General features: G+C 38.1%; 12 protein-coding genes across 26 annotated transcripts; 6 read left to right on the forward strand and 6 right to left on the reverse strand.

The window, feature by feature from the left end:
• Positions 1-285: 285 nt before the first annotated feature.
• On the forward strand, positions 286-7,334 carry LOC306868430 (putative D-lactate dehydrogenase, mitochondrial). 3 transcript variants are annotated; one of them, XR_013784102.1, is made up of 12 exons: positions 286-509; positions 877-989; positions 1,378-1,519; positions 1,728-1,869; positions 2,355-2,514; positions 2,609-2,808; positions 3,280-3,408; positions 3,514-3,641; positions 4,745-4,835; positions 4,921-5,032; positions 6,212-6,502; positions 6,591-7,248. XR_013784102.1 is itself a non-coding variant. In XM_079414588.1 (11 exons), the coding sequence occupies exons 1-11, from the start codon at positions 423-425 to the stop codon at positions 6,754-6,756; spliced, it is 1,470 nt and encodes a 489-aa protein (XP_079270714.1). In that variant the 5' UTR covers positions 286-422; the 3' UTR covers positions 6,757-7,334. The 3 variants fall into 3 exon arrangements, 2 of the variants coding, with proteins under 2 accessions (XP_079270714.1, XP_079270715.1); XM_079414588.1 differs by lacking the exon at positions 6,212-6,502 and having other exon boundaries at positions 6,591-7,334; XM_079414589.1 differs by lacking the exon at positions 6,212-6,502 and having other exon boundaries at positions 294-509; positions 1,378-1,423; positions 6,591-7,261.
• A 5-nt stretch (positions 7,335-7,339) lies between these two features.
• Positions 7,340-41,495, reverse strand: LOC306868431 (E3 ubiquitin-protein ligase znrf1-like). Its single transcript, XM_079414590.1, has 5 exons — positions 40,676-41,495; positions 23,036-23,131; positions 11,539-11,644; positions 10,618-10,709; positions 7,340-9,046 (listed from the first exon to the last, which is right to left on the reverse strand). Exons 1-4 carry the CDS (start codon positions 41,061-41,063, stop codon positions 10,652-10,654), a joined length of 648 nt encoding a protein of 215 aa, XP_079270716.1. The 5' UTR covers positions 41,064-41,495; the 3' UTR covers positions 7,340-9,046; positions 10,618-10,651.
• Positions 41,496-43,459: 1,964 nt separating this feature from the next.
• Positions 43,460-46,568, forward strand: LOC306867943 (DNA replication complex GINS protein PSF3-like). The gene is made up of 3 exons (XM_079413897.1): positions 43,460-43,768; positions 45,158-45,391; positions 46,163-46,568. Exons 1-3 carry the CDS (start codon positions 43,598-43,600, stop codon positions 46,391-46,393), a joined length of 636 nt encoding a protein of 211 aa, XP_079270023.1. The 5' UTR covers positions 43,460-43,597; the 3' UTR covers positions 46,394-46,568.
• Positions 46,569-52,340: 5,772 nt separating this feature from the next.
• LOC306868270 (protein NDRG4) lies at positions 52,341-86,670 on the forward strand. Of its 12 annotated transcripts, XM_079414367.1 has the most exons (18): positions 52,378-52,591; positions 54,047-54,120; positions 65,795-65,885; positions 66,770-66,904; positions 69,606-69,644; positions 75,077-75,182; positions 77,480-77,600; positions 78,292-78,354; positions 78,437-78,497; positions 78,599-78,742; positions 78,999-79,102; positions 79,237-79,293; positions 79,381-79,432; positions 80,893-80,940; positions 81,037-81,072; positions 81,275-81,326; positions 81,595-81,633; positions 82,972-84,293. In XM_079414367.1, exons 2-18 carry the CDS (start codon positions 54,047-54,049, stop codon positions 83,124-83,126), a joined length of 1,377 nt encoding a protein of 458 aa, XP_079270493.1. In that variant the 5' UTR covers positions 52,378-52,591; the 3' UTR covers positions 83,127-84,293. The 12 variants fall into 12 exon arrangements, with proteins under 12 accessions (XP_079270494.1, XP_079270499.1, XP_079270493.1 ...); XM_079414373.1 differs by lacking the exon at positions 54,047-54,120 and having other exon boundaries at positions 52,374-52,591; XM_079414371.1 differs by lacking the exon at positions 81,595-81,633.
• LOC306868269 (olfactomedin-4) lies at positions 86,669-90,994 on the reverse strand. The gene is made up of 5 exons (XM_079414366.1): positions 90,895-90,994; positions 90,637-90,759; positions 90,292-90,510; positions 88,883-89,036; positions 86,669-88,769 (listed from the first exon to the last, which is right to left on the reverse strand). Exons 1-5 carry the CDS (start codon positions 90,949-90,951, stop codon positions 87,940-87,942), a joined length of 1,383 nt encoding a protein of 460 aa, XP_079270492.1. The 5' UTR covers positions 90,952-90,994; the 3' UTR covers positions 86,669-87,939.
• A 231-nt stretch (positions 90,995-91,225) lies between these two features.
• LOC306868274 (olfactomedin-4-like) lies at positions 91,226-93,892 on the forward strand. Its single transcript, XM_079414383.1, has 5 exons — positions 91,226-91,338; positions 91,627-91,785; positions 91,865-92,077; positions 92,626-92,758; positions 92,880-93,892. The coding sequence occupies exons 1-5, from the start codon at positions 91,306-91,308 to the stop codon at positions 93,689-93,691; spliced, it is 1,350 nt and encodes a 449-aa protein (XP_079270509.1). The 5' UTR covers positions 91,226-91,305; the 3' UTR covers positions 93,692-93,892.
• Positions 93,893-95,902: 2,010 nt separating this feature from the next.
• LOC306868272 (olfactomedin-4-like) lies at positions 95,903-103,039 on the reverse strand. The gene is made up of 5 exons (XM_079414380.1): positions 102,835-103,039; positions 102,564-102,686; positions 102,248-102,463; positions 101,759-101,909; positions 95,903-97,358 (listed from the first exon to the last, which is right to left on the reverse strand). Exons 1-5 carry the CDS (start codon positions 102,889-102,891, stop codon positions 96,532-96,534), a joined length of 1,374 nt encoding a protein of 457 aa, XP_079270506.1. The 5' UTR covers positions 102,892-103,039; the 3' UTR covers positions 95,903-96,531.
• An 839-nt stretch (positions 103,040-103,878) lies between these two features.
• Positions 103,879-106,766, reverse strand: LOC306868273 (olfactomedin-4-like). 2 transcript variants are annotated; one of them, XM_079414382.1, is made up of 6 exons: positions 106,569-106,701; positions 106,313-106,435; positions 105,944-106,162; positions 105,289-105,442; positions 104,369-105,198; positions 103,879-103,977 (listed from the first exon to the last, which is right to left on the reverse strand). In XM_079414382.1, exons 1-5 carry the CDS (start codon positions 106,623-106,625, stop codon positions 104,372-104,374), a joined length of 1,380 nt encoding a protein of 459 aa, XP_079270508.1. In that variant the 5' UTR covers positions 106,626-106,701; the 3' UTR covers positions 103,879-103,977; positions 104,369-104,371. The 2 variants fall into 2 exon arrangements, with proteins under 2 accessions (XP_079270508.1, XP_079270507.1); XM_079414381.1 differs by having other exon boundaries at positions 103,879-105,198; positions 106,569-106,766.
• A 1,925-nt stretch (positions 106,767-108,691) lies between these two features.
• LOC306868282 (olfactomedin-4-like) lies at positions 108,692-112,396 on the forward strand. Its single transcript, XM_079414394.1, has 5 exons — positions 108,692-108,775; positions 108,903-109,061; positions 109,164-109,376; positions 111,123-111,255; positions 111,410-112,396. Exons 1-5 carry the CDS (start codon positions 108,743-108,745, stop codon positions 112,219-112,221), a joined length of 1,350 nt encoding a protein of 449 aa, XP_079270520.1. The 5' UTR covers positions 108,692-108,742; the 3' UTR covers positions 112,222-112,396.
• A 9,621-nt stretch (positions 112,397-122,017) lies between these two features.
• LOC306868283 (olfactomedin-4-like) lies at positions 122,018-125,750 on the reverse strand. The gene is made up of 5 exons (XM_079414395.1): positions 125,625-125,750; positions 125,337-125,459; positions 124,997-125,215; positions 124,190-124,343; positions 122,018-124,102 (listed from the first exon to the last, which is right to left on the reverse strand). The coding sequence occupies exons 1-5, from the start codon at positions 125,679-125,681 to the stop codon at positions 123,273-123,275; spliced, it is 1,383 nt and encodes a 460-aa protein (XP_079270521.1). The 5' UTR covers positions 125,682-125,750; the 3' UTR covers positions 122,018-123,272.
• A 3,750-nt stretch (positions 125,751-129,500) lies between these two features.
• Positions 129,501-131,643, forward strand: LOC306868086 (olfactomedin-4-like). Its single transcript, XM_079414094.1, has 5 exons — positions 129,501-129,752; positions 129,863-130,021; positions 130,133-130,345; positions 130,502-130,634; positions 130,783-131,643. Exons 1-5 carry the CDS (start codon positions 129,720-129,722, stop codon positions 131,592-131,594), a joined length of 1,350 nt encoding a protein of 449 aa, XP_079270220.1. The 5' UTR covers positions 129,501-129,719; the 3' UTR covers positions 131,595-131,643.
• On the reverse strand, positions 131,637-140,898 carry LOC306868087 (uncharacterized protein). The gene is made up of 13 exons (XM_079414095.1): positions 140,813-140,898; positions 139,483-139,622; positions 137,721-137,856; positions 137,441-137,621; positions 135,789-135,953; positions 134,776-134,863; positions 134,429-134,553; positions 133,762-133,823; positions 133,608-133,674; positions 133,354-133,438; positions 133,097-133,172; positions 132,634-132,702; positions 131,637-131,959 (listed from the first exon to the last, which is right to left on the reverse strand). The coding sequence occupies exons 2-13, from the start codon at positions 139,603-139,605 to the stop codon at positions 131,850-131,852; spliced, it is 1,287 nt and encodes a 428-aa protein (XP_079270221.1). The 5' UTR covers positions 139,606-139,622; positions 140,813-140,898; the 3' UTR covers positions 131,637-131,849.
• Between the last annotated feature and the right edge of the window lie 1,640 nt (positions 140,899-142,538).

Genomic DNA, 142,538 nt, shown 5'->3' on the forward strand with positions numbered 1-142,538 from the left:
CAAAAATGCTTTATATAGTACTATCGCATGTACAGTACTTTATCATGTCTGAAAACATAATAGAACATTCCTGAAACTAGAAAATAAACGTATTCTCTAACGAATCTATGATAAAGTTTAGCTTATGAATTAGGTTAGGCTAATATTCCTGAAGCACCAAGTCAAGTTAATTAATATTCACACATATTCGGTCTTTCAGCCAATCAGATCAACCTACTGTGCGAACGCCACGTTAAATAATTAATATTCATAAGCTAAGCGTAGCCATAGTAGAATTTCAAATCTAGGGGCGGGGCTTGAGGTTCAGACGAAGCGTGACGCCGTTAAACTGATCCGGAAGAAAATTTTATATAAACTCTTAACACCTGACGCTATGTATAAAAGCTTGGTTATTTCATAACGGATTTTATAAGGAGTAGAAAATGACCTTGTTCAGGCAAGCCCTACGCTTCACTTCTCCACGGCTGCCGTTTATTATTTGCAGGGGGTGCAGGACATATTCTGCTCAAGTAAGTCTGGGTTCATTCTTGTTGTTACATAATTCTTAGAAATAGAATAAAGACGTGGTCACCAAGTCTGATTACGCGGATAATAAAGTACAAAAACATAAAAAAACACACACACACACACACACACACACATATATATATATATATATATATATATATATATATATATATATATATATATATATATATATATATATATATATATATATATATATATATATATATATATATATTTATAAAATGAAAACTACATATTCAAATAAATATTAAAAATTATATATGTATTAAAAACATTTTTATTAACTTCCATGTCACCAGAGAGTCATGCAGGTACACATTCGTATATTTCTCGCATTGTTTATTCAAGGCTGGAGCCGTCGAGCGGGTCATTCCAGCGTTTCGCTCTGTTAGCGGAGATGAAGGGGTGTCTGTGGGCTCAGCTGTCAGAGAACAGCACGGCAGGGATGAGTCTGTGCACAGGTGAGATTTCACTGCCATACCTGTGTCACCTGCTTCTTAATCATTATGCGAACAGTACAGCAGTAGCTCCGCCCACAGTTACAAACAAACCAATTGCAGCGTCTGAGTCAATCATTAAAAGCAGTAAGTAAATTATTAAATCGACCATAGTGAGTCCATTCAATATTCACCAGGAACTTTTCAGCACTTCTCTTTTCTCCCAGACACAAATAATCATCCACAACAATAATATTTAGGCACAATCAATCAATCTTCAGTATTTCACAACCAGCCAATCAACTCAAAATATATTTTCCATTCAAATAAATGTATAAATTAGAATATAAATACATTTTAATGATTTGCATGTTGTTATTTATATTCATGGTAGTTTGTCTTGCTGTGTCAGATGCCACCCACCAGATGTAGTGGTGTTTCCTCGATCTGTAGAGGAGGTCAGTGCCCTTGTTAAAATTTGTCACCACCACCAACTACCCATGATCCCGTTTGGCACAGGGACAGGCCTGGAGGGAGGTGTTGGTGCTCTGAAGGTTTGTCCAGTTGAGAAGAATAGACAGTGCCAGAGTCATATTACAGGCCTGATCTTCATTAGAGGAAAAGTAGTAGTTTTGACCATATTTTTAGCTATTCTGGACAATTTTCTTAAGTAAACATCCATTCATGTGTATATGTGTATATATATATATATATATATATATGACAAAGCTGACATATTTGTGTACTGTGTGTGTTTCTTAGGGTGGAGTTTGTTTCAGTTTGAGAAAGATGGACCAGGTTCTTGATCTTCACCAAGAGGATTTCGATGTGACAGTGGAACCAGGTGTGACACGCAAAGGCCTGAACTCATACCTGCGTGACACTGGCCTCTGGTTTCCCGTCGGTCAGTCAAATTCTTGTGTATTATGAGTACAAAGTAGACCAAATAAATCAAATTGATTGGATGCAAGGTTAATATAGTTAACTAAATTTAAAACATTAATCTAAAACGTTAAACATTAAAAAAATACATTTATCTTTTTATTTAGTTTAACTTAAGTGCTAAAATAATTAAAACTAATGAATAACAATTAATAAAACTATATAGCCATATTTAAAAAAAATTATAAAAATGACAATCTCAACAAAATTACTAAAACTTTAACTAAAATAGAACATATAAAAATAAAATCTAATTCAAAATGAACAAAAACTGTAGAATGCTACATGTTTGATACTAAAATAACACTGGATGTTCAGATACATAGAATAATTGAAGCCTAATTAAATGTTTAATTTTGCCATATTTGCCATATGTTATATTATATATATATATATGTATGTATGTCATATGGAAATGATTAATGCATAAGAAATGTATTTCCACAGATCCAGGTGCCGACGCATCTCTCTGTGGCATGGCTGCAACTAGTGCATCAGGCACCAATGCAGTCCGCTATGGCACGATGCGCGAGAACGTCATGAACCTGGAGGTGGTTCTAGCAGATGGAGCGGTCCTCCACACAGCAGGGAAGGGCCGTCGTCCAAGGTATGACTGAAAAATTACAATCAAAGAAGATTTTAAACTAAATCTTTTATTGTCTGCATTTGATTTTTCCCCTTTTGATGCAACACCCTTTCAGAAAGACATCTGCCGGTTACAACCTAACAAACCTTTTTGTGGGCTCGGAGGGAACTTTGGGTATTATTACCAAAGCCACGCTTCGGTTGTTCGGTGTTCCTGAAAGTATGGTATCGGCTGTGTGCTCCTTTCCATCCATCCAGTCAGCGGTGGACAGCACCGTTCAGATCCTGCAAGCTGGAGTGCCCATTGCCCGTATCGGTGAGCATTGTTTGAAGCACATGGTCACAATGTGCTTAGTTTGCTGCCTCTATTGGCATTAACGTAACAAAAGAACACTTAGTCTCCTGTGTTGTGAACTTGTAAAGTCACAGACTGTGGTGCTCGTAACTACATGCACGTCTAGCTGTGCGATTTAGTGCAGAACTCTTCATTTCATTCTAATCTATTCACTGAAGCCTCCTGCAATAACATAAACATTAATTCAGTAGGAAACACCGTCCTTTATTCATAGTCAACACCGAACACAGTCAGGATTTAATGAATTGCTTGGTTCTCAGAACCACAATGCGTTTCTTCTTTTGCAGTCCACTCAGGGAAAATATTCCACCAGTAGCTCCATCCAATTTATGAGTAATCAGGCATGACCGCTCTCTTAGATTTTTAAGCCTCGGCTTTCTACACACAAAGGCTTCACAAGACTTAATTGTTGATGATACGTTCCATTTGCAGAGTTCTTGGATGACGTGATGATAAACGCATGCAATCGCTTCAACAACCTGTCCTATGCGGTCACTCCCACCCTCTTTCTGGAGTTCCACGGGAGCTCCAAAAGCATGGAGGAGCAAGTGTCCATCACTGGTATATGTGGATGAAACATACAACCAACAACAAATTTCTACCGAAACAGTATTTTATAAAAGCAAAACAATGTCATCTGGAAAGCATCATGTTCTGTGTGTTCAGAGGAAATCACGCGGGATAACGGAGGCTCAGACTTCGCCTGGGCGGAAGATGAGGAGACTCGTGGACGGTTATGGAAAGCCCGTCATGATGCGTGGTATGCTGCCCTGGCCCTGAGGCCTGGATGTAAGGTGGGAACACTCACAACAACATGATTCTGACTCAGACAAGTGCAATTTATCTTCTTGTAACTTAGAATATACACTTTACAGACTTTTTATTATCTTTATGCAATTATAATTATGGTTTTGTGCTTAATTTTTGTGCTGTCATGCCATTGGTTGAGCCACTGTTGCTGTGCTAGGCTGGTCAGAATGCCCAAACAAACAGTAATGTTTTGATGGCACCACAAAACCACAAAACACATTTTATTAAGGAAAACTGGCCAACAAATTGCTTAAAGTTGTGAATGAATTTCAAGTTGTAAAAGGACAAGGTATTTTTAACATAAAAAAAATTACACGCATTTTCCTGGCATATTCTACATATTTGAGTGCTCTGAACTACCTCATGTTACAGTGAAGACTAAAGAACATCTAATTAGCAAAAGTGTACTAAAAGTTATATAATAATAACTATATTACAGTTTAATAAGATAATATAATATAAATTATATTATACATAATATATTTTTATTTCTTATTCCAGTCAGTCTGTTCATACAGTATATTTGCTTAAAATCATGATTGTTACAAAACAGGTTTCCCAAACATTCTGGCATAGGTCAGCAAAACCAATAGCCCCGCCCCAAACTCAAAGCATTGGCTGAACCAGTTGCTATGCTGGGCTGATCAGAATGCTCTGAATTCGTGCTCTTCATTTAACCCATCCAACGTGCACACACACAGCAGTGAACACACACACACCGTGAACACACACCCGGAGCAGTGGGCAGCCATTTATGCTGCGGCGCCCGGGGAGCGGTTGGGGGTTCGGTGCCTTGCTCAAGGGCACCTCAGTCGTGGTATTGAGGGTGGAGACAGGACATTCACTCCCCCCACCTACAATCCCTGCCAGCCCGAGACTCGAACCCGCAACCTTTGGATTACGAGTCCAACTCTCTAACCATTAGGCCACGACTTCCCGGAGCAATGTTATAAAAGCACCACACAGCCACAGTTATAAACTATTTAGAGAAAACAACCTACAAATAGCTTTTTATGAATATTAAGTTAGTAAAGTAGAACAAATTCAGAACTCGACACTTTACAAAAATGTACCTATTTTCTTACAGGCATATTCTACAGATGTCTGTGTGCCAATCTCACGACTGCCTCAGATTATAGTGGAGACAAAAGAAGATCTAATCAGAAACGATATTACCGGTAGTTTACCAAGTTTGATTTTCTTATTTAGTGTTGAGAACTGTTTTTAACTGCTGATAAAATGTTTACATTTTTCCTACTGTAGGTCCTATTGCTGGTCATGTGGGTGATGGAAACTTCCATTGTTTAATAGTACTGGATCCCAATGACCCAGACGAGGTGCAAAGGGTTCACTCCTTTACTGAGAGACTAGCCAGGTACTTCTATTTAATTCCTTTCAGCAGTTTTGCTCCCTGAGAGGGACTGGCTGCAGCTTTTGTGTACATTGTCAGTTTTGTTTTGTGTAGCAATCAATACCAGGATTATTTCTCAAAGTGTCTTCTGCCATTTGGAGAGCGTTTATTGACAATGACAGACATAGAAGGTCTAGTGTCTGGCTTTGAAAATAATAAAGGTCCTACCTGCCTTCAGTCATTACGGGTAAAGTGCAGTCTCTGTCAGATACAATGAACAAGTGATCAGCGCTGACCAGCGGCCAAAGAGAAGACAAACTTTGCAATCTCATTTGCTTCAATGAAACCTGGCTGACTTGATACTCAAGAGTTCTTCTTGATAGGAGGAAATGCAGTTGGACTTGACCTTTTGAGTGACAGACATGATGTAACTGTAAAAACACAATTTTGCAAAAACTATAGCTATGTTAACTGCCAAATGAGTGTTTGCACACTGAATACTCTGAAAGGAGAAGAAATGTTATTGAGTTGAACTTGTATGGAAACTTAAGCAGAACAATGTGAAGAAATTGATTTCAGGCTCGCTACCTGAAAGTATAGAGGAACTTGACCAGGCCTAGTTCGATAAATCTGTTCAATCAATTTAGCTTCAATACCATTCTGCCTGTTAAACGAAAGTGCTGGGTTCAAGTAAAGGCAGGAAACTGGGCATTAAACAACTGAGGACTTAAAAATCATTCCTAACACAAGAATCTCAATGAAAAACAATGTCAACTGGGTATATATAATGGGTAATGCATTATAAGTTATGCTAGTTATGTAATCAGATTACTTTTTCAATTAAATAACACAACTAACTTTGTTTTCTCATTTATTCACTGATATTTAGTAACACAATTAGTTACTTTTAAAGGAGTAACACAGTATTGTATGCATTACTCTTAAAAGTGACTTTCCCCAACACTGATCATAAACTATGCAGTTTCCTCTCAAATCTGTCAATTCCCAACTGCCTAGCGTCTGCAGACTGGCTCTGACTTTCTAATATCAGTTCCTCCAGACTGCAAATCTGGGCAAAAATGGCATGTTTCATCTTATCGCATTTGGTCCATAATTTCACTTTACAAAAATAATTCAGACTTGTCCTATTGCAGCAAAAATTGTGGTTGGAGTATAAAAGGTGTACCTTGTCATGTCGAACAGTGGGAACCTGTATGAACAAGATGAGTAGGAGTTGGATTTCTGGTGCGCCAGGGAGCCCCCAAGACTAGTCTTCATCATTCAGTTGGAGAACGTGGAGGTGGAAACACCTGGGAATATGAATTGGATTGGATAGACCGCTCAGCTGCACAGATTCTGCTTCCTGAGGAAACTTTGGTCTTTCAGTGGTTGCAGGCTGCTGAACTTGTTCTTCCAGTCTGCCAGCCACACTGAGGTCTTTTGGGGCAACAATGCCAGATCTAGTGATTCTAAGCATCTTAATTGATCAAAATGGTCAGATGTGTTACTGGTTTCACCCTATTTATTGCAAGTAACAATTACAGTGGATAAATTCATTCTCTAGTTGCCTTTCTCTATGCAGGAGGGCACTGGCGATGGATGGAACTTGTACCGGTGAACACGGGATCGGCCTAGGAAAGAGGGCCCTGCTCTGTGAAGAGGTTGGTCCTTCAGCCATAGAGGTCATGCAGGGCCTCAAGGCCACTTTGGACCCCAAAAACCTCATGAATCCAGGAAAGGTGTTGTAATTAATGCAAACCAACACAGAACACTGAAGAAAATACTCTGCACTAGGCTTTCTGACCACTAGATGTCAGGAGAATGAGGCTTGTTTAAAAAAAAATTAGATTAACAAAACCTGCACATGCAAAACATAATTTTTGTGAAACGTGCATTACATTTAAGCTCCTTGTGTGATTATTAAGGAGTAAATCATTTCTTATTTAGTATTATTGTGAATGCACAGTATTAATGTACAGAGCTGAATTTTCTAAGAGCCTTGAAAAAGTATTATTCCGTCCTTTTATTTTGCTTTTCCATGGCAATCTCACACCACTTTGAAATATGAATGAATGCGAAATCATTGTGCCTTGGCAAACTTGTTTAGTTTGGCCATTTGCCCTTCTACATTTCTTTGAATATATTTATTTATATGGATATATTTGCTTCTAAAAACAGAAAAACTCAAAACAAGCTTAATGTGATGCAGAAAACACATTTTAATAAACTGAAAATAATGTATCTTGTTCTTTCTTAAGTGATTGTTTTTTTTTCCCCCCCTTTTTGTGTATTTGCAGTGGACTTAAAAGAAAGCAACATCTGATCTTATTTCATCTTGTTTTAATTATATGTATGATCATCATCATTATTACTCGTCCCACAGATTGCACATCAAAATCATCAGACACTTAGTTTGTACCTCCTAAAAACAGGCATCCGTTCATGTCCCTGGAAAAAAAAAGAAATGGAAAAACATACAAAAATAAGAAAAGGATGGGTTAATGCTGAGTGCCGAGTCACTTTTCCGCAGCCCATGCTGCACAGGATAGTACTACGCTACCTGACTCTGTTTTTATTATTTGTTTGATTTGTTTTACACGGTGAGGCGAAATTGTAATACATTGTTTTGATGGATGGTGTTTGTATGCCCTCATTTACAGGCACAAAGCAGAAAAAACTCCGAAATGCTCTATTTCTATCCAACACAAAAAGTAATAGGTTGTCAAATATTTTCTTGCGATTATTTTTTTTCTACCTTTTTCATTTTACTCCTCTCTTTTTTTTTTTTTTTTTATTTGTTTTGACTTTTTTTTTTTTTTTTTTTTTACAATTTCAGCAACATTATTTTCTAACAGTGCTTGCTGTTTATACAGTAGACAGAGGCATCCTGAAGGTTAAATAGATTTCTTGTGAGGTTTCTCACAGATTTTTCAAAAATAAAAAGTAAATGCAGATCATAGAAATGATCTTGTAATAGATTCACACCAGTATATCTGGGCTTTACATACAGTAGTGAAGCAACATTAGCTTACCAGACGCAAGCTGGTCGGTCACATACAGAAAACATGGGAGGATGGACAGAAGCCGAAATCACACACACATACACACACACACTGAATACATACTCAAGGGAAACTGTCCGAATATTATGGTCAGCGCTTCATAATAACTGCCCAAAAAAATTGCACATGAAACTAGGAAAATAGCTTTGAGCTTCTTATCGTTTCAGAATCCATAGGGGAAAGACATCTATCGTGAATTGTAAACATTTGAAGACAGACCGAGAGTGTATCTTTCTCTCCGTTTATGACCGTAAACCCCCATCCCAACACACATGCTGATGTCTTTTACTTCCTCTGGCACTAACAGGAAGCTCAATTTACACATTTCCCTGCCTGTGGACATATGATCACACACATGCACACACAGAATAAGTAAATCTACGTCCACCGGCTGTCCAACACATCACTAACGAGTGAACTCCTCCCATGAACCAGGTGTGAAACCCCGCCCCCTGCCATACCCCTCTAATCAGCATCGTTTGATTGACAGGACAGGTATGGCATCTGGATTGGTTTGCAAAGTGTGGTCTACTTCCTACTTATTTACTGCATATACCCCGCCCCTTCTGTCGCCCCGCCCCTTGTGTTACCCCGCCCCCTCTTTCCCATCTCCTTCAGTCTGATTACATACACAAGGAGAGAGGACTGGGTCAGAATGCAGACTGAACACACACACGCCGATAAGAACACAGAGTATGTAGAGGGGGCAAGAAAGCGAGACATTTTCCAAAGCCAGAGATCCGGTGTCGGTGGTTTTGCCGTGAAGGGGCCGGTTAGCAGTTTAGCAGTCTCTAGCACAGTGGGCAGGAGATTCTGCAAGTGGTAATGATGGTGTTGGCTGGGTGAACGCTTTTATTTGGTTCAGTTTTGCGATGACACATTTCCGTTTCGGTAGGTTTCGATCGAATTGGTTGGTAGATTGATTTATTTGGTTATTTTTGTGTCAGGATATCCAGGTTTAGGTCCATAAAGTGCCCTACAGTGAGAGAAAAAGAGACAAAGATGGGATATGAGAGTCATACTGAGCCCGAGGGTGTTTTCACACTTGGTTTATGTCAGGGGTCTCGGGACGTGGTGTAAGCTTGGTTTGCTGTAAGTCAGCTGTGTGGGTGACGTATAAAGTGCATTTATGCATAGAAACACAAGCATGTTTGAAGCCTTTACCCGACCTTTCAATACCATGTCAACTACAGACAAAATATAATTTTTACAACTAATATAAAAAATATAATACACTAGTAGAGTCTAGTTAAGTCTAGATCTCTGTAAATGTGATTTTTTTTTTCAGGTCTATAAAGTGCCCTGAAGTGAGCGGAAAAGAGACAATATAAGAAATATGAGTTATAATAAGCTGGTGGGTGTTTTCAGACTTGGTTTATGTCAGGGGTCTCGGAAGGTAGTCTGAGAATGGTTTGCTTTAAGTCAGTGGTCTGGGTGATGTATAACGCACATTTAAACATAGAAACTCAAATTGAAAGCTTTAACCAGATACCGTACCAATCATTTTTTATCTTATATAAAAATATGAATGATATAGTATCATATAATATCATATATGCAATATCCAACTTACTACTACTAGTAATACTACTAATACAAAAATTAATAAATAATAACTTGATTACTTAAAGGGATAGTTCACCCAAAAATGAAAATTAATTACTCACCCTAATGTCGTTCCAAACCCGTAACACCTTTATTCATCTTCGGAACACAAATTAAGATATTTTTGATTAAATCCGAGAGCTTTCTGACCCTGCATAGACAGCAACACAACTGACACGTTCAAGGCCCAGAAAGGTAGTGAGGACATTGTTAAAATAGTCCATGTGACATCTGTGGTTCAACCTTAATTTTATGAAGCTACGAGAAAACATTTTGTCCACGAAGACTTTATTCAACAATTCGAAGATGAACGAAGGTCTTACAGGTTTGGAACAACATGAGGGTGAGTAATTAATAACAAAATTTTCATTTTTGGGTGAACTATCCCTTTAAGTACTATTGTTAACAATAATAATAATAATAATAATAATTCTAGATGTTTGTGAAAGTGCAATTTCTTAGAGGACACAAGTGTAAAAACTTGCATTTGCATATTATTATAACATTAATAATAATTAAAAAATAAACGTATATTATTGAAATAATCTGGGTTCTAGACTTTCAGAAACATGGATTTTTTTAGAGGACTTAAGTGTTAAAAAAAGTCCTTCATTTGCATAAAAGTGGTCTGAGTTCTAGAGCTTCGTGACCACAATTTTATTTATAAAAGGTGATACTTTCACATTTACTACATGTCTAAAAATGCGAAGTGTAAAGGCGTTTACGATAAAACCTGTCAAAAAAAACAACAACCTGTTTTGCTATTCTGGAAATTGCTTTTTATAGTCTATTTAAAAGTGGTGCACTGAAGTAATGAGATAATGCCACTATTTACTGTTTGATAGTCAAAGTCAAAAATTCAAATACAAAATGACTCACAAAATATCAGGTTATTGAGACACATGTTGGCATGAAGTTGAATATTTGTGTGATGGTGTTCACCTTTCTCAGTGGTAGCAGAAGTAGATGATGGAGGTCAGTCTGAAGGATGTTCAGGGCAGGAGCGGTTGATCTCAAACCAGGAGTCTATACAGCTATTTACATCAGAAAAACACAATTTCCATTAGCATAATACTATTAAGCTATTACTACTAATGGCTATTAAGATTATCACAGTGTCCTAAACAGCCATGAATTCCAGCATTAATCATTTTGCTGTCCTCGCTAAAAGTGCAGAAAATGACTAAATTACAGCCAACATATTAGATGTTAATATATATAAAGCACAATTCTGGACCGGATATAAAAACCATGCAAGCAAATGTCACAAATGTCTTGTTGGTTGCAGCTGCTTTTACGATTACGATTAACTTAGAAGTGATAGGATTTATTGGTTGTCCCTTTATTGTGCCTCGCCTGGTTAGAACTGAGCGTATAACTTGCTTGTGGAAAATTAGTTTGATTGTGTTTCAACATCTGAAAACATCTCAAGTGTGAGCTGCAAGAGAATGCCAGCAAGCCAATCGGTTCACTTAAACGTGTCAGTTGTTTGAGACATAAAGACTTTCCAATGAGTGTGCTATTCAATACCCAGAAGCCTCCTGCTGGGACACCATATACAGACATGAAATGTCAATCACATAGTTACATAATCACATAATTATATATAGGACATGACAAGGTTTGTGTTTCATGCTCAGCATAAAAGTAGAATGTAAATTCTCAGGCAATTTGACAGCTGAGACTGTGGTTCATTTGATTGGCTAAAAGCTGTAACATTTCCTGTCAGAATGACACAGAGTTGGACACAAGGAGGTTTGTCATTATCACAAGCAATTTACCAGCACTGGTGATGATTAAAAAGACATTAACAATAGAAAAATGGCCGATCTGAGGAAAATGTATTGTTGCTGTCCATCTCACCTTTTGTGATAGATACAGAGGCACGGCAGTCTAGCGATGGTGTCTCCCTGCTGTAGCTCCTCGAGACATATTACACATTCTCCTGCGTCTCTTGACAACACGTCATCTATAACACACACACACACTGAAACCTAAAATACTGATGAATAAACACTACTGTTCAAAACATTTGGGGTCAGCAAGATATTTAAAAATAAATTAATATTTTTATTCAGGAAGGGTACATTAAATTGATTAAAATGTGACAAATAAATGCTGTTTTTTGAACATTCTATTTATCAAAGAATCCTGGAAAAAAAAATATATCATGGTTTTCACACAAATATTGACCGTTTTCAAAATTGATAATAAAACATGTTTCTTGATCAGCAAATCAGCATATTAGAATGAGTAATGATGCTGAAAATTCAGCTTTGCCATCATATAAATTACATTTTAAAATATATTAAAATAGAAAAATATTGTTTTAAATTGAAGTAAAAACATTACTGTTTTTACTGTAATTTTGATTAAATAAATGCAGGCTCGATGGGCATATTTTTCAAAAGCATTTAATTTTTTTTACTTTTAATTTTCTGCCTAAGAAAACTATATGCAGGGGTGTCGAACAGGGGTTAATAGTTAAGTTATTTATAAATAAATTAATATAAATTAGGTGTAAATAAACAGTTGTATAATAATAATTTTATAAAAAGAAATATTAGATATATGTCACTTTTTATAAAAGTCTTTTATTTTTATGTAGATTCCCCTTGGACCACATGGACCCCATTTGAGAAGTACATAAAATTCGAGTAAAAATTTACAAGGTTTTCAAATGGGGTTTATTTACACTTCATTTATATTCATAACCATATTTCCATATAGTTTTCTTACAACCCCTTTAAAAACACTAATACTATTCAAAACTATCATTTGGGGTGGGAAGATTTTTAAAAAAATGTTTTTGAAAGTTTCTTATACTCACCTAAGTGAAAATATATTAGATTAAAACTACATATATGTGCTTTTGTAGCACATAGATCCCATTTGAAAACTTGCGTTTTATCATATTTTTGTCCATTTTATAAAATCATTGTAAACTGACTTTAACACATGAGCCTTGTGTTATTTGCAGCTAAATTGTGCTACCAACAATCACAACTTATGTCTGATTGAGATATTTGATACTGCAGATTCATGAAAACATACACACAGTGCATTGTTCAAAATGGCTTGTTTGCCGACAGGGAGCAGCGGTGAGTAAAGACGCATGAAATGCAGTTTACAGCGTTCCTCCACTTTCTCACTCACAGTAACGGCTGGTTAAGTGAGGTGGGTTTGCAGTTAGCATAACTAGTAGTTAAAGACAGTTACTCATACTTCATTGCTGTGTGTATGTTTGTGGTGGAGAGATGACGACGATGTGTGAGCTCATTTTCTGCTAATAGCTTAAGGGCAACAACCAACATGATTTGACTGGCATGTCCATACCAGCATAATCACACACACACACACACACACGTTGGTTTTTGTGGTTTATGGGGACTCTCCATAGGCGTAATGGTTTTTATACTGAACAAACTGTGTGTGCTATTGCCCTACACCAACTCTTACACCTAAACTTAGCCCTCACAGGAGACTTTGTGTATTTTTAGATTTTCAAAAATACACCAGAGTATGTTTTTTAAACCTTTTGAATTACGGGGACATAGGCAGTGTCCTCATAAACCACCTTCATATTGTAATACCTCTGTCATACCCATGTCATTATACAAATTTGTGTCCTCATAAACCACATAAACATCCACACACACACACTGTTCTCAGCCTGTTTTAGTTTCCAGTAAAAGTCTTCTTCACAGGAAATGTGCCAGAAAACGAAACAGACCACTTCCTTTCGTATAACGTGTAATGCTTCCCCTGGAAACACCTGTGTGTGTGTTTCTGTGTGTGTAAAGGTGAGGAGTGTGGTAAAATACTGACAGAAGGTTCAAGAATCATGACAGGATAATGGAGTTGCATGCAAACGCAGGATGTTGATTGAGAGTTAACACAGTTTCCCAGAATGCTTTGGGATGAATCTCACTCTACAGTGGTGCGAAACCACCTCAAAGACGTGCCACAAATTTGTTTATGCTGTTTCTTTCTGAATAGTAATAACAAAATAACTTTTTTGGCCAGCCATCTGCATTGCCGAAAAAGTGACGCAGGGCACCTGAGGTGAAGATGGGGAGATGAAGCTCCATTGTTTTGTGTGCAGGGAGCAGGCAGACAGGACAAGAGATAGATTGCAGTTTAGAGAGGATGTGATAGAGGGAGAGAGAACAACACGAGGTGGAAAGCAAGAAGAGGTGAGCTGGGAAAAACAGGAGATGATGGCAGGAATTAATAGAGAACAGACGGCAGACATATGCTCCAAATACAAATCAGCTTAGTGAGGCGACGCAGTATGAGAGACTGGGGGCAATTGTAACATGCTACATTTTTTCAAAGTTAGGCTGAAATTAAACTTAAAAATGTTAAGTACGGTATATATAGTTATATATATATATATATATATATATATATATATATATATATATATATATATATATATATACATACAGTGCCCTCCAGGAGCATTGGAACAGTAAAGACAAAATTGCTCTGTTGGCTGTGGAGTCAAGACATTTACAAATATGATTAAAAGATGAATATGAGACAAAACTACAGAATGTCACATTTTATTATTGGGTGATTCAACACATAGATGTTTTACCAGCTAAGAAGTTCAGCACTTTTAGAGTTTCATCCCTCTATCTGATGTGAGCATAAGTATTGGAACAGTTGCCTCACAGGTCTTTCTAAGTGATCAGCTGTGTCCTGTTGCATTAATTCTTCAGATATTAAAAGCAGGGAATGTGTCGTATCAGTTATATCCATTACTTCTGTATTCTGAATCTTGCATTCGATTTTGACCCACACAAACCAGGATGAAGATGAGGGAGCTGACTTTGAGAGAAAAGCAAGCAATTTGGATGCTAAAAGAAAAGAGGAAGTCAATTAGAGGTATAGCAAAAACAATGGGCATGGAGAAATCAAGAGTTTGGAAACCACCAGCGATGCCAGCAACCGACAACGACCTGATCGGCTGAGAAAACAACAGTAGTTGATGACAGGCAAATCATAAAAGCTGTGAAAATGAACCCTAAAAGACGTGTCTGTAAAATCACCAACAACTTCCAAAAAGCTGGGGTGATGCTCTGACAATCTACTGTCCTCAGGAGACTTTGACACAGAATTACAGATGCTACACAGCAAGATGCAAACCTCTGACCAGCACCAAAAATAGAAAGGCAAGAAAAGCACAAAGGTGAGCCAGAAGAGTTTTGGAACTGTGTTTATGGACCGATGAGACAAAGATGAACCTTTATCTAAGTGATGGAAAAGCAACAATGTGTAGAAAAAAGGGAACTGCAATGATCCCAAGCATACAGCCTCATCTGTAAAGCATGATGGCGGTGGTGTCATGGCATGGGCATGCATGCTGTCTCTGGATCAGTCCCTCTCAACTTTACTGATGACTTAATGTATGATGACAGTAGCAGAATGAATTTGGAAGGGTACAAAACCATCTTGCCTACCAATATTCAAGAAAATGCATCCAGATTCATTGGGAAGTGCTTAATATTGCATCAGGACAGTGACCCAAAACACCCTACCAGTTCAGTCAAGGAATTTATAAAGGCAAAGAAATGGAAAGTCTTCTATTGCCCAAGTCAGTCTCCAGATTTAAATCCAAATGAACATGAATTTCACCAGCTGAAGAGGAGAGGAAAGGCAGAAACTCCCCAAAACAAGAAACAATTGGAATTTGCTGCATTAAAGGCTGGGAAAAGTATTTCAAGATGAGAGCAAGAGTCTGGTGATGTCTATGGGTCACAGACTCACTGCTGTGATTGTGTGCAAGGGATCTGCAACTAAATAATAGCTTTTAATCTTTTATATCTGCCTTATGTTCAACTGTCCCAATACTTATGCTCACATCAATGAGTGGGATGAACTCTAAAAGTGTTGTTCTTTTTATTTGGTAAAACATATATGTGTTGAAACGTCTAATAATAAAATGGGACATTCTGTAGTTTTGTCTCATATTCATCTTTTAATCATATTTGCAAATGTCTTGACTCCACAGCCAACAGAGCAATTTTGTCTTTACTGTTCCAATACCTTTGGAGGGCACTGTATATATGTATGTATATATATATATATATATATATATATATATATACCTACTCACCGACCACTTTATTAGTTACACCTGTTCAATTGCTTGGTAACACAAATTGCTAATCACATGACAACAACTCAATGCATTTAGGCATCTAGATGTGGTGAAGACGACTTGTTGAAGTTCAAACCGAGCATCAGAATGGGGAAGAAAGGGGATTTAAGTGACTTTGAACGTGGAATGGTTGTTGGTGCCAGATGGGCTGGTCCGAGTAGTTCAAAAACTGCTGATCTACTGGGATTTTCACACACAACCATCTCTAGGGTTTACAGAGAATGGTCGGAAAAAGAGAAAATATCCAGTGAGCAGCAGTTGTGTGGACAAAAATGCCTTGTTGATGTCAGAGGTCAGAGGAGAATGGGCAGACTGGTTAGAGATGATAGAAAGGCAACAGTAACTCAAATAACCACTCGTTACAACCAAGGTATGCGGAGTACAATCTCTGAACGCAAACCACGTTGAACCCTGAAGCAGATGGGCTACAGCAGCAGAAGACGACACCGGGTGCCGCTCCTGTCAGCTAAGAACAGGAAACGGAGGCTACAATTCGCACAGGCTCACCAAAATTGGACAATAGAAGATTGGAAAAATGTTGCCTGGTCTGATGAGCCTTTCTGATGAGATTTCTGCTGCGACATTCAGATGGTAGGGTCAGAATTTGTCGTAAAGAACATGAAAGCATGGATCCATCCTGCCTTGTCTCAACGGTTCAGGCTGGTGGTGGTGGTGGTGTAATGGGGTGGGGGATATTTTCTTGGCACACTTTGGGCCCATTAGTACCAATTGAGCATCGTTTAAACACCACAGCCTACCTGAGTATTGTTGCTGACCATGTCCATCCCTTTATGACTACGTTGTACCCATCTTCTGATGGCTACTTCCAGCAGGATAATGCACCATGTTACAAAGCTCAAATCATCTCAGACTAGTTTCTTGAACATGATAATGAGTTCACTTTACTCAAATGGCCTCCACAGTCACCAGATTTCAATCCAATAGAGAACCCACAGCAAAGGGTCTTTGTAGCAACGCATAACAGAACTTAAGGGAACACTTAAGCAATTAAGGGAAATACTTAAGTGACAGCCTTAACTTCCCTTAAGTAAGCCCTTAGGTTTTTTTCTTGCAACCCATGTTTCACTAAGGGTACCCTTAACCTTACAATTAAGGGTTTTCTTATCTTAAGGGTTTTCATGCAACCGGGCCCTGAATACTTAGGACCAGTGTTGGGGGTAACGCATTACAAGTAACGCGAGTTACGTAATAATATTACTTTTTTCAAGTAACGCATTACTTTTTAATTTACAAGAAAATATCTGAGTTACTTTTTCAAAAAAGTAACGCCAGTTACTTTTTCCCCATTTATTGACTGACAGTGCGCTGTGTGAGCATGCTGTTTCTATAGATCTAAATGTGAATGTGCATGAATTCATCCCACTCGCAAAAAACAGACTTAGTATTCATCAAAATGAATTAAAACAGTGAAATTCAAACTCAGAATATGACGCAAACATGCAATAATTAAATGTTAAATAACACAAATGTATCTAATCCCATTTTATTAACCAATGTCTTTGCTGCTGACCTTTGATGATCCAGTTCAACCATACTAATAAGAAAAAAAGACTTTAGATAAACTAACAATTGTACTTCATTGTTTTTTTATTGCCGAAGAGTGTTAAACCTTCTTATCCTGAGTTTTACTTTACAGACGTCAATTTACTTTTCCTTCACAAGATACAGGGCTTTTACATTTGTATTAATGTAATTTCTTGTATTAAAAACAATCAAGCCCTGCTCATATTTAAAAAGTAACGCAAAAGTAACGCAAAAGTAACGTAACGCATTACTTTCCATAAAAAGTAGCTAAGTAATGTAATTAGTTACTTTTTTAGGGAGTAACGCAATATTGTAATGCATTACTTTTAAAAGTAACTTTCCCCAACACTGCTTAGGACCATGTGATATTTCAGTTTTTCTTTTTTAATAAATTTGCAAAAATGTCAACAATTCTGTGTTTTTCTGTCAATATGGGGTGCTGTGTGTACATTAATGAGGAAAAAAAAATAACTTAAATGATTTTAGCAAATGGCTGCAATATAACAAAGAGTGAAAAATTGAAGGGGGTCTGAATCCTTTTCGTACCCACTGTAATATAATATTAAAAATAAAATAATAATATAATATAATATAGAATATAATTCTAATAATAGTCAAATAATTCTGTACTTGAAATAATAATTAAATTATTAGTCCCACTTAGATTTATGCTTTATTTCTTTTTTCTTCTTTTTTTTACAAAATAAATATAAAAACCTAAAAATACAAAAAATAACACAAAGGATAAAACTATTTAGTTATTCTTAATTTTGGCTCTTATTTAAGATCAAATTGTCAAATATTTTTAAGTGTTACAATTCCCTTCAGCCCCATTACAGTGACAATTGCAACACTCTTTAACAATCTTTTATTTAATTCAGTATTAATATATTTCTCATTATAACGCTTAAGTATTAATAGTACAGTTGCTTTTTGGCACATAAATGTGTCTTCTATTAGATATATAATACATAGATGTGTAGTTGTTTGAGAGTTATGAAGGAATTTATGTAAAATAATGCAACTATTCTAGCTCCACAAAAAAATTCTGAAATGCTGTTGCAATTTTCCAGACGCTGGTCCCAGCAAGCCAAACATGTTGCCCTTTCCCCTGCACATCCCTGGACGACAGCAGGACGCACACCCTCCTGCACTTGAGCTTGTTATCCTCTTAGGGCCGATGACTTCAGCAGCTCAGACAAGCTGCACTAATTTACAGGAATGGACAGGTGTGTGTGGAAGAGAGATCAGTCGCTGGTTAGGCCTTTCAGTTCAAGTTGTTGGTAATCATGTTCCCTATTCTTTCTGCCAGATAGCTGTCATTTTGTGTTTGATCTTCTTGGTTTAGCCCCTGAAATGTTAACGCTATTACTTTGATAGCAGTTTTGTGTGTGCAAGTGTGTGTATCACCCTCTGAAGGGCCCATGTGAGCTGACCAGTGAGTCTTTTCCAAGCCAGGACTATGCATGATGATATTTTAATACCTGCTGTTAAATTTAGCTCTCACATGGGGAGGGGGATGAGAGAGAGTTTTTCAGAGGGCAGAATAACATTTCTGTTTCACAATGTTTTCTTCATGGTCTCATGGCTGAAACAAAAATCTCTATCTATCTATCTATCTATCTATCTATGTATCTGTCTGTATCTATCTATCTATCTATCTATCTATCTATCTATCTATCTATCTATCTATCTATCTGCCTGCCTGAACCATTTGGTACAACAAGCCATTTAAAATATATATATATATATATATATATATATATATATATATATAAATAACATTAAAACAATTTAGCAAAAATACCATGTACTGATTGTCACGGAACACTTAGAGAGCGCTGTGGAAAGACGAAGTCTGGGTCCAAGTGCAGGTAAGAATCTCTTTAATAAACCAAAAAGCCAACAAGGCAAAAAAACAAACCAGTATAAGGAACGGGATACATAAAACAGGAAACACAGTGCATGTATCCCTAGAGATGAACAAACAATTAATTTACAACTAATACAACCAGGCAGAGTGGTGAGAGAGAGTAGAATATATAGTCTGTGGCAATGGGGAACAGCTGAGGGTGTAATAATGAGTGTCAGGTGAATGGAATCTGGAGAATTGAGTCCGGGAAGATGGCGACCTCTTGTGGTGAGAGGGAGAAGCGCAGGACCCGGACTCATGACAGGACCCCTCCTCTAAGGAACGGCTTAGATCCAGGGGGACGGCAGAGCGGGGGCGGAACGGTGGGATGGGGGGACCAGGTCCGTGTGCTGGAGGGGGACCTGGGGCCTGAGGCAGCACCGGCGGGATGGGGACCCAGGGCAGAACCAGCGGCCACCACAGCGGTGTGTGTGGAGCTGCCATCTTGGAGCGGGCAATGGCGGGCTCCTCCGCTTCGGGGGGCACATCAGCAGACACTGCCGCTTCGGGAGATCTGTGAGCGGGAACCACCGCCTCGGGAGGCTCGTGAGCGGGCACCGCCGCTTCGGGAAAACCTAAAGCGAGCTCCGCTGCTGAAAAGGCCTGACGCGAGCTCCACTGTCTCGGAGGGAACATCAGCGTCCTCCGCCGCTTCAGGAAGGCCTAAAGCAAGCTCCGCCGCCTCGGAGGGAACATCAGCGGGCTCCGTCACTTCGGGAAGGCCTGAAGCGAGGTCTGCGGCCTCGGAGACAATATCAGCGGACTCCGCCGCTTTGAAAAGGCCTGAAGCGAGCTCCGCTGCCTCAGGAGGTTCATCAGCGGGCTCGGCCGCTTCAGGAAGGCCTGAAGTGAGCTCCGCTGCCTCGGAGGGAACATCAGCGGGCTCCGCCGCTTCGGGAAGGCCTGAAGCGAGCTCCGCTGCCTCGGAGGGAACATCAGCGGGCTCCGCCGCTTCGGGAAGGCCTGAAGCGAGCTCCGCTGCCTCGGAGGGAACATCAGCGGACTCCGCCTCTTTGAAAGGGCCTAAAGCGAGCTCTGCTGCCTCAGAGGGAACATCAGCGGGCTCCGCCGCTTCGGTGAGGCTTGAAGTGAGCTCCACTGCCTCGGGAGGATCGTGAGCGGACACCGCCACCTCAGGAAGACCGCGAGTAGACCACGCCGCCCGCACCGACCTAAGCGACCTGTTTGCTGGTTGTATTCTGTCACGGAACACTTAGAGAGCGCTGTGGAAAGATGAAGTCTGGGTCCAAGTGCAGGTAAGAATCTCTTTAATAAACCAAAAAGCCAACAAGGCAAAAAAACAAAGCAGTATAAGGAACGGGATACATAAAACGGCAACACAGTGCATGTATCCCCAGAGATGAACAAACGCTACAAACAATTAATTTACAACTAATACAACCAGGCATTGTGGTGACAGAGAGTAGAATATATAGTCTGTGGCAATGGGGAACAGCTGAGGGTGTAATAATGAGTGTCAGGTGAATGGAATCTGAAGAATTGAGTCTGGGAAGATGGGAGATGGTGACATCTAGGGTCATTCCCTGCCTGGATCAATACAAACTGGGGTGGATTAGAGTTCACAGGGAAATGGAGGGCTAGTGGGCACAAACCACAGTGTCAAAAGGCAAGCAAAGTGTATACTGCATTCACAGACAGTGGCTTTTACAGTGAGCAGATCTGCTGACGTGTGACTGTCACTGGCTGCAGCTGACAATGGGACAGAGTGCATTCTGGGAAATAAGATTAACTCCAGTGTGTTCTGGTCTGGTAATGTCACCAACTTGAACATGGTGGGGTCAGCAAGTAACAAAACGATAAAACAAGGGATTAAATAGGAGCAAAACTGTAAGGAAAGCAAGTGATCTTGCTGTTTACAACTGGTATTAACATGCATAACCTGTATTAATTTTCTTTTAAAGGTGACTGTACATCTAAAAGCCTTGCTTTAGCTCAATAAATATTGACAAGTGAACCAAAAGGCATTAAATGAATGTTTTGTGAAGACAGATCATGTGACACCAGTAAAGATCAGATGCATCGCTGCGGGTCACCTTTAGCTCAGGCTGGGTTGGACAGCTGTCCCTCAGTCAGGTAGCTGTCAGTCAGACGTCCATCCAACCCAACACAGCTGTTACAAGCAGAGACTACGCATGTCATCGGGTCACTACAGCTAAGTCATGTGTGCCATCTTCCTGCAAAGCTGCACTTCACTGATCCAAAAGCTCACAGAATAGAAAGTGAGCTATAGTATTGCTTGTCAGTGTACTGCACCACTTACAGATAAAAAAAACAACTTGTTTAGACTGCTAAAAATAAAATAAAATGAATAAAAAGCATATGAAAATGTTTGAAACAATTTTATATAAGATAATAGGTTAAGATTAAAATAAAATGAAAAGTATTTATTTTATTTATATTAATTAAATATAAAATTATTAAAATTGCAACTGTTTTCATATAAGAAAAAAACTTAAAAGATAATGAAATAATAAAAAGAATTAACAAAAAATAAAAGATCTCAATTTTATTTTAATACAATAAAATAGGTTTAGATTGTTGAAAATAAAATAAATAAAAAACATGAAATTATTTAAAACATTTTCATATAAGATAATAGGTTAAGAATATATTTTTTTAAATGATTAAAACTGCAATTATTTTCATTTTTATTTACATTTTTTATATTGAAATATCTTTATTTAAAAAAATAAAATGAATGAACTAAAAAATAAAAGATCTAAATTATTTTAATATAATAAAATGGTTTATAGGTAACAGATAACAGGTTTAGATTTAAATTAATTAGATCATAGTAATTTATTTTATAAAGTATAAAAATTATATACTTTAAGATGATAAAAAAAATCTTGTTTTTAATAAGATCATTTAAAAAAATATATTACGAATTTTCATAGATGTAAGAAGTCAGTTTATTTGAACTTAGGGCTCCGTTTCAAATTAATTAACCAAAGCCTAAAAGATAATATTTAATCAAAGTTGACCTTATTCTTAATAAAAACATTTTTAATTGAGCACTTAACTTTTTTCTATAGAAAAAGTTCATGCAATCTTCAAAAAAAATAAAAATCTTTCTCTGCCTCTGAAACAACCTTTTATCTGATGTAACCATGAGAAGAATAATATTAATATTTAATACAGCCTTACGTTTAACATTGGCATGATCGATGAAAAGATTCAATGAAAACCCAATGGGAAAAAAATAAATATTGCCCTGTTTATTTCCCACTGAACATTCTGTTTAACTCGGATATCCATCATATTATGGAAGTTTAATGCGATGCAAATTCAGTAATATCTTTAAGACAATATGAGCAGTGATATCAAACATGGCTGGAGTAGAAATCCGTAGAGGAATATTTTGACAAATTGACTATAATTCGACAGCCTACAGATGCCTTGAAACTCTTTAGAAGAAAAAAGACAAAGCAAAAAATGGGTGACAAACGTCATATACAGTGATGACCTTGGTTTCCCACGGCAAAACAGAAAGAGAGAGAGAGAGAGACCTAGATTAAGGGGTCATCCACAGTTCACAGACTCTTTTTAGCCCCGGAATGGAGTCACAGACAAGAATGAAATGGAGAATGAAAGGATAAACCAATACAGTGACTCAAAATAGGAGGAAAATAGTGGAGAGCAAAGATACTGAGTTGATACCTCTGAAATTTGCGGGAAAGAGAGGGGGCGGGGACAGTGGGGCCGTGTCTTACCGTTGTAGGAGAGGCGGGGCTTGCTCAGACACATGATGAAGTGAACTTCCATCTCATTGGATGCCACTGATTTGGAGCAGACAGGACACTTAAATCCTGCAGAGAGAAGGAAACAGCATCGTCAGAACTCTTGAAGCAGCAATAAGCCGGCTAAGGCGGTGGAATGAGCTGTGACAGTGATGCAGCAGTCTGGTAACTGCCAATGCCATAATCCTGTGCAACATGTTTCTATGCATTAGATTGGCTTTTAGTAACTTCATTGACACAAGGCTTTTTAACTTAAACTTATACTTTACAAACACATACATCAATGTCACTTGTTCACCAATGTCTTTATGACATCGGCAGCTACATAAGACTCATGTTAGGCCGATATCAGTAAACAAACATTCAGTTTTCTTAGCCTGGGGTTAGTCACACGTACCTTACCTGCGTCATAAGAGCTTCAGACTAACATATGAGATTTACAGTGTTATTAAAAAGATTTTCTTTATTTGAGCACTACATGATGTGAAAAAGTCAAATGTACTAGTAAAGGAAAGTAGCATTGCACAATTGTATATTATTAAATAATTGTAAAAATTTCTAATATCAGCAGATATCCAAGCCTTAAATTCCTATTATTTATATTATTGTGAAAATATTAATATTTGCCTTATGTTTTGTATTGCAGTGGGGCATTAATATAGACCTCTATTCACATCAACAGTAAAAATTGTCACGAAATGTAACTATTTATAATCTGAAGCGCCATATTTAACTTTTGACAGAAATGAAAACAAGACTGTGAAGGAGGGAACTACAGTGTGTTCAATGGGTTCTTCAGCTGATGAAACGTCTTTCAGTAAAATAAATTGTGATCTAGGGCCTTTTTACATTGCATGCCATTATAAAGACTGTCTATCCCTCACAGCCTCGTTTTCATCACTGTTAAGTTCATATCAAGTCTAACCAGTCTATTACGCAATAAACCATAAAACTAGCATCAAATCAGCAACCAAAGGGAGCTTCCACTAACACCCTGTCCTCTGACATCAACCATGGCCCGTAGGGGAAGACAGAAAGAGAGAGCCATTCACAAATTGAGTCCCACAGAGCTGCGCTGTGTCCTTCATAAACACAGACGCAGTGGCAGGTCATTGAGACTCTGTTTAGCACCTCACATCCCACCATGAAGCCCGCAGGCCTTGTATTAGACCTTCGGGCCTTTTCACATGATTCGTGTCAATGTTTGCGAATGCACTGAACTCTAGGTTGAGAAGTGGCAAGCTAAAGTGTTGTTCCTTAGCAGACTTTGATGAATGAATTCACGTTCACAAACTATAAGAAAACTTGCCATGTCAGCACGGCTATATAAAACACAGGCTGCTGTGTTTGGGGACTTCCATTGGAGAAGATGCAGGTGTGGTTTTGAGACTGTACTGTACATGAGGGCATGGCCTTGCTGAAAAGACTCGAAACCAAGAAAATTATAGTTCTGTACAACTTACAGAACTGGTATAATGCTTGCTCTCAGTATGCATGAAGAACTAGGAATAAGTACTGAATAGGAAGCTCTTTCACAATTGCCTGGAGGGATTTTTTAGAAATTGTAAACATAAGATAAAAACCTGATTGGATTTCTGCCGAGAGAAGCTCTTTGTGTTCATGATGTGGAACCTTGGTTTGAGGGGAGCATTGTAAAATCTAATTAACAGCCGTTTTACATTATTTCAGTGCATATGTTGATAATTATTTAGAGTGAAGACAGGTTGTTTGGCCTGTGGGAGCAGCCTGAAACATAAGATCTCTGGTTAACTCTTGAATTTTGTTTATATTTTTGTTTTAAATGAGGTAGTAAGAAGCAATATCATTAAATGAAAAATAATTCATCCAAATAAAAAAAAATCTGTCTTTAATTATCCAAGCCTGTTTTCCTGAAAAGACTTAAAATAGTCATGGAATCATGAGTAAGAAAGCACAAATTAATCAATAATGCTTTGCATCATATATGGCATAATTTTCCTTCAAAAGTGTTTATATGGAGTAATATTATAGCTGTTTAACTTATAGTGCAAATATTATATGAACATTTTATCTTTTATTAATTTGCATTACAGCAATCTTTTATTCAGCAAGGATGCAATAAATTGATAAAAAGTGACAGTAAAGACATTTATAACAAAATATTTATATTTCAAATAGGCTAAATGTGGTTCTTTTTTAACTTTATATTCATCAAAGAAAGCTGAAAAAAATGTATCACTGTTTCAACAAATATATTAAGCACCACAGATGTTTTCAACATTGATAATAATTAGAAATGTTTCTTGAGCAGCTAAACTGCATATTAGAATGATTTCTGAAGGATCATATGACACTGAAGACTGAAAATTCAGCTTTGCCATTAGGAATAAATTAGATTTTAAAATATATTCAAACAGAAAACAGTTATTTTTAAACTGTAACAATATTTCACAATATTAGAGTTTTTACTGTATTTTTGTCAAATAAAAACAGCCTTCATAAGACTTCTTTCAAAAATATTTAAAAATCTCACTGGCCTCAAACATTTGTGTAAATATACAGTATAAATATACAAAAAATGTGAGGAAACATAAAAATTCTTCAAAAGTGTCTACTCTTTTGTTAAACAGCTAGAAAAATCAGCAAATGAGTTTGGAACGACATAAGTGTGAGTAAAAAATGATACAATTTTCATTTTTGGGTGAACTTCAGTGAAAGAAAGCAGGTGCAGACAGTCTAACGAACAAAAGTAGCCATGCCAGGAAAAAGAGTGAGACAGAATAAGAATCCAAACAGAGCCAAAATGCAAAGTCAGTAAAAACACGGCACAAAGTAAATGTAGGAATGAAGACAGCTCCATCTGTCAATATAATCCAGTCTCGATTCTGTCCGCCTCCTGACTCTTCACGTAGCGCACATCCCAACCTCCAAATCCCACCCCAGGAACCCATGAAGATGCCTGACCCAGTTTTCCCTAGGCTGCTATTTTCAGGCATTCCTTGGGGACAGATGGAGAGAGAGAGAGAAAGAGAGAAGGAAAGAAGACTGAAGTGGAAAACGGAGGTGTGGAAATCTCTGACAGGGATGTCCCATCTCCGTAGAGGTGTGATTCACTGAAACAAAGCTACTAAAGGGGGGCGACGGGGTTCCATCTGTCAACATGCAGAACTCGAGTCGCACTTGCAAGAGAGGCCAACTGTCTCCACTACCGCAAGTATCACATGACGCCGAAAATATTAACAGCAGCTCACTGCAGCAACAAACAGACCATCCGGCCACAATGTCAATGAGCTTATGAGATCAAGTCATTAGACTCATTAAACTTATTTGTAAATTACCTCAGTTGACCTCTTCCAAGTGGAATGTTGCTTTCCAAGAGCTTTTCATGTCAAAAATCATATAATCTCATCTTCATGATGTTCTAAACCTGTATGACTTTCTTTGATTTTTGTCTTGATTGCTGCTTTTCATGTAGTAACAACGAAAATTGAAGTCATTTTTCATTGATAATCTTTCTCCAGTCTTGCTGAGAGTGACTTGAACTCAAGAACCGAGTGAGTCCAAACTGTGAATGAATCCTTCAAACTAGTTTTGTGAACTCAATCAGAATTCAGTTGACAAAATATTTCGAGTACATAGCACATTTAAAGCAGCAGAAGTTGCTGTACAATGAAGAAAATGTGTGGAAAAATAATTTAAAATGATAAAAAAAAACTAATTAAACCAAAATATAAAAATTAATAATACAACTTTCTAACAAAAATGCAGATAAGACGTTATAAGAAAAAACTGATTAAAGAGAGGGAAAGAAACAATCAATTAATTAAGAAGAACGATTTGAATCGGACAATGTCACTTTTCTCAAAACCTTTGTTGAGAAGATTTTTACTGACACAAATTTCAGTTTCCCATGACTTCAGAAGACTTAAAACATAGCACACAAATCGTATGGACTACTTTTATGGTACTTTACCTTCCTTTGTGCAGCTACAAATGATAGCATTTTAGGTAACCATTTATTTTAAGGTGTACTTGGTACACGTTACATGCACTTACTATTGTAATAACAATACATTTTGTACAATTACATGCAAGTAACCCTAAACCAAACCCTAATCCTAAGCCTAACCATATAGTAAGTACATGTAGTTAATCAATACTATGTACTTAAATGTATAATTACACTATAACAAGGACACCTTAAAATAGTGTAACTGCACTTTATTTTACAGTCCTGCTCTACATGTACATATTATGTACTTGTTATAGTAATTATGATAAATAATAACTAGGTACTAACCATAACCCATGTAATTACCTTATATTACCCAGTACTTTCTTAGGTAAGTACACATAAGTGCTGTAACATAAAGTGCAAACAAAAAACTCTACTCATTGTAATTAATGGAAAACAGTGACTTGTGCAGAATTTGGATTAATAAATGTGAAAAATAATGGCTTAATTTTCATTTTTCTTGTGAACTGTCACTTAAATATTAATTCATATGCCAGGCAGCATGGCTTGAACCTTTGTAAACAGGGTTGGGGTTCTGGGAGGGGAAGAGTCCATGTAAAAAGGCCAGAACAGAGCCATGGGCCCCTCAGTCAATGAAATCCTAAAGGCTGCTGGGAAGACCAGCTGCTTGCTCTCACAGTGCGTGGCTTAATTAGACACTCTATTGGTCTTAATGAGCTCTGGCTCAAGTCAGGACATTAATGGGAGACTGAGCGTTTGGAACTTTGTGTATTTGTGGGTTAATTGCCACTGTTGTGTGTTTTAGTGGTCAAGGGGGACAGCTAATGGTCAAAAAGACGCTTTAACTCGAATTTAGCCTTGATTACAATCAGGCTACACTTTAAAAACTTAATTTCTTTCAGTTTGGGAAGTCTTGTTGTATAGTTGTTCACTGTATGTCCTTCACTTGGAGCACAAATCAACATCCGTTTCAACTCGTAAAACAATCCAGACTTGAGATTCGTAGAGCAGCATCTCGTTGTGCCGTGTCTCCGCACGCATCTGAAATAGAGCCATTACGCTCTGCACCTGTTAAAGTGTCCCCTGGCTCTCGTCCTTCGAGCAGAGCCAACTGCTCCGTCTGATATTCATGCATTTTTGATGATACCACCGCATATAGTTCTTGCTCCGTTCCCCACGGCCGAAGATGAAGAAGTCAAAAAGTATAAGGCAGAAATACACATTTTTCTCAGATTTACAGTCTGGAGAAGTTGACGCTAGTGGCCAAAACTCAGAGCCAGTCAGCAGATTTTTAGTTGACAGATTTCATAGAAAATCGTGTAGTGTATGATGGCAAAAGACTTCAGTCTGTCCAGATTTTAAAAGTCATGTAGTGTATTCCAGTCTTTTAGACAGACGCTCATGCCAGACTCCTGCTGACCAAAATTCCCAAGACTCACCAACAGTGCTGTGCCGTACAAAATACCATTCTTTTCTTCAAAATTGAAAACATGGGACCTTATTCAGTGAATCAAGTCAAAGAAAATTGTTGCTTTTGCATTTACCCTGTAAGAACTGTGGTTCTTTTAGATTTTTATACAGAAAACAATGAAAATCAATAATTCAAAACTATTTTAATTCATATATAGATAGATAGATAGATAGATAGACAGATAATCAAAATATTAGAATGATTTCTTAAGGATCATGTGACACTAAAAACTACATTTTAAAATATTAAAAAATACAAAAACATTTAAAGTTGTAATAATATTTCAATATTTCACAATATTACTGTATTACTGCATTTTCAAATAAATGCAGGCTTGGTGAGTGTAAGAAACATGCAAAAATGTGAAAAATCTAACAAAATAAATGTATAAAATATCATTAATATATATATTTTTTAATGTAATTCTGTGTGTGTTTTGTATGATTTTATTAACACCAAGAACAACAACAAACACAAATTTGCTTCCTTTGTTTTCATTTGCGATAATAACCCTAGTCAACTCTCAATCAACGTATCGATCTGTGTCTCTTCAAAGGATCAGTGTTTCCTAAACAGTATTCAAACAAACCGGTTGATTACAATGAGGCCATTTACAGACACCAGCGATGCTTAATCAATCAGCGGCAGCATGAGTCTGTAAAGGACTTGATTACATCACAGAACTGCATCAGGAAGAACCCAAAGCACGACTGACAAACAGTCTGAGACGTCTTAATAAATCCACCAAGTGAGCTGCAGCTTGTAGACAGCTTATCAGAATACACTGATATGAAGCAGATATGAATATATCATGATGTTTCAAACAAAAGCTATAATGAACCATAGCCAAAGACAAACAGGCCAGTGTACAAGCAGGAAACAGGGCATGACTCAGCAGAAAACCACATACAAAAACAGGTCAAACCATTAAAAGGTGTTAAGCGCCTCAGGACTGACTAACCACAACTGGCCAGACAACGATGACTTCCTGTGACAATTCATTTGTCATAACGCAATACAGCTTAGCGTGGTACACACATCCATCACTGCAAGCCGAACCATAAAGCTCGGTTTCACTCGCCAGCCTCTTTCATTACAAAATATTGATCTGTAAAATATAAAACTACTCTGGGGACATAGTGAACCATCTCTAACACTGAAGTCAGAGCTTGGTGTTTAATGTCTCATTTCCATTAAAATTCCCCCCTTTTATTTAATGCACGACGAGCAGTGCTAACTTCTCCCAGCCTGACCTTCATTCAGGTTTAGAAAAGGACGACACAGCTGACGCACATCTGCACTGAAACAATGGCAGTACTTTATTGTCTGCTCTTTTTAGGTGAGGTTTCTGTACATTGTCTCTCATACAATGACTCTGACAGCAAACAGAAAGGTAGATAGAGAATATCCAACCAATATATATTTATATATATTCATCTATTCAAACAGTGTTCGGTAAGCAGTGGACATTATTATAACAGCTGCAAGAATTGTGCAAACAGTAGAGCAAAAAATAGAATCTATATTCAGACATGAGCTTTTACGATGTAATGATGGATTTACAAGCCTAAGACGTCACCATGATTCATATTTTAGAGATGTGTGCTGTGCACAAAGTAGATATTATGGTCAGTGTTATTAATGCCATATATTATGTTATAATAAAACATAGACATACATAATCTACATATAAATATAGATAATACATTATAGAATATACAATAAATAAATTATATATACACATGTATACATATATTTGCACATATTAACCATATATTACATCATAAATGGATAAATATAATCTAATATATTTATGACATATATAGAAGGCTATATATATATATATATATATATATATATATATATATATATATATATATACACTTTAAAGCACAAAAATATATTTCTTTCTCTTGTCAACCTACTACAATACATACAGTGGTGTGAAAAAGTATTGGCCCCCTTCCTGATTTTTTTCTTTTTTTGCATGTTTGTCACACTTTATTGTTTCAGATCATCAAACTAATTTAAATATTAATCAAATATAACACAAGTAAACACAACATGCCGTTTTTAAATGAAGGGTTTTTTTATGAAGGGAAAACAAAATCCAAACCCACATGGCCCTGTGTGAAAAAGTGTTTGGTGATATGGTGGTGGTAGTGTGATGGTCTGGGGCTGTTTTGCTGCTTCAGGACCTGGAAGACTTGCTGTGATAAATGGAACCATGAATTCAGCTGTCTACCAAAACATCCTGAAGGACAATGTCCGGCCATCTGTTCGTGACCTCAAGCTGAAGCGAACTTGGGTTCTGCAGCAGGACAATGATCCAAAACACACCAGCAAATCCACCTCTGAATGGCTGAAGAAAAACAAAATGAAGACTTTGGAGTGGCCTAGTCAAAGTCCTGACCTGAATCCTATTGAGATGCTGTGGCATGACCTTAAAAAGGCGGTTCATGCTCGAAAACCCTCCAGTGTGGCTGAATTACAACAATTCTGCCAAGATGAGTGGGCCAAAATTCCTCCACAGCGCTGTAATAGACTCATTGCAAGTTATCGCAAACGCTTGATTGCAGTTGTTGCTGCTAAGGGTGGCTCACCCAGTTATTAGGTTTAGGGGGCAAGCACTTTTCCACACAGGGCCATGTGGGTTTGGATTTTGTTTTCCCTTCATAATGAAAAAACTTCATTCAAAAACTGCATGTTGTGTTTACTTGTGTTATCTTTGATTAATATTTAAATTAGTTTGATGATCTGAAACATTAAAGTGTGACAAACATGCAAAAAAATAAAAAAATCAGGAAGGGGGCCAACACTTTTTCACACCACTGTACATATCAAAATATGTATGTACACAATATTTAGTAAAAATGTACAGAAACAATATCTGAGAACTCTGAAGTCACATGAAGAATATTGCTAATTTATGCACAGTTAATTTATTCTGCAATTATGAGAAATCATAGATACGCGTAGATATAAATACATTTGGAATATACATATATTTGCAATATATTAACAATATATTATATCATAAATTAGTAAACACGATGTATAGGCCTGTGTGCATTAAAGACATGAAATATATAGATATTAATAAATTAAATTTAATTAATCAAAGAAAAAATAAATTAAAAGTATTACTTTTTCTCTACATACATGATTAGATGATTCAAAATTTTATTTTACACAACATTTGGTTAAAAATTCACTCAAAAATATTTGAAAACTTTTTGCTCTGATGTTCAGACCAGATGGGTTAATTATTCACTAAAAGCAAGCAACATGAAGAATATTGGTCAATTATGCATAATTAATCGATTCTGCAATTATGAGGAAAGTAAATGGGATTTTGTAATTGGCTGGTTGGTTTATATATCACTTTCATCAATGGTATACTTGTATTATTAATCTAAGAACATTCTGAAAGGAAAGAGCAGAGGGAAAAGGGAGGAAGAGCGAGACAAGGACACAAACATGGTGACACAGCACTGTCGAAGGAGAGAAGAGAGCAAGCGAGCAAGAAGACAGCATGACAGCTTCTTTTAAAGCAGTGCCCATCAGGACAGTATTCCTGCATCTGCATGCCCCTTCACAACAAGCAGCCTCGGATTCAAGAGCAGACGAGTCAAGGGCATTCCCTGTCACTAGTTGCGAGGGCGTTATGTATTAGCTTATTCAGCGCAAGTGTGTTTGTGTGTGTGCAAGTGCCTCCATATCACTTTGTAGGTTATACACAAACATATCAATTTTAAGTGTTTATGTTATACAGTCCCAGAGGAAATTTGAATTGCTCAACGGCTGCTATTTCACAGCTCAGGAGCCGTATCATTTACGTCGCCTCCACCTCAGATGTTTCTCCTAAAATATTTTACACTAATTAATTAGAATTATTTATATAAAAAAAGGACAGAGCTATAAAATGATTGTGAATAATACCAATTGGTCCTGGAAGAATGTGATCAGAAATGTTTGAAATCTTATATTGATTGCTTTTTATGATGGGTAGCTTAGCAAACCCGAGCACAGTCTGAGATATTGTTGAATTCTCATTTGAAGCAACACGTGAGATTATAAGGGATACACTGATATTAATATTACGGTTGCTACCGATAAGCCAATAATAAAATTTAAATTTGATAGTTTTTTGACTAGTCCTAGACTAAAATGTAAGTCTGAGCTGTTTCAACTTGCACTGTGTTACAGAAGTAGGACAGACTGAGCGACGTAATGTGAACGGGTTTTATTGACAGACTTGAGGTGGTGGAATGAATCAGGTAAGTGATGATACAAGGATTCTTCGGTGTTCAGGAGGGATGGTAACATGAATATCTTTTGTTACCAACACAACACAGCGGATCAGGACGAGACTCAGGAGCTGACAGACTTGGGATCGCAGGAAGACACACTTGGGATGGAATACAGCAGGTAAGTAAACAAGACGGTAAGTATCAAGCATAGAGATATGATAGCTATAGTAGTCCTCTTCGTAGGAACGAGACCGGACACTGGAGTATTGTGAGGTGTGAGTATTTGAGGAGTATTTGATGATTGCCTTTGATGACGTACAGGTGCAGGTGATTAGAATTCAGGTGAGGGAGTGCGCTGTGATTGACTGGTGATTGAGCCTGGCCGATCTGTGACACACTGACTGATCTTAAAATACATCATATCTAAGGCATGTTTATAAAAAATGACTTAAATGTCCTAATTGAACAATAACCTAATCCTGGCTTAGTCTAAGCCCTGTCTGTGAAACCGGCCAAAAGGTTTAAAATATTATCTATTAAATAGCAGCAATTTTAATTTCTTAAAAGTCCAAAAAAACAACAACAACAAAAAAAACATAGATAAGTTCTACAAGTTTGAAAGCATTATGTTAACCACAATAAATGCTGATGACTAAATAAATGTTGCTAGTTAAGCCAGATAGGAAACTGGGTCAGGAACGCCAGCTCACCAACATCCAAAATGTAACATGTGGATGACAATTCCAGAACACTTCTGGCAGTTAATCAGACACTTGTTATCCATAACTGACAATAATCTTTATCAGTCTTATCACTATGTAAAATATACTGTAAGAAGGTTACAAGACACAAATGCATTTAAATGTAAAGTGTAGAGAGATATAGCGCATAAAAGAGAGCAAAAGCGGCAACAAAAACAAATCAATATTGCATGTTGTTTTCACCGCTTATCAGCTCTCAAAGAACGCTGTTTACAAGGAGGCTTATTGTGTCTCGACATCAGCGGCGGCCATCGGAGGGCCATCTGAATCACAGCCTCCGACGCTCCTGAATGGAACGGCCAGGATGCCCATACATGGGCGTAACGTGTTCACATGACATCAGAACGAACTCTCCTCAACTAGTTTCAACTTATTACCTTCAGTCGGAAAAGAACAGCTGTTTCCATGGCAACAGCAGAACCAGAGGGAGGTAATGACATGGAGTGTGTGTGTGTGTGGTTATAGATGCAGACATACTGTTTTCCTCTGTAAACTTCCTGATTACAGGATGTTGTTTTGGCCCTTGAGAGAAATGACGGGGGTATATTTTTCTCGTCACTAGCGTGCGAACGATCACGTAACAATGTGTAAGGTCTCAAAAGACAAGGAAGTGAGCACACAATGGCGAAAAACTACATCGCAAAAAGTCCCTTGGGCGACACAGGCCGCCCTTGTGCTTGTCACAGGTTTATCTTTAGCTGGTCTCCACTGTATAATGGCAAGGTTTGGTCGCCGCTCCATGGAAACTGTTGTCACGGCCTTCTAATTGGCCGGTTGTTTGCACTAGCGGCTTCTCCTTCATTGAAGGAGCTCTGGCAGCTGTCATTCACAGGAGCCGCTACATGCAGGAAGTGTGAGTGACGGGGCGGGGGGAAATGTCTCTCTGTTTCTTGCGCTCGCTCTCCCTCCCTCTGGGTCTCGGTGAAATGAGTGTGCGAGTGTTGTGGGGGTGGCAGGCTTGTTGAGGCTGCATGTAAGACTGCAGCCTGAAAACAGCGGTGGCAAGCGACAGGGTTGTCACAGCAACAGCTGACCTCCTTCAACTCTGTGGTGTGTAGCTGCCTTCCGATTCACAGGGGCCCTACGCAGTGTACACTGCTCCCTGTGCACTGAGAAGGGGATATGGCAATGGCAATGTCATTAAACTTGAGTAACCATTTTACTTCAGCAGAAAAGGGGTTGAGTATGATGCCAGATATATATATATGAAGTGTTCATTTGCAAAAACATTTTTAACAATTTTCAAAATTCATGTTTTTTTCATTGTGCATTCCAACTAATCTCAATCATTAGGTTACTGCATTTAGGTTATTTTGATTAGGTTAAAAAAAAAAATACAGCTAACTAACACAATGATAACAGAATAACCTAACATAAATGAGAACACAAAAACATGATAACAATAAAAAAGATGATTTTTGAAAATGTATCTGTTTTTGCAAATAATATACTATATAAAAATAAAAAGTGTTAATTACATAAAAATCATAATTTATTTAGCATTAGCATATTCAATATAATATTTCCCATTATTTTATATTATATCAATATACGGAATACCTTGCATAATTTAAATTACTATTTAAATTTAGACCCTCTAAATCTAGCAAACTATTTTTTCAAATCACACAAATTCAATTTAAAAAAGTTTATTTACATTACGACATTCAGTATTTAAACATGGTACAAAATTATTTACTCAAAACCCCTCATTTTAGCTCATCCCCCACATTTTTTCACTCAACATGGCTGAATATCCCGTGAAGTCAACTTCAGAGACACTACCAGGCGATTGGAACACATCCTGTATATCTGTGCATACGTGCGTGTCTGATTTTGTTTTTGGGACTCATGTGTGTCTTCCTTTTGTGTCAGTAAGATGCTGCGCATGTGTATGTACATCTGTGTCTTTGCATAAATGTATTACACCCTGAGCTAAGAGAGAGAGAGAGAGAGAGACCAGTGAAGCAAAGAAAAGCAGAAATAATTTGAGAGAGTGACCTATATTTCTTGAATCCTGCTGCCAGACAGATAAGCACAGATGTTCCACAATCCCAACATTCCTAAAAGACTTGCCACTAAAACCAGCACTGTAACACTTGGTTGTAATTTCGGTTGTAATTAATGCAAAATGTTGATGTTGACTTAAATTGTCATCTTTCATTGATATGAGGGCTGCTTTAAAAGTGGCAATCATGCAGCCAAGGCCAAGTGAATGATTACTCAGTTTTCTAATGGGTGAGCAATAATGATTAAACAGAGCACTTTTAGCAGAGCGATTACTGTTGCTTTTAATCTGCTTGTGTGCAGCAAACAGGTGAGTTGACCAGCCTTCAACACAAACTCTACAGCTTTAACATGGACGGACCAGCTTTGAAATAAGCAAACTAGCTACAGTATGTGAAGACTGCCATGACAGCACAGAATGGAATTCATAATTTTGACAAAAAATATCAGCAAGACATACCACTTTCTAATTGGAAATTAAACACTGCTACTCACACAATGAGCCTATAATTATTCTGAAAACTTCCTCTCAAAAACAACTATCAATGAGTCAACTTTAAATCACCAGTGCTTACTCTTTAAATAAAGGCAATTATTGATGATTAGTGGTGCTTGTTAAGAAAAACATCACAACTACGATTGCTCATACTTATTTTCCAGCCCATAACTCACCCCACACATCTGTGTTACGAACATGAATGACATCTCAAGTCGTGCGGCTTGTTGAGGAGAGGTGTGCTACTTTTCTAAGAAATCATATTCTCCTGGCAGGCAATAAAAAATCATGTATCATAGGATCAGAATATCAAATGAACTTGAGAACATAATAACATCCTAGCAATGCCCTAGCAACCACCTAGAACACATTAGCAACCATTTAGAACATCTTACCAACAACCTATATAAAATATATATTTCCTATATATTAACAATCAATATATTAAATGACTTATTGCATATTGAAAATATACTGAATAATATAATGTGTTAATATATTACAATATACTGAAAAATACTTAAGGAATTGCAACTTTTCATATATTGAAAAATATGTGACAATATATTTATATATCGTAATCTGAAATTTTATATTCAATAATATCCTTCATATATAGATGTGCATGTAATAAAATATGGTACTATGTGTGTGTAAACATATTTGAACATACTAGGGATGCCACAATTCTCAATATAATATTGAACCGTTCGGTACGACATCCACGGTTCAATACGCGCTTGTGAATTGCGGTTTTTTCGGTTTTACATTTAAATAATTTACGTGCGTTTTTATTTCTCTCCGAATTGACTGTTTGTGTGTGCCTGTAAGTCTACGAGCTGAGATGAGGAAACTCCTTCCCGCGAGTAAATATTCAATCACTATTCTCTAAAGTTAGGGGGCGCTTATAACCATCATTCCACACTTTAACATGGCGAGCGGCGGTGAAGTGAGGCTACGAGGAAGTGTCGGCGTCTTTCAAATCCGCGGTGTGGAGACATGTCGGTTTTGCCGTTGAGTATAATGCCAAGGAAGAAAAAACGGTGAACAAAAAAATGACTGTGTGCAAGCATTGTTTTACACGTATAGCCTACTCAAACGGAAATACTTCCAACTGTTAAGTTTAATTAAGATGGTTTATTTATGTTTACTGAAGTACAAATTTATTTGAAATGGTCAATTTATGTTTATTAACTTCACATGTATGTTTATTTTCAAAATGTAGGAATTTATGTGTTCCCCAGTTTGTACATGGGCTACCAGCAGCTCTAAGATTTCAGTGTTAATTTTTTTTATTATACAATACACTAGGAACTAGTGTACTTTTCTTGGCTTTTAAGTAAAATAAAGGAGTATTGCAATAAATCGTTTTTATTTTTTTCTCCTTAACCTCTTACTGTTCCTATTGCCTAAGCATAGAATAACAAAAAAAACACTTATGTGTCAAGCCATCAGAACCGAACCGAACCGAAAACCGTGTTAAAAAACCGAGGTATGTATTGAACCGTAGGCTAACTGTATTGTTGCATCCCTAGAACATACATATACCATGTATATTCACATTTATATGGCAACATGTATCTACAATATGTACTCAGTTATGAGGAAAATATATATTGTGATAATATATCCATGTATTTTTATTTACATAAAGTACTCAGTTCAATTAATTTGTAAATGGCAAATCAAATTTTCCACCCACCATATTGACTTTAACAACTTTTTTCTTTAACAAATCCTCAATTAAAAAAATAAAAATATTCAGTTAAGCTTTCAGCTATTGTACTTATACAATCACACATATTTTAATCTATCAAATGTGTAATGTGAGATAAAATGTGTTCAGTTTATTACAGTTTTATTTAAAACCAAGCATTAAATTCTTAAGAAACTAATTGTTTAATAAAGCTATTACATGTAAATATGTAGTGCAGTTTTTGTCTTCATTGCTACAGTATATATGTATTTTTATATGTACATCATGAACATATTGAAGTATATTGAAAAATGTAAGCACTAGTTTCCGATATATAGAAATGTATTTAATATATTGCATTATATTTTTTTCAGAAAATCATAGTGTGCTTGTGAGTTTTGCACAACTAGCATAACTTTCTTTTTCAGATACATATTGTTTGTTTTTCACAGATTTGATCAATTTTCCATTTAGAAAAAAATATCATTGACCTTATTGTGAACCATTATTTTTTTTGACCTCATGCTTTTTAACAAAAAATACCAGAATACTCTAATTATTTAGTCTGCATAAATATCACCCCTTTCTTACAATCGATTGCATGTTCACATTAAGATCTGCCTCCATCCAATCAACAACCAGTGGATTGAATCCTATCCCTTCCCTATTTATTTGTTCCTTTTTTTTAGTAATCCATTCACTTGGATGTACATAACAATATAGAATTGCAAATGAAAATTTAATGAACAGAAAGAAAGAAAGAACGCTGACTCCACCTCACCAAAGATGGTCAATGGTAATGCAGTTACTGTAAATATCATGAAGTTTGACACAGGAGATAAATGAATAAAGGAGGTAGGCTTAAAGTTCTCTACAATGTGTTGCAAGTAGGCCAGCCACTCGTGTAAACAAAACTTCTGTTTGCCTAGTGAGAATAAACAGAATTTACTTGTAAGACACTGATTGAATCCAGGCTCATTCATAGAGCCTGTAGGGGGTTGATAGCTCTACGGATAATATAAGCTTACCGCTTATCAAATCTATACAGTTAATATTTTTCCTGAAATAGTCCAAAAACAAAACTGTAAACCATAAATGTGCAGTCGATTATTAAAGGTGAGGTTTCTGTGCCACTGGCTGAAAAGAATTGCAAAAATAATGAGTGCCAAACAGGTTTCCTGAACACTCCCCCATCTGCCAATGGCCAGCCAAACAGATTGCTTCTAGTATGCTCAAACCAACAGATTACTGTCTTAAAGGACTTGTATAGAATAAATATGTACCTTTTGAGTATACTGGTTGTGAAGGACACAACCAGTATACTAGGACATTATTACAAAATAGAGTAAAAAAAGAATGAATGTTTTTTTAACAAATGCAATTGGTTACAGTACAGTATATACTTACAGTATGACTTATTTCTGTGGAACACAAAAGAAGATATTTTGAAGGATGATTTTGATTTTGACACTGTATTAATAGAAAACCCTAATGATCTGCTTTTGTGGTTTACAGACGAAAGAAATGCATACAGGTTTGGAACAACATGAGGGTGAGTAAAAGATTACAAACTCTTTAAAAGAGGAAAATAAAATTGCAGTAAATGTATTCACATTTCTGCAGCTTTAAATGATAGATAAACTGGGTTGATATGAGTGGTATGTTTAAGTCAGTGTTTCAAATGAGTCATTTCATTAAATGTTTGACATGAGAATATACCTATTTACTAAGTCTTACTTTCAAACACAGGGGAACAGGCAGAACTTTTCCAAGAACCATTTCCCCTCATGATCCCTGAGCCTCACCCTTCAGAAAGGCACCTGACCTCTCTTGTGTTCACGGTGACATTCATTAACTCACAGTAGCAACCTGGCAACCTGTTGGGTGATCACTGTTTAGAAGCCAAATCACACGCCATGACATTCAACTTGAACGCCTCACCTGTTAACATGAGCTACGTTAGCCTGAAAATGAGGGAAACCTCATTTGGTGTCAGTGAATAACCTTTAAGGGAAAATGGAGTCAAATTGTTTACATCTGGCAGGTTTCCTCTGGAGGCCACATTTGGGGCTAGCTTAATGAGCACCAAGAGACTGAGGCTGGAAGACATCAGAGAGCTCAGGCCTTGACAAGCCTAGGTGTTTCAGTCGTGAATGAATCCATGTGCTGACTCATATTTCTGTCTCTTCCTTTAGAGGCAAGGGACTGTCTAGGAGGACTGATATTGCAAGAATATGTAGCTTTCGAGTACTGGCTGTGATGGACCATTTTATTGGTTGAAACTACTGTATGAAGCACTAAATGAGTCAACAAAGAATGAGTCATTTCAATGGGAATGAACTCAATGAGTCGTGAAAGTTAGGGTGCATCTATTATGTTTATTTATGCTGATAAACTGACTGTTGTTCGCTTAATTTGTCAAGCGAGTTAATGTCGATTTCACTGAGAAGAGGATGGTGGAAATGATCTATGAATATATTGACTTATAATCATCCGTAGTTAAAATAATGTACTTAATGCAACTCTAATGGAGGTCAAACTTAACGTTTTTTAACGAATCGGATCAATAATTGATTCAGTGACTTGCTCGCACAAACAAAAAATAAATAAACTTGATGGTCGCCACCTACTGACATAACGATGCAGAAAGAGTCGCTAAACAAACCAGCAAATAAATATTTTAAGTGAAGCGATTCAAAAGATTCGAGTCACTGTAATGAAACAAAATCCCCAGTCACAGAGACACTAAGCGGATAATAACCATTGAGCCCCCCTCCCTTTGTAATCATAGGCTAATTGTCCCAGTAAGATTTGGCAACCTGGCTTATTAACGTCGAGTCCAGCTGTTGGTCAGACGGGTCTCCCGCCGGCGCAGCAGCGTGCCCTCGAGAGATATTCCGTGTTACATGCGGTGGCATCGATGTCGCTTTGTGCCACTGCGCCCTGTTTATGCGGAGTTTGAGTTATCACTTACCGCTATGGGCGCTAAACCATCGGGGCGCGATGTGCAGGGGCAACGTGTCTGCCAACGACGCCCGGGATCCCAGGTAAAGCATACCGTCCGTGTGGTGCCCGCCGCCCGTTTCTTGGTATCCATTCCCGTTATGAGCGGGATCCGTGCCAGACCCCCCTCCGGCTCTGCCCGAGTCTGTTCCTCTGGGGGTGTAAAACCCGAAGGGCACCGTGGCGCTGTGATCTATGCCCATCCCCGCCACGGAGCTCACCGAGCGGCTGCGCAGTCCCATCGTGCCCCCTGGCCGGTAGTGTCCGAAGTGGGCCGAGGGTGGCACCGCGCTGTCATCCGTCGAGACACCGGGAAAAGCTCCCCGGGGCCGCCCCGCCGTGCTCTGTTTGCCCCCCATCCAAAAGTATCCGCTAAAATGGGTGGGGGTGTCGCGGAAAGGGTTCTGCGGCGCTTCTCGAGCCTCCTTCAAACAAGCGACCAAAACAAGCGATCAAGTCTGACTAAAACAGCTGTGTCTCGCAGACGCAACAGCCCATTTTCCTGGTCGAATCATGGACCTAAAGTCTCAATAAGCACCTTAGGGAACAAGGGGGTGATAATAAAGCCGTTCGCGAGAGCAAAAACGCAACACGTCTTATAAGCAACTGACAGGACAGCCTGCCCAAAATCACCAGGCGCAACAACACATCCGCAGTACTTTGAATGCAAAAGCTCTCTCTTATTCAGAGAGGACTGACTCGAAATACACCAGCCATGATACCCGTCCAGTGTATCTGTCCAGAGGTCCGCTCGTCCTCCCTCCGTCTGCCTGGAGATGGGTTCAGCTTGTGCCGCCGCTGCTGAGAGACAATAGAGGCGGGTACTGCGCATACGCGGATTAACACTGGCGAGATGTGCTGTAAACGCGAGCATGGATTTACAATACCTAGCCCAAACAATCAATTATTAAGAAGTGTCCTTTCTTTTTTTTACGCAGACAACGTCTCCAACAGCCGCTTGGTGATCTGGTGTTAAAGGAGGACAGAGATGTGACCCAGTAACGTTGCCATAATGAAGTTAACAGAAGCGGCAGACATGATTTAATTTTGGTAGCCTACTCCTCATGTTTTCATTTGCAACCTTTCAGTCGGAGGCCTAATAAATGCTTGAGTTGCTATCTAGAGGAAAATGATAGTATTTCATCTCCATAATGGGGCCAAAAATGCGAGTGTAGGTGAGCAAGCCATGAAATTTGGGGGCCTTTTGAGAGTTACAGAGTTTAAAGATCAGAAACTGATATGTGCATAATTTCCTCTTTCAGTTTGCAGTTTCAAAGTACTTTAATGGCATAAATGTTTGACAAATCATTGATTCACACACAATAATAAACAGGAAAAAGTCAATAGAAAGTTGGAAAAAAATTGTTTGTATGTGTGTATATATATATAGTGTGTATACACACACACACACACACAAATATAAGGCATGCTGTTAAATGCAATATACAATCAAATAATAAGCGATACAATCAAATAAACTTTCAGTAAGACAAAGCATCTATCTTTGCATTTCTTCTCATCGCTTGCAGTAAATCAATATATTATGCTTATTAATATTTCTGCATTCATAAATGATGTATGGACCACATCACTAATATCAGTGTGCGTTGCATAAAACCTAAATCTTTTAGAGACATGCTCTTGTAACCAGGACCATAACAACCATAGACAGTGATATAAATTATTACATTACAGGCTTTTTAAAATTAACAAAGTACATGATTATTATATTATTTCCTACCGCCTGCCTATCTCACAATACAACAACATTTTAGTCAAAGTATAATGTGTTCAGGGCATTGAGCAATGTCACTGAGGACCATTTTGAGAATATAATTTATGGGTAATCTTAGGATAGCCTAAATAAAACCATAATTGATGTCTATAAAGAGATGACATAAAACAGAGTACTGAGTCTGTTCTGTAAATTTAACTGTGACCTTTATTACTGCAATACTGTCTTTTCTCTTTAAAAGAAGACCTGGTATCGCCTCTTCATTAACTTATTTTTCATATATTTATGCCATAAACCAAAGTGGATTTGAGTATATAATGGCATTTGTATGAAGATGAAAAGCACACAGTTGTGAGGCAGTCCAGTTAGAGATAATATATTACCAGAGGTCTTCAGACAGAATTATTCAAGAACAGAAACTGACTTGCAGTTGCAAGAACTTCAAAGTTTCAAAAGTTTTAAAAGTGTCTGCTTATATTGTGTTGTAAACCACTTTTGAATTTACAACATACTAATAAGATGTTTATATTGTAAGTTTGTTTAATGACAGGCCACTGGCAAACTAATGCTATGTTTAGATGAGACTATTCTTGTAATGATTTCCAGTTTTGTCAGACAGTAGTAATCACTGCAATTACAGACTGTTTGGTAAAATAAAGAAATAGCGACATCTGATGGACAAAGTGATACATGCACACGAAAGATTTATTGATCAGTATTTTTATTACGTTTTAGCTGCACAAACACAATGCAGAAAGTAGTATTAATTATCTTAAATAATATTAAATATCTTAATTTAAATACTTTTTCCTTATTTGATTTATTTTCTAAAAATAACGTTTTTATGTTCTAATAAAATAAGTACAGCAGCCAACCAAACTACTGTAGTTGTTTTTTCTTTTTTACTGACCTAGTTTTTTCTCTTTAGCACGTTTTAAAGTATAAGTTTGCTGTAAATCAAAGAGGATTTGAGTTGCTGTCTGTCTTCATCGCTCTGTTATTGACTGCTCGCGTCTGTTCGATGCTCCTCGTGCTCGATGCTCTATTGCTTCTCATTTGAAGTTGCGCGCCAAATGCTGCCTACAGTGCTGTTGTTTTGACATGTTCCTGTTTATTTTTTTACTGTATTTTAGTTTCGTTTGCTCATAAAGAATAAAAATGGACTCGCAATCCTACACGCCAGTTCCCCCGGGGATTGGAATGGAGGAGAATTTCTTTTCTCTCGATGATATTATACTTTCTCACGAGCGCGTGCCGTGCAGGACTGAGAGCGCGTTCCCGCGACTCGGGTTCCTCGAGAAGTCCAGCGAGACACGCGACATACCAGAGGTACATTATCATTAATGTTTGTTTTTTAACTGTTGTAAAATGATTTAATACCTTTTGGAGTACTTTTGTGTACAATGAGTTGAAAGTAAGGTAGTTTGTTAAATCAAGGCTTTTCAAATGTTATTGTTGTTGAAGATTGACAGATCTTCAATATCAGATGTTCATTTTTCGTTTAACAGAAGTACTGTTTTGTTACAAGTGAGACAAAAAAGCATGCCAGATAAATATCTCGTGCATTTTTATTTGGGTCGTCATTTGCAACCAAGCTGTAAATTCCTCATTTCCTCAAAAGTTGTGCAAAATTGTGAAAATATTATATCTGTTTAATGTGCATAAAATGCTAACTATGAAGTTAGCCTTAACATGACAAAAGGACGAGTTGTTTTATTAGCCAAATGTTAATTTGCATAGCTGTCATCTTCACCACAGAATGTTACAAATACAAACGGCACTGTGGAAATATTTATGATATAAATTATATTGTTAACACTAATATTGGAACTGAAATAGTCAGTTTGCTGTTGATGTTTGTTGGACAGTGTTGCATGGATAGAAAGTTCTTTGCATTCTCATTAAATATAAGTAGGGTCTCCATTAGATTCCAAAAATGTACCCAAATTTACTGGAAATTTTCCACCTTTTTGCAACCCTAAATATAAGTCCCTAACCACGACATATTTGTGTGGTGGTTTAATGTTAAGTTCATATGCCACAGCCATATCACCTTGCAGCCCAAGACCGGTTGCCCACTGAAGCTAAGCAGGGTTGAGCCTGGTCAGTACCTGGATGGGAGACCGCCAGGTAAACTAGGTTGCTGTTGGAAGAGGTGTTAGTGAGGCCAGCAGGGGGTGCTCACCCTGTGGTCTGTGTGGGTCCTAACGCCCCGGTATAATGACGGGGACACTATACTGTCAAAAAGCACTGTCTTTTGGATGAGACGTTAAACCGAGGTCCTGACTCTCTCTGGTCATTAAAAATCCCATGGCACTTCTCGTAAAGAGTAGGGGTGTAACCCCGGTGTCCTGGCCAAATTCCCTCTACTGGCCCTTGTCTATCATGGCCTCCTAATAATCCCCATCCACTTGATTGGCTCTTTGACTCTCTCTCCTCTCCACCTGTAGCTGGTGTGTGGTGAGCGCACTGGCGCCGTTGTAGTGTGGCTGCCATCTCATCATCCAAGTGGATGCTGCACACTGGTGGTGGTTGAGGAGAGACCCCCCACATGATTGTAAAGCGCTTTGGGTGTACAGCAATACACAATAAAGCGCTATATAAATGCATCATTCATTCATTCATTCATTCATTCATTCATTCATGAGAAACAGGTTCTGTCTTTTGGCACGTATGTTTTGTACCTGATTGATTTGTACTTGTGTTTTTACGTTTCAGGGCACAAAGATGGAGATGCCACTGTGGCTGGCCAAGGGCCTGTATGAAAGGAAGAGGCGAGTGCTGTCCATGGAGCTGCCAAAGGTGTATCGTGAGGGCTGGAGAACAGTGTTCGGGGCGGATCCCACTGTTGTAGACTTGCACAAAATGGGGCCGTATTACTATGGTTTAGGCTCCCAGATGCTACATTTTGACAGCCCAGAAAACCCAGAGATTGCTAACACCATCCTCCAGGTGAGCATGACTAGATAGATCACACAAGATAGGTGAGCATGACTAGATAGATCACACAAGATAGGTGAGCATGACTAGATAGGTAACAAAATACACAATTATGGCTGTAAAACGCCATTAGGGAAAAGTTAACCATAAAAGATATGATGAGTTGTGTTTCAGTTACTATATCCTGTTAGTAATGGGTGGTTAGAAGAAAGCTTGGTGTTTTGCTTCACATGCTGAAATCAATAAAAAAATAACAGGGATGTGTAATAATCCATCTGCTGTTTCGTTCTTCAACCAGTAGAGGGAGCAGTGTGTTTAAAATCATTACTAGTACTGACCAGTTGCTGGGCAGACTGATATGCTAGGTTGAATAGGACATATACTTCTGTAGTGTTCAATCAGTGAACACCATTTAGGCTCTATGATAAGTTCAGGTAAAATTCAGGGCATAATTTAGGGCTTTAAATGTTTGCAGCATAGTTATTAAGGCTGGTAATGTGTATTATTAAAATCAAAGCAACAGGTAGCTTTGAACTTTGAGCAAGAACATGGTTAAATTCTTCTGTCTATAAAATTGCAAGTACAAAATGTTTTTTTTTGTCTTTTAGTTTTAGTCATAAAGTCTACTTATTTCGATCACTTCTACTGCTGTTTTTATTCAAATTTAGTTCTATTTTGCAGCTGAACAGACTTAAATGCATGTCTCTGTCTGTCTCTGCATCCTATATACAGTATATGTATGCCTCCATAAAATCTATATACTGTCCCTATCTCTCTTATCAGACCTTCATTGGTCGTTTCCGCCGGACAATGGACTCTTCCCAGAATGCTTACAATGAAGACACATCAGCGCTGGTGGAGCGCTTGGACTGCTTAGAGAGGAGCTTGTTTAAGGCAGGCCAGAGTGGACTAAACAGTTTCCAACTGTGGGAAAAGGGCCGGTCCTCTCACCTCACTGCCTCTAGTCTAGTTATCAACTACAGAAAGAGGAAAATTACAGACCTGCAGGCCTGAATGTCCAAAAGATTACAAAGAAGGACTTAGAAGACTTTCCTATGAGTGTGTGAGAAAATGGGACACATGCATGTTTGTTATTGAAATTTCTTGTGAACTTTTTACTGTAATATTTTTGTGTATAAACTATATTTCAGTTTGGTATATGGTCAATAAATGAATTTATTCTATTTTCACTCTTTGTTTCTTCTTTGAAACTTCATATAGGTCATTAATTCTTTATTTTTACAAATATGTCTTTTTCCCAGAGATGCGCTTTTTATAAAGCAGTTACAGATTCTTCCATTTATTCATCCTAAAGAGGACTAAACAAGTTTGCATTTATGCTGTCATATAAAGGGTGCTGGTTTCTGATAATCCATGAGCTCTTATATTTAGAATATTGGAGGTGACACTTGAATGCGTCATCAGGTTGTTCGTGACTGTGTGTGTGTGTGAGCAAGGCTTATTTGCATCAGTCAACACAAGGACAAATCAAATCACTGCACGTCTCCACACTTCGGTGCCCCTTTCTCTCCCTTCTTAAAACAAACATCTATCCTTATGATGTTATGTATATTTGAATTGAGAAATCTCTTTTCTCCAAGATCAGATATCAAATGTCTTAGTCTTAGTCTTCATTTTAATGAGCATGTTTTTGAGTCCTAGCTGCTTGTTCATGTGTAAAATGTGGGTCGGCTGATGTGGACGAACTCATCCGTGATTTCAGGATGGAAGTTATTGATATGTCCCTCTGGGATGGTCATATCGACCTTGTTATCTCTCTGCAGCCTCAGCTGAGTTGGCTTGGGTAGGGCAGGAGGGATTTATTGACTTTTTGAAAGGTCTAAACTAAAGAAAAGTCACTCATTGCCCTACAGTTCTCTTGAAGTTACATCATTTGGTGGCTTGATTACAAATGGGGCAATGACCTTATTGAATAACCATACATATTCAGACAGTAAAATAAAAGTTAATGTTTGAAAAGAGTAAATTTCTCTCTCTCTCTCTCTCTCTCCCTCTCTCTCGAATAGTGTTGCATAGTGGTTGAGGGCTACATTAACCAGAAGGCTGATTCAATTCCACAAGGTGAAAGTCATGACTGTTGTGCCCTTGAACAAGGTACTTAGATAGTTTCCCGAGATTTTTCCCTGGCCTTTTAAGAACCCATTCAACATGCTAGAAACTGTATAGCATTAAAACAATTTGAACATCTTAGAAACCACATAGCAACACTACCTATGGGTGAATGCTGCACATTGGTGGTGGTTGAGGAGATTCCCCCTTCCATGTAAAGCGCTTCAAGTACCCAGAAAAACGCTATATAAATGTAACGTATTAGATGTCATTGTATCTATCATTTAAAGATTATTCCCTTCACTACATACAGAGTTAAAAATCTTAGGTTACAGTTCCTTAGCTTCCTAGTGAATGGTGTCAAGTGTTTCACCATGACCCATGCTGGGTCTTCTTGTTATTGCTCAATGAATCACTCCTGACCTGGATTCACAGTGTGGCTTTTCTGGCATGAGCTAGAGATGTACTACTCCTCTTAAGAGTCATGAACATGGAACTGACCCAACTAGTGCCAAATAACCCTGTTAATATTCTGTTTTTGTTAAGAATCCATGGCAGTGGCATTTATAAATAACTGATTTACAGTGCAAGCAAGATATTTCTTAAAGTGCAGACTCTTAGGCTATAATATTTTATGATGTAGACCAGTGTGCAGTGTTAGAAAACGACAGTTCATTACCAAACCAAGGCTTTCACAGAGATTGTATGCAAGCACAAGGTATCTACAGTATCACTCTCTGTAGCAGCATTGCATATTTTGAGTAGACTGTGTGCTAGAACATTTCTTTGTGCATTAAGATTGCATTTCATTAGAATAACACACACAGACTGAAAATCAGAACTTGGGTTCTGATGTGAACCCAAAAAGTTAAACCATTTTTTAAAAAAGCACTCTTTCCACAATCCCTTCCTCTCTCAATAGACCTCTAATTCGTTGCAGAATTATTAATGTTTTTAACTGTATGAGAATCCTGCAAATGATTTCAGATCCCATCTCTCCTCAGCTGACTGTGTTGCATCTCTTTTTAACAGAGTTGAAGGAAAAGTATCCACTAGTTTTCCCATGTCTCTCTTTGAGCTTCTTTTGGCTTCTCTCCTTAGCCGTTCCAGTGAGACGATTTTCAGACCTTCTCGTTTGAAAAGAACAGACACGACTCGGAGGCAAAAGAGTGAGAGATGGAGAGAGAAACAGAGGTGTGAGGATTAGCTGTAGCTAAGCTAACGCCCCCGTGCTGCTCTTCAGATGTGGCTAATCTCTCCCCGACTGGGTTTGCATTCACTCTGAAACACTGGCTCAAACAAGCCTGTGCACTATAGCAGGTGGGAGGTTGAGAACAGTGTTTTATCCCCCCTTTTTAATATTTTTGATGGTGGAACCTGTGGTGGACTTCTTTTTCACAAATGTATTTAGGTTAATGGCATATGGAACATATAATATAGATTTTATTTGTACCACTTGCTGTTGCTTGTTATTAATAATGAACTTATTTACAAAATTGTTACTCATCAGATCTTTTGTAAACATTACAGGTTCAATAATATTTACATATGGTGCGCCTTAATTTTGTATGAGCTGAGTGGTCCAACATGCCCACAGAGTTCTTTATCAGATTTGTTCAGTTTTTTAATTAGGCATTGCCGCAACCCTTAAAACAACCCTTGTGGGAATTCTGCTGATGTTTGATGTCGGAATGGATAGGGTGTTGGAAGACATTGCCCTTTGCTTTCTGAGCTACTTGCAATGCCTCATTCATCTGTTTTGTTTGCAGTATTGCTAACTGCAGAGTGACCTGTCTTTTATAAATAGGCAGAGCGAGTGTTGGATGTGCAATAAATGGTGTCATCTCCTGTGTTTTTATGTCTTTTTGTCTCACCACCTCTCTCTCCTCACCTTGTATTCCATTCTCTCTATCAGTGTAAGGCGATTCCAGTTTGACGGACAAGTGCGTTCAGGCTGATGAGAAAAAAAAACATCCATAAATATCAGAGTCGAGTGACCTGTTCTCCCTCGTTCCTGCTATAATGGAGGGATGAGTCATAGCTCAGCTGTCCATCTCTAGTTTTTTTTTTTTTTTTTTATCTTCATTCGAGTGGCACATCACCACATACAAGAAGCATTGTGTTTCAGACAGAATCCAATTTTATGTGCTGAAACACCGTAGCAACCACATAGCAACAACCTACAGCTTGTGGCAGTGATTTTTTTCATGGGCAACCACAAACTTCAAAGAAAGTTGCATAGTGGCTTTTCACTGTTGTGTCATAGTGGCTTTCACTGTTGTGTCATAGTGGCTTTCACTGTTGTGTCCTTGAACAAGGCCTAAACCTTACAGTAAGTGCATTTCTCACATTACTTCTTTTTTGCAGTTATGTAGTTTGTCAAATAAAATAAGCATTTTTATGTTTCAGACAACATCCAGTTTGAACAGAAAGTATCAGTTATTAAAAAGCAAGTTATGCAGTGGGAAGTCGTGGCCTAATGGTTAGAGAGTCAGACTCGTAATCCAAAGGTTGTGGGTTCGAGTCTCGGGCCGGCAGGGATTGTAGTTGGGGGGAGTGAATGTCCAGCGCTCTCTCCACCCTCAATACCACGACTGAGGTGCCCTTGAGCAAGGCACCGAACCCCTAACTGCTCCCCGGGCGCCGCAGCATAAATGGCTGCCCACTGCTCCGGGTGTGTGTTCACGGTGTGTGTGTGTTCACTGCTGTGTGTGTGCACTTTGGATGGGTTAAATGCAGAGCACGAATTCCGAGTATGGGTCACCATACTTGGCCGTATGTCACTTCACTTCACTTCACTTCACTTCACTTAAGCAGTTATGTCAAATTCTACTGTACGTCACCCTCTAACACTCCTTATTCTGGCCATCTATACTCCAGACGAAGATGCACAATATTGACACTGTCCACATTGCAGCGAGCCAGCTGTGTTGCCTCTGTGATAGCATGTGCCTTGGTTATGTCTTGCTAACCAATGAGCACGTTAAGGTTGTCACATTGGCACAGGTACAGACAACCAAACTTCAGATAAACAAGGACTCAAAACGTGCTTAGCCTATCAACTGTGGTCTACTCTGCTGCCAGGTTTCTCCCAATTCACCACTTAAAACCTGGCTAGTGTCCATCTCCTGTTCTAGACCTTTCCCAAAAAGGCGACTGACCTGATTTCTCTTTATCGCAGAGCTAATATAGGGACAAATAATGGTCAATTAGCCTGCAAGATTGTGAGCCAAGAATGTGTGACTGTCTTTAATTTGCAACAAACAATGAAGCAGGGAGGAATGTATACTATGCTACACTGCTGTGAACAGTATGTGGTGATAACTAGTCCATAATTCCAAATAAAGCTAAACATTATAATTTGGGACTGGTTTGAACTGGTGTATTAGCAAGTTTTAAGTTGAAGAGCAGAAAGCATCCTTCAACCAAGAACATGTGAGACTGCAGAATAATATGAGTTGATTATATGTGACATCTCTCATTCAGTCAACTCAACAAGTGTGCTGAAATCCTGTAGGTTGGCTTTAACATCTCTCTCAAACAATAACAGAAGCTGCCATGGTTGATTCAGTCACCAAATCATATTTCATTTGATTTTATATTGTTAAAATTTAGGAACAGAAGGAACACTAGTGGGTTGGCATGTGCTCCCTTTCCCCCCTTGACTTTTCAACTGTGCCAACAAGATGAGAAAAGTTTATTTAGATTCCTGATTCTGGCTCCATAGTGGGTTATATGGACTTTCCGACAGCAAAAGACCCTCAGAATTGCCAGGGAAAAGTTTTATAGCCATTTCAAAATTGCTGACAATTTCCAGCCAGAAGCTACCGGTTGAGTCAGACTAGCCAGTAACATTTTTCTTGGTACAGCATTAAAGAATATTAAAGACAGTGAGACTGTAGGGGGAAACAAGGCATGGTGCAGTTTTTCCATCCTTTGGATGTGTTAATTAGGATATTGATTTATACGATTCAAGGCTCTTGGCGTCTTGCAGATGACAAGGGATCAGCACACTGTATGTCATCTCCATCAGTATCATCTTCATTGTTAATATTACCACCATCCCAAACATTTATTAATTTGTTTGTGTCTAAAATATGTAGTCAGGCATGCAGCTTCTTCTGAATGACCATTAATTTAAAGTTTTTATTGGCGTAGTTATGGTATCTACCAATAGGACTGGCTAACTGGACCATGTTAACCAGCCTTGAACCTTAGACTGCCTCGGTACATTTAGACTAAGCCAATTTAGCTTTAAAAGTTACAGTAGCAAAAACTGACTAATTCCAAGAGTTAGGGGGAGGGTGAAAAATATGGCTACTTACAGCTGATTTTGGTGCAAGAATCTTTGATTAACATTAGAAGTAGTCTTCAGGGAAAAGTGGAAATTGCTATGAAATAGTACAAAGAAGAAGAAAACTGCTTTGTGCCAACATGTGCATGGGCGTATGTGTCTGTGTCCTCGATTCATGCTGTGATAAGTAAATGTGTGGGTTTGTTATAGCAGTGTTTGGGTGGGTATATGAGTAGGTACTTATAATCTTGGGATTTTAAGTACAGAGTTTATAGTAAAAACTGACTTGATAAAAGCTCATGCTGCCAAATTTGTGCTTTCTCCCTGAAGTGTAAGAATCGTTTGTACAGAGCTGCCACTTGTGGTCTAATTGGACAGCCTTTCATTCTAAGCCTCCAGGCTTTTCTCAATATTCCTGTTTCACTATTTCTTTCTCCTTTCTGTCTCCTTGGTTCCTTCCTTCCTTCATGTCTGCCCTTTGCTATTCTTTCACTCCTCTCCTGTATCCAGTTTCTTATCTCTCTGTCTCTCTCCTTGTGTGTCCCTCTTCTCTGTCCCTCTCTGTGAGTGCTCTTTCTCTCTTCCTCCCTCTGTCTCACTCTCATCTGTTGGTATGGCTCAGGCTGCATCATCCAAGAGGACACGTGTTCTCTGTTTATTACAGAGCAAAAGAAGGGAGGGGAAGAGTGAGCGAATGAGGGAGGGTGGAACAGAGGTACAGAGATTCACACAGCATAGTCCTCACTGGGTAGACAGCATCGCTCCGAAAGGCACTCCCAAGCAAACAAAAAGAGGCTAAACACATCAGAATCCTTTAAGACGACAACAGAGCACAGTCATTCAGCGAGGTAAGAAATATCTCTTTGCTTATTGTGGTCATTTTTTCAATTAGGCACAATTTAGAATGATTATTCAAGAGAACTCTAAGACATCTGTTGTTAGGTCATGTTAAATACTTTGTTGTTTTGGTGCAAGGTGTACTGTATGAAGATACAATCAGATCAAATATTGCCCCAACACAGGGCCTTGAGGGACTCCATCTCAAGAGAGGCATTAGAGTCCCTCCTACGAATATTACAGCGCTTGTGTCATAAGCTACGCTTTATAGTTCCAGCCTCTGCATTAGCGTGAATGGGAGGTCGACAGGTTAAATTTATTAACCCCGCAAAATAACTGCGTCAGACAGGGAAGCTTTGCCAAAAACAGGAAGCCAGTCACAGTCCATCCAGACCACCCTTTAAATTCAGGGTAAGTCTACTAACAGGTGTCCTTTCCTGTTCATTGGAGTAATGCTGTCTGCCGTGGTTCTGAGAAATATTCAGGTCTGTGTAATAACAGATAAGCAGAGCTTTTGTTTTCCTAATCTCAATGACACTTCACAGAATATCTGACGCCAGTGTAGCTGGTTGGGTGCCAGCTTGCATAGGAGGCCAGGAGGGCCGTGGAACTTTCCAGGGTGGATAAACCGTGACTTATCATAAGTCTTGACACTTTCAGTTTTAAAGGGGTGATGGATGATGTTGTTGGCACGTGCCTTAAAATGAAAATATTTATGTTGAGTTTAAAATAAAACTGTTTTATGCTACAGCTAAAGGCAACTGCCACACCTTTGTCACACTTGATTGACAACATGACGTGCAGCTGAAATACATTGGTTTGTGGAAATTCAAGAAGGTACTTCAATTACTAATGTGTGGGATGATTACAGCTGTAAAGATGAATGATAATATGTGGCATGGTTTTGAAAATAAGTAATTGAAATTAATGGATCTTTTTCATTAAGCCTTGTAAAAAAGATGGCAATTCTGACGCAACTTGATGCAAGGCTGATTAATTTTTTTTTGCTAAATCTTCCTGCAAGACAACAACGAGATGCCCCCATTTCTACATTATGTAACAATGCAACAGACGCCTTGGAAACTTTTCTGTCTCACTCGTACAAAACCCATACTGCCTGGAAGCTTTTCTGTTAGAACTGTTGTACTGTTCCTTCACTGAGCATGGAAAAAGATTCTTCAATAAACTGCATGTTAGCTTTACTTTAATAGATACTCCTGGCTTGATATTTATATAAAGAATGTCATTTATAGAGGATTTTGTGAATTGCCTGGAACCTTTTCATAAAACATCTCCTTGTAAGAGGCATGCCCTGGGACAAGTTTGCATTTTAGTGTACAGAAGCTAAACTCGGAGGGGGCTTCCTCAATATCTTGCCCAGTTTAACATACTTACTGTGAGAGTTATCTGAATACCCAATATTGTGTATAGCTGAATTACAAATGGATCTTGTTTTGTACTGATAGATGGGGCCTGGATTGTTCTGGAACTTCCCATCCAAGACTAGCTGCACGGTTCCACAGAGCCTGCTGCAGACAATGTACGTAGTTCTGCTTGTAACCGAGGTTGTAGACTTTCTTCCGTTTTTTTAGCATCCATCCCTTCATTTTTTGTTTGTCTCTTTGCTTGTTAAATCCATGGCCTGTTGCTGTGTCTGACCACATAATGATCACACCTTGATTTGTCGACCAATCACTGGGCAATGGCCATACAAGGTCAAGTGTCAATAACCATCATTACTCTGCTGTAGATCATTATTCATAATTCATCGCCCAATAGCTGTTGTTTCTGACCAATCTGTTCATGTAGGTTTATGTGTTCAAGCTGATTTCATGAAAAAGATTACTTTATACTTTATTGTAAGTCTCATGTCCACTATATACAGTGGGAATCTGAATTTTGAAGTCTTGAATATCTTTCAATCAGTTGTTGCCTGAGCTGCGTGTTTTTTGATACTGAAAATTAATGTTCATATACAAAGATGCATATCGACCTTGATCTCCATTGTTCTGTTTTGGTGGCTTTTCTACTTTGGATGTTTTTCTGTTCAAGAGGGTCCTTCAAAACTTGAATTGCCTTCTGTAGTTCTTGACCTCCAGTGCTCCCAATGCAGCTTATAATCAACTGAGCCACGTGATTGTATTCTGTTCTGACCTAAATAGGTGTGCAGCTGTGATAAATGCCCAGGCCAGGGCAAAAGATCGCTTCTTGAAAGCTTTTAGATGCAGGCTATTTATCATAATGGAACCATTAATATTTCAAGGAAACCACACCTAACATCCCAGGATTGGTTTCCTACTGATCCATACAGTAGAAACCTGTCTTAAGGAAAGGTTTGGTCAGGTTACTGTACTTTTGGCCAAGGTAAAATGGCGTTATTGAGGACCACATACCAACTCACCTTCTGTCAGCCTGGCTTACAGCACTAGGCAGCTCCTGACAAGAGGCAGTGTGAGGGGTTGGAAACATGGTTGATTCTGGTGGTACAACACTATCACAGCATATTTGAAAGCCAGATAGCCATGATTGGTCCTTCAGATGTTACCCAGAATCCCACTGGAGGTGTGAAGTGAGCTCTCTAATGGGTTGAGATTACAAGTTTATATGAGTTCCACAGCTGCTTTTTATCTCAATTTTAATATAAGACATATTCTGTTATTGTCTTCTGCAGTGTTTCTCATCTCCAGTACTTGGAACTCACCTCCCAGAATGTTTTGGATGCCTCCATATCTAACACACTAAGAATCCGATGAGCTGAATCAAGTGTTTTATTAACGAGGCAGGCTAAAACATTCTGTTAGGTGCAGGTGGGTCCTCAGGTGTTGAGAAATGCAGGTCTAATGGACTATGGTGTGCATTCCCACGAAGCCAGAGCTTTCCCTATTCAATCTTTTTTTCCCCTCATCTCAATATCTGCATACACACGAAAAACACTAAACTGACACAAAACTATGTAGTATAAATGCCAGACCAGTATGTGACGCTGTAATTCTGCCACAGAGATGCACTAAAAGCGGAGAAGACTTGGACTCAGGGACGGATTAACGCACGGGCCTACCGAGCACGTGCCCAGGGTAGATGAGTATGAGTACAATGACCAATAAGAGGCGTCCAGATGAGTCATCGCTGAAAGTGCAGAAGTGCGTACGATGTAAGCAAGTTATTAATTTCACAATGTAAGCAACTTCGGGGATTAATGGGAGTTTTTGAGAGTGCTTTAATTCTGCCAATGATAATGTTCTTTGATAATGTAAATGGAGTCTATTTACACTTTTGGCAGAGACTATTTACACTAATTCCTCCCACCAAGGTGTGACTGGGACTGTCGAGATTATAAACAACAGCTTTGATTCGTAAATCAGCGTGCGTTTTGACGCGATTGACCAGGGTCGAGCCCACCTTTTGCCGAACTCCCTTTTCAAATCTCATATCACATCGTAAAAGCATTTATTGTCAATAAAAATTTAAGAAATAACCAAAAAGTTGAAAATAAAGTATCGGGTAAGGGTAGGTGTCGGGAGGGCTTTATTGTACCAATAAGGTGGCATCCATTTAATAATTTGAATTAAAATTATTACAAATTTGCACTCAATACTATTATTGCATACTGTTTTATAATGTAATACAATACTGAAATGCAGATAATTGCCAATATTTTGCGACAAGTAGTATAAATAGCAGAAAATCCTGCTATTTTAACATAGTGTAAATATAATCTATAGCTATTTGCACTTAGTGTAAATAACATATCGCTAAAAATACTGCTATTTTCACTTGGTATAAATAGAATCAATTACTATTTGAATTTAAGAAAAAATGAGCACTATTTCAACTGAGGGGGGCCTTTAATCAGTCTGTGCCCAGGGCACCGGTGCGTCATAATCCGTCCCTGCATTAACCTGTTGTCTGCAGTGTTGTGTACTTTTCTCAGCCTAATATCGCGATAATATAACTGCAAGTCGTCATAGGAGATTTAGTCAGATTTTCATGTTCTTTTAATCATGTAAATTGTGCGTTTACATTCCATCTGCGTTATCACAAAACCCACAACAAGCATCAAAAACAGCTTCGAATGCGGCATCCTCCATTCACCGGTTGTTAATGTTTATAAATGCTGCAAATAAAGACGTCACTTTGTGAATGCAACCAGGAAAATGGGCCGAGGGGGAAATTGGTTCTCTAGGAACCACCCTGCTGGCTATCTCCTAACTAAGTTTCTAGAACTATGTGGTGCGAAAGTGCCTTATGATTGAATTTCCTGGAACAGTCTATTTAATGTGAGGGTTATGTGAGCTAGTTGTGTTTTTATGCCCATTTGAGCTCGCTTTTTTTTTTTTTTTGCTTAACGTCTTTCTTTTTCCATCATCCTCAACATTTAACCTTATAAAGTGGATCCTTATAAGAATCTTGGACATGAGTGAAATATACACATTAGAAGAACATGAAGATCATTCATTCTATAAAAAAAAGAAAAAACTAACTCAGCAATGAAGCCCATTTTTAATAAGTGTTACAGAGGAGGTTCCTGCACCGCCTCCCTCGCACCACCAGAGGGATCCTTCTCCCGAGTATTAACTCTCTCATTTGAACTCAATTTCCCATCATGCCTCTTACCTGGGACTGATTGCACTCTACACCTGCATCTCATTTACACACACACACATATAAGCCACTCACACACACCACTTCCCTGCGAAGTCTTGATTTGCCCCCAGCTGTCACTACGGAGCGTTATTACCCGTGTTTGATTTATACCTCTCGACCTTGGACTGTTTACCTTGCTGATTGTTCGCTACCTGCCCCGACCCGGATTGTTTATTGGACTCTGATTCTTGCTGCCTGCCTCGACTCTCTGCCTGACTCTCGACTCTGTCTCTGCCTTGCCTCTATTGCTCTGTTTGCTGGTATTTGACTCTGCCTGTTTGACCATTCTTAATAAAAGCTGCAAATGGATCCAACCCAGTCTGGTCCATCACAACAGAAGACTTCGGATCCAGCAGCTCTCATGCAATTGTCCACCGAATTATCTGCCCAAGCCTCACAGTTGGCATTGCATCAACATCAGTTGCAGCAACTGACAACCTTAACGGAGGAACTTGTTCAGGCATTGCAAAGCCTCCGTTTGCCAGCAACCAACGCCACAGCCGCTCAATCACCAGCTCCGAGTAACCCCGCCTACTGCAACCTCTCCAGTCAGCCCTCGACCCGCTTTCCCAGAAAAGTTAGACGGAACTCCCACTAAATGCAAAGGTTTCCTACTGCAATGTTCACTCTTTGTCAGCCAGCAGCCGTCATTATACCCCTCAGAATCAAGCCGTATAGCTTTTGTTTGTTCATTACTCACCGAGAAAGCGTTGGCGTGTGCTACAGCAGTCTGGAGGACGGATGGGTCCTCATTTCCCACCTTTGAGGCTTTCCTCCAGTAGTTTCGTGAAGTGTTCGAACATCCCACCGAAAAGGGAAATGCCGGTGAGCGATTATTAACTCTCTCTCAAGGAAGAAGATCGTCCGCCGAGTTTGCTCTCTCTTTCCGCACTCTCGCTGCTCAAACCACCTGGGTAGAGGACACTCTGAAACTTGTTTCGAAAAGGATTAACCACGGAATTGCAATCCGAACTGGCATTCTGGGATGAGGGGAAAGTTTGAATGAATTCATCCATCTCGCCATTCAGATTGATAACTTAATCCGTTCACGACGCTCGACCCGAGCCACGCCCCACTATTCTTATGAAACTGCCACCGTTCACGAACCCATGCAACTAGGAGTCACGTACCTCACTCCTGAAGAACGTGAGCTCCGTATGCAAGATCATTTATGTCTTTATTGTGGCCAACCAGGACATATGAAGACTTCTTGTCCGACTCATCCATCGCCAAAATCTCAGGTGGTGAGTGTTCAAGCCAAGAATATAACCTGTATGTCCTGTTTGAAATTGCCTGCCAAGTTAGTTGTCCAAGATCAAGTAATCTCTACCACAGCTTTTGTAGATTCCCGGGGCAGCTGGGAACTTTATTTCAAGTGAATTTGCCTCCCAATGCAAGCTTAAACTAATTCCCTGTAACTTCCCCTTGACAGTGGAGGCATTATATGGCCGACCCCTCTGAGAGGGAAAAATTCTCAGACTCACTGAAGAAGTTACACTACGTATTGGAACCTTGCATTCGGAAACCATCCAATTTTATGTCATCCAGTCACCCAATCACTCACTAATTCTTGGACTACCCTGGCTGCGAACCCACATCTCCTGGAGAGAGGGCCAAATCATCCAATGGGACTCCACCTGTCAAAGTCAGTGTCTATCTAAAATTTCCCGACCTCACAGTTACACCCCTGACCCCTCTGTTCCAGATCCTGATAAATTAAACGTGCCTACTGAGTACTCTGACTACATCGAAGCCTTCAGCAAGAGAAAAGCATCACAACTACCTGAACATCGCTCAGTTGATTGTGCCATTGAACTTATGCCCGGTTCCACACCTCCAAAGGGAAGAATCTTCCCTCTGTCTCAGCCTGAATCCGAAGCTATGAAACATTACATTGAAGAGGAATTAGCCAAAGGATTCATTAGACCGTCAAGCTCTCCAGCGCCTGCCAGTTTCTTCTTCGTTAAGAAAAAAGATGGAGGCCTGCGGCCATGTATTGATTATCGCGGCCTGAACGACATCACTGTCAAATTTCGATACCCATTGCCTTTAGTTCCAGCCGCCTTAGAACAGCTTCGTCGGGCCAAGTATTATACAAAGTTAGACCTGCACAATGCCTATAACCTGATTCGCATTCGAGAGGCTGATGAATGGAAGACCGCGTTCTCCACCACTAGCGGGCACTACGAGTACTAATTTATGCTCTTCGGCCTAGCCAACAGTCCTTCAGTATTCCAATCCTTCATGAACGACATCTTCAGAGACATGTTAGATGGGTAATCGTGTACATCGATGACATCTTGATCTACTCAAACACCATGGAAGAACACATTCACCACGTCCGGTCAGTTTTGAAACGTCTCATCCAACACCAACTCTATGCCAAAGCTGAAAAGTGTGAATTTCATCAGACAAGCACGTCATTTCTGGGATACGTGATCAGCCAAGAGGGGGTAGCCATGGATGAGAAGAAGGTCAGCGCGGTCTTGGATTGGCCTACCTCAAACAGTCAAGGAACTACAACGTTTCCTGGGTTTCGCTAATTTCTACAGACGTTTCATTAGGAACTTTAGTGTCATTGCCTCTCCTTTAACCGCCATGACTAAACGCCACACAGCCCGTCTTAGTTGGTTCACAGAGGCACGTCAGGCCTTCGACGAATTGAAGAGCAGATTCACTTCGACCCCCATTCTACGACACCCAGATCCCGAACGGCAATTCATCGTAGAGGTCGATGCCTCCAACACAGGGGTAGGCGCAGTGCTGTCGCAACGTCATGGACAACCAGCCAAAATGTATCCATGCGCTTTCTTCTCCCGCAAACTGACGGCAGCTGAACGCAACTATGAGGTAGGAAACCGCAAAATTCTAGCCATGAAACTGGCTCTCGAAGAGTGGCGACACTGGCTGGAGGGATCAACGCATCCATTCATTGTTCTCACAGACCACAAGAATCTTGAATATCTCCGCTCTGCCAAATGCCTAAATCCTCGTCAGCCAGATGGGCCTTGTTCTTCACGAGATTTCGCTTCTCGGTGACATACAGACCAGGTTCCAAGAACACTAAAACCGATGCTCTCTCCCGCCAAACAGAGGAGTCAATTCACACATCTACATCCGAAAACATTATCCCTGAGAATCTGCTTGTGTCCCCGGCACAGTGGGATATCATGACAGAAATCGAGCAATTGAATCTTCAGGAACCACCTCCCGCCGAATGCCGAGCCAACCTCACTTATGTTCCAGAAACTCTTCGTCAACATCTCATCACTCAGGTACACACAACACCCAGCTCAGGTCATCCCGAAATCACGGCCACGACACAGCTCCTCAGAAACCGCTTCTGGTGGCCTACCCTGTTAAGAGACACAACCACGTTCGTTCGGAACTGCATAAACTGCAACACCTCCAAATCCCCCAGACAACTACCAGCTGGTCTATTAACCCCATTACCCACACCACGCCGACCTTGGTCGCACATCGCCATCGACTTCATCACAAATCTGCCCAACTCACAAGGTAACACCACTATACTCACCATCGTCGACCGATTTTCCAAGGCCTGCCGTCTGATCCCTTTACCCAAGCTTCCCACGTCTTTTGAGACAGCCGAACTGCTCTGCAATCATGTGTTCCGATTCTACGGCTTACCTGAGGATATCGTATCAGACCGAGGACCACAATTCACTTCTAGGGTATGGACTGCTTTCTTCACCTCAACGTAAATATCAGCCTCACATCCAGGTATCATCCACAATCCAATGGGCAAACTGAACGTTTAAACCAAGAGGTAATTCGAATCCTTCCTGCATACTGTCAACAGCAGCAATCTGAATGGAGCAGATATTTGTTTTGGGCCGAGTACGCACAAAATTCCCTTACCAAACCCGCTACAGGAATGACTCCCTTCAAATGTGTCCTGGGTTTTCAACCACCACTATTCCCCTGGTCTGGCAAGCCCACTGACTTACCTTCAGTAACAGAATGGCTGCAGAACAGCGAAGCAGTTTGGGATTGTGCTCATATCCACCTACTCCACACAGTCAGACGTCAAGAGCATCAAGCCAACCACCATCGTCGCCCCGCTCCTGAGTATGCCCCCGGCCAGTGGGGTTGGCTCTCCACCAAGGATCTACGACTCAGACTCCCTTGCAAAAAGCTCAGTCCCAGGTATGTTGGTCCATTCAAAATTATTAGACAAATTTCTCCTTTATCATTTCGATTGGAACTGCCCACTAATTATCGCATCTCTCCCACATTCCATGTTTCTCTCCTGAAACCCGCTGGTGGTCTGAGAGGAGTGACCCCACACTCACTGACGAATTTCACCGGACCCACCCGGAGAAGCTGGCCCCTCAGAGGGATCCATCTCCCGAGTATTAACTCTCTCATTTGAACTCCATTCCCCATCATGCCTCTTACCTGGGACTGATTGCACTCTACACCTGCATCTCATTTACACACATATAAGCCACTCACACACACCACTTCCCTGCAAAGTCTTGATTTGCCCCGGCTGTCACTACTGAGCGTTATTACCCGTGTTTGATTTATACCTCTCGACCTTGGACTGTTTACCTTGCTGATTGTTCGCTACCTGCCCCGACCCGGATTGTTTATTGGACTCTGATTATTGCTGCCTGCCTCGACTCTCTGCCTGACTCTCGACTCTGTCTCTGCCTTGCCTCTATTGCTGTGTTTGCTGGTATTTGACTCTGCCTGTTTGACCATTCTTAATAAAAGCTGCAAATGGATCCAACCCAGTCTGGTCCATCACAACAATAAGCATAGAAGGAAGATACTGTATTTGTCTTGACGTTTGACTTTTTCCAGGTAGCAACAAGTGCTTTGTAAAAACTAAAACTGCTCAGGTCTTCCCTGCTTCAGATTTCTCCCATACTTCCACAATGACATTGTTTTTTTTATTTCCTGGTATATTTGATTCTGCCAGCATGTGGGTGGTACTTAGCACTCTCTACACCTTGCTTATACAGCCATGTTCTTTCTATTTACCTCGATTATGTTAGCATCCAATTGGCTAATTAAAACTTCGATCACTTGTATAACCTTATAGCGATGCCAAGGAGACTGTACAGCCCAGCTTCTTGACAGTTTGTGCCAAGATCCTTCGCCTTTTCAATAATTAAACTTGAATTGAATTGATTTTAGAACTCCATTTGCCATATATTTTATTTTATTTTTTTTTGCATACAGCATGAACACACATTGTCCTAACCCATTTTCCAAGTATTGATTGGGATTCTGTATAGTAGGTCAGACCCTTGCCTTTGAGCAGATCTATTGATTTGGTGTCTGACAGAATACTCTTCCAAATGCAAAAAGCTCTGGAAGTCTGGAAGAAGCACTGGAAGTCTTTCCAGTGTAATATTCTCTTATGCACACTTTTTTTTTTTTTTTTTTTTTTTTTTTTTTGTCACTGAACTGGGTCAAAAAAGCTCTGGGTGATGTTGTCTGCTCAATACATGAACTCTATCTGGATTCAACATGTCTAAGAGTTAACACATTATCTTGGTGACTCCAAACTATGTTTTTCTAGTACTGCAGTTAGGACTAGCAGTGATGCTGTCGAAAAGGATAAAGGAGGAAAGATAAAGGTTATCCAACTCCCTGAAGATTGCAGGGGCGTCTACTGGCATTACTAGAGGTTACTATGGCAACACTGACTGGGTATAGAACCCACAAAAATACATCTCTGCAAACAAGAAGGGTTACAGGTTGATATTTGATATGAATGTATTTGTTCTTTATGCTCTAATTTTAGTATAGGATGATATTAATATTGTTGATCATGAATTGGCTAAACATAGTGTTATATTTAACAATTTTAAATATCATGGATTTAAATTATTTATCTTTACCCACACAATCCAAAAACCAGTCAGTGTTTAGTCAATAATTAGTTATTGGTACATGCTAACGTTGTTATTACTATTGCTCATATTGGGTTTAGAGATTTGAACAAACCCATAGTCCTCAGTATTAATCTTTGGAATGTAACCACCCCCCCCCCCCCCCCCTTAAATTGTGCAGCTTGTTGTGGGAAGGTGTAGTGTTACTTTTATAAACTACTAGATTATCTAGTGACCAGAATATCATAGAGACTTAGGCTAGGCTCTGTTGACTTGGGCTAGTCAAAACGTTCTGTTTAGAAAGAGTAAAAATGTTACTCTATTATGGTGTAGCAAAACCGAGCACTAATGATTACAATAATGATCTGAGAAAGGTCAGTAAATGTGGCGGAGGCGGGAAAGCGAGATAGATCAACGGAGAGATTGTGACAGAGAGGAAAGGGAGGGAGAAAGAGAGGCCAATTTAGAGTATTGTGGTCATGTCTAGACCTCGTTATAATCACCTCATGGGGGGTGTTATGCAACCAAAATAATAATTCCCTGCAGGGCTCTGAATCATTCTATCCGTTCACATCCGAGGGTTTGATTTACACTGCCCATGATTCCAGATTCATGCAGCTTATGCAGTTATTGTGAGACTCTTCCAAGAGAATGATATATCAAAGTATTCTGTCATCTCTTGAGTAAAAGTGGCAACAATCTGCACTAATAGTTGATGAGGTTGTTTTTCCTGTTTCATTTCTCATTCATATCCTCGTTTACTCATTTTCACAGCATTTGGATGGCAGGAGCGTTAGATATTCAGAAATGCTACTAAAACATGCTAAAGATTGTTGCTAAACTTTAATAATTATGCTAGCCATATTTCCATTGAAGTTGTAAATAACAACATACTTAATTATCTTTATATGTGCATGAGTTTGCAGAACTATTAGAGTTAACAGTTGGATGTGGAGGAGTTTGTTAGCTTAGCATCGTGTTATCGAAATATCAGTTGACAATGACGGAGCTCCCATGAGCAGACTACCTTCAGCTGCACAGCTGGAGTTCAATAAGAACCTAACAGAAAAGTGCATTGTCTCATCCTTCAGACAACCCGAGAGCTAATGTCCCAATTTGGCCATGTGTTCCTGGAGACTGACAAGTCTGTGCCTTTTTGTGTCATTGTGAACCTAACCACCAAACAACACTCAAGCCATGTCCACAATGCCACCTCATTTTAAGTCCACAAAATCCCATAACCACATGTAGTTTTACATTATTTGGAGCCAGATAAGCACGCCTGCTGAAAAATGCAGATAACACCAACTTCTGATAGTAGCTGGTTTTACACGGGGTGTGTCTCAATCCACTCTCTAGTTCAGTATTTAGGACACTGCTCAGGTAGGCTGCCATTTCTAATGGTGTGTGCACATCAAAAGTGAATTTAATTATTTGCACTGGTAGATTACATACAAAGTCAATGCAAAGATGGGAATAGATGTGAATTCACGCCGGCCGACGTGATTGCTGCGAACGTGTGATATATGCCTCAATCCAGTCTTCCATGAAAAATTTGCATGATGCTTTATCGCGCAAGCCAATCAGTGTAGAGCTTATTGACAATTGTATCAATAAATGACTGAGAGTATTAGGCAATGATTTTATTTGCGCGAGTGACACGAAAAACATCCCACAAGTAATCTAGTGCAATAATGTGATGTGAATATTCGCTTCGCTTTTGGTGTGCACACAGCATAAGACATTCCAGTGTACTCAAACATTCACTCATTGAAAGCTTAAGCTGCTCAGTATATGAAATTGTCTTCTTCAGTCCTTCAAGTCATCAGAACAGTGATGTTGCTGATATGTTTATTGCATGATGTCATAATCATGTTGCATGTAATTGAGTCATTAGTATCATAATGTTTATTGGATCAAGGTCCTTGCTAGTGCCCGAAATCATGTTTATGACATATTGATTCTTTCCATAGAAAACTAGGGAGTGGAAAGGAAGTGATAACCATAGCTGCTCCAAGCAAACTGGTTTAGCTGTTTAGTTGTCCTGCCACCCGGTGGGGCTGAGATCAACCTAGTCCCCACCAGCATAGTATACTGTATGTTCCAAAACACAGCTTGACCAGCTTTACCACCTTAAAGACCCCAGGGAAATTGTTTAACAGTTGCTACATATTTCCTATTGAGACAGGAAGTCTGGGCAGGGCATATTGAAGAGGTTATGTCTCATCCATAAATGTATGCACTTGTTAATTGGTTGCAGGTGATATAAAGGGGAGGGACATTTGGATTCTAGAGAACATCTAAATGGACAAAAATCTGTAGTGCAGGATGAGTCATCAACAATTGTGGTCTGTATTTCGGAAAGAGAAATTCTGTCCATTTTAAATGCACATATCTGATTAAAGTTAAATTAGTCAACTTTTATTGTACTCTGTAATGTAGATGATCTCAAAGCTAACCGACAAAAGTAAAAGCCACAAAACTACAATTTTGATATCATGAGTAACTATAATTTTGATATCATTGGGTCTTTATGTTAGTATGATCTGATTTTTTTTTTCCAGCTGGGACTGTATACAAGGTTTGAGCGGTGTAGGTAATATTTCGATATTGGAGCACCTGGCGGTTTTGATTAGATTTTGGTTTGCTGTCCAATAGCCTTGTTAATCTCAGGTGTGTGTGTTGCCATGGTGATTGCAGGTTGCTCTCCAGGATGGCTGGCATGAAGGATCAGCAGTTCACTGAAGAGAAACCGCTACTGCCAGAATCCAGGGGACAGGAAACAGAGATGGTGAGTGTGTGTGTGTGTGGCTAAATATAGTAGACCGGTTATAAATGGCCCCCTGTTTTTAGGCAAGAGAACAAAAAAATTGGATGTGTGTGTGTGCATGATAAAGGATTTATCTATGCTCACCAAATACCACATTTCATCTTAATCCACACATCTGTGTTAAGCTAATGTGAAATGAAAAGCATGCTATGTCTTTAATGCCAGTAAAAATAAATGGCTTTAAAATATCAGTAAAAAATTTGGGACACTGGACAACAAGGGGTGTACTACTTTCTTGCATTTCTCTAGAAGTGCTCTGATATTCATCTGAAATCCATTGATTAATGATGCAACCTACTGTAATTCCTATCCCTTATCTGATTAAATCAATGTACTGTAGACAATCAATCAAATGCACTGGGTTTTCAATTTAAATTTTAAGTGTTAAAATTGGTATTTTCCAGGCCAGGAATGTTTATAAGCGCATAACAATAAAGTTATATGTTCACACTAGTTGATAATGTGTCATGAACTAAAAATGAGATATTTGTATTTTGACAGCATAAAAAAATCTATAATCTTTTTTTTCATTCATGTACAGCTCTAGAACATTCTGTGAATCTGCAGTGTAATCTCTTTAAAAAGATGATAAAAATTCACATTAACTAATTGCAAATGATTGGAAGTCATGGCAATTCATTCATCAAAGCTTGTTGTGTGGATATTGTGTCTGCTGCTACGATTTTCTTCACATATCACACAGTAGCTACCATTCATGCATATCATAATTTTATTTCTTCAGCTTATCACCTCCGCCACCAAAGCATTGTCCTCTGGTCCTACAGAAGGCAGCGTCTGCTGTAGTTTGCTGTAACTAGTGTTTGTGTCTTTGTGTAACGTGGCAGGCTAAAGGAGAGTGTGTGCACGCGCTGCCCTGTGCTACGCCCTCCCCCCCCACGGCTCGCCCCCCAAAACGCTGGCATGCCATCGCCCGACACTGGCTCGGCCTGACGCGCCGTCGGACCAGCGGGTACTTCCCGGTAGGCTGATTACCGCACAGAGCACGTCCATGTTTCCAACTACTAAAATTTTTACTAATTTCTCTCAAGTTCTTTGTTACTTTAGATGCAGCTCTGTTAGAAAAGACCAAACAAGGCCTGATGTTTTCTCTCTCCCCAAGTCTTTAACAAAAAACCCATTCACAGTTTCACATGCTGTCTGATTTGGGGAAAAGTACAGATTTTAAATTGTGATGTGTGCAATTTAAAGTGTTCTTTTTGGCACAATGTTTATATTTAAACACAATTTAGCATTAACACAATTGTAAGCAATTATCAATGGATTACCTGTGTAATTTTATTATTACTATTTTTTATTTGATATTGTATTTTTATTATTATTTGCTTAAACTGATTGCTTTGCACATGATAATAGTATTTTATTTTTTATTTTTAAAAAGACAACAAATCATTAGTTTGTCTTTTGCTTCTAATCATTGAAAATCAAATCAGTGTAGTTTGTAATCTGGACTTCAGAACACCACATGAAATCTGATTTTTATAGAGGCATTAAAGGGATAGTTCACCCAAAAATGAAAATTCTGTCATTAATTACTCACCCTCATGTCGTTCCAAACCCATAAGACCTTCGTTCATCTTTGGAGTACAAATTAATATATTTTTGCTGAAATCCGAGAGCTTTCTGACCCTGCATAGACAGCAATGCTACTGACACGTTCAAGGCCCAGAAAGGTAGTAAGGACATCATTAAAATAGTCCATGTGACATCAGTGGTTCATCAATAATTTTATGAAGCTACGAGAATAGTTGTTGTGCGCAAAGAAAACAAAAATAATGAATTTATCCAACAATTTCTGCTCAGTCTTCAATGCACATTCACGAGAGTACCAAGATGCATGTTATTTTTGTTGTCTTTGCACACAAAAAGTATCCTCTTAGCTTCATAAAATTACGGTTGCACCACTGATGTCACATGGACTATTTTAATGTGAATGTGTCAGTTGTGTTGCTGTCTATTCAGGATCAGAGAGCTCTCGGATTTCATTTAAATATCTTAATTTGTGTTCCAAAGATGAATAAAGGTCTCATGGGTTTGGAATGACATGAGAGTGAGTAATTAATGACAGAATTATCATTTTTCAGTGAACTATCCCTTTAAGGTCATTTATGTTGACATATGGCATTCAATATAAAGTGAATAAGTGAACAAGAATGAGTGAGTAATTTTAGACAAAACATATGCTTAAATGTGTAAATAGTACAGTAATTGCTCCTAATATGTTAACAAGATATCATGATGGACATGCGCACAGGCAAAATTCAGTTGTCTGTTCTCTCCACAAAGACTTTTGTCTAGCATTGTGCTAACACCTGCTATGGCAACCTATGTAGATATGCTGGATTCTGACTATGGATGCAAAAAAGCATGGCTTAAAATGGGATTTGAAACACAAATTAGCTTAATGCACAATGTGAACAAAGCTTTATATACTACAATGTCATAAGATTCAGTTCCTCAAGAAGAAAACAGCACACTGTTGTTTACCTGTAAGGCTGCCCCCTTTTGCACTTCTGAGGTACTGCATTAGATTTTCAATCCTGAAAAGGAGTGACACCTGCTGGTCCGACATTAAAACTGCTTTTGCTTCTCTGCTGCCAACAGCTCAAACTGCATGCACTAACCTCTTTCTTTAGGTGTGTGGTTTTCTTCCTCCTTCTGCCAATCTGCACAAGAATCACATTATAAGTGATACTTGCTTTTCCAAAAACGGATGCTTTGTTTTTATCTTACGTAGATTGTGCTAACTCATGTTTCCTTGCCTTTTCAGAAAAATTAGATGAATTTTTGTTACTCCTGTGGTGACTATATTGTGATACGATTGTTTGGCAAGGAGATGTTGTCCTGCTCTCAAGCTGTTCTCTTCTTTTACAACTGTGTTTTGTACTCATTTCACCTTTTTTTTTCCATAGTACATTGTGTTCTTAACAGTGTCTTTACTCATTAATACTGGCGTTGGACCAGCTCAGGTCCTCAAAATGCTAACCATTATACTTAAATGTATAATGGAGTTAAACAGGCCTCATATCAGCACTGAAGCAAGCTCAGCTTGCATGTTTTATCTTTCCACAAATAGCTGCTGATCTGAAGCCAGCTAAGCCACCCACATACTAACCAATCATGCCTAGTGAAACAACAACCAGGGGTGTAAAGTACTTGAGTAATTATACTTTATTATTGTATGTGGTATTATTTTAGGGTATGTTTACTTTACTCAGTTTAAAATAAATAGCTGCAGCTTTTCTTATTTACATTTTTAAAGACAAAAATACTTTAATACATCATGATGTAAATCTAGATTCCACTTTACAATTTCCTTTTGAAATCCAGTCAATTGCAAATTTAATATCAAAATTTGCTTCTAAATTGAACAAATAAATTTGAGAAACATTTTGCTTTCACTCTAAAAGTTTTTGGCTGGATACTTTGACATTTTTGTAAAATATTGACATCTGTACTTTAATTTAAGTATAATTTCTCAAAACGTTTTACACCCCATAAAGAGACAACAGCTCAGGTAAATGTTTCCATCACAGAAACTCGTTCCTTGCTGGCGGGACCTTGCAGAGTGTTGCTCCAGTCACTGCTTATTTTATTCTGATAGCATTTTAGAACAAAATTGTGCTTTGGCTTTGATGAACCTGACCTTTTGTGTTCCTGCAGGAAAACTGTGAGACCTTCGTGGCTGAAGGAGATTGGAAGGTACAGTGACTCTTCCTTGTGCATTTTTGATATTGACTTATTTTAGCGGACAGTCCTTGAAGGTATTTAATCCATATCAAATTTAAAATGGCGTGGCTGACATAGTCTCATTATTCCTTTTATCTGTTTGATGATTAAAGACTTATTGTTTGTCTTGGTTAGAGAGAGGAATGTACTAACAATTACAGTTAATGAGAGAGCGTGAGAGAGAATGAAAAAACATAGAGGCATTGCTATGACCTCCTGAGTTTCAATCAAAATCCCATTCAGAGCACTAACAGCAACCTGTAGTACCAGCCTGTTGGTTAGAACTGGTAGTTTAACTGCCAACATTACATCCAACCTATTTAAATTTATAATATACGTTTCTTAATGTGCACCAATATAATATAATATAATACATCAGTTATATTCAATTTATTTCAGCTTTTAATGTGCTCTAAGAGTTAGACTCAGTTGCACAGATCAAATTGCAGTTGAAGTCAAACTACTGAGATAAAAGTTGAGGTATAAGAACTTTATCACCTCAGTTTTGTCGCTGTCTCAAAGTTTGCATCATCTCTTCACACCTCTGACAGAAATAGGACTAAATCACAGAAAGAAGAATTTGAATAAAACAGTGAGAAATCCAAACAGCAGAGGGGGCTGGAGATGATAGGATTTGTAAGCCACACGCTCATCAAGGGAGAGGTTTTAATTGTGATGGAGAACAGACAGGCTAATTAAATAGGTATTTGCTAGCACAATACGGTTACCTAATGCCAAGGAAAAAAAAGAAATGCAACATCAAATAAATCAGATTTGGGATTACAGTCTGTTTGTTCAATACAGCATTCCAGACAGCCGTACTAAAAAAATAATATATTTTTTTCATTGTTAAAAGTTTTTACACTGTGAAAGGGATAGTTCACCCAAAAATGAAAATTCTGTCATTAATGACTCGCCCTCAAGTCGTTCAAAACCCATAAGACCTTTGTTCATCTTCAGAAGACAAATTAAGATATTTTTTTATGAAATCTGAGAGCCTGGGAACATTTCAGTTACATTGCAGTCTATATGCAGGGTCAGAACGCTCTTGGATTTATAAAAATATATTAATTTGTGTTTCGAATATGAACAAAGGTCTTATGGGTTTGGAATGACTTGAGGGTGAGTAATTAATGACAATTTAAATTTTTTTTGTGTGAACTGAATATAGATGATACTTAAAGTTAATAAGGCAAAAAGTCACTAAGACGACTAACAGAAATGCATTTTTTCCCAAATGTAAATTTTGGTTCCAAAACACATTTGAAAAACAATTATATATAATAATATTGTAGAACCAGAATTCAACCTCGAGAATAAATGGATTTTTTTGTGTGTGTGATGCATTTACACAACCTACAGTGCATTCAAGGTACTATCAGTTTTGTACTGTTTATTCATATTGGGATGGGCTGTAACCATTTCATAATAGCAATAAGGCACTCAAGGCTGAAAAAAGGTCTTGTAGATGAATTAAAAATCATGTTTTAAAATGATAGTTTCTACATTTAATTTGTTTGCAAACTACAAAAATGCCTGTTACATTAAGCACTAAACCTGTTAGCATTTATGTGCATATGTGCATGGTGTGATGTGGTGGGTGGAGTCCATCCTTTTATGACAGTGACAATGCAACTGTATTTACACCCATGCATGAGATCTGCAATTGAGAGAGGGAGATAGAGTTAGTGCATTCAAGTGAGACAGCAAAAGTCAAGCCAGCCACAAAGGGATTAATCTTCCACGTCCCGAAAACTCAAAAGACGCATTTGATAGAAAATGCAGAATGAAAATTCAAAGAGAGGTAGTTTACTACAGAATACAGCGCATGTAAATACATACTTGTCTCAAAAATGGGCCATGTACCTCGTGTGTTCATGTCTCAGTGCTCTATCACATGATCATGTCGGAGCGCACGTACACAGACACTGTGACTGTCACATACACAACTCGTGCTAGAGCTATGCCATGAAATCTTTACTGACCTTTGACCTGGCCCATTTCGGTGTGTGTTGTGTGTTGTCTAATAATAATATTCGGATGATACATTAGCATATTTAAACATGCAGTAAATCATAAACAATGACACATTTTTAAAAAACTCCCTCCATTCATAGAAAACCAAGTACTATATCGCTGACAAATTGCAATATAATTATAGAATATCTATATTAAAGGCCATTGTAGGCATGCGGAAGATGAAGATTGCAAATATGGGACAAATGCACACACAACACAACAGATTTAGAGTGACACAAAGCCCAGCCAATAACAGGCAGTCATTTTTGCAGTCAGCCAATGAGAGGACAGGGGTGGGGTATGAAATTGTGTCGGGGGAGGGGCAGCAGCACTGCAAAACTCCCCTGACCAGAACAAGGAGAGACAAAGGGACGCCGTAGCAACTGCAGCATCTCTCTGGTTGCCTGCATCTGAGACCGATTTCCCGGAGAGGACCTTGTCTTCTTCCTGCTCAAATATACGCCTTTAAGCAAGTGTACACAATCTGTAAGCAGCCATGCCGGAGTGCTGGGATGGGGTGAGTGGGATATCTGATTACAGGAATGTAAATATAGAGACAATGCTTTTGTAATAATAATTTGCATGCTATATAATCATTATTAATTGTTTGGCTGGTTAAATAAATTGCTACTTATTTGCATTGTGGTCAGAAATGACTAGACTGAACTGGTAATTGTGAAACAATTCCATTGCACATTTACAGTATATGTTCCTGATGGCTAATTATTGGTATCGTTCTATGATAATATCAAATTATTTGTATTTATAACGGCTAATTATTATACTAAAACATCAAAAATAAATCAGCATCATCTGTAAATGTAAAAAAAATGGTCAATATTTAATAAAAAATTCATAGAACAAATCATGATAATAAAATCATTATTTTTCTACAGAATTAACTTGCTTGACCTACTGATCTGGTAATTGTGGAATAATTATATTGCACATTTTCTTGATGGGTAATTATTGTTATCCTTTGATGATAATCTATGATTATTAATCTATGATTATTTTAATTTACAAATTTTGGTAAAACAGACAAAGCAGCATCTTCATAACATAAAAATAATTATAATAAAATGATCAGTAAAAAAATAAATATATATTTCTACCAACAAAAAAAAATAAAAGAGAGAGAGAAAAAGATTAAAAAAAAAGTGTTTAGAATTCTGTGTTGGGCAGAAATGTCCAGTCATGTGTGAGGTGGCCATTTGCACTGACACACTAACACACTGACACGTGTGCTACATGCACTCTGATGCACCTCTGCAGTAACCTGGAGTGTGTTCAGAAACGTGTGTTTGCGCATGCGGTGCTGATGATAAATCTTATGTCTGCAATCTAATAATAAAAATCCTCATACAAGGTCAGTTGTGTGACCTTGAGAATGAAAAATGAGCAGCAACAAAAGATTTTCTTGAGAGATAATGAACAGCTTTACTATTTTCTGCCCCATATTTGCATAATATTGTCGAATCTAGGTCAAATTTCCTGTTTATCCTGTCAGTGTTTGTGGCATATTATAATAATAATAATAATTCATTACATTTATATAGCGCTTTTCTGCTTTTCTAAGCACTCAAAGCGCTCTACATTGTAAGGGGTGGTGTCTCCTCGTCCACCACCAGTGTGCAGCATCCACCTGGATGATGCGACGGCAGCCATAGTGCGCCAGAACACCCACCACACACCAGCTTACTGGTGGAGAGGAGACAGAGTGATGAAGCCAATCAGTGTAAGGGGATGATTAGGAGGCCATGATGGTCAGAGACCAATGGGAAATTTGGCCAGGATGCCGAGGTCACACCTCTACTCTTTTCGAAAGACATCCTGGGATTTTTAATGACCACAGAGAGTCAGGACCTCGGTTTAACGTCTCATCCGAAAGACGTTATATCGCCCTAGAAAACATGCTCAACATTTTGCGGCACAGCGACAGCTGTCACAAGATTTTATCTCGATCTAAACACAGAGGGACACAAACAGCTGTCCTAAACTCACACACAAAGACCATTGCATCCGCTCTGACCTTCCATGGTTTTTCCAGCATCAAAAACACCAAGTGACAGGGGCTTAAACCCCACGGGAGATTTATTTCCCATCTCTCTGTGGCTCTGCGTTAAGCTCAGAAGTGGGCTGCCTGCGAGGTGTCTGCTAGGATTTATGCATAACACTGGGAAGACAAAGATGCTGAAATAATCCTCAGCACAAGAAAAACAACAAGCACGCATACATTCATCACTCCTATGCCTGAAATAAATGTGGGTCAGTTCAGATTAAAATGCCTTTGGAACTGCCAATTAAAAGTGTTACATGACCGTGGGCAGTGAATCTGGGATCAGACACGCTTAATGAGATATTAATTAGTCTTGTTTTTAACTCTTGTCGCTCGATTAAATAGATTTTTTTTCTTTACCCATTGAATTATTTTAAGTCAAAATCTGCTGAGGAGTAATTAAATGTAACAAATCAAGTAAAAATGTATAATCTTTTATTGGAAAATTAAACATTTTATCAAACTTTGATAATTGCCTTAAAGGGATAGTTCACCCAAAAATGAAAATTACCCCATGATTTACTCACCCTTAAGCCATCCTAGGTGTATATGACTTTCTTCTTTCAGAAGAATACAATCGGAGTCATATTGAAAAATGTCCTGGCTCTTCCAAGCTTTATAATGGCAGTGAATGGGTGTTGAGATTTTGAAGTCCAATAAAGTGCATCCATCCATCGTAAAAAGTAAATGAGTAAATCATAGGATAATTTTCATTTTTGGATGAAAATATCTCTTTAATATTTTAAACAACTGAGAAGATAAAAATCTGTCAATTTCAGCATGTGAAGAACAAATTTATTCTCATGTGCATGTTGTATTAGGTACGTGACAGCCTCTGACAGACAGCATGTTGAAGCCGCTCAGGCTGCCATTTTCTCCTTCTCTGAAAGCAATGATGTAGTCAAAACAATTCTCACAAATACTATTGTGTATTGTGCATGTTTTTGACAGACAAAATGTTACATTCAGCTGTCGCAAATTTGTTTACTTTTGCAAATTGTTTTATTTCTTTCATTTTTTTTTAAACAAGAAAGGAGTGGTTTTGCTGCACAGTTTTTTTTTATTGTCTCTTGAAAAACAAAGCCTTTTATTTAAACCCATAAAAATGCAAAACCTGTTGTAAAAAATAGAAAAAACCCCACTTTTTAAACTATTTTTCCATTATTACTCCTTGCAGATTTTGACTCAACTACTGTTTTAGATACGTATATGTACTGTATAAAATTCAGGCCTCTCAAGAAATCCATTTTAGGTCATTGGTTATTAGGACATGACCGGCTTGGACCTTCTGAGACTCTTTGCTTTTTTTTTGTTGTTGTTGTTGTAGGAACATGACATTGAAACCCCTTATGGGATGTTGCATGTGGTGATCCGCGGGGCTCCCAAGGGCAACAAGCCAGCTATCCTGACCTACCATGATGTTGGGCTCAACCGTAAGTAAACAGAGTTTGTGTGTGTGTGTGTACGTGTGTTTGCTTACCAAGGTAAACTACACCCACATTGCTCTCCAATACCCAAAGCAACACGCACTGCACGATTTCCATCTCCGTGGACCATCTGTCTCCAAACATTGACCTAGAGTTAATTTCCCCATCTTCACAAGCAACAAGAGATGGTTGTGTGTTAGTGTGTGTACTTTTGCATATGTGTGTATTCAGAGAAGCAGCCCTCTGGAAATGATGTGTGTGGGTGATCAGAGCTGTAATTTGGATGCCAGCTGACTGCAGTTTATCAGTTCTGTTAACAGATTGCATGCAGTGTGAGATGAAGCTGGTCTCAGGTGTCAGGTGATCTCAGCGCCACATATGTGATGATGCAAAAACTCAAGCACAGTTTTTCTTTCTTTCTTTTTCTTTTTTTTTGAAAAGTATATAGTACAAAAAAAACAAAAATTATCAAAAAAGGCAAACACAATTATGGCTTGGATATTAGCAGTACAAACTAGCTTCATCTTATTTGTTTATGTTTTGTATATTTTATAGTTATATTTTTGTGTATAATAGTACAAATTGTATATAATTTTAATTTGTATTATACAGGATTATAATACATTATTTACAAACATGACTCTCTTGGAGATTAGTAGAACAGGGGCCTGTTTCATAAAACAAGTTTACCAAACAATCCAGGTTTATTTCAGTAAGTCAGGCTTATTGTCAGTTGATTTGGTTCAAAATAAGTCAGAATAAGTTAAATAAGCCTGGCTTGTTTGGTAAACTTGTTTTATGAAACAGCCCCCAGTCTAGCTTGAACTTGAGCTTCATCTTAATATCGTTTTTAGATTTTATAGTTATATTTACATTAATATAGAAATATATTTATTATTTATATAAGATAAATAATGCATTTATTTACAATAACCTGTGTATTTTTGTTTGACAATCACAATTTTTAATCCTTTGTTTCTAGTAGCTATTTTTCACAGACAGAGTTATATTAAAGATAAATGAATCAAGCATTAAATTTGTACTCATTGTGAATTATTGGAATTTAATCTATGGCTTGATAAGGAACATTAGATCCATTTATGGGTATTGACCTTGATATTAAATTCCACATTCTGTCAATGTGACGGAATTAAATGACTCGTAACCTTGGCCGAGAGCTCTTCTCATCACTCACAGCATGGCTTTCCTGTCCTCTACTGCTCCTCTTTCCTCCTAATCTCCTCCTCTCCTCCTCCCTCTATCTATCCATTCCACATTATCTAGCCCTGAAGTGTGTTATTGTCTGCTGGTTCTTATTCCTATGCAGTGCATGCTCATGAGAGAGAAATATGTAGGTCACAAAAACATACCCATCATGCAGTGATGGGGAGGGGAGCGGGGAAGGTCAGCACTGCGGCATAGAGTAGCTCTGACTCCGCTGCGGATACATGTATTAGTATGCATGGCCATCCTCCATCACCAAACATGACTCAGTGAACGAGAGAGAGAGCAAGCTAGTGACACAGACCACCAAAAAGAGACACTGGCCTATATAAAAAATGCAAAGTGAGCAATACAGCTGGGAGGCAATGGGAAAAAATTGGGTCACTTACAGGGTAGAGAAGCTTGGATATGATTCATGCCACAATGCAGCACCTCTAAATCGTCTAGTCTTTTTTGGTTCAAGACCATGAGAAAGGTCATTTTTTATTTGATTATATTATATTTTATTTTTAGATTCTGCAGCACACAAGTTAGATGGGCGACTTCCAATATTTCTACTTTTGTACTCCGTGGAATAGGAAACAGCATGGGTTTGGAACGACATAAGGACGAGTCGGTGTTTTGGGTGAAGTTTTCCTTTAAATAGCTTGAAGACCTGCCAAAACACCATTTGATGATGATTAGGGAGATGGCATGAATTAAAATGGGTTGTTAGTGCCGCTTGAGCAGTTAGCTAGAACACCGAAGTTGTTTTGTTTCTTTATTTCATGATCTAAGTGGGCCAATGATTCTGGCATGAGAGATGAGCGGACAGAGAAAGCAATTTACAGAACTGCCCCAAATTTGAAGTGTTCTTTTATAATCAGAAATGTTATATAATGTATGATGTTATGAAAGGAGATCCAGTGGAATCTGGGATAACAATGTATTATATATGGTTGTTGGAGAAGTACCATGTATATACCACAAACACGGTATGAAACAAGATAATCATTCTTTACCATCTGATATAATTTTACCACGGTAACAACGCAATACGTTTTTGTTTCTACAATTTTTCGCTCTCTTTCTCTGAGCAGACAAGCTGTGCTTCAACACCTTCTTCCACAATGAAGACATGCAGGAGATCACTAAGCATTTTGTGGTGTGCCACGTAGATGCCCCAGGCCAGCATATTGGTGCCTCCCAGATGCCACAAGGGTATGATGAACACACACATGAATATATACACCAGTATTTGCCATTTTACAGGATATGTAAGGAATAGGCTGTATCCTGCTGGAAAAAAAGGTTAATTGATTGTATTTTATGGTTGCCACTAATGGAATATGGCCCAAAACACATTTTTAATTGTTAAGAATTGATAATGTGTGTAATGGTAGACTATATGTAGTCAAAACCATTAGAACTTTTTTTTTTTTCTTTTCAGCGGGGTATCTACAGTCAGTCAGAAAAAAATAATAGCTATGTTTGTAAGACTACTGTACATTACTGCACTTATAACAAGGCTATGTACCAAATAAATTATTACATGGACATGAAATATTGATTTGTGTAGAAATTGTTAAAATCTTACTAAAGTGTCGGCCTAGCAAGAAGACAAGCACCGCTTCAATACAGTAAAATTACTAGTCCTCTGAGGTGATTTTCACTACAGTTGATAACTGAAACACAAGATGACGCCAGTTGTGTTTGGATGAAACAAAAGAGCGCGAGTCTGATGAAAGTAGCACCGGTTTACGGATGAGTGGACTGATGCAAAGATGTAAACATTTCTGTGTACTACAAGATGGCGAATATCTAAGCGTTGAATGCTCCGATTGACCAATCAGGATATATATACGAGATATAATTTATAATATATATATATTTTTTATCATGTTCTTCCTAGGTATCAGTATCCCACCATGGATCAGCTAGCTGGGATGCTTCCTAGTGTGGTGCAACACTTTGGGTGAGTGTGGTTGGATTATACTCAAATTATGGGCTGTAATGATAATGTAATGTAATGATAATGCATTCCTTTAAATTCCTAGCTTCAAGAGTATTGTTGGAATTGGAGTGGGGGCTGGTGCCTACATCCTCGCCAAATTTGCGGTTAGTAAATCTCAGTCTTTTATTGTACGATGATCAAGTTTTTTTTTAGTTTTTTTTTTAGTTTACATTCAATGCAATTCATTTGTGCTCTCTACTTGTAGCTGATTTTCCCTGATCTTGTGGAGGGTCTGGTTCTACTCAACATTGACCCCAATGGGAAGGGATGGATCGACTGGGCCGCCACAAAATTGTCAGGACTCACCAGTACTTTACCAGACACTGTCCTGGCCCACCTCTTCAGCCAGGTACAATATTAATTTACATTGCTTATGTTTCACTGTAAATACAGTATACAGTCATAAAATACATTTCAAGGTTTAACATTTATTTAAATTTATGCATTAATTTTAGGGCATTTAATGCAAAAAAAGATATTTAGCTACTTTTTTATTTTTAAAATAATAATAAATCCATATCAAAGATATAATTTTTTTAAATGTTAAGTTGAAATTGATTTCTCAAGCTAAATATTTTGCTAACATAACATTCATTGTATTACAGGAAGAGCTTATGAGCAACACAGAAGTGGTCCAGACTTACCGCCAACAGATCAACAACACCATCAACCAATTCAACCTACAGCTCTTCTGGAACATGTACAACAGGTAACCGCCCACTACTACTTTATTAATATATTGAAAGTTACGCATAAGGCATGAGTAGAATAAAAATGCATATTCTGTAAAAAAAAAAACAAAAAAAAACTTGATTTAAAATCAAATCATCTTTTTTCCCACAGCCGCAGGGATTTGGAAATGAACCGCAGTGGCTCTGTTCTAAATGCTAAGACCCTGAGGTGAGAACTAAGTTAATTAGAATCTGATTAGTCTCATTTACATATGTCTGTGTGATAAGACCGAATTCTGAAATCTCTTTCTTGCAGGTGCCCAGTCATGCTGGTCGTTGGTGACAATGCTCCAGCTGAGGAAGGCGTGGTGAGACTTTATACCACTTTTGTGCCTTATATTTCAAACTTTTCGCTCCTTTCTGTCTTTACATAAACTTGTCTTTCTATATAATATTCCCCGAACTTGGATGTATTTGTCATTCAGGGACAAGTCAATCCGCTTCCTCCCTCTTTCTCTGTGTGTCTTTATGGGAGCAGATGGCTCTGGCCCAGGGGTTGATCTCCCAGGCTTGGCCAGCTTGTGTGTGCTGGATATTTTTAACTCCACACCACGGTCCTTTAATCTAACATATGAAAGCTGGGTCAGTGCACCATCACATCTAATCAGACACGCAGGGTGAGAAATGAGGAAAAAGAGGGACACGATGAAGGAGGGGAAGAGATGATAAGAGTGAGAAGTAAACGAAAAGAGGATGAGAGAAGAGACGGATTTGAGTAATTTAGGGCAAGTGGAGGAAGATGAAAAGGTGGGAGCAGAAGAAACAACAGAAGGATGATTAGGATGAAAAGAGATTAGGACGAAAATAATAAATAAATAAAGCAAAATCATGCTAAATGATCAGAAAAGCAAATACGCCACTAGTGAAACCCAATAATTCTTGATTATTACAATATATTGCCAATTTTAGAATAATATTAACAACAGTAACATTACTTGACTGATTTTCCTTCAATTTCTGGTCTAAATCATCCACACATTTAACTATGTTTATATGTATATGTGTACATACATACATGTGTGTGTGTGTATATATATATATATATATATACACATACACATACACACACACACACACACACACACACACACACACACACACACACACACACACACACACACATATATATATATATATATATATATATATATATATATTTAAAATATGTACATATAAGAAAAGGATTTAGATTTTTGTTTAACTTTTAGATTTAGCATTTAAATAAAATATTTAATACTTATTAAAAAAAACTTAATAAAATATTGGTTGGGGGGATGTATACATGAGGAAGGATGTGTTCCCACCATCAGTATCACATCCATTGACTAATGCAGACACTTGTGGTGAGAATTTTGATTAGAATTCCGAACATGTTAGAAAGAGGGTACCGTCCCATTCTGAAAATGTCTGCAGTGGTCCAAACAAGAACCCGAAGGAAAATGCATCTGCGCAGCTGTCTTTTAGTAAAAGCTGGAATATGACTCATCTCTGCAGTACCGCAGAACTGGGTCAGACCTCACACACACCCACACACACACACACACACACACACATACATACACATACATATATATGTATACACACACACTCACTCTCTCTCTCTCTCTCTCTCTCTCCTCCCTTCATCACATCATCCATCTTACTGCCCTTCTGAAGAACTTGTTTCATCTTCTCCATCTTCTCTTGTACTGCTCTGTAAATGCCTTGATACATATCCAAATGTTCACAAACATTTTTAAAATACAGTTTGAATATTTTCTACTCCTAGGTTGAGTGCAACTCCAAACTGGATCCAACCAACACCACATTCCTAAAGGCAAGCGAACAGACATACATTAGAAATAGAGGCCAACTTAGACCATTTTGACATAAAATTTTAGAAATGATTTCTAACATATGTGATTATTTTCAGATGGCTGATTCAGGCGGAATGCCTCAAATTACACAGGTGAGACTGCTTGATGTGTCTGATCTCAGATCAGTATCTGATCAGTGGTGACCAAACATTATGCCAAAAAATTAAGTAAAAAAAACCTTAAGTTAAAGCTGCTTGTCAAACAATAGTTTCAGTGTTTGATTTGTAATACAAAAAAACAAACAAAACAAAAAAACCACTCATGATTTATGATGAAATGTTTTGAATCCTACAGCCTGGAAAACTCACAGAGGCTTTCAAGTACTTCCTGCAGGGAATGGGTTACAGTAAGTCTAATTTATTTCATATTATTTTGATTATCAATGTATTTATTTACAGTGTTAATAATGTTTCTGGGTAAATCAGAACCCCAAATCAGTTCAGTTGATGATTCTTTCTCTGCCAGTATGTTCAGTGTGTCCTTTCTCCCACGTGTGTCTGTTTCCCATGATGAGAGTTGTGTGTGTATGCAAGCAAATAAGTGTGTGTGTGGGTGTGGAGGAATTGTATTTGGTATAATCTGTACCCTATGTGTATTTTCCTACCCTTTCTCAGTTGCTTATATGAAGGATCGGAGAATGAGTGGGGGGCCAGGTACTTCCTGCTTCCTGTTCACACCTGCCCTCTTCCTCATTTAGATGCCACATTTAGTCTTCTAATCCCTTGTTTGGCATTGTTTAATTTCTGTATTTATTCTTCCCAGACTGATATTTCCATTCATTCATTATTTACTTTACTGATCAGTGATTTTTCCTCTGAAGGAAAAATGTGCTTTGAATGCGCTCTCATGCTCTCTGCATGGCAGTTATTCAAAATTGTACCATTGAAAACAAAATCGTAGATGAATACATGGCATGAAATGCAATTTTTTTTCTTTTTAGCTTAGAATTATATTAATATTATTGAATTATATTATATTACTTTTTCAGAAACTTCACCTTTAAGAGAGCACTTGTAGGCTGGAATATCTTTTATATTTGAATTATTGCGTTTTCAATAAATATTTATATATTTGATTAAATATTTATAATATTTATATATTTTATACAGTCGTCACCTTTATTTATATTTTAACAATACAGATCGTGTCAAAGCACTTAACAGTATCAAATTGGAGGATAGAGTGTCAGTAATGTATAATAATAAGATTAAACACTCAATTTTCAGTTAAAGGCATTTCATTATTGAATTCAATACAGTATTTTCTTGTTTTTCTTGTTTCAAACAACTAAGTATCATTGGAACAAGTGTCAATTCAATTACAGTATTTGCTTTGTTTTGCATACAAATATCTAAATATCCATTAAACAATTGAAAGAATAGTGTAGAAAAACTATTTGAGTTCTGAGTTTTCATTCAGAAATCTGAATTAAATCCAAACTAAAATGATAAAGTAGAAAGACTGAAATAGTATATTTTTTTCTAAAACATGTGTTTTATTTACACCTTGGAAAAAAAACATTTTATCAGTGTATATGTGTGTGCGCATAGTTTTTCTGGTTTTGGTGCAGAATCTCACAACATTTTTGGAAGTTTATTCTTAACAAGAGGAAAAATTCTAATGGAGTAAGGGGAATTAATTCTTATTTCTACACAATTTTATTTAAATAATTGTTTTCTTGTTTAAGGATGTTTAGATATAAACCAACAAAAAAAAATACTGATTGAGAAAATGATTTGTTTTACACTGAAAACAAGGGTATTTATATATATACATAGTCTGGTTGGCTATTTAAGTTGGATTTGAGTCACTCTGAAGTATTCGCGGTGGAATGTTATCAGCTTGAGGCTGAAATTATTTTCAACAAAAAGTTCAAGCATGCCATCCCTGCCTCCTCTGCAACACATCATGCTGCCTGGAAAAATTTCCCTGTGGATATGAAGTGACTATTCATCCGTATCTCGATCTCTCCTTCTCTGTTTGTTTCTTAGTGCCTTCGGCCAGTATGACCCGTCTTGTTCGCTCGCGAACGGCCTCTCTGACCAGCGCCGGCTCTGTGGACGGTTCTCGCAACCGTGCATGCACACACTCGGATAGCAGTGAGGGTGTCGGGCAGGTCAGCCACACCATGGAAGTGTCCTGCTGAACCCTCTTGCACTGTCTCACACACACACATTTAGAGAGACGTGGCATGGAAGGAGGGCGTGAGAAGAATGGAGGTCTCATATTGCTTTCATTCTTTCTTTCTCAGCCATTTTCTATGTCGTTTTCTCTCCGTTTTTCAGTGTTAGCCATGTTAAAGGAATAGTTGACTCAAAAATGAAAAAAATTACCATCATTTACCCATATGACTTGATTTCTTCTGTAGAACACAAAATGAGATGTATATAGTCCAAGCGGCTATTTTCCATATAATGAAAGTGAATGGTTACCACAACTGAATTTCAGTGGGTAACAACCTTTTTTTGTGAATTAGCTTTAGAAGATCTAAAATGTCATGCACAGGTAAGGTAAACCACTTTTATTATACTTGAGCATGACAGCACTTGGTCTCCATCCACTTCCATTGTATGGAATAGAGCAGCTTGGACATTCTGCTAAACATCTTCTTTTGTGTTCCATAGACAAAATAAAGCCATATAGGTTTAGGAGAACCTTAGTTTGAGGTTTTCTTTTCGAGCTGAATTATTCCTTTAACCTGTAAAATGAAGACTTGCTGTCCTTTTCCCCTTCAAACCAGTGTTTAGTTTCGCCCAACGTTATAACGCGGTTACTTGTCGCTCTACGTGTGAGTATTCTGCACCCTTTGCTTGCTGCCTCTGGCCTTCACCTCCTTCTAAGACAAAACTACAAGTCCCATCAGCCCCTGCTCTCACTCATTCCTGTCCTTTGACAGTCTTTGAGGAGAAACTGATGGATTGAGTCGCAGGTAGAAGGGGTCGGTCTTGAGGAACAAGATGAAACAAAGTAGAAGAAAGAAGAAAGGAGGGTTCTTAAACCAGAGAGCGATTTATAAGTGACATTTGTAGCTCTCCCTCTCAATTTTGAGTGAAAGCAAAGTGATTGTATAGTCAAAGAGGGCGAAAATCTCTTAACCAGTAAACAGTAGCTTTCGGCTAATCATCTCGGCTCATTCAGTCTTTGGGAGTGTATGTGTCACCACATACTGTAGAATCGCTTTTGATAGACTTTTTTTGCATTATTTGATACTGTGATTGGTTTTCTCATTTAAAATGTTATTAAAGCATGAAAAACAGCTTTGAACATTTTTCTCCATTAAAGTAGGAACAGAAGTTCTATGACTTGACTGCTGACTTGCCTTAAAGGGTCTTTTTTTCTTGTTAGAATGCTTCATTTTACTATTCCTTTCACACTGAGCACTAATATAATCAAGCACACTTTCAAATCAAGTCTCACTTCATTAAATACGACATATCTAGTACACTTTTAGTGTGCACTCGCTGTCATATGAAAGCGGCTTTGCCTGGGATCGGTTCTGTACGGTCTCCTTTTTAGCTTCTGACCCAAACCAAACCGGAACCGTCGACTGAGGCAGAGCCTGTGTGATAGAGTTTGCAGTGCGTTAGCGGTACAGAATCAAGGCTTCATGCTTCCCTTACAACACCCAGCCCCGCACCAAGAATATACCAAAGCTACTGATACAAATGCACATACAAATGCACACATACACATTTCCCAATGAGGGCTGGGTACTGCAAGGGAACAGAGCTTTTGGATGCATATATATATATATATATATATATATATATATTTCCTATACACACACACACACACACACACACACACAATTCATGTACTCACATGCAACTTGCATATAAACAACACTGAAAGATTCATGTGCATTAGAATCAATCCATTCACATTTACTTTTTTTTTTGTGACCCTTATCACACTTCCACATTTTTAGCATAGTTTGTTAAATTTCTAAAATGGTCAAACTACAAATATATTTTTTGCATTCCCATTTGCTCCAATAGCAAAAAAACAAAACAAAACACAATAGTGTCTCTCTGACTTTCCAAATGTGAAAAAATAAGAGATTGATTATGGTGTCAGATGAGAAAATTATGTCAAGTTTGACGTCACTCCCTCTTCACTTCCCGTTTTGTTAGAAATACCTACATAGCAGCAGCCAAGGTAATATAACACAAAGTATAGTGTTATATAAAAAAAATTCTAGATTTGTTCATATCTGGAAAAATGTCATCAAAATCTGTGAAAAAATGTGTGCAGTTTGTGTACATAAATTTCCAATTGAACAAATAAAATAAATAAATGAACGAATGAATGTACAAATGATTGAACAAATGAATGAATGAGCCAACAAATGATTAAACTTGAACGAACAAATTATTTGAATCAAGTTCCAGAGGTGACTGACATGAGCTGAGATCTGATTGGCCGATGCAGTTAACATGGGCCTTACGAGGGCGGAGCAACCGTTGGCTTTCCATTCCACGCTCACGCTTTTCTGTCTTATTGAATGTCAGTTTTTCTGCTGCTTCCTCGAACAGGAAGTGCACAATTACGACTTTTCAGGGGTGTTTACTGCATGTTTGTCTGTAAGGGGCAGGGCTTTCTGGAGCATGATGCTCCAAGCTCGGAATGTAGGGCAAATCCCACCCCCAACAAACCCAACCCCCAAACACAAGGTGCCCTGCCCCTCACAGACACTTCCAGTCGCCCCTAAAGGGCTATCGACCCAGGCAACGCATCGTGATTGACCTCACTCCGTGCAAAGCTGGGCACAGTACTGTAGATACTGTACAAAGAGAAAAATGAATGCGTGATATGGAATAAGCAGTGAATGTGAAAGAAGAAAGAGAGGGAGAGGAGGAACGAAAGGAGGGTGTTCAAAGCGGAAGGGTGAAAGTCAAACGCAAAATATTGACAGGTTTCCTCCTAAAGACTGAATAGACAAACACTCATTCTTCCCCAGTATTGATTTGCATGAGTTTTGATAATGCAACCTTGTGTTTGTCGTTTTTCTTGATTTCCTGTCTGAAGTATGCAGTCGTTAGCTCTTATTAAGAGATAAAGAGCATGCTCACCTTTCAAAGGTGCATTTTTTCCTGATTCCTGATCTCTGCCTGGGGGCCCTGAATGTATAATGTGCTTTGGAAGTGCTGTACAGTATTGTCAATGTGGCCCCATATCACCGTTTGTTAAATCAGGGCTCACACCAGTTTGACCTGCCACACATGCCTTCCCTTGCACCCTTTTCCTTCTCAATCTATGTTCTCTGCTGTAGATATTTGCTGTTTTTAGGGCATAAATCTAAAAATAGGTCCGTACCATTAGCCTTGTCATGTGGAACTGTTATACTTTGGATTTCCCTTCCTCTTTTTATAATACAGTAGTTCTTATTTAACCATGTGTTGCATTTATTCTTGTGAGGATTCAATGAGTATTATTATTAATAACATGATTACAATTGTTACAATTAGCCATTGTTTTATATTAAGCAATAAGTTGTCTGTGTTTATTTTTTGGATGGGGTTGGTTGTTACAAATATGTCTAAAGATACTGCAAGTGTCACTCTTAACCTGCTTTATCATAAGAAAACTACAAAAACTAATGTGTTTATGATGTATGTACATCTATATACAAGCTGTCACTGTCTGTGTATTAAAAAAACTGAACGTGCAACAAATAAAACTGGATATACAAAAAGTATAAGGGCTTTTGTTTTATTTTCTTGTAGCTTAACTGGTATCGACTCGCAATGAACACAAATCATATATCCAAAAATATATGTACCGTTTTAAGTCGCTTTCGAGGAGGCTTATTTTTGCCACATAGGAGAAAAATAATGCTTTGGTAAATCATAATTGTGATATAAGAAGATATTCTAAGTCATAATTATGAAATAGTCAAAATTAGCCACTAAGACCATTAGCCATTATATAGTCAGAATTATTAGATAAAAAGTCAGAATTATGACAAAAGGTCAAGATTATGACAAATAATTATGACATAAAAACGCTGCAATTATGAGAGAGTAATAATTATGAGATAAAAAGACAAAATGATGACATATGGGGACAAAAAGTCAAAATAATGACATAATTATGAAATATAAAAAGCTCAAAGTCTGTGATATAATTTAATAAATTTGACAAGAAGTATGACATTTTATGCCATAATGTCTATTTATCTTGCAATTCTGACTTTCAACAATCTATTTCAGTTCTTTATGTCAGAATTATCCTTTGTCATAACTGACTTTATCTCATAATTTTGACTTTTAAAGTGACTTATGTAATAATGACTTTGTCATAATTATGATTTAACAAAACATGATTTTTAAAAAATGTATGTAATGTAATTTGTCTACAGAAGTAATTCAGCACACTCGTATAAACTGCAGTAATTTATTTATAGAAATGAAATTTGCGATACATTTGTGAATTTCATCACCTAACGTAACAAAGCTAAGCAATTTAAAGATGTGTGCATAGCAAAAAAAAAAACATTTATAGGCTTGATTTCCATTCACATACTTCTATAAAGTAAAAGTACATGCTTCACTGGTGATGGTGAAAGTACAGAATTTTGAATGTATGGCAAGATAGGACACAATTAATCATATGTATACAACAAAATTGTATAAACGTATACCTATATATAAGGTATATGTTATAAGCTATATACCCTTTAAAATTGTTGCAATCTGTTTGTAAAAACTGGTAAATTAGGAACTAATATATTTATTCCCTTGCATTAGCATCTAAATTCATTATTTTACCGTTATTTGGGTTGATATGTTTAAGAACCCTGCAAATACATACTTTGAAAAATTGCAATCTACTGTTTCTTTGGAATACTGTTTTTACCATAAGAAAACAAATTCTAACCTTGCATGCAATACAGTACATACTGTATGTGAAATAGGATGCAGCCATATTCTCATGTCTTGAATCAAGTCATTGGAGAATTACTGAAAGGTGATCGCGTAAGTTAAAATGTAGGCATCGCTGTAGGCATATAGCAAATGATCTCGGGGGTCATAGTTAAGAAACTGAATATTAGTCTGCATCTTCTTAATATTAATTTTCAAATCAAAGCGCTCTTCCTTTGTTTTGGTGTCATAAGAGTAAAAGATCTGTTCTGTTTCTTTATCCAGGTAACGAGTAGCATAAAGCACACCACATACCATGAAGGTGTTTGTCACAGTCTTTTTGTGAAGAGAAGTGAACCATGTTTGGTTCAAAACTGGTGGGTTACTAGTCTCGATTTTACTGATAACCACATTTCCAAAGTTGCTTGTGGTTGCATATATAACATAGATGCCTGATTCATCTGTGGCAAAATCCAAATCAGTATAGCTGTATGTTGTGCCGAGGTGTGCGAATGGAAACTTGCTGTTGTAACCTGTATCACTAGGTAAAGCCACAGTACTGACAGCACGAGTCGTCAAGTTGAACTGACAGACGGAGTAAGTATAGTAACAGTTATAGTAGAGTGCATTGGCGTACATGACCATGTTTGGCCCCTGAATTGTGTTTGTTGTGGGATTGGAGCTTGATATATACGTATCTTTTGGTCCTATACCTAATAAAAGGGTACTCAAGGTGCTGTACTGGCGGACATAGTAGCCATATACGTTACTACTTGTGAGCACCACGAGCCAGTACTTGTTCTCATCTCCTGGAGCGGGTTTTGCATCTCGACCCCAAGCACCATAAGTATAGGAGGTGCTGTATACCGTGATGGAATACGTTCTAGGTCCCACCACACTGACCATTTGACCCAGACCACAGCGTCCTGAAAACACAGAAGAAAAACAGAACTAAAAGTCGTGAGCATTTCTTGAGCTGGTTAACAATGAAAATGCTCTGGAAGCTTGAGTTAAGGAACTATTTGGATCTTTAGCGTACCTGGGGGAACTGTAGGAGGTGGTAATGTAGCCTGGAGCTCATTTTTGCACTGTTCCAGGTCCCTCTTAACACGCTGGTTCTCTCGATCCTTCTTTATCACCAGCATGTTGTCAAACGTCTCCAGCTCTGCCATTGTGTCCTTCATGTTTTCAAGCTTTAAGAAAAATATCACTTACATTTTTAATTTATACTTATTATATATATTTCGGAGGGAATATATTTTATGTGTATGCCCTATTTGATTTATTTAGTTTTTTTTTGCATTTTTGCATTTTGCAATTACTTTAATTGTTATTATTTAATCTTTTTCTTAAAAAAAGTATTTATTGCAATGCAGTTGTTCGGATTTTTTATTTTATATTAGGACAGTTTATTTATTTTACTAGTCCTGTGTATTTAAAGTATGTTAAGTATTATTTTTAAGACAACAAATTTGCCTAATAAAACTAGGTGGTTTTAATATAGTGCTGGGCGGTTTGTCCAGAAATCTGTATCATGTTTTTTTTTTTTTAGGATTCTGGTGGTTTCAGTACCGTATCGATCACCGTTTTTCCTTGACTGTGCCTTTATATGCATCAGAATGCATGAAACTGTTGCAGAACCACTGTATTTTAATTACAATTCAATCAAACATGCAGCATGAGCAGTTTTTTATATAAATTGGATTGTATAATTGAAAAATTTAAAGCAAATACAGAATGGTCTGACCTGAGTTTTGTGAAATTATGTTAAATAAAATATATCTGCATGAAACAGTAACAGCAGACGGGATGAATGAAAATGCAAATTCACTCTCTGACAGCAGGTGGCGCTTAGAACAGCAGCAATAGAACATTTCCTAGGTTACCGCTGTAAACAAAGCATGGCTGCGTTTTTGAATACTATATTAATATGCATTATATGGAGATAAAATGAAAAAAAAAAAACCTCTAAACTTTTCTCAAGTCAGTCAATTCATATAAACCCCTTCCCCTAATTCAGTATTTAGGATTTCCTTCCAATATTTCACGCATTGTGAAGAGAGTTTGCTCTGCCGGCCACAGTACTTTCTCCTCTTTGCATCCGTCTTTAGTGACACTTTTTAGTTTATTTACCCAGTTAAAGAATTAGTTGTGTGTTATTAATAGTTCTAAAAGTTCTCCAAATTGTCAGAAGTGTATGCAGTTAACAGGGATCCCTCAAATCACAACGTTGTGTATGCCGTTTAAAAAAAAAAAAATTCACACCGTGTGGGTAATTCAAACCAGTTTACTGTTTGAACCGGTTTATCACCCAGCACTATTTTAATATACGTAAAAAAAGAGCAAATTACATTTCCTCTGAGGAATTTTTTTTCTTGTACATCAACAAAAAAGCAAATAAATAAATAAGATTTCCAATAATGAGTGATGTTTTATACAGCAACTCACCTGAGCTGCAGCCTGTACATTGAGATGATAGTAATCGCTGGTGGTCTTATTGAGTTTGTTGAGGAGGTCCTTTATTTCAGCAAACTCTAATTCAATGATGCGCAGAGACACGGCCCCATAAATATTCCTGTCGTCCTCCTTTTCCAGCATGAGCACATTGTCTTCTAGTTGCTTGATACGTTGTTGTAGACCCAACAAAAGTCTGTCCAAGTCTGTCATCTGCAGATATTTACATTTACATTATTAATTTAATTTGATTTAACATGTAATTAATGCATTTTTTCCACAATTAATTTGAACAACAGATCAAATTAGAAAAAATAAGTAAAAAAAAAAACGAATTACCCTTTCTGAAGTAATGATCCCAATGCATTGTGCAGATATAGTTTCTACTTTCGTTAGTTTTTGCTCAGGGAAAGCAGGATCTGAATTTTTTAGATCGCACACACAGTCCTTCCCTCTCACTGACTGTAATGACCAAATCATAGGAAATTAAATTTAATACAAAAATGTACAGTTTATGTGCTCTCAATAAATGAGACGGTACGTACAGAAATAAATTGTCAAAAATTATTCATTGTAAAAGGATTTTATCTTTCTTACCTGAAAAAAAGTTAGAGGGATAATAATCATCAAAATGAATATATTACACCGACTCATGTCTGAAGGTAGAAATGCGAGCCTAACATCAGAATAAACAACTTCGTTTGGCAGAAGCAGAGTTTTAAAGCCATGTCATTATGGTGAAATATCTGATGAAAACTGAGTCTGATTTCTTCATTTATTCTGGGTGGAGCAGGTAGGGTCTGTTGCAATCTTCATCTTATCTCTGTGGGAACCTGTATGTCAATGAATAATGGAAAATTGTATTGTTTACTAGCTAGGTTTCGACATTACTCTCTCTGACCATATATATTTTTTAAACTTTTGTAATACTTCATGTAGTGTTTGCAACATCAAAATGCTTGTGCTGTTTAAAGCAGAACTTTTAGTCTTTCGGGTCATTTGCTCATCATGCAGTCTTACCTGTTGCTCCTCACAGTCATAGTAAGTCCCACTGTTTTTTTTTACAATATTTATGCTGAATTATTGTTTATTTATATTCATAATGTTTCATTTATTGATTGTACATATTGCTGCAGTTATATAATAATCACTTTATTTTACTCCCGAAAGCATTAATAAAGGTAACAATTGTCGAGATAATTCAGTAAAATAATTCTTTGTCTACTACATTAAAATGAAGCAATAAAAATGTATTTCATGCATTAAAATTTTGTGAATTGCATCGAATATCATGTGTGTACAGTATTTGTGTTGATGTGTGTAAATCAGGTGACTGCCGAGGCTCAGAGAATTCAAGGGGAAGAGAAGGATGGTTCCTGTGTGTGTAAACTGAGCAGCACAATCTGGGCTTTTCCTGCGGTGAGGTTTGAGGGAGTTCAAAAACAACTCCAGACTTGTGAGGAAAACCTTATACAGTTTCATAAAAAGGTGAGATTCTTTGAATTCATGTAGATTCATTCTTGAAATAAAATAATTGCAGTGACCTCATTTGCGGTGTATCCTTCAGATAAAGGACAGTAATTTACAGCTGCCTAAGATGGAACTCACTCTTAAGAACATCGAAACCCGCCTGACACGTTTCGAGTATCTGAACTCAAATGGTCTGTACAACACCCTTCACCTGCAAAAGCTGACTGAGGAACTTGATGCAATCTATTATACTGCCAGAGATGCTCACAAGAAAAGCCCCAGCAAACAGACAAATGACCTTCTCAATGAGGTAGATCTCCAAACATCATAAAAAAGTGTTATTTTAGAATTATTTATATACTATTGTAGCATTTATTAATATTTTGAATTAGCTTTTTTTTTCAGTTTCAGTCATTTTGTTACATGCTTTTGTCTTTTTCTTTGTCTATTTCTAGCTTTAATTTATTTTTGTCTATTTATTTTAGTCATTTATTTCAGTTAACATTTCTCATTTAAAGTTTAGGTCTTTCTAATTTATTTAGCTTTATTTCAATTACTGAAAAATATTTTTTAGTAGTTTTTTTCTGAAAAGCCATACAATAAAAGTTGTTATCAGTGTGAAAAACTGAAATTTTAGTCATTATTCAGGATCTCTACTGTCCCACGAAGCTCATGTTTAGTCTGCATTCATTTCCTAAAGAAATCAAGTGACAGAAAATATCTTTTGATTATGGTTTACTCATCATTGAAGTTCTATGAAGATGAATTGAAGATGACAATAGACTAAGCTGATAAAAATGGAAAACAATAACGTATTCAAAGATTTGTTGACCATTATATCATTTGTGTTCCTCTCAGTTGTCTAACGCAAGGAAGGACGTTGAGAACATGTACAAAAATAACATCTTCAATCTAGAGACAATGAAATCGAGGCTACGTGACCTCAACAACCGAGTGCAAACCTGTAAAACTATACCTGAAGACTTCAGGAGTAAGTACACAACACTCAGTGAGAGGACAAACCAAGGGTTTTGAAGATTTTTTTTTTCATGAAATAGGCAGTAAAATGCTTACTTTAAACGTATGACCAATCCTTACGACTCCACTTGCAGGTACTTGTCATCAGCGTATCATGTCCAACATAAGTTCTCCAGTTGTTACCAAGCTCAATTCCCTCAGCTCGTCCTATATCTCTGGTGCTTGGGGTCGCGAAACCAAACGGGATAGTAAGGAACGCTACTGGGAACACTGTCTGGTGAGCGGACACAAGCATGGCAGCACAATCAGGATGTACAACTCATATGAAGATTTCATGGCCAGCAAGAACTACAAAGATGAGTACATCGCATCATCCTACAGCCACAAGAATGCTGTTCAGGGCTCTGGCACTATATTGTATGACAACACTGTATTTTACCAATGCTACAGCACCGCTGAAATCTGCAGCTTCAACATTACAACACAGGCAACCAAGCGTATGAAACTGGATGGTGCCGGAATCGACAACAAGTTCCCTTTCTGCTACTACAGCTGTCGTGACTGGACCGATATCGATCTGGAGGCTGATCAAGATGCTGTGTGGGTGATATACGCCACTGAGGAGAACCACGGCAATATTGTTGTGAGCCGTTTAGACCCACTGTCTCTCAATATCACTCATACCTGGAAGACGCAACTCTTTAAGAAGTCCGTCACCAGCACGTTTATGGTGTGCGGGGTCTTGTATGCTACACGCTTTGTTAATACTTACCAAGAAGAGGTGTTTTATGCTTTTGATACAACCACTGGTCACGAGATAAACACACTTTCTTTGCCTTTTGAGAAGGTTTCTGCTGGAATAGCCAATCTGAACTACAATCCTGTTGACAGGAGACTTTACATGTATAATGATGGCTATCTGTTAGCATATAACACCTTCAACTGAGGGCCTTTCATATGCAGCTAATAAAACATATGCAATACAAAGTACAAACTTGACAGCATGCTAAAAAATCTCAAAATATGCACAGTGGTTAAACTAAAGCTTTACGCTATATCATTATATGATTGTGAGACTTTTAAAGTGCTTGAGTCAGATGAACCTTTTGGCCTAATTTTGTCATTACAATAAATGTGCTTATACTGCACTTCTCTGTGACTGTCTTTTTTGAACTCACTTTTTCTACAACTTTACTACTGTACTGCAAACTCTACAATTTATTTCAGTACTGTAACAGTTAACAAATTAACATACTGGCAAGAGCCAAAATGCATCATCATGGCACTCGAAGGTCATTATCCTATCCGACATCGCTGCAAAGAGAAGGCTTTTTAATTGGCCAGATCAAAATATCACATGCCTGATTATTTCAGTCTAGCATTTATGATGTAATAGTTTTTTTTTAACAATCTTATGACCTTATGAGAAAATGCACTAAAACACCAGCCAGTAACATTTTTGGAGCTTTATAAATGAAAGCCTTCTTTACGGTCACTATTGTGACCAGTGGGATTAAATGGGTTAAGTATTTAAAGGGATGGTTCACCTAAAAATGAAAATTCTGTCATTAATTTTTCACCTTCGTGGTGTTCCTACCACGATCAAGGCACAGAAACGTAATAAGGACATCTGTAAAATGGTCCATGTGACATCAGTGGTTCAGCTGATGTTATGAAGCTACGAGAATACTATTTGTGCGCAAAGAAAATGACTTTATTCAAAAATTCTTCTCCTCTGCGTCACCCTCAGGCACCATTTTGATACTTTCCAAAATGGCGCCTTAAGCTGTAAAGTCATTGTTTTTGTCTTCTTTGTGCACAAAAAGTATTCTCGTAGCTTCATTAAACTACAGTTGAACCACTGATGTCACATGGACTATTTTAACGTTGTCCTTACTATGTTTCTGTGTCTTAATCGTGGTAGTACCCTTGCTGTCTATGGAGGGCCAGAGAGCTCTCGGATTTCATCAAAATATCTTAATTTGTGTTCTGATGAAGAACAAAGGTCTTACAGGTTTGGAACAACATGAACGTGAGCAATTAATTACAAAATTTTCATTTTTGGGTGAACTATTCCTTGAAAAAAACATGTTTAATTGTCAAACGTTGAGAATAAGTGTGGTGGCTTCTGCCTTTTCTATGAAGAATCACTCTTGAAGTCTTGGGGTTTTGATGCCAGAAGAGAGACTTTATTATCATTAGACAATAAGGCCGAGAAAACTCTGCAGAGAGATCTCCCGAATATCTTTTTGTATCTTCTTTAAATAGTTTTTCCTCTAGGCTTGTTCAATACATTTCATACATACGCGTTTTACCTTTTTTGGCTGTGTTTCTAGTCTGCTACCAAGATTCAGACAGGGGACCTTAATTTTATGTTCCGTGAAAGTAAGGGCCCCTCATATATTTTGTGTAATGTCAAAACCGGACATGCAGCCTCACCATATGTCCGCATGCAGGCCTCAACACACAGGCAGATACAAGATTATATTAGTAGAATAACTTGATACATGGTTATATTCACTTTGATTATACTTGAACAATTCATATTTTAATCAATAAAACTCTTCGTAATAAGTTGGTACTTTTGCAAGACGCGAGCTATATGCTGTTGCCTCTCTTTTATGTCTTACATTGATGTCACGGATATAGAAAGGTCAACCGTGACATCAATATAAGGCATCAAAGAAACATAATCATATTAATGTTAAAGCGATGATATTTATAAATGTTATAAAATATTCAACATTAATAAAAAAATAACTAATAATGTCCAAATTCAGCTTTTTACGTGGTAATCGTAGCCGTCAAACTGTCCTGCCACAGAGTACTGAAAACGTAATTTCAAGCATTTGAAACTTCACTAAGCGTCATTTGAGCACCTTCACAGGTAAGACCACTTTTGACTGAAATGACTGAATACATAACAATGAAAATATAAAAAGTATAGAAGTAAAATAAGGTTAATATGGGAAAAGTTTGGAATTTGTGTGTATTTAATATTTGAAATCATGTATATGTATAATGTAAACATGTTCTTTACCTGTTTGTAGGTTATCCAGCAGCAGTAACATTTCACTCAGATTCAATTTTATTAACCAAAATGTGTAGTATATAAAAACACCCGCTTTTCCTCCACAAATAAGCAGTTCTGACATTTAAAATATGCAAAATATTTATTTACAGTACATGTACATACTTCACTGGTGATAGGAAAGTACTTTTGAAATTACTATAAGATAGGAAACTAGTAATTGGACATAAAAATTGTTCTGATAACACAGTCTGCTTGTTTGGTTTGCATGTAAGCTTTTGCATGTTGCTAAGTCTTAAAGCTTTGGTATACTTTACCTTTGGGATACTTTATTCAACATACAATCATTTGCGAAGCAACAATTTGAATCCTGCATAATATATAGTTCAGAGAGTGTGTGAAATAGGATTCAGCCAATATTCCTTGTCTCAAATCAAGTCACTGGAGACTTAAGGCCCATTCACACCAAGGACAATAATTATAAAGATAATGATAAAGATATAGTTCTAAAAATCGTTCTTAATATTAAAGAATAGCAGTGTCCACACCACAACTATAATGATAAAGGCACAGCGAAATTATATCCTTGGAATGGCTTTCAGAGTGATTTTTTTCCAGCTGATGAAAGATAAAAACATTGACACCCAATCAGAATCAAGAGATCAAGAGATTTAGAAAAACAGACAATATCATTCGCTGGTGTGGAGGTTAATATCATTATCTTTATAGTTATCATTCTTGGTGTGAACGGGGCTTTACTGAAAGACGAGCTCATAAGTTACAATGTAGGCGTCACTGTAGACATACAGCAAATGATCTCTGGGGTTATAGTTAAGATACTCAATGTTAGTCTTCATCTTATTGATATTTATTTTCAAATCATAGCGCTCTTTGTTGGTTTTGGTGTCATAAGAGTAAAAGATCTGTTCTATGTCTTTGTCCAGGTAACGAGTAGCATAAAGCACACCACATACCATGAAGGTATTTGTCACAGTCTTTTTGTGAAGAGAAGTGAACCATGTTTGGTTGAAAACGGGTGGGTTAGTAGTCTCGACTTTAGTGATAATCACATTTCCGAAGTTGCTTGTGGTCGCATATATAACATAGATGCCTGATTCATCTGTGGCAAAATCCATATCAGTATAGCTGTATGTTGTGCCGAGGTGTGCGAATGGAAACTTGCTGTTGTAACCTGTATCACTAGGTAAAGCCACAGTACTGACAGCACGAGTCGTCAAGTTGAACTGACAGACATAATATGTGTTGTAACAGTTATAGTAGAGTGCATTGGCGTACATGACCATGTTTGACCCCTGAATTGTGTTTGTTGTGGGATTGGAGCTTGATATATACGTATCTTTTGGTCCTATACCTAATAAAAGGGTACTCAAGGTGCTGTACTGGCGGACATAGTGGCCATATGCGCTACTACTAAGCACCACCAGCCAGTACTTGTTCTCATCTCCTCGAGCGGGCTTCACATCTCGACCCCAAGCACCATAAGTGTAGGAGGTGCCGTATGGTGTGAGGGAAGATGCTCTAGGTCCCGCCACATTGACCATTTGACCCAGACCACAGCGGCCTGAAAAAACAGAAATCTACAATCAGAAAATTTCTATTAGGTATTAAAGCACATTTTCTGTTTTGATTCTGATTCACAATTAAACTCACAATTCTGATTCATCTTGCTACATAACAAAATTGTTAATTTGCTTAATGTTAATTAAGCTATGCAGTTCAATTGCTATTTTTTGCCACGTAAGATTGTGAGTCATTTTGAATGAATAATCAACAGGTATGGCTCAAAAGAATCATTTGTTCCCGAATCAGACCACACTAGTTCCCTTCCAGGAACTTCGAGCTACGTCGAAACGCATATGGGAACGCCTTCAGCGTGACCAGGCTCTGAATATGATGTGTAATCAGTCAAACAAGGGCGAGGCGTCACGGGCGGGGTGACGTCACGACCAGGAAGCATATAAGCACGTGCGGCGGAGCCGGCTTCAGCTTTTTGTCATTCAGCGAAGCGCTCTGTGTGTGTCAGTCTTATTTACTGTTGTTTGTCCTAGTTTTAAGTGGAAAGCATTCAGTATCATGCCAAAGCCAAGGGCAAGCTCAGGGGTGAAGCTTTCAGACCACGTTTTGAGTCGTGTGTGCATCCTTGCCCTCGCTATATCGCGAGCGAGGACACACACGATTTGTGCGTAGTCTGCCTGGGTGCGGAGCACGCAGAATCGGTCTCCGCACCCGGAGGGCTCTCTTCGAGAAGCGAGCTTTCGCGAGCTCCCCACGCGGTGCCGGTCCCGCTGCTGCCGAGGCAGAGCGGCGGCTGCACTCGTGGGGCTCGCAGGCTGATCTGGCTGGCGAGTGTGAGACGGGCATGTCCTTATCTCCTCCCGTATCCGCCAGATCTGGCGCCCCGTCTCTCGGTGTGGAAGCGGTCTCTTCCCCCGAGACGAGGGCTCAATGCTTCGTCTCTCTTCCTCTGAGAAGGTTGATGTGACGAGCGTTCACGAGGTTTCGCCGCCTCTGTCACCCCGATATGATATAACTATGAGCTTTGTAAGCTGCAGTGTTTGCACAAGCACAAAGAGAAAAATAAGCCGGTCCCGCTTCTGCCGTAAAAAAGAGAGAAAAAAAGGCAGAGCGGCGGCTGCACTCGTGGGGCTCACAAGCTGATCTGGCTGGCGGGAGCGAGACGGGCATGTCCCTATCTCCTCCTGTATCCGCCAGATCTGACGCCCCGTGTCTCGGCTTGGAAGCGGTACTCTTCCCCCCGAGACGAGGGCTCAACGCTTCGTCTCTCTTCATCCGAGGAGGTTGATGTGACGAGCGTTGACGAGGTTTCGCCGTCTCTTTCGCCCCAGTTTAAGAGAGATGAGCTTTGTAAGCTGCAGTGTTTGCACAAGCATAAAATGAATAAACCCGGTCCCGCTTCTGCCGTAAAAAAAGAGAGAAGAAAAGGCAGAGCGGCGGCTGCGCTCGCGGGGCTTGCAGAGAGAGAAAAAAAGAAGAGAAAAAGGCTGATCTGGCTGGCGAGAGTAAGACGGGCATGCCCCTATCTCCTCCCGCGCCTGATCTGGCGCCCCGTCTCTCGGTTCGGAAGCGGTCTCTTCCCCCCGAGACGAGGGCTCAACGCTTCGAGGAGGTTGATGTGACGAGCGTTGACGAGGTTTCGCCGCCTCTCTCGCCCCAGTGTAAGGAGCTACTTCTATACAGGAGCCTTCCGTTTTCCCCGATCTCCTCACCGAGGTGTCGAGATCGCGGGAGAAATCTTTTCGTCCCGGCCATTCGGGAACTGAATGAGCGCGGGTATGCGGCGATGCCGCGGGTTGAACAGATGCTTGCGAGCTATCTGTCTCCCTCTACGGCATCGCCTTTGAAGGCTCCTGCTCTGCTTACAACATCTTTGGTGGGCAGAGGGTATGCGCACTCTCTAAACTCAGGTGGCTGCTGGGCGGGCGCAGCCTCCTCCGCATACCAGCTCCTCGCGCAAAAGGTCCTGACGGGCGAGCCGCAGGACCGCGGAGGGCGACCCCTACTGGGGTGGAGCGGCTTGCACCGCGGCACACGGTGACCGTCTCCCCTCGGTGCCCTCCGGGGATTTGTCTGTCAACCCTGCAGTTCCAGGGCACAGCAGGTCCCAGCGAGTGTTACTCTCAGGTTCTTCCGCCTGTGATTTCAGCGGGCCTGAGAAACTCGCCTCAGCCGCCAGATTACGCGTCTCATTCCGGTGCGCCACATCGAGACAGCGGTCTGGCCGCTTCTCTGAACCCAGAGGTTAGTCTCGAGAGACTGATTCCCTTAGTAGATCGTTTGGCAGCCTGGCAGCGACTGCCGAATGTGTCTCTTTGGGTCCTGCGGACGGTAGAGCCTGGCTATTCCATCCAGTTCGATGGGCCACCTCCGCTGTTCAACGGGGTCTGTGTGACTACGGTCCGCCCCGAGCAGGCTCTGGTCTTGGAACAGGAAGTCGATACTTTGCTGAGGAAGGAAGCCATCGAGTTGGTTCCTCCTCACGAAGTCCACGCCGGCTGCTACAGCCTGTACTTCATTGTTCCAAAGAAGGATGGGGGGCTGAGGCCCATACTGGATTTGAGTCTTCTGAACCGCTCAGCCAGAAAGCTGAAGTTCAAGATGCTCACTGTCAGGCAGATTGTGTCTCAAATCAGGTCCGAGGACTGATTTGTCACGACAGACCTCAAAGATGTCTATTTCCATGTACCCATCCTTCCCTCTCACAGGGAGTTCCTGAGGTTCGCTTTCGGGGGCAAAGCGTATCAGTATTGCTTTCTTCCCCTCGGCCTAGCACTCTCACCCTGCACTTTCACCAAGTGTGTGGATGCGGCACTGGTCCCGTTGCGACTGCAGGGCATCCGCATACTCAATTATATCGACGTTTGGTCGATCCTCGCTCAATTAGAGCGGGCGGCGATTCGGCATCGAGGTGTAGACACCCCCTAGTTACACGTTTCCTCCGCGGTGCGCTGAGGCTGAGGCCTCCGGTACGATCTCGCGTCCCTACGTGGGATCTGGCTGTGGTTCTGGAGGCTCTGTGCAATGCACCTTTCGAGCCCATTCAGGAGATAACTGAGAGACTCCTCACTATCAAGACCGTCTTCCTATTGGCTATCACCTCTCTGAGGAGGATGGGTGACCTTCAGGCCCTGACAACGGCCTCTATTCACTTTGCGCCCGGTTCGGCGAAAGTATTCCTCTACCCCCGCGTGGGGTATGTTCCGAAGGTCCCGTCGGTCGTTCCACAGCCGGTCGTACTGCAGGCCTTCTGTCCTCCTCCCTTCGGGGAGCCAGACCAGGAGAAGCACAACCGTATGTGTCCAGTGCGAGCACTGGACGCATACATCCACAGGTCCTCCCTGTGGAGAAAGTCGGACCAGCTGCCCGTGTGCTATGGTCCGCCTAGGAGGGGTCTTCCTGCTACGAAGCCCTCTCTTAGTAGGTGGATTGTGGGTGCCATGGCTTTGGCATACGAGGCCTCTGAGCTCCCCCCCCCCCCCGGTGGGAGTCAGAGCGCACTCAACCCGAGGTGTGGCGGCCTCCAAGGCCTTCTGGGCAGGTGTTCCATGCAGGACATCTGCAACGCAGCTGGGTGGTCCACGCCCCTGACTTTCGTTAGGCTCTATGACCTCGACATCCGAGCCACTCCCGGCTCCTCTGTCCTTTTGTCCTGACACCAGGCAGGGACTTGTCAGTCTGGCGGCGTTGGTATCTCATTCCCATATGCGTTTCGACGCAGCTCGAAGTTCCTGGAAGGGAACGTCTCAGGTTACGTATGTAACCATGGTTCCCTGAAGGGAACGAGACGCTGCGTCGCATTGCCACACTTCAGGCATCCCTGCCAGCGCTTGCTTCATGACTTGAAGCTGAAGCCGGCTCCGCCGCACATGCTTATATGCTTCCTGGTCGTGACGTCACCCCGCCCGTGACGCCTCGCCCTTGTTTGACTGATTACACATCATATTCAGAGCCTGGTCATGCTGAAGGCGTTCCCATATGCGTTTTGACGCAGCGTCTCGTTCCCTTCAGGGAACCATGGTTACATACGTAACCTGAGACGTTTTGCTGTATATAGTATGTCTGATTCAATAAAAGAACATATGAGTCATTAATTTGTGAATTGAACTGTACTGGTCACACTATACAGTATGTTTTTGAGTGCAACCTGGGAGGAAAACTCAATAGCCATTATTTGTGATACACTCTCTTCTTATCTCATCACATTCAATTTCTACTGCAAATTGGGGTAAAGTGTAACATCTTTTATCATGTGGCTTTATATTCAGCAGCTGCGCCATAGATTCACGCCCCTGCTTATGGAGGCAAAGCAAGAAATACTCTAAATCGATATTGAGATTGAACAAACGAAGATCACAGTTAATCAGTAAAACAATATTTTTCCTTAACACTAGTGGCTAAAAATGAAAAAAAAAAAAAGACTTTTGAGGACTTTAGCTTGCATACCTGGGGAAACTGTAGGGGGTGGTGAAGAAGCCTTGAGCTCATCTTTGCATTTTTCCAAGTTCTTCTTGATTTGGTTCTCTCGATTCTTTTTAATTACTTGCATTTTGTCAAACTTCTCCAACTGCACCATCGTGTCCTTCATATCTTCAAGCTTTAAGAAAAAGGGAGAAAATAAGAAAAATTTAGGCAATTAAAGCACGATTAATGAAAAAATATTTCACAAAAAATGTCCCATCCTTTATTATGTCAATTTAGATAACACTAATTATTAAAGGCATAATAATTTATGTGAACATATTATTTAAAAAATGTTTTACATCTCACCTCTATTTGAACATAACTTTTATTATTGTTGTGTTTGTGTTCATTTACATTTACAATTTAAATTATTTGATTTTTTACATTTCCTCTATGTGTTTATACTTTACACTGCAATGATTCTATGGATTTGTTTATAATTTGAAGAACTTTTTTTGTACAGTTAGTCACCTGAGCTGCAGCCTGTACATTGAGATGATGGTAATCGTTGGTGGTCCTGTTGAGTTTGTTGAGGAGGTCTTGAATTTCGGCAAACTCTAACTCAATGATGCGCAGAGACACGGCTGCATACAGATTGCTGTTTTCTTTTTCTAGTGCGACCACATTGTCTTCTAGTTGCTTCATACGTTGTTGTAGACCCAACACAAGTCTGTCTAAGTCTGTCATCTGCAGATAATTACTTTTACATTATTAATTGAATTTACTAAAACTATTTAAAATTCATCTGAATGAAATATAAAGAAACATGTTTAAATAAAATATTTACCCTTTCTGAAGTGATGCTCCTTATGCATTTCAAGGCGGTGGTCTCTACTTTTGTCAGTTCATCTTTAGGAAATAGAGGATCTACATTTTTCAGATCGCACATACATTCTTTCCCTGTCGCTGACTGTTGTAAAGGAATCACAGGAAATTAAATGATAAAATTAAAGAATTAAAAACCAATATATGCACTCTCTATAACAATATATTAGACACAGTACTTTGAAAAACTAAGGTATCAATAATAATTGATAAAATGACTTTATCTTTCTTACCTGCAAGAAACTGAAAGGGATGACAATCATCAAAATGAATATATAGGACTGACTCATCTCTAAAGTAGCAAAGGGACCTTATAACCATAAAAAACTTGTGTGGTAGCAGCAGAGTTTTAAAGATATATATCATTATGGTGAAATATCTGATGAAAGTGAGAGAGAAGATTTCATTTCTTTGGGTGGAGCAGTGATCTCTTGCAACAGATCATGCTTATAATTTTCATATTTTGTCTAACTGATATTGAACTGAACTGACAGTGTCTTGAAGATTTATTTCTTAAGTTTAAAGGTATAGAACATTTAGCACTTTTATACAGACTGCACAAAATACAATAAAGTTTGTAATTTTACATTAACAGTAAAATTTCACCCTCAATGGGCATTTTAGATCACTGCTTATAAAATGCTTATTTTTATGCTTTGTTATTTGCTTTAGCAATTAGTTTTTGGTTTAGGCTAATAGTAGTTCTTTATACCAAACATTTATTTTTGACCTTCTGACTCTCTGACCTTACCTATTTTGAAACCTACCAGTTTAATGTGATAAAATGACATATGAAGAAATAAAAGAGGATGTTGCCTTATCTCTGTGGACACATTTGGCAGGTCCATGAGAAAAGTAAAACAAATGTCTTGCCTCACAATCTCACTGCAGTGTTGCTTTATATAATGTTTGCAACATCTTGTGTTTGCTTGCAGTATTAAAATATGACTTTTTGCCTGTTGTCATACCTGTTGGTCTCACTGTCACAAACAAAAACTTAATGTTAAGACAACTTCTATCTGAAATGACAGCACTGCCTATATAGTAAACAACAGAAGGCAATACAATACCATTAAATTAAAATTATGTTTTCGCTTAGGTGGCGTTTTTTTTTTCATTTTACATTTCTATTAAAATATTCATAATTGCAATACATAGCTAAAATCGCTATGCGTGCAGGTATTAATATTTAAATCAAGCATAATGTAAGCATTATGTTCTGCATGTGTCTGTGCAGTGTATGTCTGCATTATTTAGTAAATCATCACTACTATTTTCACTCAAATTTTATTTCAAGAACCAATTTTTTCCATTTAAAAACATAAAATATGTCAAATTATTGGTGAATAAAAGACATTTATCAAGTTAAAGTGCCCCTATTATGGATTTTTGAAATCACTTGTTGTGGACGCAGACCTGGGAAAATTTTATATTTTCACGTTGGTCTGAATGAAAATGCAAATTCTTTCTTTGCCACTAGGTGCCGCGTTTGGAGCATTAAAAATAGCTGTTTCCCGGTAACGCTGTACACAAAGCAGCACTGCTCACAAACACAATATTGCGTCATGCAAAGGAGGGGTTTGAAAAAATGAATCGTTGAGCAAATGGTTTGGGAGTCGTTGAGCAAATAAGGTAAACATTAATGCATATTATAAGAAAATTAAAGTGTTTTTTTTTACCTTGCATGCATGTCAACCTGTTGTTAGGGACTCCCAAAACCAAAATATGAATCTTTCATAACCCATAATAGGAGCACTTTAAGTGAACTTGCTAAAACATGATTTCATATGTCACAATGTAGGCATCACTGTAAACGTACAGCAAATGATCTCTGGGGTCATAATTCATATACTTAATATTAGTCTGCATTTTCTTAATGTGAATTCTCAAATCATAGCGCTCTTCGTTGGTCTTGGTGTCATAAGAGTAAAAGATCTCTTCTATTTCCTTATCCAGGTAACGAGTAGCATAAAGCACACCACATACCATGAAGGTATTTGTCACAGTCTTTTTGTGAAGAGAAGTGGACCATGTTTGGTTCAAAACTGGCGGGTTACTAGTCCCAACTTTACTGATAACCACATTTCCAAAGTTGCTTGTGGTCGCATATATAACATAGACACCAGATTCATCTGTGGCAAAATCCATATCAGTATAGGTGTATGTTGTGCCGAGGTGTGCGAATGGAAACTTGTTGTTGTAACCTGTATCACTAGGTAAAGCCACAGTACTGACAGCACGAGTCGTCATGTTGAACTGACAGACGGAGTAAGTGTTGTAACAGTTATAGTAAAAAGCATTGGCATACATGACCATGTTTGACCCCTGAATTGTGTTTGTTGTGGGATTGGAGCTTGATATGTATGTATCTGCTGATCCTATACCTAATATAGTAGTAGTCAAACTTTTGTACTGGCGGATAAAGTTGCCGTATGCATTACTACTTGACAGCACCACTAGCCAGTACTTGTTCTCGTCTTCTGGAGCAGGATTTGCATCTCGACCCCAAGCACCACAAGTGTATGACGTTCCATACTCTGTGAGGGAATAAGTTTTGGGTCCCGATACATTGACCATGCTGCCCAGACCACAGTGACCTAAAAATACAGAAGCAAAAATATCTAAATAAGTCTAATTTAACGTTTTAGCTGTGGTTACGTAATTATGATAAACTAGTTTATGTGTACCTGGGGGAAGTGTCGGGGTTGGTGATGTACTGTTGAGATCTTCTTTGCACTGTTCCAGATCCCTCTTAATACGCTGGTTCTCACGCTGTTTCACCATCACCTGCGTGTGGTCAAAGTTCTCCAGCTCTGTCATCGTTTCCTCCATATCCTGAAGCTGTAGAACGAGGGATTAAATAAGAATTAGGGAAGTGCCCATAATTCATGTAAAAATCTCTGGTTAAGAAGTATTGAATGAATTACATTTAATATTAATATTAATAGTTTTCTTGATGTGACATATTTATACATATCACAAAGCACTGCAGAAATAAATACAATTAATTTAAATTAGTTGTATTATTAAAAAAAAAAAATGAAGCATCAAAAAATAAGTATTTATATACAATATTTATGTTTATATTTAATTTATTAAATAAATATTTTCTTTAATCTAATGCATTTCATGCATTATCATATCATGAAGCGTTGCAGAAAAGAATAAAAAACATGAATTTAAATCTTATAAATATTCAAGGAAATGTTTATTTAATAGCATTATCATTTTCTACAACACCTAAAGTGTTGACTATGAAAAAGACTATGAAACAATGTTATTGGTATGTTAATCTTCTTATGTATGCAAATGTATGTGACTGATATATATATATAAATGTACCTCTGTAGCAGCCTTTACACTCAGCTGCTGGTAAATGTTAGTGGTTCTGTTGAGCTTGTCCAGAAGGTCTTGAATCTCGGCTAACTCCAATTCAATAATGCGTAGAGACACGGCTGCATACAGATTTCCATTGTCTTCTTTTTCTAGCATGGACACATTGTCCAGAAGCTGCCGGATACGGTGTTGTAGACCCAACATCAGCCTGTCAATCTCTGTCATCTGATTAAATAGGTAACAGCTGAATAAGAAATTTAGCATCAGTAATACATAAAGAATTATTCTGCAAATTATAAACTTTTTTTTTTTTTACCACACATCCCTGCTTTGCGACCCTAAACATCACAATAGTATATTTTGCCATGTTTCTACCTTTTCTGAAGTGATGTTCTCAGTGCATTGTGTAGCTGTGAACTCAACGTTATTTAGTTTATTCTCAGGGAAAGCAGGATCAGAATTTTGTAGCTCACACACGCAGTCCTTTCCTCTCGCTGACTGTGAACACAAAATAACAGTAAATCCAACATACAAGCAAAATTACACCTTAAAAATGGTAATATATAAAATAATATTGAAAAATTCTGTCAGTAATAATGTTAAATAAAAATAATGGACAGTTAAAGTTTACCTGTGAAAAAATTAGAGGAATGACAACCATCAAAATTAATATGTTTGATTGACTCATGTTTGAGACAGGACAGGTCAGTATCCTTTAGCCTCGAAAATAAAGAACAGTTTGCTTTGCAGAAAGTCAGAAGCTCAGATTTAAAGCAAAAAAACCAGGATTGGTTAGTGAGCTGAAGGTTTCTGCTGACATGAGAGGAATGACAAAATAAGGAAGTTATTCATCTGATCCTGCACATATTTCGAATGCGATTATGATTTTTGTTAATATTATGTGTGTGTGTGTGTGTGTGTGTGTGTGTGTGTGTGTGTGTGTGAAAAAGTACAGTGTACAGTATAAAAACCATTACGCCTATGGAATGTCCCCACAATTCACAAAAACAAACGTGTGTGTGTGTGTGTGTGTACACATAAAGCTTTGATTTTTTTTTTTTTTGCTGATATCTGATGTTTCTGTACATCTGTTTGATCCTCTTATGCAATTTGTTTGCACTTTTACCAATAAAACAAATAGGTACATACAAAAAATCTCAAAAATCATAATATCACTTGGCATAACCAGTTGTAAGCAGAGGATAATATCAGTTTTGCTGACATGAGAATTAAAAAGTTAGAAATGTCCTCTTCATGAATTGCCTTTTTTCTTGAGATCAAATAAATAAAATGTCATCAATAAAATACACTATACTGACAAAAGTATCGGGTCACCCCCTTCTAATGAACAGTTTTGACTACTTTAATTTCCACGAGTACAAATCTTAATGTTTAAGCATACAGTATAATGATATTCTATAAAATTGTGTGCTTTTAATTTTATAGCAGCAGTTTGGACAGGACCCTTTTCTTTTCTAACATGACAATGTCTCTATGTATAAGGCAATGTTCAAAAAGACATGATTGATTGAGTCAGTGTGGAAGAACTTGACTGGTCTGCAGAAAGCAAAGTCCTAATCCCAGCTGAACTCCTCTGGTGTGACTTTAAATGCAGACCTTGAGCCAAAAACTCATCACCAAACACCAATAACTTGTGCATACACTAAATGGACAAAAGTGTTGGGACACCCCCTTCTTTAGAACACAAAAAGGCACTTCCAAAACCGTGGCAACAAAGTTGGAAACATAATTCATGTATTTAAAAATTGTATTTCCATCTCTGTTGCAACAGTTCAAGTGTCTAAAGTGAATCACTTCTTTTTGAACCGTGTCTTATACACAGAGGCATTGTCATGTTAGAATGGAAACGGGTCCTGTCCAAACTGTTGCTATAAAAATAAAAGCACACAATTCACTAGAATATCATTATATTCTTTAATATTACGATTTGTACTCATGGAAAAGTCAAACCTGTTCATTAGAAGAGGGTGTCCTAATACTTTTGTCCATAAAGTGTACATATATTTTCATATATATTTTATAATATTGTGCTGGCATGAGAAAAAAAGTGAAATATTACTAAGAAATTGTGTTTCCTTTGTTGCGGTCGTTTCAATATGTCACCCTGGGCCACAAAACCAGTATTAAGTGTCAATTTTTCGAAATTGAGATTTATACATCATCTGAAAGCTGAATAAATAAGCTTTTATTAGGATCAGACAATGTTTAGCTGAGGTACAACTATTTGAAAATCTGGAATCTGAGGGTGCAAAAAATCTAAATATGGAGAAAATCGCCTTTAAACCTGTCCAAGTGAAGCTCTTAGCAATGCATATTACTAATCAAAAATGAAGTTTTGATATATTTACAGTGAGAAATTCACAAAATATCTTCATGGAACATGATCTTTACTTAATATTCTAGTGATTTTTGGCATAAAAGAAAAATTTATCATTTTGACCCATACGATGTACTTTTGGCTATTGCTACAAATATACCCCAGTGACTTAAGACTGGTTTTGTGCTCCGGGGTCACATTTGATGATGCAATACTGAAACTAATTTGCGTAATAAAAGTGCAGATATCTGCATAAAATATATGATGACCTGGGTGGTAATTTTTTAGAGGAGAACTTGTGGTTGAATTTTCCCTCATTTCTCCAATACATTTCTTCCTGAATTCCAGAAATGAGACATGTGCAATTTTCACATCCTCTTCAACAGCCCCCTAAAAATGCTCATTTCCATTGTAATGCTTGTGTGGTGATTTAAAGCCTTTCTAGTCTTTCTGCCCATTTGGTCATCATGTTCGTCTTCCTGCTGCTCCTCGCAGTCATCGTAAGTTTCACTGTCTTGAATAAGCTCATAAGTTTGTAGCATTCCTACAACTCTGAAAAATAATGATTTGAGAGAAAATATCAGAGAACATGTATGATGCAATAATCTAATTATGTTTGTACATAAGGCGACTGTCGAGGCTCAGAGAGTTCCAGGTCTACAGAAGACTGATTCGTGTTTGTGTAAAATAAACAGCTCTGTCTGGACATTCCCTGCTGTACAGTTTATGGAAGCCACAAGACAGGTCCGGATCTGTGAGGACAACCTGAATGAGTTTGAAGAAAAGGTAAGCTTCTAATGACAATTAGAACTAAATGGACAGTGTATTGATTTTCAAATGATGTTCAATTGAGAAGAATATCAGTTAACTTTCTGAAGTGATTTCTAGTTGAGGAACACAAATGCAGAACTGCCAATGATGGAAGCCACTCTTCAGAACATCTCAGCCCGTCTGAAAGCATTTGGTTACCTGCACACAAGTGGACTGTACAGCGCACTTCATCTGCAACAGCTGAACCAGGAACTTGAGGACATCCATCAATCTGTCAATGAAACACACATGCAGAACCCCAAAAAAGAGACACTTAACCTGCTCAGTGAGGTAGATATTGCAACACATGATCACAAATATGTCTCTAAACTCATTTCTTTCAAATCAATCTCGAATTCAGGGTTCGTACAGAACTTGCAAAATTAAATTCCAGGACTTCCAAGGACTTTTCAAGCACATTTTTTTTGGTTTTCAAGGACTAAAATCTGAGATCTCACTTATCAAACAATACTGTTATTATCTTTCAAATTATAATACATAAACTAATAAAACAATGGTACTAATTAAGTGCAGCTCAAGCAAAGCATGCAGTGACTATGGCCACTTTAACATTTAAAACTATACTATGGCAAAGTACATTTTCCTATTATTTTATGAATACATGATTGACCTGAAGAATAAAAGCTATATCATACACTTGGAAAAATATGAGCTTTATCATGCTTGTAAACGCTAGGGGTGTGACAATAAACTTAGCTCATAAAATAAGACAAAATACAGAGACTTGGTAGAATATTTTAATACTATTTTTAAGAAATGTTCAATTGCAAAACATTTGTCTTTTAATCACAAAACAATGCAGTTGTATTTTGAAATGCTTTAACTGATCTAGGGCCATAACTAACAATTATTTTGGTAATCAAGAAATATACTGATTATTTTGACAATTGAGTAATCTGATCATTTTTAGTAATAAGTGAAAAATAGGCTTTAATATGACTATATTTATATATAAACTATCGATGAAGCAATCATAATTGGTTCAAATAAAGTATCAAATCCAAGTAATTACATGGTTTTATTGAACAAAGCTGTTAAAATGCATAATGTAATATGCCTAATTGCCTATATATATAATATGAATATACCAATTTAAGTACATTATGTATTATAACAAATTCCAGCAGAGGGTGCCAATGTTTGACTTTCAAGCGTTATTCAATCCATTTAACACAAGCAAATTCAGAGAGACTTTTATTTTGAAATCGCGATGTACAACAAATCGCATGTTTAGAAATATTTTGATATATTCTCCTGTGTTGGCATAGGTTTGCAAATGATTTACATTACAAATCTACACAGATAACACACACTGTTTTCCCAGATGAACGTTAAGCAACCCAAACTCCAGCATATGCTTTATATGCGTTCCCAAATGAAACCCAAACGAACAGACCAAGCAATATAATGCAAGCTGAAATATCGCGAGATCTCGTGCGCTCCCAAAAGCCGGGAGAAATGGTAATAATTAACACACGCAGCATTGTTCATTTTGCGTGAAAATATAGTTTTTTTTATCGAAAACTAATATGAACACTAATTTCATGTATAGGCTACTGCCTTTTAAAATTTCAAGTACTTTTCATAAATATGGCTGTTTTCAAGGGTTTTCCAGGACTTAAGTTTCAAAAAGTCAAAATCAAGTACTTCAAGCACTTTAATACGGAAGCGCACTTGAGGAAAAAAAATCTGCTCTGTTTTTCTGAATTAACGAGTTAATTATCTCAGAATTACGAGATAATTTCTCATTAAAAAAAGTTTTTGCTCTGTTTATTAACTCGTTAATTCAGAAAAACAGAGCAAAAACTTTTTTTAATGAAAAATTATCTCGTAATTCTGAGATAATTAACTCGTTAATTCAGAAAAATAGAGTAGATTTTTTTTCCTCAAGTGAATGCAATACGCTTCCGTACTTTAAGCACCTTGTACGAACCCTGCGAATTAGAGATGACAACAACCATCTCAAAAATATAAAAAATATGTGTCCAATTTAAGGAGACCATCTGTTGTTCTCAGTTAAACCAGGCGAAACATGATGTCCAGAAGATGTACAGAGATGATTTCTTCAACCTAGAGACTATGAAGAAGAGGTTACGTGACCTCAACAACCGTGCACAGAGTTGCAAAACCATACCGAATGATTTCAGAAGTAAGTACTTTACTATCTGATTTTTTTATCAGAAATCATTCCGAAGGTAGGATACAGAAACTTTTAAGCATTGCTTTCAAATGCCATTTTCTGAGTTAAGAAGGTCCAAAAAGTTTCTAACAAAATAAAAAAACAGTGTTCCTAAATTTTGCAGGTACTTGTCATCAGCGCATTATGACCAGAATAAGTTCTCCAGTTATTACCAAGCTTAATTCCATCAGCAAGTCCTATATTTCTGGTGCTTGGGGCCGTGATGCCCTGCTAAGCAGTAAGGAACGCTATTGGGAACACTGTCTGGTGAGTGGACACAAGCATGGCAACACAATCAGGATGTACAACTCACTTGAAGACTTCATGGCCAACAAGAACTACAAAGATGAAAAGATAGCATCATCGTACAGTGACAAAAATGCCGTTCAGGGCTCTGGGACTATTCTGTATGACAACACTGTATTTTACCAATGCTACAGCAAGGCTGAAATCTGCAGCTTCAACATTACAACAGAAGCAACCAAGCGTGTGCAACTAGTTGGTGCCGGAATCGACAACAAGTTCCCTTTCTGCTACTACAGCTGTCGTGACTGGACCGATATCGATCTGGAGGCTGATCAAGATGCTGTGTGGGTGATATACGCCACTGAGGAGAACCACGGCAATATTGTTGTGAGCCGTTTAGACCCACTGTCTCTCAATATCACTCATACCTGGAAGACGCAACTCTTTAAGAAGTCCGTCACCAGCACGTTTATGGTTTGCGGGGTCTTGTATGCTACACGCTTTGTTAATACTTACCAAGAAGAGGTGTTTTATGCTTTTGATACAACCACTGGTCACGAGATAAAGAGTCTTTCTTTGCCTTTTGAGAAGGTTTCTGCTGGAATAGCCAATCTGAACTACAACCCTGTTGATGGAAAACTCTACTTGTACAATGATGCCTATCTTTTAGCATATGATACCTTCAACTGAGATACTTTCATAGGCATCTAAGAAAAATAATATGCAATACATTTCACAGCGGGCAGAAAATCTCAAAATGTTCACAGTGGTTAAACTAAAGCTTTACGTTATCATTATGTGATTGTAAGTCAGTTGAACAATTTTTTTCAAATTTGATCATTACAATAAATGTGCTTTAACACTTGTTTTTTTTTGTCTTTCTACAACTTTACTAATTAATGTACTGCAAACTCCACAATTTCCTTCACTACTGTAACATTAAATGCTGATGGTCATGGCAAGAGTCTAAATGCAATGTCATCAGTCCAGTAAATGACACTCATTATTCTATCCATCATTGTTGTAAATAGGACTTTCAGTTCCTAGATCAAAATATCACATGCCTCATTATTTCTTTTTTTAGCATTTGTGAGGTAATAGTTTTATTATTTAAAGCATGCAGCTGTACACATGCACGTTCAGGTGAGAAGAAAAGATCCAGAGCTCCATGCTAGCATATACTGTATAATGGTAATTAGATTTTTACGACAGGCCTACAAAATTGTGTGATTCGGTATTCGTTTCATAGAACACTTTGAGACGCTGAGGATATGTTGATTAGTGATGAAAGAAATTAATCTTTTTAAAGCTTTGACTCTTTTGAACCAACTGCTATGCAAAATGATTCACTGTGTCAAAGCGCTTGTGCGCTGGTGACGCCTGCTGGTCAAAACTGTATAAATGCAACAAAAAGTCAGGCCAAAACATGCATAATAAGGTATTACAAACCCATTAAAAATGTTTTATTGAAAGTATAATATATTAAACGCAATTAACAAATTATAAAATACAATTAAATTTGAAGTGCATTTGTAATTTATTAATTTACAGGGCTTTTTTTATGGAATCCTTGTAAATAAGAGACTGTTAACTACTACTAAAGTTATTCATTGCTTGATTTAGTCTATTAAAATACATTTAGAATTCTCCCATAAGTCAAGATAATAATAAAAAAAACCTCTGTATGACTTTGTCTTTTATACTTATATCATCTGATAGAGTTCATCAGTATCGCACTGAAGAGTGCCATATTGGTTGAATAAATGACTCAGTGACTCACTCATGTAGTGACTTGCCGCCACATACTGGCAATTTTACGTATATATTTCCCCTCTCTCTTTTTTCATTTCTGTTACTGCTGCAAACTACCATCACGCAGAATATGAAGAACATCAAAACTTTCCGAGTCAGCTGTCCATGGCAAGGTACTAACACAATAACACACTCAAAATATCTGGGTTATGAAATCAATAAAGAATTTTCTTTATCGACAAAATTCCAGAAAATAGCTATATATTATTTTTTATAATTATCACACACCATGAAGGTGTTTATGACAGTCATTTTGTAAAAAAATGGACCATGAATTGGCAAGTTACTGAGAATCACAATTCCTTAAAGGGATACTTTTGTCAAATTTTGTCATTAATCACTTACCGCGTCACTTCATAAAGTTCAGATTAAATCACTGATGGTAGATGGACTATTTTGACAATGTTTTTCATACTTTTCTGGGCCTTGACAGTGTAATTTACTTGGCAGTCAATGTGACAGTCACAAACCTCCCGCTTTTCATCCAAAATATCTTAAATTGTGTTCCGAAGACGAACAAAGCTTTTACGGGTTTGGAACGACATGGGGGTAAGTGATTAATGACAAAATTTTCACTTTGGGATGGAGTAACCCTTTAAGTAGTCACACAAAATGCTAAAAAATTGTGTCAGTTTAGCTGATTTAAAGTAAACTGAACAAGGTAAAAAAAAACATTTTTTTTACAAGGTAATTTTTTTTTTTTTTGAGTGTATAGATTTGTGTCACTGCTGACAATTGATGCAGGCAATACTATAGTGATCAATATTGAAATTGTTCTAATGAAGATCGCTGTTAATCAGAATTCTTTTTTTTTTTTTACCTGACCCTAACACAGGAAGCTTGAGTTAAGGGACTGTTGGGGTCTTTAGCTTACCTGGAAAAACTTTATGAGATGGTGATGAAGTCTTGAGCTCATCTTCAGGTTCTTCTTTTTTTTGTTCTTTTAATGTCTTTTAATCACTTGAATTTTGTCAAACTTCTCCAACTCCACTGTATCATTCATATCTTCAAGCTCTAAGAAAAAGTGGAAAAATGATTGGGCAATTAAATGTAAGTAATGAAATAATATTTCACAAAACAGCAAAAATGTCCCATCCTTTATCAGGTTTATTTAGTTCAGTGGTGTGGGATAGAATGTGTCCAGGTAATAGGCATAATAATGCTTGATAAGTCTGTCATCTACAAGAATTTAGATTTATATTACTACTTTAATCAGATTTGATTTACTTGAATTATTTAAAATTAATTTGAACAAAATATAACGAGTGGGGAAAATAGTTAAATTCATAAAAAAAATTGGTACCCTCTCTGAAGGACAAGGATCTAATTTTTCTATACACACAGTCTTTCTCTCTCAAAGGCTGTGAATTAAATAATAGAATTAAAGTATATTTAAAGAATTAAAACAACTGTGAAACAATATGTAAGTCCTCTATAACAATATAATATACAAAGTATTTTGAGAAATAAGCAATAATAATTTATATATATATATATATATATATTATATATATATATTATATATATGGTCAAAAACGTGGCAGGAACTGCCAGGGGTATCAGAGTGGGTTATGAAATCAATAAAGAATGGCTACACGCTTCAGTTCTTCCGCAGACCTCCCCATTTCAACGGTGTGTTAATGTCCACTGTACGGGAGCGGAATGCCTCAGTTCTGCGAGAGGAGATACACAATCTTCTTGCAAAGCGCGCGCGCGAGAGTGGCTTCTACAGTCGTTATTTTCTGGTGCCAAAGAAAGACAGCAGACTCCACCCAATCTTGGACTTGAGACCGCTGAATCAAGCGCTTTCTAAGCGCTCGTTCAAAATGTCTACGCTGAGACAAATCCTCTCACATATCAGGCCGAGAGATTGGTTTATCTCTGTGGATTTAAAGGATGCTTATTTTCACATTCAGGTAGCCTCCACAGGCGCTTCCTGAGATTTGCATTCGAGGGGATAGCGTACCAAGTCACGGTCCTGCCCTTCGGCTTATCCCTGGCCCCTCGCACGTTTACGAAATGCATGGACGCTGCTCTCTCTCCTCTGAAGCAGAGCAGAATGCATATCCTGAACTATCTCGACGACTGGCTAGTCTTAGCCCAATCAGAGAGCGCGCTGCTCAGCGACAAACTCAGACTCCTCGCTCATATTCAGAGTTTAGGGCTGACTGTAAATATGCAAAAGAGCATGCTGGTACCGAGCCAGAACATCTCCTTTTTAGGAGTGGAGCTGAACTCAATTAATATGCGAGCGTGTCTGTCGGAGGAGCGCTCACAAAAACTGATCAGCTCTCTCGCAGTCTTCAAACTAGGGCGTTCTTCCCTGCTAAAATGCTTTCAGAGGACACTCGGCCAGATGGCTGCTGCCTCGGCAGTGTGCAATCTAGGGCACCTACATATGCGACCGCTTCAGCTCTGGTTAAAGAGCCAGGTGCCACAGAAGGCACCTTGTGCATCAAAGTGACGCACGACTGTTTGCATACGCTGACCCCTTGGCGCAATATGACTCCGTATCGCCGGGTAGTTCGTCTTGGCCAAGTGATCAGGACAAGGAATGTTACGACAGATGCATAGAGCACAGGTTCGGGAGCCGTATGCGATGGCATACTACGGCGCGGACTTACTGTCGAGGGGCAGAGTAATCCATGGGGAGTGGAGATTACACCCTCTGACAGTCAAAATGATTTGGAGTGTATTCGGCAGGGCGGAGGTGGATCTCTTCGCATCAGCAGAGAACACTCACTGCCCGTTGTTTTATTCACTGACACACTCTTCCCTGGGAGTGGATGCACTAGCTCACAGCTGGCCGAAAGTACGCAAGGATGCCTTTCCTCCAGTGAAACTTCTGCCTCGCGTGCTTTGCATACTCTGCTTATTGAGCACCGCTACGGCTGTGCATCATAACACATGATTTAATTGAAATGAAACAATTTCAACTAATCTATATGTGAAAGCGCCAAAGCCTCTGATATTTCACTTTCTTGTTTCACTGGAGTTAACTCCGCCCCAGGTGTGATGCGGTATCATGTGGTTGCCGCGACCACCCCCCCCCCCCCCCCCCCCCCCTGACTTTTACATGGTTTTGACTAGGTCCTGTAGACCTGAGCTGTGTTTACCAAGATTTCCTTGACGGCGCCGAATGTGAAACTTGACATACTTAGTCGCGCCAGGCTCCATCGCTGTGACACGGCGGGATTTTATACGTTCCCATAGCAATGTAGAGTGACCGAATTGAAAGGGAACGCTCTCGGTTACTCACGTAACCTCGGTTCCCCAAAATGAAGGAACGAAACATTGCTCTTATTGCCATGTCACCGAGCTCAGGATCTTAGAATGCCAAGTTGCTTCAGTCAAAGATTCTGAATGAATGACGTACAAGCACTGCCTTATATAGAGTGGGATTCCTGCTAATATTTTGCGCGCTTGAACGGCATTGGCCAGTTTCACTGGCGTGATTCAATAAGGCTTCAAAAGGTATTTCCCATAGCAATGTCTCGTTCCCTCATTTCGGGGAACCGACGTTACGTGAGTAACCGAGAGCGCTTTGTCTTGTCTGAAGGACATCACTGGACCCTTACTGGACCCCCTGCAGTTTGCCTACAGAGCAAACAGGTCTGTGGATGATGCAGTCAGCATGGGACTGCGTTATGTTCTGCAGCATCTGGACAGACCAGGGACTTATGTGAGGATCTTGTTTGTAGACTACAGCTCTGCTTTTAACACCATCATCCCATCACTCCTCCAGCCCAAATTAACTCAGCTCTCCGTGCCCAGCTCCGTCTGTCAGTGGATCACCAGCATCTTGACTGACAGGCAGCAGCTAGTGAGGCTGGGAAAATACACATCCAACACCCGTACGATCAGCACTGGAGCTCCAAAGGGGCTGTGTTCTCTCCCCACTGCTCTTCTCCCTCTACACAAGGGATGGGCAACTTTGAGAGTGATGAGGGCTAGCATTTCTTCTCCTTTATACCAACTAATCCACGTCCACACACCTTTTACACTGTTTTACTCAATTTCCTTTTTATTGAAAGAAATGAAAGTATAATTAATGTAATTTGTTTTTAAAGATTTTATTAACAATAAAACTTGTGCAGTTATGCTAGTTCAGAAGGGAAAATTTGTTGTCAGTTGACAGAAATATTACCCAACAAGTCAATGTAAACATCTCAATTGCAAATAATTTTTTCATTAGTGGCCTACAGAACATTCTCAAAACAACCTAAGAGGACAGTTAAAACAAAGACTATAGAATACCCAAGAAGTGTCACTCGTATAGTTTTGAATTGGGGAAAAATGCAACAATTAATATGGCCGCTCAATCGCAGGAAGCCCCGCCTTCTGAATCAAAGAGCCAATCGCTAATTGGCAAAGTCAGCACGTCACTGCAGCTGCAGTTAGAAGTCCCGGTTGCTATAGAAACAATCGCTCTGAGACGCGCGCTCAGGACTGCGCATGCTCACTGGCTGATCTAGCCTGAGAAATAAGTTTTTTTAACGCTATTTGAGCAAAAGAAACAATTTTTGGCACAGTCGTTGTCCGATTTCATTGGTGATTTCAAATATGATATTTAATCGTAAGCTTAGTGAACAGTTTTGGAGAATTTGATGTTTCCCCATTCAAAGTGATGGGACCTGCTCTTGGATGCCCAAGAGGCGTTTCAAAGATGGCCGCCGAGTGACATGACTTGTCTTAAAGAGACTTTGGTTAAAAAGTTATTCCAAATGGTACCATAAAATAACCTGGTATCTGCAGGATTTTCAAAATAAATTTTAAGACCTTTAAAGACCTTTTTTAAGATATGCACTTCACATTTCAGCCTTTAAACCATTTTTAAGAAAAGGGATTAGTCAAAAGTATCAATTAATTATTATATTAAATAACATATAAATATATATCTTAATGACTTTTTTATTTTATAATGCATTTTTTATTTTATAATGCATTAGCTTTTTGCCGATCCACTGGTTCACATTTAAAAATATGTAGCAAAAATAGCAGACGGGCTTATTGAAAATGCATACTCTTTCTAGCAGCAGGTTTCACTTTCAGAGCGGCAGAATATAGCGGCTTCCCCGATAACCGCAGTACACAGAGCAGCAGCACCTGATTTTGAAATGTGCAGCGCTCACATTTATTCAGTGAAATCATTGATTTAGAAGTTTAATCGTCATATTAATCCATATAGCAATTCTTGTCTTTCCATCCCCAAATTTAAGATTTAGGAGTGTTCATGGCCATAAATTTAAACAATTAAACTGAAGACTTTTTAAGAACCTGCAGAAACCCTAAGAACATAGTTCTGTGCAAACATTTCTGTCATGCATTTGGCAAAAAGCTTTTGTTGACTATGCATTTTACCTTTGAAATTTGAGGCAAGTGCAACTCTGGCGTCCCGTTGTCTGTGAGCAGTGGTGTGATGGCGATTTAAATAAAAATACAGATTTCCAAACAATCCAAATATATAGGTATCCCCTTGAAATTGTTAAAAAACCTGTTAACCATCTTGACTGGAAAATACTGTTTTCATGGTCTGTTTTTCATTTATTATTTGCTAACGTTAGTGAATGTTTACACTGCGCTGAAATTAATACGGGGAGCGGCTGGAAACGACCTCTCTTGGTTCAAGATAGTATTAACATCATACACTGAAAGCAATGTTTACGTGACTTACTTTTCAAATGTTTTTAAAATTTATCATCCGAGTGTAATATAATCCAGCGGGCCGTACTAGAAGTCACTGGGGGCTGCAAACGGGCCGCCAGTTGCCCATCCCTGCTCTACACCAACGACTGCACATCTAAAGACCCCTCTGTCAAGCTCCTGAAGTGTGTAGATGACACCAGAGTCATCGGCCTCATTCAGGACGGTGACGAGTCTGCTTACAAGTCTGCTTACAAACCGTCAGTTTAAAGAGTTGGCTGTCTGGTGCAGTCTTAACAACCTGGAGCTTAACACACTCAAGACAATGGAGATGATCGTGGACTTCAGGAGAAACATATATAGTATAGCCGCCTAGTAGAGGGGGCTCTTTCTTGAGGGACTGTAGCTAACAGCACTGCTGATAGCCCTCTGAATTTCTCATCTTGTCCAGGGGCCAGACAAGGAGGTTCCAGATATCTAGACACAGGTGCCAGAGGTTTCCCTGCCCCTGAAAAAAGAAGGATCTTTATCAGGGATTCGCCAGGGAGGGTATGGTTGGGCTAGTATGGTGTGACCAACTGAACTTGCTGTCTTTCCTCCCTGAACTTGCACAGTGTCTGTGCGATGAGGCTCACTAGGGCAAATGTGTATCTGTGCAGACCTCGTGGGCCAGCTGTGCCAGGCAAGCCAGATCATTCTAATGAGCCAACGCGATGGGTTGGAAAGTGCTAGCCATGCATCCACGCTCTGCACCAAAGGTACAATGTTTGGTGTACTGCATGGCTGTTGTGGTGATGAGGGCCATAAGCATTGGGTGTTTGTGGGTGAGACAGGGAAATGGGAAGCTGCTCTTTTGCTGAGGCTGAAAGAGCCATCGGCCTCTACCAGGAGTGAGGCCTGTCCTGTCATTTTTCTTTCCTAGCAGCCTGCTGGTGGGTGGGTGATGCCACCTTCATGCAAGACCTCTGCCAGCCCATGGTTGTGGAGCTGGTGCGGTCTTTGCAGGGGCCATCTTCGGTGGTGAGCAGGCAGAGTTTGAGACCTTGGCGGGTTTGTAATTGAAGGAGATCCGCGCTGGGGCTTTGACAGTGTCAGCCTCCTTTTATACCCATATATCCGTGGTAGTGGCGGGTACTTTAGTGTCAGAAATTCGACACAACATTGAAAGTGACTGACAAAAAGGGAAATTCTGTTATCATTTAGGCTACTCACCCTCATGTTGTTCCTAATCTGTGATACACTGCTCTGTGGAACATGAAAGAAGATATTTTAATTGTTTTTCCTTTTTTGCGAATTCAAATAAAATAAGGATTATATGTGAAAAGTTGGAATATTACATAACCCGTGTTTGTGTGTATTCAATATTTTAAATCTGCATATGTTTATTTAAATCAGGTGAAATATAAGCGTGTTCTGTATCAGTATTTAATGTTTATGGTTGTAAGCTTTGGTTATCCATCACTAGCATTTAATTTCAATCAGATTTTATTTAATTAACCAAGATGTGTAGTACATATAAACTAGTGCTGTCAAACGATTAATCGCGATTAGGGATGTAACGGTATGAAAATTTCTCATCACGATTATAGTGACCAAAATTATCACGGTTATCAGTATTATCACGGTATTGTTCAAATGTGCTGGAGATGTTAAAAAAGTACCGATACATAAATCACTTCACCAAGTTTTATACTTAAAAATCAACAAACAGCAAATAAAATGACTTTTTGTTTGCATAATCACTAAAACAATAACATTACCAATGAGGTCTGGATTTTAAATAACAACTTGACTGACACCAGTTTAATACCATGTTCAAATAAATAATGTAGATGTTCAAATAAAGCTTTGAAAAAGTTTCATATAAAGGTAAACCTCACATTTCAGCCTTTAAAGAAAAGAGTTAAGTCAAAATGATAATTGATTAATAAGGGGAAGGGGAGGGGGGAAGTGGTATGTGGCCAAGTATGGTGAGTGTGACCCATACTCAGAATTTGTGCTCTGCATTTAACCCATCCAAGTGTACACACAGTAGTGAACACACACCCGGAGCAGTGGGCAGCCAATGCTGAGGCACCCGGGGAGCAGTTGGGGGTTCAGTGCCTTGCTCAAGGGTCTCACCTCAGTCGTGGTATTGAGGGTGGAGAGAGTGTTGATTATTCACTCCCCCACCTACAATCCCTGCCGGACCTGAGACTCAAACCCACGACCTTCAGGTTACAAGCCCAACTCTCTATCCACTTATCTGCTCCATAAATAATTCTATATAGCTTATCTGAATTGTTTAAATGTGTAGAATCCACATAAGCTTGTTTTTCATCAACCGGTTAAAATTTACAGCAGGTCATGCAAATGTGGTCCGTTTTTTGGCCAGACAGAAACTGCACACAGGCTGAATGTAAATAAGTGTCTGTAAATCCACGCTCTGACAGCAGGTGGCGCTTTATATGGAAAAGCTGAATTACAGCTGATTCCCGTGAACTCCGCGAACAAACCAGTATTGTGTTTAAAAACACTTCCTTTAGGTATTACATGGAGCTAAGATGAAAACAAAATGCCATCGAATCGTTTCTGAAGACAGTCAGATCCTTCAGAGGTACATTCATATAATTAATTCACTGATATATTCATTTGCATAATTCCCTCAGCACTCTTTTAAAACCTCCCAGCTTTTCCGCGCTGTTTTCACTCAGAATGAAACTCTGCTGCCGTGCGCTCGTGACACTGTTACACTCTGCTTTATGCTGGACAGCATTTATTTGTCGTGAGTTGTTCAGATCGCGGTAAAATAAAAGTAAAAAAAAAAAATATATATGTGTGTATACTGTGTATATATATATATATTATGTATATATAAATACACACACATACAGTTTATATTTTGAAAATATTTCCATTGATTTCCATGTATATATTTATATTCATATAATTTAAATTATATATATTTTAAATGTATAATTTTTCTTATATACATGCATGTGTGTGTATTTATATATACATAATAAATATACACAGTACACACACATATATTATGTAAACAAAAACTTTTATTTTGGATGCAATTGATCACAATTAATCATTTGACAGCACTAATATATACATATGATTTTCCTCCACAAACCAGTTTTGGCATTCAAAACATGTAAAATCATATTTATTTACAGTAAATGAACATACTTAACTGGTGATGGTAAATATTGTAAATACTAAATTAGTAAATATTTAAGATAGGCAACTAGCAATTGGACATAATACACAATAACTGTTCTGATACCACAGACCCCTTTTTTATGTTAGCAAGTAAGCATGTCTTAAATCATATTTTTCATGTCTAAAAATCTTAAAGGTGGGGTATGAATTTTTTCAAAAACGCTTTAGAAAACTGAGTTGGGCCGAGTACTAAAACAAACTTGTAGCCAATCAGCAGTAAGGGGCGTGTCTACTCATGATGTGGAGGAGAGAGAGCGCTCAGTACACAGGACGGACATTAGCCAAGCCAAGCAAGGACAGAAAGATAGAAATGGTGGATAAAAAACAAAAGAGGAAAACGTCTGCGGAAAGAGGGCTTACACCGTGTTTACACTGGCCGCGCCGCAACAGCTAAAGTCTGTCTACACTGGACATAACAAAACGGCCATTGAAAATCATTTGAAATTTGTGTCAGTACCTTATAAAGTAGTTGCACATTTCCAGCAGTTGACTGTAGGGGTTTGTTGTGTTGCCACGTGTCACATCCAGTGTAGACAGCATCACTGATTATAATGAGTTCTATAGTATTTTGTCACGCCGAACCGTGCTACTTGCGTCCGGTGTAGACGGTGTTTCGATAAAGCAAGAAGTAGGACCCGTGTAAATATCGGATCAGCTTTCCAGCGTTGGAAAGAACTCAAGGAACGGGAAGGCCTGCAATCGGACGCCGAGGTTGCTTTATTTCTTCTCGACAGGTGAGTAACATTTGTTTTGCTTTGTTTCACATAACTAATCATTGCCTGGTTTGCGTACATATGTGTGGGGCAGTACTTTGATGTAATATACAGATCAGTCTGCACACGCAAACAAAGCCAAAACCTAGATATTTTAGGCAATATAGAAATCCTGGCCAGGATGCGTCCAGGAAGAATGGCATGTATGAGCACCCTAAATCTAGCTTAATTCATTATCCTAAATTCATTTGGGTTCATTACCTGGTATGTTTAAAAACCTTGCACACTTTTAAAATCTACTATCTACTGTCTGTGTACCTATGGGGTAATGTTTTCAACATAAAAATAATTTGTGATGCAAAATTACTGAAAGACGAGCTCGTAAGTTAAAATGTAGGCATCACTGTAGGCATACAGTAAATGATCTCCGGGGTCATAGTTAAGAAACTGAATATTAGTCTGTCTCTTCGTGAGATTAAATTTCAAATCATAGCGCTCTTCGTTGGTCTTGGTGTCATAAGAGTAAAAGATCTCTTCTATTTCCTTATCCAGGTAACGAGTAGCATAAAGCACACCACATACCATGAAGGTATTTGTCACAGTCTTTTTGTGAAGAGAAGTGAACCATGTTTGGTTCAAAACTGGTGGGTTACTAGTCTCGATTTTACTGATAACCACATTTCCAAAGTTGCTTGTGGTTGCATATATAACATAGATGCCTGATTCATCTGTGGCAAAATCCATATCAGTATAGCTGTATGTTGTTTCAAGGTGTCCAAATAGAAACTTGCTGTTGTAACCTGTATCACTAGGTAAAGCCACAGTACTGACAGTACGTGTCGTCATGTTGAACTGACAGACGTAATATGTGTTGTAACAGTTATAGTAGAGCGCATTGGCATACATGACCACGTTTGACCCCTGAATTGTGTTTGTTGTGGGATTGGAGCTTGATATGTATGTATCTGCTGATCCTATACCTAATATAGTACTACTCAAACTTTTGTACTGGCGGATAAAGTTGCCGTATGCATTACTACTTGTCAGCACCACCAGCCAGTACTTGTTCTCGTCTCCCGGAGCAGGATTTGCATCTCGACCCCAAGCACCATAAGGGTAGGACGTTCCGTACTCTGTGAGGGAATAAGTTGTAGGTTCCGATACATTGACCATGCTGCCCAAGCCACAGTGTCCTGACAAGATAGAAGCAAAAATATAAGTATAATACTTTAATGCTTTAGCTGTGACTACGTAATAATGAGAGTCTAGTTTATGCGTACCTGGGGAAAGTGTCGGGGATGTTGATGTACTGTTGAGCTCTTCTTTGCACTGTTCCAGATCCCTCTTAATGATCTCATTCTCACGCCCTCTGGCCATCACCTGCAAGTGATCAAACTTCTCCAACTCTGCCATAGTTTCTGTCATGTCCTGAAACTGTAAGAATTAGAGATTAAACAGGAATTAGTAAAATGCACTTCATTTACAAAATATTGTTAAAGAATTTGGGACCTTAACAGTCAAAAACAAATAGTAAAGGTAAATAAGAAATAAATAATGTTAAAATCTGCTTTAGAAGTATTTAATTAATATTTATAGCTCTTTCTTGGCATTACATAAAATAAAGAAATTAAATTAAATATTCATATTTAGTTTAGTTAAATATTTAAATGTAAATACATTAAATAAACATTTAATTTTAATTTAATACATTTTGAACATTATCATATCACTATCATTATCAAAATAATTCAAGAATTAAAAAATATATTAAATTAAATATTTATTTACTTTTAATTAAATATTTGCATTTAATTTAGACAAAAAATTTAATGTAATTCAATTAAATAATATTTTCATTAATTTAATACATGTTGACCATTATCATGTTCTGCAAAACCTAACAGGACTGTGAAACAACATTTTTATATTTTGATCTTTTTATAAATGCAAATGTATGACTGAAAAATGATCAGTTTTGGTGAGGAATTCATTTTAGTTTTAGCAATATGTCACAACAAACACATTACATATAATTAGTATACAAAGGTATACATAAAAACATTTGCATTGAGTGTAAATAAATTTACCTCTGCAGCAGTCTGTAAACTTTGCTGCTGGTAAATGTTAGTGGTTCTGTTGAGCTTGTCCAGAAGGTCTTGAATCTCGGCTAACTCCAATTCAATAATGCGTAGAGACACGGCTGCATACAGATTTCCATTGTCTTCTTTTTCTAGCATGGACACATTGTCCAGAAGCTGCCGGATACGGTGTTGTAGACCCAACATCAGCCTGTCAATCTCTGTCATCTGGTTAAATAGGTAACATTTGAATAAGAGACAATTTTGCTTTAGTAACAGATTTGTACAGAATTATACATGCCTAATTTGCAACCCTAAACATCACACCAGTATGTTTTGACATGTATACCTTTTCTGAAGTGATGTTCTCAGTGCATTGAAAAGCAGTGAACTCAACGTTATTTAGTTTATTCTCAGGGAAAGCAGGATCAGAATTTTGTAGCTCACACACGCAGTCCTTTCCTCTCGCTGACTGTGAAGACAAAATAACAGGGCATAAATAAATCCAACATACAAACAAAATTACACCATAAAAATTATAATATATATATAGTGTATTTAATAAACACTGACATTAAACATGATGTTAGAAATAATGTAAAGTAAAAATAATAAAAACTGAAAAGTTACATTTTACCTGTGAGAAAATTAGAGGAATGATGACCATCAAAATGAAAATGTGTGATTGACTCATGGTGGAGATATGACAGGCTGCTATCCTGTAGCCTTATATATATAAAAAAGTTTTGCGTCACAGAAGCTCAGATTTAAAGCCAAAATCAGTTTCTGCTGACACAAAAAAATTACGAATTGAGGAAGTATATTTGGTATATGTGTGTGTGTGTGTAATATATACAGTGTTGGGCAGTAACTAGTTACTAGTAATTTAGTTACTGTAATAATATTACTTTTTGCAGTAACTAGTAGTGTAACTAATTACTTATAAGATTTCAGTAATAATATTACAGTTACCATCCATAACACAGCTTAGTTACTTCTATTTGATCCCTCAACCCCGCTGATTTAAAATCCAACAATCAAATACTTCCTAGATTTATTTTCATAATTTTCACAACTTGTGCATGCATGTGATGTCCCCAGTGCAGCAGGCAAGCTTGGAATATGGAAAAGCTTACATTTAGCAGACAGAAATATTGCATTATATTGATTTTCAGGAAAAAAGATGATCTGAAGTAAAGTGGCTTTACTTTACTCTGGGATTAAATCCCACCCACATCCCTCCGATCAGTATGTGGTACATTATATTACTATAATTAAAAATATTTTTGTAAAATTAAACAGTTTCTTACAAACTTATGTGATTTGATAAAATACATAATGAAATAATACAGCTGCAAGCAGCAATGACGGGGCCAAGCACATCAGCGGCAAAATGAGGAGCTAAGCATAGTACTGAGCATCAGAACAACTGCAGACATGAGTAATTGAATCCATTTTAAGATTATTGTAGTCCAAATGGCTGAAAAATCATTTAAAACTACCAGTAATATGATTGAATGACTTTTCACTTTTGACCAACAGGTGGCACCGTAATCGATGTGGTGTGTTCTGTGTGAGGTGACAATGGCACACACAAAGTTTGGTGTCAATATGCCAAAGCATTGCAGAGATACGGCCTCAAGTGTCACTTTGGCATCATGTCTCAAATTTGTTGTTGTCGTATGTGAAAACGGTTTTGTCTATCAACACAAAATCCATAACTTTTTGTCAGCATGGTCTGAAGATGATATGATTTGATTTTGGTGAAAATCGGACTAACGGTCTAGGAGTTCGGAAAAGTAGGTTTTCAACATGAATCAAAATGGCGGACAGGAAGTTCATCCAATTATGGCAAAATTGATATCAATGTTCTCGGCATGAACCAAGGAATCTATCAACATGAGTTTCATTACAATAGGCTAATGTAAGCAAAAGTTATTAGCATTTTTAGAAATTTCATTATAACTTTTGTTGTCCCAAAACTTTTTGAGTACCATGGTGCTGAAGAAGCATACCGAGTTTCGTAACGATATGTCAATGCATTTGTAAAATATAGCATTTTATGACAAAATTCAACATGGCCGACGCCCGAAATGGCTGATATGGGAAAATTGGATTCGGCATGATGCACCGAATCTAAAGAGACCATTTTTATGATTTTTGGCCAAACTATTCACAAGTTATAAGCAAAACTATGCATTTTTCATATCTCCTGACCACTAGGTGGCACAGCGCCGAAACACTGCATGTCGCGCCAGGTCATGCTTTTTGTAAGACACACCAAGTTTCGTCTCAATCCGTCAAACCCTTGCGGAGGTATAGCCTCAGATCCATTTTTGCGTGCTTTTTGGCGAATTCGTTAGTGTGGTATTCGAGAACGCTTGGACGAATCGACTTGAATTCCATAACTTTTTGCCACCATGGTCTGTAGATGATCTGAAACTATTTTGGTGAGAATCGGATGAACCGTCTAGGACGAGTTCAACAAAGTAGGTTTTACGAACAATTGAAGATAGCGAAAAAACTAAACCTTGCGATTTTTTTAATTTTGTGGCTTACGGTTCAAAAGTTATTAGCCTAAAATTATTGAAACTTTGGACTAGTGGTGGCACTAGAGAGTTTGAGTTAGAGACTCCAAATTTGCTATGGTTAATGTTGGGTCTGTCCTCTATCCTCTATAAATTTTACAACTTTCCCGTACGCGGTTCTATGGGCTGCCATAGACGCAATGGCGGAGGAAGAATAATAATAAGAACGCTAACGGATATAATAGGTGCCTATGCACCTTCGGTGCTTGGCCCCTAATAATCGTATATGGGTAACAGAGAAATTACAATTAGCTTCAAGCTACACATGACCATTAATGAGACTACTGTAATAAAACACTTCTACTTCAATGTCACTATCAATCACTACTGAGTATTTGTAATAACTTCGGACTGCGATCCAATGTGGATTTTGGTCAAATGATGAGGCAGAAATAAGTTGTTAGTATAAACTGAATACACCAAGTTGAGAAAACTAAAAAATCTGCTGAAGTTGGTTGCCTTAAGCTTTTTAAGTTGTCTAAACGTTTGATTTTTTACAGTAAGTTGTCTCAACTTTTGATTTTTTACAGCACTGTAAAAAATAAAAATTGAGACAACTTAAGTTTCAGTTTTCAGTATTCTGTTTATACAACAAAAAGTTGAGAAAACTAAAAAATCTACAAAAATAAGTTGTGAACTCAAAAATCTGCTGAAGCTGGTTGTCTTAAACTTTTACGTTTTCTCAACTTTTTTTTTTTTTTTTTTTTTTTTACTGTGTACTCATTTTCGCATCACAACATTTTATCAATAGAAAAATCTTATCTTTCTGAATCTATTATCCTTAATGGAAGAAGTTTTTAACAACCAGGAGCCTCTTGGTCACATTGAGCATTCGATGGAGAAGGGCCTTGAGTAGTGACCAAGAAGCTGATGGTCACTCCGGTTGAGCTCCATGATCATATATGAAATTTACATAAGGACAAACATCACTGCGACACTCCACCGATCTGGACTTTGGCAGTGTGGGCAGTCTAAATACTCTCCTCAGTGAAGGCACATAAAAACACACTTGGAATTTGCAAAAAAACACCTAAAAGACTGTCAAGACTGAGAAACAAGATTCTCTGATGAACCTTAGTTTAGCATCATTTATGAAAGTAAGCAGGCACTGCTCATCAACTGTACAGTACCATCCCAGCAGTGAAGTGTGGTGGTAGCAGCCTCACGCTGTGGGGCTATTTTTCATCAGCAGGGACTGAGGAACTCATCGCTTCCGTATACTTGAGTATATAAAAAACACTACACGACAAGATTAATGAAAATCTTAAGCCTTAATGAAAACTTAGTCCTGAGGATTCAGAACCTCAGACTGGGCAGATGGTTCACCTTCCAACAGAATAATAACACTAAGCACACAGCTAAGACAAAGCAAGACTGACCTATGGACAACTCTGTGAATGCCCTTGATTGGGCCATTCAGAACCTGGGCTTGAACCCAATCAAACATTTCTGGAGAAACCTAAAAAAACCTGTTTCAATAATGTTAGTCACGGTAATGAAAAGGTGCAGATTATTGCCTAAATTGTATGATGGACTGGTGATTACAAAACTTTGAAGGGAACTTGTGGTTAAATTATCTTGCATTTCTCAACACATTTCTTCCTGAATTTTAAAGCCATCACAATTTTCACATCCTCCTCAACAGGCCCCTCACTACTGCAAATTTGAATATCTAAAAAAACACTTTTAGTCACTGTAATGAAAGTGCAAATGTCTTCATAAAATTTATAATGAAATGGAGATGTGTACATTTTTGGGGGAACTTGTGGTTGAATTTCTGCCTGAATATCTGAAATTAGCCATATGTGCAATTTTCACATCCTCTTCAAAAGATACCAAAACTACAAATTTGAATATCTAAAAAAAAAATGCTGTTAATCACGATAATGAAAGTGCGGATGTCTGCATAAAATGTATGATGGACTGAGGATGTATTTCTTTTTGGGGGGAAGTTGCGGTTGAATTTTCCAACGTTTGTCAGCTAAATTTCTTCCTGATTTTCTGAAATTAACCATATGTTAATTTTTTCACATCCTCTTCGACAGACATCAAAACCGCACATTTGAATATCCAAAACTGCAACATCATAGTGCTTGTGTGGTGATTTAAAGCAGATCTGTAGTCTTTCTGCCCATTTGGTCATCATGTTTGTCTACCTGCTACTCCTCACAGTCATCGTAAGTTTTCTCTGTGTCTTCAATTGGCCATTCCATTCTGATTTAATGTCTGAAAACGTATGTACTGTATGTATGTGTGATGCAATATTCTTATTGTGTTTGTACATAAGGCGACTGTCGAGGCTCAGAGAGTTCCAGGTCAACAGACGTCTGATTCATGTTTGTGTAAAATAAACAGTTCTATCTGGACTTTTCCTGCTTTTCGTTTTGAGGATGTCACAAGACAGGTCCAAATTTGTGAGATCAAGCTGAATGAGTTTGAGGAAAAGGTAAAGCACCACTTATTAGGTTTCTTATGACAATTGCTACTTAATTACATTACAATTGAAAAGAATCTTGAATTACGGCAATATCAATTAACTTTCTGAGGTGATTTCCAGATGAGGAACACAAAGGCAGAACTGCCAATGATGGAAACCACTCTTCAGAACATCTCAGCCCATCTGAAAGCATTTGATTACCTTTACAGAAGTGGACTGTACAGCGCACTTCATCTGCAACAGCTGAACCAGGAACTTGAAGAAATATATCAATCTGTCAATGAAACACACATGCAGAACCCCAACAAAGAGACACATAACCTGCTCAGTGAGGTAGATATTGCAACACATAATCGTAAACAAATATTTCTGTAGACTCTTTTCTTTTGTAATGAGTGTTCAAATCAGTCTTGAAATAAAGATGATGACAGAATGATCTCAACAATATAAAGGCAACCACAGTTTAATGAAAACATCTGTTTTTCTCAGTTAAATAAGGCAAAAAATGATGTCCAGAAGATGTACAGAGATGATTTCTTCAACCTAGAGACTATGAAGAAGAGGTTACGTGACCTCAACAACCGTGCACAGAGTTGCAAAACCATACCGAATGATTTCAGAAGTAAGTACTTTACTGACTATCTGTAAGATATTTTTATATAGAAATATAGAAACTTTTAAGGAACGGAATTCCTTTCAAAATGACATTTTCTGAATTCTGAAGATCCAAAAAGTTTCTAACAAAGAAACTGATACTTAATTGCTTACAGGTACTTGTCATCATCGCATCATGACCAGAATAAGTTCTCCAGTTATTACCAAGCTTAATTCCATCAGCAAGTCCTATATTTCTGGTGCTTGGGGCCGTGATGCCCTGCTAAGCAGTATGGAACGCTATTGGGAACACTGTCTGGTGAGTGGACACAAGGATGGCAACACAATCAGGATGTACAACTCACTTGAAGACTTTATGGCCAACAGGGACTACAAGGATGAAGAGATAGCGCCATCATACAGCCATGAAAATGCCGTTCAGGGCTCTGGGACTATTCTGTATGACAATACTGTATTTTACCAATGCTACAGCAAGGCTGAAATCTGCAGCTTCAACATTACAACAAAAGAAACCATGCGTATGAAACTGGATGGTGCCGGAATCGACAACAAGTTCCCTTTCTGCTACTACAGCTGTCGTGACTGGACCGATATCGATCTGGAGGCTGATCAAGATGCTGTGTGGGTGATATACGCCACTGAGGAGAACCACGGCAATATTGTTGTGAGCCGTTTAGACCCACTGTCTCTCAATATCACTCATACCTGGAAGACGCAACTCTTTAAGAAGTCCGTCACTAGCACGTTTATGGTGTGCGGGGTCTTGTATGCTACACGCTTTGTTAATACTTACCAAGAAGAGGTGTTTTATGCTTTTGATACAACCACTGGTCACGAGATAAAGAGTCTTTCTTTGCCTTTTGAGAAGGTTTCTGCTGGAATAGCCAATCTGAACTACAACCCTGTTGATGGAAAACTCTACTTGTATAATGATGCCTATCTTTTAGCATATGGTACCTTTTTCTAAGTGCATTTCAAATGCAGTTACCCAATAAAAAGTGTGTTGTTTCAAATTCAAAACTGGTCTGTTTTATTTCCCAAAGCTTATATGGTGCAGAGACTTTTTACTACTCAACCAAGAGAGTGCCTCTTAAAAACATGACATTCAAAAACTACAAAACAGAGATACAAATAAACATACAAACACATGCAAAAATGTGAGAATGGGCATCAAACAATTAAGATTAGACTTCCTTAAGTCTGCAGTAAAAGGTACAAAACTTTAAACTCCAGCTCCCTCTGGTGTTTGGATGGGAGGTTCTTCAGACTGTGCTGTTTCTTGCTCTTGTGTTCCTGGTTTTGCATGCTCCTGTTCAGTTAGTCCCTGATCATCTGGAAAGTACAAAGACAATCCAACATATCCAACACATTTATGCTTAATGTCAGTTCTTAGAACTCAGCATTAGCTTTACTGAGATGAAAGAAATTACAAAGCACTTTATTGGATGAGCCATTTTTGAATTTGTAGTACAATAGCCAATGTTCACACACTTGTGACCACACTCATCTTTTGCTTTGTTTACCTTGCGTAAGAATTTTTTTTATTAAAGTCTAAAGTGGCTTATTACTTCAATAAATGTATTTTTAGTTTGACTGGAGAAGACTGGCCATGTGGACCTCTTCATACATTGAATTTATTGCACTCATTATTTTGCCTCTCTTCGTTTTTGATTTTATAGACAGGATCGATCTTATGGGTTTTTCTTCGTTCCTCACTGTGGAGCCAGTAGTGCTTTATGAGTCATTATAACTCGGCACACAGCTCTGTGAGTCACAGGCTAGAAGACAAGTGGCTCTTATAATTGGAGGTGCGAGCAAAGGTCAGTCTGAGGTTGTTATTGTTCAGGTGCTTCAAAAGAATATCATGTTTGATGAGTCAATATGACAGGCAGGGATTTTGTGAGTAACCATTAAATGAGCACATGAACATTTCAGAGCAACTGTTAAAAAAAAAAAAAGATTGGAGGATATCACAGTTCATATGTGTTGCAGCAAAAAATACTCACCTGTGTCTGAGGCAATATTGTCTAACAGTTCTTTAGTGTTCTTCAGCCTGTACATCAAGAACTTGTTTTCTACAGAGTATGTAAATGAATAAAATAAATTGTATATTCATTAAAAATATTTTTCAGTAATCTTTTTAATATGTTCTTTTTTTTAATCAATTTTTGTAACTTTTTTAGCTTGTACTTACAGTTAAGAAAGGGAATAGGGAAGTGGAAAAGATAAAATTAGAAAAAAATGGTTAAAAAGATCAAGAAAAAGTAGAAAAAGAAATAGGGTTAGAAAGTTAAGGGTTAAAGGCCCTACCTATTTAATGATTAAACAAGCCCATTATATAACATTAAATGACCAAAATGCTTTTTAGGCTTGACTGGTAGGTGTTGCTTTAACCCTCACAATTGTGCTCTGTGTAAAACGGTCAGGCAAATATTGAGGTATAACAAATTTGCACCTGTACAAACATACCTATATCATGGCGCTTTCGTTTTTCTTGTTCCAGCTTGGAGTTCAGGCGGTCCACTTCCTCACGTTGTAGATCTAGCTGAAAAACCATTCACCATGGAAGCATGTGAATATGTACACACATACACACAAACACACACACACACATAGATACTTGAGCAACATGACAGAAACACAGCATCTATATGATTATAGTGCACTCAATTGCACCTGTCGATTAGAAAGGGCACGATCAAATATCATGCGAAATGTAATATCACCTGTTTGCGTAAAATCTTGACCTCTTCGAGTAATCTTGTCACACACATTACCTGTTGCTGATATGCAAAGAGAGCCTGTGACCTTCTAAGAAACAGAGACACCGTTAACCTGGTTATCAGATGTTGTTCAATATGCTTTAGATTATTTTTAGTGGTGCTTGCAAAGATAATTGCTCATATTTAAGGTTAGGATAAATTTAGTAACTACCCAGCAACACCCTAGCAAATGCATAATACAATGAATACTAACTCACGCCACATCCATGTCCATCTCCACCTCTCGTAAACTCAGGGAGAAAACGGGATTTCTCATTTCTAGGTCTGTGGAAGGAATGTGTAGAATGAAAATATGAAGTTGTAAGTGTGTGTTCATGAGCGTGTATGTGTGTGTGTGTGTGTATGCCTCACCTGTTGTAAAGGGTGGCAGGTAGCTCATGAGAATACAGTTAGTCCAATCATCTTTCAGCTCTCTGTATAATATACCAAAACAAAAATTAGAGTTAAGGTTACAGAGTACCATTTAAAACAATTGTATTTTTAAGTGTCTATTAACTATTTATAAATATTTAAATATTTAAAAAATATATTTTTGAAATGAAATAAATGCATTAACTACAGAAACATTTTAGGTTAATTGCAATTAAATATTTTAATATGTTAATAAAAGTAATTTATTGTATTTCTAAATCTCAAGCTACCACAGCCACCTAGCCTATAGATGGCACTGTTTGTTTAAACAATGAAAAAAAGTCAGAAACTCCTGCCTCATATCTGCTGTCAATAGAGGCACATTGGTCTCACAGAAAGAGCCAGATGTTTCATGATCAGCATAAAGTCTTGTTTAAAGTCCATTTTCAGCCAATTCTGTCCAAGAACGAGTCACTTGTACCATCTGTTTAGTATGTTCAGCTGTCTTGTATTATGACATTTTATATGATATATGTGCCAAGTGTTAAATATAATCAGCAATTTGGCCTTTTTTATGTACTTTTTTAGTTAAATAGTTGTATATAGACAATTATTGTTATATATTTATATTTAGCATAACATGCATTGTGGGATGCATAATCTGTACTTGAACTGGTCATTGAGCAGGGGGTCATCGGTGAGCCCGTGGAATTTGAAGAAACCTATTGCATCAGTGTCAGCGTGGGCAACCAGTGTATCATATTTCCCTACTATAGACTGAGTCTTCAAAAGCTGAAACAAAAAAATATAAGAAAAAACAAGTACTTACCAAAACAAATTAATAAATGCAAACAACAGAGGGCAGTGTCTATGCAAAATACAAGCTTATAGGCTGTGTTCATTAAATAATTTGTAAAGACAGAGTAGCACTGATATACAATGTCATTTGCACAGTAGAACAAGTACAAGAGGATTGAGAAGGTCCAAACAGAAACAATTTGTGTATGTGTTTACCTCCATGATGTAGCTACCAATCCTAAGGTGCCGGTAGCGTTTCCTAACAGCCAAAAGAGACAGCTGAAGCACCATGTCTCCTGTAGACCTACAATTCACAGACAGAAGCAGAAGACTCCATATCATTCTTCTTATTAATTCAGCTTGTCTTAATTTAATTAACTTTATGTTTCTGAGAAACATCCATTTTAACTGTCACAATGAGATGTTCTAGTGAGGATGTGTGTGTGTGGCAGACACTTGAGGTTAAACTAAACCGCAGGCCATGTGGAAGCGATTGGCACACATACAGAGTGCAGAAGAGGGAAAGGAGAGAGAAAGAGAGGAAGCCATAGTCTCTCATTGACCGGTAATAACACCCCATATCCAGCAGGGCAGGGCAGGTTTCTCTACTCTTCAGCCCCTCTGGACTGGAAATAGACTCAGGGTGGAGCAACACCGTTCAGTGGGATCTCATAATGACAAGGCTTGTTTCAATTTGATGATATAAATAAAGTCTTTTTTAGGAATCCTGGATGGAATCCACTCATAAAGAGCAGAAATGCTGGCTGAGGCTATGGGAGGGACAGTCAGGCACTTGTTCTTACAGCTGGACAGTTTGATTTGGATGTGTGGGTTGTAGGTACAGTAGAAGATGATTCTGCACAGAAAGTATTCTGTGAGTTAACGTGTGTGTGTGTGTGTGTGTGTGTGTGTGTGAGTGTGTATGAAAATCCCTTGTAGTAAAAAAGTGTGAAAATGATTTGTAGAATGCAACAAACAAGAAGTTTATCTAATACTTTACATTTTGTGTAATATCCATATTTTGTCTGTGTAACTTCCTCTTCATTGCAAAAATGACTATAAAATGCAATTGACAAAGATTTACTGCATTGCCAGATGAAGTTATGAGAGGCTAACAGAAGAAAAGTATCTTGCTTTAAAGCATTAGTGTTTTATTTCACAAAATAGTATTATATGGCTCTTTCGCAGATGTTTGATTGAATCATGCACAGTGCTTGTGCTTTGCTTACAGTATCTTGAGTTCATAGCAAGCGGCAGCCACAATCAGAGATTCAACTCCTATGGCAGATGGCGGAATCTTTCCGTCTTCTCGTTGTACTGCTCTTTTTTCTTTCCTATCCCTCGCTCCATCTACAAATTCCTGCAAGCCTTCACAGAATCGCTCCCAAGACCAACTATGGAGAACAGAAAACAAACTTTAAAAAAAATATATAATTTTTTTTTTTATTATTAATAGAACAGTAACTAGAACACTTGAATTGAATCTATAAGAGGAGACAGAGGAAATGGGATTAGGATCGGTTTAAACCTCCATCTCCCACATGAGCACCAAAGCTCAATGTGTGGTAAGGCTCTGACAACATTCAAAAGTTAAAATACTTATTTGGAAAATACTTATCTACACATTTAGTATAATCCAAATACAAATTATATTCCTTTTGTGAATCTGGGTTGAAATCCAAAACCATTTTCAACAATATGCTGTCACACCATGCACTAACATCATCACAGTAAGTGACCATAATAGGATACAACTGTCACTAAAATGGTATAACAGTTATGTTGGCATAGAAACATACATGCACAGTGACATTTGTCATTGTGATTGACTATAATAAGGTCATGATGATCTCTGTTAAAGGTCCTTCCAAAATGTAACAAATATATACAAATTCACTTCTTTCCAGATCTATGCCTATAGGAATGGAGATAGAGCTGATAAGGAACACTTGGCAAACTGTTTGCCAGAGAGGATCTGGGAAAAAGCTTTTGTAATCCCATTGTCTTTAACAGAATCAACAAACGATTTGTGCCAAGTCATGTCATATTTACTCTCATTAATTCTCAATCATGACTTAAAGAATGAGTTAGTTTTTAGTCAGTTTCTCACACAAAGTATATATTTATATATTTTATACTGTAAGTATATACTCTTACAGTATATATTTGTTTTGGAGCTTGACAGTATAAATCAGCATCCGCTTTTGTTGTACACTCTTAAAAATAATGATTCTTTTTGAGCTTTTTGGGTTCCATGAAAAACCTTTAACATCCATAGAAGCTTTCCATTTCATAAACAGTTCTTTATTGGGAAAAAAGTTCTTCCGATTATTCAGATGTTCTTCACACTAAGAAGAAAATAATGGTTCTTTTAAGAACTGTTTACTGGAAGGTTCTTTGGGGAACCCAAAATGGTTCTTCTATGGCTTCGCGGCTAAAATCAATTTTTTGGAACCTTCATTTTTAAGAATGCATTGGAGAGAGCAGCTCAGTCATCCTGCCTTGAGTGTTTCACAGAAGGATGAAAAGGGTTAGAAGTGATATGATGTTGAGTAAATGCTGACAAAGTTTCAGTTTTTGATTAACTGTTTGTTTGAAGCTGACGTTAAGGTGCAGTCGCGTTAGCCAAATTTCGTGGTTAAGTGTCTACTGTCAACAGTGTAGTGAAGTATGAAGCACTTCTCACAAAAACCTAACTTACAAACTAAGCAATTTTCCATGTGACCAATTTGAAACTGTTGAGAAATCTGCGTGGGGAAATCTTTCGCCCTCATGTGAAATTTCCCAATTACGTGGATTCCAAATGACTGGATTTTGCCCACGAAAATTTGCAGAACAAATGTGATTACACTATTTGAATTACTTTAAAAAAATTTTTTACCTAATACTTGTCTCCGTTGCTATTATCTCTTCTGAGGTTTCCTCTGTACTCTCTTCAGAGTCGCTGTATAGCTCAGCCAGCAGCTTGTGTGTGGAATCAGCTTCCACTCTTGTTTTACAGGGTACTGGGCTCAAATTTGTCCCCTTTTGGGACGCTCTCCCTCTATAGTCCTCTAAAACATCTGCAAAGAGAAATCAGCATAAAATAGCCTTAGGCCAACACTTATTTCTATCACTAGCATAATTTATGCTCTATTGCCCAACCAAGGTGAATTACATACCTGCATGGTCTTGTGACAAAATAATTGTATGTATCCCAGGGTAGTGTACTGTTTCATGCACATCTCTGGGGCCGATTTCAGGCAAGGATGTGTCCATTAGAGCCACCACAGCCCGCAGAACATCCTCATTTTTTATCTGCAAGACCAAGACAATCTACATATTCATACATGCTCACACAAATATATCCATGTATATGTCATCAAAGCACAAGAAATCAGAACATCTGCCTCAGGTAATGTAGAAAAGAGCAGCAAACTCAAGAACACTCATAGATCTGGTTCAAACCAGTGCAGGAGGGCGACTGTCTGCATCGTAATGCCCACCCCCCACCAATGTTTGCAAAGCTCTGGCTGGGAAAAAATCCATTCAATTAAGACTGGGAGTTCCTGGACAACACGAGGGGAGGCTGAAACGTGACCTATATTCCCGATCGCGCTGACTCTATAATTTCATATTTTGTGGAGTAAGAGCAATAAAAGATCAGATAATATTTCAAAAACAAGGAGGAGTTAATAAGCGGAAAGGAAGTGGAATACAGCACTCAATAATCAATAAACATCAATGAAGGGAAAGCAAGCAAGATAATAAAAGAGGCTAAGTAGGATTGAAATGAAGTAGCGTGTGGATGGGTGTAAGTGTATAGGCGTGTATGAGGCAATTTGACATATTTATGCTGTTCCAAAATCAAGTCAGCTGCCTATGGAGGAAGTGTTTTAAGGCACATTTCTGACGCAAAGGCTTTTGCATAAGATACGCAACTTAATTATATTGCCTACTAAGATATCTTTTTGAGCTTAATTCTATTGTATATATCCTTGGCGGAGAAGGCAATCCCAGAATGTATTGCAACAACCTCAGTGAAAAATAAATCCAATGGCAGATTAGGTGAGTGATGAAAATACATATGAATAAAATTACATTTCAGTAAATATTTTAAATATTATATTTTAAAATGATATTTCATTAACTGAAATATTGGAAAAGTTTTATTAAATAAAACAATAGACTATTTTTTTTCAAAGTTAGAGTAGAAAATACAATTTCAGTCTTTCTACTTCAAAATTTCATGTTTAATTCAATGTGTTACTTGCAATGCTGTTTCTTTGCAATTATTACTAGCAATTTCTGAGTGAAAATTGTTTCAGCATATTTTTTTTTCAGTGTAATAAATGCTGAATTTTTTTATTTTAGTTAACTAAACGTAATTTGTGTTTATCCATTTGATTTTTCCAATGTATTTGAATTGACAAAATACAAAACATTATCTCAAAAATGCAAAAAAGAAACAAAATATAATTAGTTAAGTTTTTTTTTTTCATTTATTTATCTTTTTTTTTTTTATTTGTGTTAGAGGGCTTATCAGGTATCAGGCTATGACCATTAAGACGATCCCTGCCTATATAGGCAGTAAGCAGCAAGGCCACTTAAAAAAAGCTTTAGGGTTAATAATGAAAGTATGTTTGTTGTAATATGCTAGTGTATATTTTGCAAAGCTCTTATGTTTTTTGGATATGAACCGAACCTGCACAGAGATATATTTGGCCTTTCCAAATCCAAAATAGCACTGAAGAGCCCACCAACATAAAGATATGAGAGCAAGAGAAAACACATCAAGTGCCTTGTGATATTTGCATTGTCTGGTTTCCCATCTCAGCCCACATTGTGTTTGCAGGCCCCAGAAGATTAATCAACAACAGTTGGGTATTTAACTACCCACCCAGTTATAAATGACTACATAAGTTATCTGAAATGTATGTTAACCATAGGCAGAATTGTAGGAGCATCTCTGGTTTGGAAGAGTTCGTGGAAGTTGACTATGATGGGCTGAGCACTCAAAGCACCCCTGAAGTGGACACTGTGGAGACGGACCATGCATCCCTCCATCGCTCACAACAGACCAGCTAAAAAGAGAGACACACCTTTATGAGCATTCATTAAATGCAACATGACACTTGCAATATTTTTTTGATTTGTTCATACTACAGTGGCATGCAAAAGTTTGGGAGCCCCTTGCAGAATCTGTGAAAATGTGAATAATTTTAACAAAATAAGAGAGATCATAAAATTTTTTTTATTATTATTTAGTACTGTCCTGAATAAGATATTTTACATAAAAGATGTTTACATATAGTCCACAAGACAAAAAAAATAAATAGCGTAATTATTAAAATAACCCCCTTCAAAAGTTTGGGAATCCTTGTTTCTTAATACTGTGTGTGGTTAACTTACCTGGATGATCTACGACTGTTTTTTGTTTTGTGATGATTGTTCATGAGTCCCCTGTTTGTTCTGAACAGTTAAACTGAGCACTGTTCTTCAGAAAAATCCTCCAGGTCCTGCAGATTCTTCAGTTTTCACCCCCCCCGCTCTTAATGCATAGTGTTTCCTTCTGGAGCATCAGGGGACTCATGAACAACCATAACAAAACAAACATCCAGGTAACCACACACAGTATTAAGAACCAAGGGTTCACAAACTTTTGAAGGGGGTTATTTCAATAATTTCAGCTATTTTGTTTTTTGTCTTGTGGACTATATGTACACATCTTTGATGTAAAATATCTTACTCAGGACAGAACTAAATAAAAAACAAACAAAAAAAAACCATGCATTTTGTATGATCTCTCTTATTTTGTTAAAATTATTCACATTTTCACAGATTCTGCAAGGGATTCCCAAACTTTTGCATGCTACTTTATACTGTTTGCTTTTTAACGGTGTTTAATTGACTATAACACATTTAAATGCTGCTATTTTGTGGAAGATTGGGGCTTTTTTACTGTAAGTTAGCGTTTTACTCTATTGCTTATTGTGACTTACCCATGGTGGTCAGCTATTGTCACAAACGTGTGTTAAATAAACTGTATATTTCTCCTAGCTAATAACGGAGGAAATGTAACTTTTTGTTGCCATTATGCCGAGTTTTGCACAGAAGTTGACGTTCAAAAATAAAACAACCGTTGTGAATAATAATGGGAGTGTGACAATTAATACGGTCTCCTGTGCATTTGTTTTATTTTTCAGGTTAAAACAAAACTGTGTGTGATATCTATTAATATATAAATCTGTAAACATATTAATAAACTAAATACCTCCAATGCCTGCTTCAGAAGTGTTGACAATTCGGCCACCTTCGCAAACTTGGCTGCGTTGTGCTGCCAGTGGAGCAAGCGAGTGTATCCATGGCAACGGTGGAGCTGGAAATCAATCGCAGTGTCTTCTGGGATTTGGAGTCCCCAATCATGAACATGCGATGACCACGTAGGATGGTGTGGTTTATTTCCCACTTGAATGTTCTTAAAGTGATAGTTCAACCAAAATTTAGGTTCTGCCATAATTTCCACGCCACCGAAAATCGTATGGCTTAATATAATAATAATAAACTTTATTTTCTATAGCACCTTTAAAAGTTGCATCTCAAAGCGCTTTACCAAGGCATGCAGAAAAAATACATTGAGATTGACAATCAGAGAAACATATCACATATATGCTAACCGGAAAAAATACGTTTTAAGAGAAGATTTAAAAACACTAAAGGATTCAGCCTGTCTAATTTCAGTAGGGAGAGAATTCCAGAGTTTTGGTGCCACAGAAGAGAAGGCCCGGTCACCCATAGAGCGTAAACGAGTTACAGGAATAGTTAAAAAGCCAGAATCAGATGAGCGAAGATTACGCCTTGGTGTGTAGACAGTTAAAAGTTCAGTCAGATATTCTGGAGCTAAACCATGCAGGGCCTTGTAGGTAAGCATAAGAATTTTAAAATCAACGCGAAACCTGACCGGAAGCCAGAGCAAGGACTCCAAGATTGGAGAGATGTGCTCACTTGTCCTGGAACTTGTCAGGATTCTGGTCGCTGCGTTTTGAACATACTGCAATTTGTTTAGAGTAGATTTAGAGACCCCCGCGAGCAGAGCATTACAGTAGTCAATTCGAGAAAATTGATCAGTTTTTCAGCCACGGAGAAAATGCTGCAGAGTTCTAGATATATTGGAAGTTATTTATTGTTGTGTTTGGTAGACCATAGAAAAGAGAATTACAGTAGTTGAGTCGAGACGTTATGAAGGCATGAACCAGTGTCTCAGCATCATTAATATTTAATAATTATTTTTATTTTTAATATTATTTTATTTTTAGTGAAACCACAATGAGTTAAATTAAAATTTGTTGATACTGATTGTATAGTATCATAATCAAACCATTATTTAAAAAAGAAACAATGGTGACAAAAATGATAATCAATACGCCAAAAATATGTTTACTCCAGTTCTACTACACCTGTATTAACACCATGCCTAGTTTTCATACAAAAGAAGGACAATAGACCATTTTTCACATTTCCGGGGTTCTCAGCAGCGGAAGTCGTCATATTGGGATAACTTCAAGAGCATTGGGAGAGTACTACAATTTTTATTTTTTTTTGCATTCCCATTTGTTCAAACAGCAGAAGAAAAACTCCATGATAGAGTTTTCACGACTCTCAAAAAAATAAATAAATAAATAAAATAAGAGAGACACTGATGGCAGTCAGAAGAGAGCATTAGAAACACCCTTGCAGTAGCGTAAAATAGTTTTTTGTAATTTGATTTAAAAGTGATAGGCCCATAATACAAAGTATAGCGTTATAAATGTACATACATTTAAAAAAAAATATAAATATAAAAAAATCTTTTGAGGATTTACGATGCTGATGAAACGCGTCATCACAGTTTTGTGAAAAGGGTCCATTAGTAGGAGTAGGCCCCTATGATAGTCCGAATTGAACAAACTGAACAAATCATTTAGTGAACCGAATGATTCAAACGATTCGAATCGTGTAGG

This window comes from Barbus barbus (assembly GCF_936440315.1).
Source record: "Barbus barbus genome assembly, chromosome: 50".
NCBI classification, from domain to species: domain Eukaryota; kingdom Metazoa; phylum Chordata; class Actinopteri; order Cypriniformes; family Cyprinidae; genus Barbus; species Barbus barbus.

Excerpts from the sequence above, each read along its gene's own strand:
- LOC306868430 (XM_079414588.1), top strand. The coding sequence starts at position 423 with ATGACCTTGTTCAGGCAAGCCCTACGCTTCACTTCTCCACGGCTGCCG. Across the intron at positions 990-1,377 it reads AGGGATGAGTCTGTGCACAG|ATGCCACCCACCAGATGTAG; the intron begins GTGAGATTTCAC and ends TTGCTGTGTCAG. Across the intron at positions 2,515-2,608 it reads GGGAAGGGCCGTCGTCCAAG|AAAGACATCTGCCGGTTACA; the intron begins GTATGACTGAAA and ends ACACCCTTTCAG.
- LOC306868431 (XM_079414590.1), bottom strand. The coding sequence starts at position 41,063 with ATGGGGGGCAAACAGAGCACGGCGGGGCGGCCCCGGGGAGCTTTTCCC. Across the intron at positions 23,132-40,675 it reads ATGGTTTAGCGCCCATAGCG|GATTTAAGTGTCCTGTCTGC; the intron begins GTAAGTGATAAC and ends TTCTCTCTGCAG. Across the intron at positions 10,710-11,538 it reads CTCTGTATCTATCACAAAAG|CTGTATAGACTCCTGGTTTG; the intron begins GTGAGATGGACA and ends TGATGTAAATAG.
- LOC306867943 (XM_079413897.1), top strand. The coding sequence starts at position 43,598 with ATGGACTCGCAATCCTACACGCCAGTTCCCCCGGGGATTGGAATGGAG. Across the intron at positions 43,769-45,157 it reads AGACACGCGACATACCAGAG|GGCACAAAGATGGAGATGCC; the intron begins GTACATTATCAT and ends TTTACGTTTCAG. Across the intron at positions 45,392-46,162 it reads TTGCTAACACCATCCTCCAG|ACCTTCATTGGTCGTTTCCG; the intron begins GTGAGCATGACT and ends CTCTCTTATCAG.
- LOC306868270 (XM_079414367.1), top strand. The coding sequence starts at position 54,047 with ATGGGGCCTGGATTGTTCTGGAACTTCCCATCCAAGACTAGCTGCACG. Across the intron at positions 69,645-75,076 it reads TGGCTGAAGGAGATTGGAAG|GAACATGACATTGAAACCCC; the intron begins GTACAGTGACTC and ends TTGTTGTTGTAG. Across the intron at positions 80,941-81,036 it reads CCAACACCACATTCCTAAAG|ATGGCTGATTCAGGCGGAAT; the intron begins GCAAGCGAACAG and ends GATTATTTTCAG.
- LOC306868269 (XM_079414366.1), bottom strand. The coding sequence starts at position 90,951 with ATGAGTCGGTGTAATATATTCATTTTGATGATTATTATCCCTCTAACT. Across the intron at positions 90,511-90,636 it reads GGATCATTACTTCAGAAAGG|ATGACAGACTTGGACAGACT; the intron begins GTAATTCGTTTT and ends AAATATCTGCAG. Across the intron at positions 89,037-90,291 it reads ATGTACAGGCTGCAGCTCAG|CTTGAAAACATGAAGGACAC; the intron begins GTGAGTTGCTGT and ends TTTTTCTTAAAG.
- LOC306868274 (XM_079414383.1), top strand. The coding sequence starts at position 91,306 with ATGCAGTCTTACCTGTTGCTCCTCACAGTCATA. Across the intron at positions 91,339-91,626 it reads TGTTGCTCCTCACAGTCATA|GTGACTGCCGAGGCTCAGAG; the intron begins GTAAGTCCCACT and ends TGTGTAAATCAG. Across the intron at positions 92,078-92,625 it reads CAAATGACCTTCTCAATGAG|TTGTCTAACGCAAGGAAGGA; the intron begins GTAGATCTCCAA and ends TGTTCCTCTCAG.
- LOC306868272 (XM_079414380.1), bottom strand. The coding sequence starts at position 102,891 with ATGAGTCAGTCCTATATATTCATTTTGATGATTGTCATCCCTTTCAGT. Across the intron at positions 102,464-102,563 it reads GGAGCATCACTTCAGAAAGG|ATGACAGACTTAGACAGACT; the intron begins GTAAATATTTTA and ends AATTATCTGCAG. Across the intron at positions 97,359-101,758 it reads ACCCCCTACAGTTTCCCCAG|GCCGCTGTGGTCTGGGTCAA; the intron begins GTATGCAAGCTA and ends CTGTTTTTTCAG.
- LOC306868273 (XM_079414381.1), bottom strand. The coding sequence starts at position 106,625 with ATGAGTCAATCAAACATATTAATTTTGATGGTTGTCATTCCTCTAATT. Across the intron at positions 106,163-106,312 it reads AGAACATCACTTCAGAAAAG|ATGACAGAGATTGACAGGCT; the intron begins GTAGAAACATGG and ends CTATTTAATCAG. Across the intron at positions 105,443-105,943 it reads GTGTAAAGGCTGCTACAGAG|CTTCAGGATATGGAGGAAAC; the intron begins GTACATTTATAT and ends CTCGTTCTACAG.
- LOC306868282 (XM_079414394.1), top strand. The coding sequence starts at position 108,743 with ATGTTCGTCTTCCTGCTGCTCCTCGCAGTCATC. Across the intron at positions 108,776-108,902 it reads TGCTGCTCCTCGCAGTCATC|GCGACTGTCGAGGCTCAGAG; the intron begins GTAAGTTTCACT and ends TTTGTACATAAG. Across the intron at positions 111,256-111,409 it reads CATACCGAATGATTTCAGAA|GTACTTGTCATCAGCGCATT; the intron begins GTAAGTACTTTA and ends TAAATTTTGCAG.
- LOC306868283 (XM_079414395.1), bottom strand. The coding sequence starts at position 125,681 with ATGAGTCAATCACACATTTTCATTTTGATGGTCATCATTCCTCTAATT. Across the intron at positions 125,216-125,336 it reads AGAACATCACTTCAGAAAAG|ATGACAGAGATTGACAGGCT; the intron begins GTATACATGTCA and ends CTATTTAACCAG. Across the intron at positions 124,103-124,189 it reads ATCCCCGACACTTTCCCCAG|GACACTGTGGCTTGGGCAGC; the intron begins GTACGCATAAAC and ends CTATCTTGTCAG.
- LOC306868086 (XM_079414094.1), top strand. The coding sequence starts at position 129,720 with ATGTTTGTCTACCTGCTACTCCTCACAGTCATC. Across the intron at positions 130,346-130,501 it reads CACATAACCTGCTCAGTGAG|TTAAATAAGGCAAAAAATGA; the intron begins GTAGATATTGCA and ends TGTTTTTCTCAG. Across the intron at positions 130,635-130,782 it reads CATACCGAATGATTTCAGAA|GTACTTGTCATCATCGCATC; the intron begins GTAAGTACTTTA and ends AATTGCTTACAG.
- LOC306868087 (XM_079414095.1), bottom strand. The coding sequence starts at position 139,605 with ATGGAGGGATGCATGGTCCGTCTCCACAGTGTCCACTTCAGGGGTGCT. Across the intron at positions 137,622-137,720 it reads TTTGTCACAAGACCATGCAG|ATGTTTTAGAGGACTATAGA; the intron begins GTATGTAATTCA and ends TTCTCTTTGCAG. Across the intron at positions 133,439-133,607 it reads GAGATGGACATGGATGTGGC|AAGGTCACAGGCTCTCTTTG; the intron begins GTGAGTTAGTAT and ends TCTGTTTCTTAG.